General features: G+C 36.5%; 3 protein-coding genes across 5 annotated transcripts; 2 read left to right on the forward strand and 1 right to left on the reverse strand.

Moving 5' to 3' along the window:
- Nucleotides 1–491: 491 nt before the first annotated feature.
- On the reverse strand, nt 492–8,222 carry LOC121878736. 2 transcript variants are annotated; one of them, XM_042385091.1, is made up of 8 exons: nt 8,125–8,222; nt 6,675–6,822; nt 6,315–6,447; nt 5,570–5,704; nt 4,945–4,983; nt 4,573–4,789; nt 2,417–2,613; nt 492–1,191 (listed from the first exon to the last, which is right to left on the reverse strand). In XM_042385091.1, the coding sequence occupies exons 6-8, from the start codon at nt 4,757–4,759 to the stop codon at nt 676–678; spliced, it is 900 nt and encodes a 299-aa protein (XP_042241025.1). In that variant the 5' UTR covers nt 4,760–4,789; nt 4,945–4,983; nt 5,570–5,704; nt 6,315–6,447; nt 6,675–6,822; nt 8,125–8,222; the 3' UTR covers nt 492–675. The 2 variants fall into 2 exon arrangements, with proteins under 2 accessions (XP_042241025.1, XP_042241026.1); XM_042385092.1 differs by having other exon boundaries at nt 8,120–8,195.
- A 1,023-nt stretch (nt 8,223–9,245) lies between these two features.
- On the forward strand, nt 9,246–66,310 carry LOC121878737 (brefeldin A-inhibited guanine nucleotide-exchange protein 3-like). 2 transcript variants are annotated; one of them, XM_042385093.1, is made up of 38 exons: nt 9,246–9,312; nt 10,847–11,003; nt 11,391–11,527; nt 12,860–12,991; nt 14,015–14,180; nt 15,201–15,372; nt 16,447–16,583; nt 16,686–16,896; nt 19,295–19,427; nt 20,394–20,491; nt 21,225–21,409; nt 22,539–22,757; nt 25,259–25,467; nt 25,772–25,873; nt 27,488–27,635; nt 32,521–32,675; nt 34,530–34,692; nt 41,139–41,246; nt 42,185–42,406; nt 42,625–42,853; nt 43,465–43,602; nt 43,822–43,983; nt 44,707–44,851; nt 45,184–45,342; nt 47,874–48,053; nt 48,297–48,435; nt 48,973–49,125; nt 49,266–49,422; nt 51,420–51,528; nt 51,673–51,877; nt 53,881–54,060; nt 55,224–55,341; nt 56,113–56,194; nt 56,847–56,993; nt 57,616–57,884; nt 58,716–59,677; nt 60,757–60,962; nt 64,221–66,310. In XM_042385093.1, the coding sequence occupies exons 2-38, from the start codon at nt 10,919–10,921 to the stop codon at nt 64,437–64,439; spliced, it is 6,741 nt and encodes a 2,246-aa protein (XP_042241027.1). In that variant the 5' UTR covers nt 9,246–9,312; nt 10,847–10,918; the 3' UTR covers nt 64,440–66,310. The 2 variants fall into 2 exon arrangements, with proteins under 2 accessions (XP_042241027.1, XP_042241028.1); XM_042385094.1 differs by having other exon boundaries at nt 9,275–9,312; nt 43,465–43,518.
- Nucleotides 66,311–81,161: 14,851 nt separating this feature from the next.
- On the forward strand, nt 81,162–118,329 carry LOC121878725 (nudix hydrolase 20, chloroplastic-like). Its single transcript, XM_042385072.1, has 6 exons — nt 81,162–81,449; nt 107,612–107,757; nt 108,253–108,415; nt 111,082–111,337; nt 112,490–112,619; nt 114,966–118,329. The coding sequence occupies exons 1-6, from the start codon at nt 81,293–81,295 to the stop codon at nt 115,146–115,148; spliced, it is 1,035 nt and encodes a 344-aa protein (XP_042241006.1). The 5' UTR covers nt 81,162–81,292; the 3' UTR covers nt 115,149–118,329.
- Nucleotides 118,330–121,095: the final 2,766 nt, after the last annotated feature.

Raw genomic sequence — 121,095 nt, forward strand, 5'->3', positions numbered from 1 at the left:
CCAATTAAAAAAAAAAAATTTGCCAACTAGGATTTTCAGAGCCTATATGGTGCTACACCATCTATGTACACTGGCCAAACATATGAAACCATTCCAAGATGACAAGTGCCATTCTGTTCATTCTCGCATCCATTGTGCCCAGGTGTTCGAAGAGTTTTTGTCGAATTTACCTTGGCATGGATGTGCCCCGAGGAATAGTGTGCTTTTTTCCATGGGTGACATTTGAGGGGTAGTGTTTGGAGGTCTCCAATAGTCTGATTTCATTTTCAAGGCAGTGGAGTATATTTTTTAATTAACTGGACTTGTGCTGAACCTTTCTTCCACAACCAAAGTACTATTTAGAGATTTTTGTGATCAACAATGAAAATTTACTATACAATAACCTTATCACTAGTTAACTAAAAGTAATTGAAATGCTCATCGGAAAAGACGATAATTGAATAACTAGTGCAATAAAAGAGGCGGATTGATATCTTGAAAAACTTATCAAATTGTTGTTAAAAATTTTATTGTTTACTGTATAAGCATAGTTGCATTTTTAAAGGTGTGCAAGTGGGAATGAAAAAATTTGGGTTACTTTTTATATATTTACAGAAGATTTGCATAAAAAAAAAAGCTTCCAACACTACACAAAATTGTCAGGAGTTTACTACGAGACAGATCTACAGAAGTTACTTATTCCTTTTCTATTGTCATGTCTAATACTTGCCAAATATTTGTCATGACAGGCCAACGATTTCCTTCTGGCAAGCTACGAATTGCTGATGCCACAAATTTTCCAAAATGGTCGTACTGGTCTTCTTTCTTTTCAGTTATTTTATGAAGACAGGCAAGAGAGATGTTTAAAGCTTCCTCTGAATCTTGAGGTGAAATTCTCTTCCTTTTTTTCTTTGCAGAATAAGACTTGGTACATGATGGTACCAATGAACTTTCTATGCCAGGTTTGAAATGTACACTATTAAGATAATGTGAGGTGTCTTGTTCTGGGACTGTTGCTGCTGTAGGCGAGCATCTCTCCAATTCTGCTGGTGTTTGGAATAGTTCACAATTTTCAGTTGAAAGTTGTGTTATTGGGGTAAGAATTTTTGAGAGGTAGCTTGAATCCTCCTCCTCTTCACCTATGTATAGGCCTATTCCTCTGGTTTCCTTTGACCCTGCATTGTCGAAGTCTTCTACAGATGCTTCGGAGAGCTGTAAAAATCGGAAAATGAGTGGACTGTATAGAGGTGTATTACTATCAATTTTTGAGACGGATCCTTTTTTATGATGAAGCCTAAACCAGGCAACTAAAAAAAATACCTATAATAATGATTATTGCCGTATCTCAAAAGCATAGATTCTTCTAAAGAATTCACTAGTGCTTGAAACCCTACAAATTCAAAATATGGTACATAATAAATAGAAATACTGCACTACAATAAAACCTCCCCTAGAGGTCTAAAAGGTCAATTCCTAAGAAACTCCTAAATAATCTGCCTGCTGGTAATAATCCAGTGGGAACTTTTATGGAAAATTCCATAGGGATAAGAAAAAATTTTAAAATTACTCTCGGCAAGTAAAATTACAGCTCGGTAAACCCTAGATAACTCCCCATCTAATAGCTAGAAATTTCACTCTACTGAATGGATATGGTCTTGCAATGATATAAATCGGGAAAATGCCGAGATATATAAAATTATTTGGCAAACTCCATATATGGCCACCTACCATACCTGTGTCCCCTACCATGAATTGGTCTCCTCTGAGGCTTTATTCTTTCCTGCAGTGCTGGTAAGTGTTACTTTTTCTTACATTTAGTAATTAAATGTACACATGGGTCAACAATTAATTATTGTATTTTTGTGTAGAGTTTGCCTAGATAATTCTGCAAGGCCAGAACCCCATGTGTGCCGAGTTATCGAGGATGTACTATATTATCAGATATATTCAAAACTAATACTGTACTTGTATGGTGTATTTTTTTTATCATTTAGGTTTTTTAATTATATAGGATCTCAAAAGGTGCTTGTGCAAAATTTTAATGTAATCCATTTAACTATAATAACTTTATAACTGACATGCATGGATACCAACTATTATATACCCCTAAGAGTCAAAGTATTTGGCGAGTGAAAAGGCTTGAAAAGTATGGAAAGAATATGAGAAAAATTCAATGAATGGTCAGCTAGCCATCCTAATGATGGCTAGATAAACTTGAACCATACTACAACACAAATACCAATGAAAATAGCCAGCACAAGGAGGTAAGTTCAACCCTTGAGCTAGTCAACAAAGAGGGTGTATGTCCTATCTCTGTCATTCGCCAGTGATAAAAATTTCATGCCATAGTAAATGTTAGCTTGGTGGAAATAGTAGTAAAATAAGTCCATAGCATTTGATCATATAAACTTAAAATACTTTATACAGTAGTACTCACACTTTTGAATTTGGGTAAATTTGACACCAATGTATATTGATTTGAAGTGGTGTCATTGAGGAATAGCAGACTGGTAAAATGTTCCCATTCAGGAACCAATTCCTCTCCCACAAAAGCACCATTTTCTTTCACCTGCACACGCTTCAAAAGACGGCGGAAGTATTCCCTGAGATGATTAAATTTTACACGAACTGCATCTGTAAATCACAACAAAATGAAGTGCTGCTTTTAAAGTATTGCTTTATTACTTGTATTGCCTGGTGCAGTATACATCTTGATCTAGCACAGTAAAATTACCTGACATCCTCCTTAATGGATAAAGGATAATCTCTCCCTAGGAGAGTGCCACCTTTGAAGACAATGCCGTTATGATTTATGGCCACTTCAGTCTATACTCAAGTCTCGAGTATGTACAGTATATGAGAGAAAGACTCTTGACATATGACAAGGTGTTCAGTGTATGAAGTCTGATTGTGAAGAATAAAAATTTGAACAAAATATCAGTTGCATCCTGACATCACATTCCTTATCAGTCACTGTTGGCAGTTAGACATGGGTAGTTGGAGTTAAAATTTTGCTCTCCCAAACTGAACCAGCACCAGACAACAGTCAGGATAAGTAAGTTCAGACACTTCCCATGACTAGGTTTCACCACAGAGCTCTAACTTTCGTCTGCTGCTGAAGAACTTGTGCTAATGGTGGTGTAGCCTACATTTAAAAGTTTGCATTTGACAATGGTGGCTGGACAACTAATGTAACCACTTATTATCCCTTAAAATATCCCCATGTTGCAACACCCACCCTCTCCCATAAAGAAAGTATATTTACTATTTAAAGCTAGAAGCTACCAATCCATGTCTCTTCATTATCATGTACATACTGTACACTCACACCCACATTCAGCTGTCAACCCCATTGCTACAATTATAAATTTAAGCTGGAAAGTACTGTATTCATATTCCTAACCGAACCCAACTCAAGTAGTCAAAACTTTCTCGCCAGGCAATTTCAACTAAGGTAATTCTGTACTCTAGTTACCCTTTTCAATGTTATCTACTAATAATCACCAGGGCAAGGGAAAGTTGTACTGAGACTGATAGGAGCAAAAACTGACCCACTATCTGTGAAGTCACTGGTGTGCACCACTTCTACCCAACCTGGTTCCACTAAGACCAGACTCTACTTAATCATCAAAAACTAAATGGACCAAGTCCCTGAATTCATCCCATAATCAACAGTACTGTATGATCAAATTCAGTAAACATAGCTAAATGATATATTCCATGTCATTGAAATGAAAAAAATACTAATAGTGCAGTATGTTCTAAAATAACATAAAGCATATATCGGCAAACAACTTGCAGTGACCGAGTCATGCCCTTAAAATCCCTCTGCAGGGTACAATACCTGGAGTAATAGATTTAAGAACAAGCTCTAGTGACAGGAGGTCACTGTGATGTGGAAGAGGACTCAGTCTTCAACTGGATAGGATGAGCTGATCCTTGTGATGTCAGTTTGTAGCGGCCTAAAAAATAAGCAGATCAAAGAATCCCCCTTTTTTTTTTTTACAGCGGAAGCCTTTAGCGTAATACTTTTTAGGTTACCGCCATGCGACCTCCCTTGTTTTTTTATATCCATGATGAAGGTGACTGGTACAGTATTTATTTTTCAAACTTTTAGATTCTAATTACAAGTTGGGTCCCCGGTCCCAAGGATTCAATGCCTTAGACTTGCTGGCTACATAAATTTCTGCAACCCCAGCCTAAGTTATAAAACAATAATATAAAACTAAAGTATGTATACAAGAAATAAGGGTTTGGATAGAGAAGTTACTGCAATAAAGATTTAGACAGCCTGTATTGTGAGAAAGGAAAGTGGGAATAATACATTAGGGAGAGAAGGGGCAGAGAATATATAGTAGGTAAAGATAAGACAGCCTGGAGGTCAATTCTACAATGCCCACCCTCTACAGTGGAGCTGTCTTGAGTAGTGAGGGACCAAAGATAAGACTCAAAAGCCTCAAATCCACACACTGCTTAAAGTGATGTATGCCAAATTCTTAAGAGTTCCTCAATCAAATCGATTTCCTGTACATAATTTTATGACCAAATTATATAAATATATTGTCAACAGTAGGAAAAAACCAATGGTCTTACCTCCTGTCATGGCATGAGGAGGAATATCTGGGAATTCTTGAAGTAACTGTTGGGCAATTTCATCATATTCTTGTTTCTTAAGAGATTTTCTGCTGTAATATTCATTAGTGGAGTCCCAAAGAATCCTCCGTTCTCGAATTAACTTTATGAGTGTGCTTTCTGTTCGGTAATTCCAACGCATCTTCATTCTGCCTTGGGCAAGATTTCCCAATTTGTTCTTGATTATGAAGAAGAAAGAGGGAGAGGCAGACAACTTACAGATACAGATAACTTCATTGGGCGCAAATGAGAATGTTTATCATAAGCTCTAATCGTATCTGAAATACTGTACTGTACAGGTACTTTTCAGTTTGGTTTCAAAATATTACTTACTGTAATTCTATTGGGCAGCAAGTCTACCAGCTACAGCACCTGGGCAGAGAATAATAATGGTTTAAGTTTTAACAAAAGAGGTACCAGAAACTTATCCTAGCCTACATATTCAGTTATGTCAATATATTTTTCTCTATAGTTGGGCTGCCCTTTTGTACAGTATGTGGACAATGATAAACGGTAAAAAAAAAAAAAATACGGTAATAATAAAAAAAAAAAATGTGTTGCAGCACAGGGTGGCCAAGATGAAGAGCAACGGTGACTTCCACTTATGATGTCACTTGTTATCTCATTACTGTACTTGCATTACCAGATATTCCCTTAAAAACAAGGGTTCCAAGTTATCTGCATAATTTTTTCACTGCTTCATATAATCCAGCATCAAACCTCTCGAGTATAACTTCTTATTCTCATATACATTTCCTGAATTTCAATACAAATGATCGTGTAATTTGGTAATTAAGAACTCGTGTTATGATAGTCTGGTAATATTATCATTAAGATCTCCCCATGTGAAGTAGAACTGGTAATGTCATAAACAACCTCTCATACTCAAAAAATCAGGAACTGATAATTTTATAATTAAGGTTCTCAATCAACATGAAAACTGGTTGTAAATCCTCACGTGACAAAGCCACAGCAGCAGTGTTGTCAGGCTTAGTTCCTACATCTGATTTATCATTTGTGAAGTTATTCTTCAAAATTCGATCATCTGATAATTGACTGATGCCTGCATTAGATGCTTTCAACTCCAGGGGTTCTGAAAAACAATTACAAATTATATTTCCAAGTACTGTAACTTTAAAATGTATAAGTGAGAAAACACTGGTACCCAATTAAGGAAAAGATCATTAAACTTGCCACAACTAATCTTAATCATTAAATAACAGATGAGCTCATCTACAGGAACAAATTGTCTCCAATAAGTAGCAAAGTAAGGCTGGAACAGAAAACATTCAGCAATTTGGCCATTACATAAAATTCATGTGCATAATATATACAAAGTTTTATACTGTACTGTGGACTTACTATAATACAGGGTATATTAAATAATGTGATTTCTAAGGTACACAAATATTCCCTCCCCTACATATACTGTATGTACCGATACATTTTGTGACTCCATTAACTCCTCTAAAGAGCGAATCTGTGTCTTAAGTACTGTACTGTACTTACCTGCGCTCCTTCCATGCCATCATGTCTTCACCTAATCAGATTTTTTTTTATCATATCTCCTTCAAAGTCAAATTTCTTCTCACCATCCACCCATCCACTCTTGTACAATAATATATTTACAGTATAAACCTTGTGGAACTATAGCAAACCAGAAAATATGTTTTAAAGACTTTGCTCATATATTGTAAACTTGCCTTTTTTTTTTATAGATAATACAATGTCTTGTTCCTGATCATGTTGTAAGTCTGGGAGCTGGACAACTTCAGGGAGAGTCTTTACAGGTTTCCAACTTTGAAGAATACACACTCTAGTCTTAAGAGGGACTTCCTGCAATATAGGAACAGTACTGTGCAATCTTTATCATCAATCTGAAATTCCATGATCAGCCTAAACAGAGAAGAAGAAAGGGGAGAAAGCAAAGGAAGGTATTGAACACGATTATTGTATCTACTTATTTTTCAAGAATATTTTCTAAATACTGTATAGTTAGAATTTTAAATCATGATTACCCATTTACTAAAATATCCTCAAGAATAAACTCCAACACTATATACCTCAGGATACCCATCTTTCATATTGGCTGGCAGGTGCTGCAGGACTGTAAAAACATTCTTCTTGTGATGGTCTAATTAACATAGGTGTCAGCTAGGTAATGCTTGCAAGTTTGGCATTGTATTATGATAAAATTCATCCTTGGAGTATCTGCAATATGAAAAATTTATCTTGCTACCGGTAATTAGAAACTCCTTCGAACACATTCATAAAACTTATAAGTGGTGATGACCAATTAAAAAATCCTACTTTATATACATACCCAGTATTCTCTTTCTCTCTCTCTATAGTATATTGGTATGTTTTGATTATTGTTAATGCATCTATTGTATATTAGTCGTATGTACTGTATAAACATGTTCTATGTGCACCGAGATGGATGATTGCAAGCTATTTTGACATATAGTGGCACAGATAAATATTCCGTTTAATGTTTATTAACACACACTTATGGTTTTGTTGTCATTCTAGCTATATGATGAAATGACAGTGAACATAAAACCATATTCTTGTGTCTACAAACAACACACAGCCTTGCAGCTACTCATACTGTAGAGAGCCCACATCACCACCATCCACCTCAGTACAGGCCTCTCCTAGCATCCTGTTCAAAGTTACCAAATAAGAAGTTCTATTTTCTTACCAAAAAGTTTGTCTTCCCTTCAAATTTACTTGAAGGGAACAGACAAGAGGGAAAGGTCACTTTGGGATATCATCATAGATTCTCCACTAGATCGCTGTTGAATCATCGAGTTGACTACTCTTACCTCTACCAGAGCACCTTCGGACTACTAGACAGTACCTTCATTACCAGTACTAAAGTTATACGCAAACAACACCCAACAGTCGCTGACAGCCTTTCTCAGCAGGTTCATAACTCTTATGTAATTTCTTAAAATCTTTCCCTTTGTCATTCTTGGCATACCCATGGCTCTCCTCCCCTGCATGCATTTAGAATCAAGTATGTCTTGACCCTTGTGGTCTCCTCCATTCTCTTTCAATAACCGAATCATCTAAGCCTACCTCAACAATTTACACAAAACCTCAACAAGACTGTCAATACCCAGCCACCATCGTAGTGCTCTGATAATGGTTTCAGATTTCGAATTTTCACATGATGTTTTCAAGAGAACTTGTGAATATAGCTAACAGTGAAACATACGTAGCCTAATAGGTTAATCTTATAACACGAGATTAATATTGAATGTACTAACTTTTCACTTTTAGTAATCAGTCCGAGAAAATTATTATTTACATTTACTTTTTTTTGGCTTACTGACTCTTGATATACGAGACCATTTAAAGGACATGTATAAAAACAACAGCTGGGTGGTAATTATCAACGATTTTACCGTCATTGTGATTAAAATTAAATGAAACATTGACAACAATGTTTAATAAGAATAATATACTTAAAATAACATAATAATGCAACGCTACACATTACTGTACATCAAGACGCGGGCGACCTGCAGCAGCTGATTGAGAAAAGATCACAAAAACATTAACTGGCAGTCTATTTAGTGCTGCCGTCTTCAGGTATTCTGATGTTTTAAAAATACTTAAACATGCATTTAAAACATTATTGATGTATACATATATGATTTTTGTATTTCCTCCGTTTTGTAAGGTATTCATTTTCTATCTAAATAAATCGCTTAATATTGTACGAATCAAATAAGATTATGGTGACCCTGGAAGATCGCCAAGAAACGTTTGCTACGGAAAATCGTGTCTTAAATTCTAGGTAAAATTAACCCAAACCTGTAAAAGACAACTGACATTTATACAGTAATATTTTATATTTTCAACATCTATATCGCATTGTTGGTAAATATGAGGCAAACTCTTAGGGAACTTTTTAAATTTAACACAACAAATTAAGTATAAAATTGTATAATTTCATAATTACCCTGTATCTCTGGTGCTCTGGACTCTTCTTTCACTAACACTTGACAATAAAGGTGATAACCGCTCGAATTGGCAGGAAGACGATTAGAAGTGAAATGATAATAATAATAAAAAATTAACAGTTGAAATAAAGAAAAATAAAACTATTTGCTAAGAACAGACCAAGAATCACGTATATTGTCACTTAATTTTAAATCTCATTCGAAGGAGACCAATAAGACAAGGAGAGTCAATAGAAATTTAAAGAGCTGCCAATAGGAGCTTTGCAAAGCGAACTAGTTTTGTGCATTGGATTCTGAGGACACCTATGAAAGCACTAAAAAGTGTACAGTACTTGTGACATGTTTTGTTGAATTGAGGTTCTCAGTATTTATAATAATTCATATAAATTAACAATGTGTTATTTAATTAAAAATATAAGTATAACGAGCGAAATTTCACGAGTAAATCCATACGTCAGCAAGATATCCCACGCATTTTCGCATTTTCTGCAAATATTTTACTAATATTAAATTTCAAATACAAAATTCAAGTATAATATACAAAAACTTAGTGATATTATGGTATTTCAAGAAATGTATCCCTTGAAATAGATTTAAAATGACGAAGAAAATAAGGTAGAGAATGTAATCCCCTACACTGTTCTCGTGTTGTCACTAGTACACTAACAGCTGTCAGCGGCGGCACCAGGACCCCTGTGTACCAACAACTACCTTAATATTTACCAAGGTTGTCATTATATAAGCCGATAGTCATGTTTATTCCGGGAACCACTCTAAATGACAGATATTTAGAGATTATAGTTGCAATACGTAACACTATGGTTATCTTAATCTAAAATTTTCAAAATATGTTCAGATTTTGAAGTATATGGGAGATAGAAGTCTAGTTTATTTTCGGTGATTCCATATATTTTTTTATTGAATTATTCAGTGAGAAGTGAGATGGAAGGAGTAATTCAATACTATATAAAAAAGAATCTGTCATATTAGAGAGCCACTTAGCACTGTTCAAGGAGTCCCAAACTAGAGTTACAAGAAAAGTCTTTATTAGCCCCCCAAAAAGGAAAGATTAATTCAGCCATTTATAACTTGTACAATGACTGTTTCCATGGCAAGTTCTTAATTTATTTTGTATGCTGTGAAAATGTGTCCGGTTTTCGGTTAGGTATTTTTTTTAACACTAGGAGTTGATAAAATTGGACGAAACTTTGTGGAAACGGTAATTACAATCTATTAAATAGATAATTGTAAATGATCATCTATTCAGTGTTATTAGGTATGTTTCAAAATGGTTTTCTGGTAAGTTAGGTACCTAGGTTTCTTTACATTAGGTTGGTTTGGTCAAGTTCTAATAGGTTATGTGCATTCTCTTTTCCATTTATCTGTTTAATAGATTGTTAATAACATTTCCACAAAGTTATGTCCAATTCTAGTAACTCCTTCTGGTGTTAGTATAAAAAACCTAGCACCTAACCGACAACTCGACAAATATCCTCAGCATATTTTGTGTTGCCATATATAAATAGGGTTGCCAGTCATCCAATATACTTATGTATATCTTTTAGGGCAGGTTTGAATTATATGTTAAACATCTGCTCCAAAACATCGGAAAATAAAGTGGCAGAGCAGAGTTTTTTTGTTTTTTTTTTGCGCACAGAAAAGGTGTGGCAGCTGTATGCGAAACGTCAGTTTATTGGTACAGCAGCCTAATGCTAACCTAACCTGACAGTACCTGTAACTGTCAAGCAGGAGCATCCGAGCATAAAATTGTGCTGGCATCCTTTCAAGAGGCTGTTCTTTTGTAGATGGAACATTATGACTTCACATATATTGTAATATTCAACAGTGCTTTATACATTATGCTGGTCAGACTCTGGTCTATAATTACCCATGCGTGACCGATCTTCCTTCTTGAATATAAGACTTATTTATGCCAATTTCTAATCATTAGGGATCTTTTATTCATTCACACATCTGGAGTTCAAGATTTAAGGGATTTTGAGTGTTTGTAATACAACTCTTCTAACTCCTTGGGATATTTTCCTGTAGCAATCGAAATATTCCAAATTAATGTCTGAATTTTATCCCTCAGTCTAATTATTGATATGGAATGGAATTTATCAAAAGATATTATAAGGGAAATACATCTACAAGTTACAGGACTAATGTTCAGGAAGTTAGCAATGAGCAATCAGTAAACTGTGATTCATTGTCATCCACCATGTTGCTTAGCTGTATTCATGATGAATTATGACTTGCAGGGAAAAATGATGGCAGTTACTGAGTACTTTAACTAGTGTGCGTGTGTGAGAAAGCCTCTCCCGTCAACCACTATGGAGGAGGTTTTAGATCAGCTTCTTCGTGAAACTTCACCCAACAAGCATGTTCAGATTCGTCAGGTCTGCACAGAAGCTCGTGGTAAGCCTTAAACATTTTATATTTTTTTTTTAATTAAGAACTTTATCATATTTATTGTGATACTTTATTATTTTTTTAGTCCTTTTGGATATTATCTTCTCTGGTATATCCCTGTATATTTATACATTTATTTATTAGGTTGCTGCTTCAATATGTATAAATTCTTTAGCAATCACCCTGTTTCTCTGTACATTACTTAACTACTGTATTATCTTACATGTTTGCTGTGCAGGTATAGTACAGCCTAACCATGCAACAGGTTAAGCTATTGCAATGGAAACCAAAAGTAATATGAAAGGACACTTTAAGAGGGCACTCTATGTGTGCAAGAGGCGAATACAATTTATTACAGTACGTGTACTATGTATTAATTGTCTTGTTTTACAGACTTGCTGGAAAACCAGGCTGGGCTGCTGCGTTCCCCACCACATGAATTACGGGCTTTATGTCTGAGGGCACTGCAACTAGCCCTGGAAACTCGCCAGTCCAAGCATGTGACTTTAGCTGTTTCTGGATTTTATAAGGTAATACAGTTTTGTACTGTACTTCCGTAGATCTCTTGGTGAAATCATTTCTAAAATCAGTTGATTATTGACAAGAACACAGCATTGAATGGTCTTTAGGGATGAAAATTTTGCTGATGGGTTTTGTGCATAAAGTGGCTGAGATAAACTACTGTAGATAGATATTTAGGGCCTTGTTGAGGAAGATGAGTACCATAGCAGAACAGATGTCACTGCAATGAGAGTAAATGAATGAAAAAAAAGAAGTGTGTTTGCTCTTGATTCTGGACACCCTGTGTCATTGTGGGAATATTCTGAAGAAAATGCTTTTATCCTTTTACTTTTTTTATTCTTTTGAGAATGCATGATTTGATAACCTTTTAATTCTTCCTTGTTATCATGGCTGTCACTAGCTACCAAAATGATTCAGAGCCCGAGCTCTCCACAACAACTCTGCCATTTTGGATTCATTTGGGGTCTTTCCTACACTACATATATTTATTAAAGTTGGTTGATGCAAAGGCAAAGGTAGTTGGAAATCTAACATAGCTTTTCCATTGTAACAAAATAATAAAACCATTCACATATACATATGTAAATCTCGCCAATAAAAGACTGATGCTGAATGTCTCACTTCATTGATCTTGATTTGGTTTGGGGCATGTGCCCCACGTGACAATACTTAACGATGCCCCTGCTTGTTCCTGTGTCTCAGTACAAGCAAGTAGTTATAGCTTCACTAATGAAATAGTTTTGTATAAGAATTTCTTCAACAACTTTGCTCTTAATTCACTTTTTAGTACCTGGTAATGTAGATGCAGACAATGGTTAGAACAGGGTAAAATAGTTGCTTGTGTGACCATCCCTCAGGACCTAGAGGAAAAAAAGGCTGAAAAAATATGAGCCTGGGATGGGGAAGAAGAAGGAGCAAGATATAAAATGAAGTCAGATGAATGCATTAACTGATAACCTCACTTTATTCATAGATACTGTACGTACAGTATTCATACAACAGTCAATAACCCTCTTTTGATGAATATTCACAAAGGATTTGATGACCTTAGTGTTTTTTGTGCGACTAACTATTTAAAAATGCATTTAACCCTTAAGCCCCGGGTTAGGGTGTTGCTGGCAGTAACCCCCCCCCTCCCCCCCTTGCCGCTGCCGCGGGTATAAATCAAGAATCAACTTTTCCAAAAATAATGAAAAAAATTAAATAAATGGGCGGGAAAATAGGCAGACGTTCTGGAACGTCACCCTGGGCGCACTGGTCGGACTTTTGGAACGTCACCTGGGGCCTGAGGGTTAAACAAAACATAACTAAATAACATTATGGTCAAAATATGCTTTCAGTTGCTTCGTGACACACAGTTCCATAGTGGATATGAGGAAGATGATGAAACAATGTGGCTGCCTTGTCAGCTGCTGGGGGCCATACAAAGCCTTCCATTACATTCAGAAGACACACAAGTGGAACTTCTAAAAGTAAGCATTTTTTACGGTATTCTTCGTACTGTATTATGTTTAGAGTACAGTATTGTACAGTATAATAAAAAAATCTTGATAAGCATGGGATATTTGAAGGATCAGTTATGGTATGGAAGTATTAAGTTTATGTATGATATTTTAAATTTGGGTGTTTATGACAAACTAAACATGTACAGGTAATTACGGTAGTATTAATGAAAAAAATTATTGGGATAATATAGGTATGTATATTGTACTTTCCTTTGTTTACCTAGATATTTGAGAGTTAGTTGGGCTGTTATGACAAGGTGGTTGGGAAATGACTGCATATCTTTTTGCAACAGAGGTAGCATGGTGCTTATGTTTGGTTGCTGGTGATGTGAAACTAGTGCTAAGAAACTTGATAATATGCTGAATATTAAAATTTTCCTCATTTTATACTTTCCTACCTGTCTGGAATCATAGCATCTTTGATTACCTGTAGCAATTGAATTTTAGTTTCATATCTCTATTAAAAATTACTTTATGTTAAGGTTCTTGTACAGTCTCGTTCAAGATTATGGTAACTCAAGGCTGTTTGTTTACTATAGTTTGCAGATTTTTCAATCTGCAAACTATAAACCACATTGTGCACACATAACATGAGAGTGCTTTTAATGATTTTTTATCCACTTCATTAGCTAATAATTATTCAATGGTGAAGCTTCTCACATGTAAGTAGTCCTGGGTCTAATTCCTAGCCAGACTTAATTGTTGGGTTTCCCAACTACATTAGTACACTAACCTTTTCACATTCATCAATAAAGTAAATATATTACAGTATTGGCTATTCTTTCTAATGGTGGAGAACCTCATAGTAAATTAGCGTCTTACCAAAGGGTCTTGGGAACCCATTAGCTGCTGAATGCTAAAGACCTGTCTGGTCACTTTGAATCACAGCTAGAAAACACAAACCCGATTGAAAAAGATGAAATTAACACTTTGTTTAATATTCATTGTTTAAAGTTTTCTAATTGTCTGAATTGACCATGAATTTTGCAGGTTGTGCTGAACATGAGTTGTGTTCAAGGTATCACCATCTCAGGGCAGGTGGTAACGCAGGTGGTAGGGGTGTGTGGCCTGGCATATGGCCGTGGGGGGGCAGCCTTGCGAACTGCTGCCCAATCTGCTGCCTCCCAGACTATTGCTCATCTTGTGAGGCAACTCAGTGAGTCTTCATTTGAATATCTATGTCATTTTATAAATAAAAACTTACATTACAGTACTCTGTATACGCATTAATAGTTTTTTATTTACTTTTATGTTTTCATATGATACTGTACTGTACTGTACTAAGCACAAAAACATTAATATTTGATGCACATAATCTTTCTATTAAACATACAAACCTAACCTTTTACATGTAATTAATTTCACTTTCCACCTTTTCTCTTACCTCAGTACTTTTCAGGAATATACAAACCGAGGAATACTGCACACACACAGTGAACTCTTGACCATGCACCAACATATTATCCTGTATTTCTAGTATTGTATAGGATCTGCCTAATGCAGAGGAATTACATAAAATATCTGCCATGGAAAGAGCTGCAATCAGATGTTTTATGGCAGAGCATTGTACAGTATCTTTATCACTTGTGGATTACAATTGATGTCAAGCAATCATGAGAGCATTTTGGACTATGCTTAATGTTGGTGGAAGAAATAGTCATTCAGTAGTAAGATACAATCCTTAAAATACATTGTTCTTTGGTTCATTATTTCATAATTGTATCTTACTGTACTGTATATAGTTTTGAAGAAGAAATTTTTAGGCAAAAAGTAGGAGGTTGATTTAAACACAAGTAACATCTTTGAAGGCTTCAAATCCATATGTTGTGAAAAGGGGGAACAAGCTGTAGATATCACAAGAGTCTTAGGCTTTGTGTATAACATAAATTCTGGTGTTTTCATTTGTTTAATAAGAAAAGCTTCATCAAAAGTAAGCCTTGATATTTCTAGAAGTTTCACCTCATGGTCTCTCATTTTTTCTTTTCTTTTTTAGTCTCAATATGGAAAACAGGCTTGGGCAGGTTGATTAATGTGAACATATTGGTACTGTTTTCTGTAGTGGGACACAAAGTATTGGTATTAGGTAATTAAGACTGATATGTGAACAGAAAATAGTCTCGGAATGTGATGTGACACTCCTGGTTCCTGATGGTCAAACATATTGCCATGTTTACAGAAGAAGAAAGTGAAGAGCAAGAGAAGATACTACTTAATAAATGCAGAGGTGGACAGGACAGCTCCCATGATGGAGGAACAGATGAAGAAGAGAATGAATACATAGCTCCTGCATATGATGAAATTGTACCAGTCATAAATTTGATTGCTGATAAACTGGTGGAAGCTAATAAGTAAGGAATAAATGTACAGTATAATACTGTATGTTTTTAAATCTTTTTTTCTTTCAAATAACTAGATTTGTCTCATTTATTTCATTGTCAGAATCTAAGTAACATTTTGAACATGTTTTATCAAATGCCTGTATCACATATCTGGGGCATAATTTACGGCATTATCTCTACCAGCAGGTTGTACATATACTTAGACATAGGTTTATAAAATCTTCAAAAATTACTGTTTTCTGTGCCACATGTGGTATTACGGTATTCATGTGTGCTTGTACTTGCTACAATATTTTATCTCTTATTTTTCCTGTGAACTATAGCTAACCAAAAAATTTCCCCCCTCACTTCAGGAATGTATCCTCCATTTGTAACATTAAATCTATGGGAAAATAAATGCCATTACCCTTTGTTTCATTTAAGGCCATCTTTTTTTTAGGAAGGGATCCATAACAAAAGTACAGTAGAGAACTTTCTTTAGCTACATAGTTCTTATGCAGCATGTTATGTATTTCTTTCTCTCCCAGACTTTCTTTGTGTTTTGACATACAGTACCTGTATTCTAGAAAGGCCTCAATTGATATTCTCAATTACAATGTGAATACTTAAGAATTGTCTGACTCTTTAACTTTTGACCATCTTAAGGTTATTTCTTGCTGTAGTCTTTGCCTGCAACTTCCCTTCTCAAGATCTTTAATTATCTTGTAAAATACCCAGTATCACCTATGCAGTCTGTCTGGTATGTGTACATATAAAAGTTGTTACTGTAGGTGATAATGTTTGTTAAGTTACCATAAACCATTGCCTCTGTATTTCATGATTTTGCTTGTGACTCAGAATATATACCGGGTACCTGGAACTTGGAGTCTGGACACTGCCATGGCTACTTCTCAATGATACCCAGTTATTGCATTATTTCCAATATAGTATAAAACAAACCAGTAATGTTTTTTTTTTTAATTACTTGTGCATGATTCCTAATTTATTTGGATAATATGCTTTCAGTCATGATACTATGCATTAATAGTTTTTGAAGAGAATTTAATAACCCTGCATTTTATTGATTTTCATTTGTCTTTTCAGACAACAAGATGATAAGAAAGGCCCAGAGGTTCCTGCACTTTTCCTCTTGGAGTGCACCAACACACTACTCTCCCAACTCTCTCACCCAGAAAATTTAGCACACTTGCATAAACCCTCAGAAACTGCATCCTCTTCAGGTAAGACAATGTCCATATATTTTCTCTTAGGAAAACATGAGGCATGACTAACTTTTCCATTATATTGTCATGTTATGTATAACAACCTTCTCTTGTCCTTAGCACTGCCATCTCCTGCATACTGTTCCACACTTCTTGTTGGCGCACTCTGGCAACGACTTTGTCCAGCACTTGTGGCTCTGCTTGGTTCTCCTGTGTCCCAGAGGTTGGCCAGAGCATCAGGTAGATCTGAGGGCCAAATGGGACGAGGCTCAGGTTGTTTGGCTCACCCTGGCCCTCTTTTCAATAATCAGCAGGCCAGGGCTATTTATAAGTAAGTCTTTTTTCTTTTTTCGGGTGTTGAGATTGTGTTAATATTGAAAATTTTACTTGAAATACAAATTTTCAAGTACAGGGGTCCTCATTATATGCCAGAGATGTGTTCCAGAGGAAAGGGACTCATAGTGAAATGTTTTATAATGAGGAATTTTCCCCACATAAGAATTAATGTAGCTAGGGGTACGTATGGATGTTCCAACATGTACAGTAATAGTTGAAAGCTCAGCTAATCTGCTTACAATGGGGTCATTATAACATTCTGTACCAGATAGTCTTGGATATAGAGATACATTCCTAACAACTTTTTTTTGTTACTGATTAATGTATAAACCAGGGAATAGGCCGATGCATAACACAGTACACTACAATATTATTTATTAAGTGCTGATAAATACATTACAGTATTATTTACGAAATGTTAATGATAGTTTTTGTGGTAAGCACCAACCATCTTGAGTAATGACAGCAGAGGTGCATGAGAGAAAGATAGCATTGGCAACACTGCGAGGGAGGGCGAGGACGGTTAGCTATTCATGGTTTGTAAACATGGCACTGAGAATTTAATACAATGCAATAACTCATCTGAGTTGTGTGTGGGATTTTTTCAGGAAAATTGAATATTTTATAATAATATTTTATTAACCCAACACTAAATTATGGTGAAATTGCATGCTGTACTGTCATTTTAATGGAGTCAAGGGGAGAGGCAGTTGTCCAGCCTCCCACCCACCTTACCTCTCACCTATCCCACACAGAATTCACTTTGCATTCTTTAATTTTTCTTATTATAGTTTCCAGTATTTTCTTTATTTCTAAATTGCATTAGAGCATTGAAATGGTATTTCCACTACTTTTATGGTTTCTTGTGTATCAATGGTACAGTTGGGGTCAAAAGTTTTGAACACTTAGCAATATCTGGCATGTACTTCTGAGTTTTACACATATGATTGGGATATACTAATAACACTACTTGTCATCACATATTATGCCTGAACCACAAAATGGGATAAAACTCTCCTTAAACACCTAAGATCTTTGGGTACTTAGGTGCCAAATGCTGTCAAGTGTTCAAGACTTTTGGCCCTGATTGTACATGCGCAGCTTTCTCACAGCTAACAAGTGCCCGTGTCTTATGATGATTTCTAGCCACAATATTCTCCCATGCACAATATACCCTTACACTATTTTTTTTGTATTTTATATCTTTATATTTCTGTACAGTATTTCCTTTATTCATAAGGCACACTACCATATTAAAATGACTCTTCTGCAAATTCTGTGGTTACTTAACAATGGCATTTGCACTCAGTCATGTGAAAGGTGACTTGACATATTTTGGGGTGGTAGAACCTTAACACATGTATGGCACTTTTATTACTGTACAGTAGTACTTATTATGGTTATTTTTACATTATATTATGTGCTTTTAACACTATTAAACCCCTGTACATCGTATTCGGGCACACCTAGACGTTGTATACAGGTAAAACAGTAGATGATGGAGAAGACGTATATGTAAAACAATTGATATGTCATGAAAATTCTTCCTACATATGTTAGCGACAAATATGTGAAATGCCGTACTGTATACCTGTACAACATATGTCAAAGATCCTCTTTATCTGTACAGTGATATCTCCATTACCCAGAACAATTGGTGCAGAGCACTTCCGGGAATGAGAGATTTCCAGGTAACGAGACGACTCAAGGCCGGAAAAAATTCCTCATCCCTGGAATTTTCCGGGTACCGGAGAAATGTTCTCAGAAGTTCCAGAAATTGCCTATTACATAAAATCTCAAAACCGGAAAATATCTCTTGTCCCCGGAATCTTCCAGTTAACGGAAAAATGTTCTCGGAAGTTCCAGAAATTACCCAATCATCATCTTTCGAACCCGGAAAAATATTCCCCATCCCCGGATCTCGGAATTTCCGGAAAATGCGCCTAATTTTCATCTCTCAAACCTGGAAAAAATCCCCCATCCGGAATTTTCCGGGTATCGACATTTTTTTTTTCAGAATTTTCCGAAAAATGTGCCCCTTGGAAAAAATTTCCCAAAGCCGGAATTTTCCAAAACATTTCGGCCTTGGGAATGATTTTTCAAGAAAATATAAATTCCAGCTATCGGAGAGTTCTGGGTTTGAGGGATCCCGGCTAATGGAGATATTACTGTCTACTGAAATCTTATGAGCTCTTTATAGAGTAGATGTAGCTTTGGGAAACAGTAAAGCAACAGTTAGTCACATTTGCCTGGATTTTGTGTAACTAAAAACAGTTTTATGTGTACCTGTATTGTACAGTACTTGTTTTTTACTCATAACTTGAAGACTTTGTTGAGGAATAAAAAGAAAACATGACTAACTTTTAAGGTGTCATGGACTAACATGTTGACAGTGTTGCGTGTGGGTTGGTAGTGACCATGGGCAGCGTTGGGGAGATGAGGCCTGTGTTAGAAAGTCTCTTCTACCGTATGTTGCTGTACCCTCCACCTCAGTGTCGGCAAGATGCTCTGAAGGCTATAACTGAGGTATATTGAGCACTTTTTTCTTGTTTGTGTTATAAAGAAATTTGAATTATTTCCCATGAATTTACTCTTAGATCACTCACATGGTCCCTCATTCATGTTGAGTATTTTAGTGGAAGTTTGGAAGATTAATGTTAGCAGTGTGAGGCTTGAGGAATTCTCTTGTAAATTTAGAGCATCTCTTAATACAAATTCTTTTCAGAGAAGTACTGTAATAAAATTTTACAAGTCCCCAGCTTCTGTGGGTAAGATTTATCCTATGATTGGTAGAAGGTTACATTTCTTAGTATGCTTTATTAGAGAGTTCTCATGAGGAAAACCAATTTCTCTTACTTTACTTGTTTCACTTGAGCAGCTTGATGGCTTGGACCCCCTTCATCTAGGGTGTATCCTATGAAACTGGTAGTGGATTATTGAACCCATTTACTGATATTGGAGGACATTATTTATTTATTTTTATTTTATTTATTTTTTTTAAGGCGAAGCAGAACAACCACTGTTTTTGCTAATTCTTGAAGGAGTTTGTCTGGAATCAACCCCACAAGGAACAGTTGGATTAATCAATTATATATTTGAATCACCTGAAGATTAGATACTCCCAGCTTATTGTACCTCAAGATTAACCACCCTAATGCTGTCTCGGGTGAGGGGGGGGGGGTAGATTAGAATAGGTTAAGAGTAGGTTATATTAGGTTAGCACTTGGATGATTAATCTTAAGGTGAAATGGGGTATTGTGGCTAATCTTCAGGTGATACATATTTTCTAAGTCATGATGATTATTGTGTGTTCAGCTGCTTTGAATCTTAATTTGTTTAGGGCTTAAGTGAAGGGATAACATCGTTTAATTTGTCTATTTTTTGTACAATAATATTGATGATATTCACACTCATACTGTTAAGTCTCAGGAATTTGTTTAGTGGATTGTTATGTGTCAGTTTTAGTTTCTGAAATTATTTGGATTATTTCAGTTGATGAGCAGTCCTGTGAAACTTGTGCAGCTTGCTGGTCCAATTCTGTATCCAGACCCAAGGAATCCTCATCAGAATGATCTGGCACTCTTCAGACTGTAAGTATTTATTCTCTAAGTAATGTTTTAGGCTTTCAACTCATAAGAAGTGAGTTTCCAGTTTGATCCTACTGTCATTTTTTCTCCCATTCTTGCAAGCCTTCACTTATCATAGAGCAGGGTGGTAAGTCAAGGAATACACTCTACCTTCATTTGCTGACATTCATTCTCTCTTAATTGTTGTAACAGCCTCAAAACTAAGGATTTGCGAGGTGACTTTTACCAGATATCCAGCTATACCTTGAGGCTGTATATTGGTGGATATCCAATGTATTTTTTAAATCCCTAGGACAGTAGAACCTCACGAACCCACAAACCTTAGGATCAAGTGACATGCAAATTGTTGTAGTTTGTGGGGTAGCTAGAGTCCCTCCCCAGATATGTTACCTGACCCTACCTTATATAATATTAAGTGTTTACAAAGGCTAAAAAAGCTCTAATAATAAAGACCTTCACATTTTTTGGCTTAAGGCAACTTTCAGACTAAGCAATTTAATTATCAAGTGCTAATTAATAGTTTTACCTTTAAAAGAAACTCGTTTGATCGGTTCAAGCTGTCATTGAATATCATAATGGATGGTGGAATAAACTGGACCCTCTCTGAAAAGAAAAATTACCAGATATATAATATCAGAAATTTATTGTATAAACAAATACTATGGGTGAAAATGACGTCTGGCATTTTTTTCATTTGATATTCTTTACATACTGTATAATAATTCTTCTTATACAGAGTCATGGACAGTTTAGCTGAATGTGGCAACTGCAATGATGCAGAGATTCAACGCGTTTTAGTGGAATGTGTGTCCACCCTTCTTACATCTTTAGAAAAATTATCTCTTGGTTCTGCACTATCCCAACAACATGTGGAAGTCATCAATGCCTTATATACCAGGCTTCAAGATGGAGATTATTCAGGTACACTTTCAGAAGTTATATACAGTATTTGTTTAATGTAACATGAAACTCTTCTACCTCACAAGGAAGTGGTCCATCTCGTAGGCTAGATACCTTTTAGTTTTATATAGAGTCCCATTGATTGAGGTTTTTCTACTCCATTTGATTGAAACTGTTGTGGGAACCCACTCGATGTGCCCTGGGGTCAAACATGAGTCACTAGAGAAGCACGCTGACGTTCTAGCCACTACACCTACACTACCGAAGCAGTTCATAATTGTTTATAGAAATATCATTTATGGCAACAGCGTAGTTTGTTGATCATTATGCATTCTTATATCATCTTACTTAGAGAACAGTAAGTACTCAATGAAATGTGTGTGAACACTACATAATTTTTTTAGTTTTGATTAAGTTTTGGATGTCACTGGTTATCTGGAAAGGTCAAGGATACATGTACTATACATGAAGAAGAGAGGGATTAGAGCCACTACTTAATCAGCTATAAAAAGTGATTTTTACCATTTGCAACCTAATACTTGGCTCTGACTATTTAAGGATTTAAAACTTTCTTAAAAAAAAGGAGAGTGGAAGAGAACTCCTATGTTATGCACCCACAGAGGGAACAACTCCTATGAATGGTAAAGCCAAAGGATTTTCTTTGAGAATATTTTGCTTTCTCCATAAATTCTGTTATAGAAGTACAGGACTGTGTGTAATATTACCCCTCAAAGCCATTTGACAGGAAATGCTTTTAATCATTGGGTAACATTTTTGCATCAGTGACTGTAATTGCACCATTAAAACTTAAAGAATTAGAAAAATGTTTTCAAGATGTATTTTTTGTGGCTACCCCAGGTGACTCCCGGGGACACTTGATTTGAATTTTTACTGGGACCGAAATTTGTATGAACAGGGAAAGCTTTCGTAACAGGACAAAGAGGTGGTAATTTGGGATATTTGTACATTATAAGCGAATTTTCATATCTCGAGCATTCATATAGTGTGGGATACCTGTAGCTAGATATCAAGTCTGTCACTGATGATATTAGAATAACATGTTTATAATTTTGGTCATGTCAGAAATACTGTAAGTGTTAGTGATCTCAACAAAGATATCATATTCAACTGACAACTTATGCATCCACAGGGCCCTTGACTTATGAAAACAAGAGCAAGTTGCCAAAATATGAAATTCCTGAAAGTATAAAGCATGTATCTGACTCAGCTGCTTCAGACACCCTCTCCCAGAAGATAGATGACCTAGAGGAAGATGAAGAAGAAGAAGCAAAGAATGAGAGAGAAGAGCAAGGAAAGGATGAAATCAGGAATTCTTATGGAAATAAATATCAAGGGGATGGTGAAGTTGGTAAGGGATAACTTTAAACCTCATAAATGGTCCAGAAGAAGTTGAGTTAATTAATAATATCTTGAAATTTTGTCAAGAGGATGGTGACAGATTAGTAATTTCTTCCTTGAAGCTTTATTAAGGGAAAGGTAAAGTAACTTGAAGATGATACTCAGCTTTGTTAAGGTGAAGTACAGAAGGTCCCTGCTTAATATCTCCCAGTTTAACAGTTTTATCATTAGGTCACTAAGGAATTAGAGAAAGTCTCAATTTAGTGTCGCTGTGTTTCATTATACTGTACTGTAGTGTCTTTGGCTGCCACCTACTAACACATAATTACTTAACTTTGCAGAGAAAAGCCTTGATTTCAAGATTTTTTTAATGGCAGATAATGCTCCAGCTTATTCTATCAGCCTCAGTGACCTGTATAATAATGTTAAAGTTCTATTCCTCCCTCTAATAAAGCTTCACATCCATTTATATTAAAATGTTTGTTTTTATACTAGATTAGATTTTCATGTTTTTTATCTGGTGAAATCATTTCCTAGGAACCTAACCTTCCCTATGTACATTTTTTTTATCACGGGAAAGATTTAGTTGTTTTGTGTGATCTCATTTAAAGTCATATTTTTCAGGAATGCATAGTATATGACAGTAGGGACCTCATGGTTAGTGATACTGTATGTATTTTGAATCCTTTACCTTCGGGTTTTGTGTCCAAATTTTTTCATTGTGTGTGTCATGGTTTTGGTGTCAATCGGTGGTATAAGAGTGGATTATATTATATAAAGATAATAATATGTCGTATTTCTTATTTCTTACCGTAGAGTTCGATACCTTCACACTGATTACTTACAGGAAATTATGGCGTATCTACGTAGAAGTTCACTCCACCACTCGACATTCCATGATTTATACTTGATAAATGATGATTTAATGAATTCCATTAATTTCCAACATCTATCTCAGTTATTGGTTATACTTTGTCATAACCAATCAGTCATTACCTTTAGTAATAATAAGATAGGATCACAAATACGGGCAGATAATTGCACTTACATTTATTTGTCAAGCTTCCATGCAATGATTTACAATTTGCATGGATATATGATTCACTCACGTTCACGCTGTAATAAAATTAATCTTCTAAAAGAGAATTTTCAACTTGGGGACACATGTGATTACTCTGCTATGGGTATGACTTCACAGAGCCTTAATTCTTCAAGTGATACATTTATTGTCAGACTGGATTGCCTTTGTTGCAACCAGGCTTCCGCACAAGAACTTCTTTCCACGGGCCATAACAACAAAAAGTACTCTTGGGTTACCACACATAGTCTCGTGTCACTGACAGTCACTGTAGACGGTTGTCGCAGCAAGGAGAACTGGTAAGCGTGACTTGAATTAACCACTTAGGTGCAATAGACCAGCCTGGATTGCTTTTGTCGCAACCAGGCTTCCACACGTGATATTTCCACGGGGATAACAAACCTAGGTTAACACACTTAGTCTCGTGTCGATCACGGTCACAGTAGACGGGTGTCGTGCAGGAGAACTCTGTAAGCATGAATTAATTAACCATTTACTGTAGGTTTGATAGGCCAGCCTGGATTGCTCTTGTTGCAACCAGGCATCCACACGTGATATTTCCACGGGGATAACAACCTAGGTTAACACGCTTAGTCTCGTATCGATGACGGTTCACAGGACGGAGTGGCGGTAGAGGACTCTGTGTGGTGTGGTGTCCTGCCCCCTTTCAGGAGGGAGAGGATGGAGACGACGTCTTAACTATGCCATGGTCCAGGGGATACCACTTAAAATGAGGTTTTTGGGTGTGAAGTGATGAACAGTACAACACTGTTTCACTGCCCACCCCCCCTGAAGGCTGGCTAACATACACTAATGAAAAGTGCATGTCCCAGTTATGCCTCGCCGGGTGTCTTATCTCCAGTAAAACAAACTTTGGAGTTGGTTGCGTGGGTAAGCCTAATGCAACCCATGACTGTGAAATTGTGTGTATATTATGAAAATTGTTTTGATATTTTAGCTTTTACTCATTGTTGTATTTTAATTGAAAATTTTATTTAATATTCTTAATCCACACAAGCTTGGAAATTAGTCATAAAGTGGTAATGATGATGATGAAGATGAATGTAGGTTTGTGGGCATATAGTGTTGTTGTTCTCCGTCCATCTAGCCATGTTAGATTTGGTTTCTGCTCAGCATCTTTATTTAGACTTACTGTACTGGTAAAGGTGGATTTACATTTTGGTGTAAAAGTGGATTTTGAAGAGATTATTGGTTAGGTAGCTATCCCAAGGAATTGTCAAAATTTAACCTTATTCTTTTCAGGGAACAAGCGATTTCCAACTGTCTTTTTTGTCTCGGTGATAGTTTTGCTAACTGAGATATATATTACATATGGCTATAACTCAGATTAGGCAATTACTGTTGTGGAAAACAAATAGAAAAGAACTATTACTGAGAGCGATACTTTTTTTAAATATTTTTTTATCCAATAGATCTACAGTCAAATGAGGACCCTGAAGATACACACTCAGATGGGCAGCCTCAAGATGCAAAGTCAGATGATCAACTCCAACAATTTATCAAGACAAAACATGGAAGGAAGAAAGAAAATGACCTTTGTGGGGAGGCAGGAGCAGAGTCAGATGCATCAGGAGATACAGAAGGACCAGAAGATGAGGATGATGACCCAGGAGAGGAGCAGGTGAATCATCTCACTTTCTTGCTCAGGAACTGTGCTCCTAATGAAGCTTCATCAGCATGAAATAATTTATTTTATCAAGAATAATTCTTTCTTTCAACGTCTAAGCCAAAAGTTTGATAATAGTCCAACAGTCAAAATTTTCCTCATTTTGTGAGTGAAATTTATAGATGGAAGTTTAAGTAGATAGATAGACAGACATATTTATAACTAGATTGATGAATAGCAAACAGGATAGTTAGATATATACATATGTATAAAAAGATAGGTATACAGTTTAAATAAAGTTTGCCTCTTTTGTCAACAGTTTGAGCCAACTGAGGAAGCAGAACAGCAGCGCGAGGAACAAGCAGCTTTCAGGCTCCACCGGTTAAATGAAACTTTGCAGTCCACTACTAATTTGCGTCATGTAAGTCTAGAATAAAAAGGTATTACTGTATTTAATTACAAAGTCCTCTTAAAGCATCTCAAAAATTTCAATTACAGTGAACCCTCAAAGATCCAGACTAAATGTATAAAATCGAAAAATAATGATATAAAAAACACCAAAAATACAGCATATAAGAAGCACCCCCTGTTGTAGCAAGGAGTACAGTATTTAGGAAAAAAAAATTTTGTGTATCTTCCTCCTGTCGCCATTGTGTTTTAAATAATATACAGTATACAGTACCAGGAAATGTGAGGAATAAATAAAAATCATACTATTAAATAAGTTTAAAAAAAATATTGTATTGCCAAATCAATAAATTAAAGCCAAATGAAAGATTAACAGTCGCCATTTGCATTCACCACAGTAACGCCTACCAGCTGGGACACCCATTGTCTCGCAACGCTCCCCACCCCCTACACTTTGCGCTCTCTTCCCGTTACTTGTTTACCCTTAGGACAATAATTTCTTTCACTTTTTTTCACAATATGTATGTAGGGTGGTGTGTGCCTGTAACCTAGTAGAAATAAATGAAGAAAGTTATGTACAGTATACCCAAAAATACAAGTTGAAAAACAACTGTAACACCTCACAGCTTGGTCCAGTAGCCTGGTTGTTACAGTGACAAGTCTAACCTGGCTACAAGGCCATGATTAATCACTATTAAGCACTATTATATCAGTAAATCCAGTGAAATATGGCAGGGAGCGAGGAGAGTTACAACACTAACTAGTGGTCACTCACTCTCCCTTTGCCAGGTGTATGATCGAAATATGTATGGGAGAAATACATATTTTGTATTCTAATTTGAAAACTGTGACGGGCACAATGACAAACAAATTATATAAACCATGCATTTACCTATGATAACGTAATAAGAAACATTGTAACACTGCTAGAGTGAATGAAGTAATATTCCCACAAACAACAATTGACAACTCTGTTTATGTTTCCTGCCTCGGGCGCCTGTGTCCCCCGTGCTGACATCTTCATTACACAGGCATAAGATGATCTTTGCTCTGTTTTGGGAATGCTAATTAGGGAGGCTTCTTAACTCCCGGAACCTCAAAATTTTGTCCGAATCTTCAGAAATCCGGATTTACCAGGTCTGAATCTTCAAAGGTTCACTGTACTTTTCTAATGCTAATTACTTGCCACCTATGTTTTTTCAAGGTCACTTTTTTATGTTTGTGTTATTCTGGATGTACTTAAGTAGTTAAACATATTAAATTTCAATTCTGAGATAAAAAGTGTTTTCAGCCTAAAATCCTCTTAAGGGCTTACCATTTAGGCCATAATGTTGATCTCACCGATTTTGTTCAAAGCCGCAATATATGTACTCCTGAACACGCTGATTAAGAATCTTTTATTGTCCACAATTGAAGTCTGTATAATTACTTGTCCAAATGGCATCTAAAATATTTTAATTACTTTTCTCATGTGAATTACTCACCGCTTAAATATAGTGCTAATTAGTGAAAGGTATAACAGATTTTGTTGACCTAAGCAAGAACTAGCCTTACTAATAAGCTTAAGAAGGTATTCAAAAGTGTTCAGGCATTTTGAGATTTTGTTAGGATGGTTTATGTGTTTTAGGTCATGGATGAAGAAGCTGAAAGGGAATGTGAAAATGCACAACACTTCACATGTACACTGTGTGCACTTTTACCATCTCTGCTGGCCATTCGTAGCACAATTGAAGTTGATCAAGCCATTCTTGAATTCTCCTCAAAATATTGTGAAGGTATAGTGAATGGACAGTTTTCACTTTTGAAAATTTTGCTTAATTTCTTTTGTAGTTTTCATTGCTTAATACTGTAAAGGTATGGTTTCTTTAAGTGGTTTCAGTCGTTTTATTTTTGTGTAGTTTCTCAGATTTTATTGCCTAATGTTGTAACTTGTGCTTTCTTTAGCATTTGCAGTGAACTTAGCTAACTTAAAAGGAAACCTATGTAATCAGGTAAATGCAGTACAGCGGTACTGTGCATCACAATTCTTAAGGTATCTATATCCCTTAAACTAACCCAGGTACATGTGAGTGGAGGAAAGGTAGTAGGTTGATATTTATTAGATTGTTTGTATATTTAATGGAAAAACATTGTTTTGTTTTTTTAAGTTGTGTCTTCACCTTGAAATCAACTTCACAGTTTCATGCAATTATTGTGTTTTGTTAATCCATGCACTATGTTATCCAAGAACTAGAATTGCAACTAATTTTGCAAATTCATTTCTAACTTTACTTGACATGCCATAAACTTCTTCATGCCTATTTTCTTTGATTTTAAACTTTACCTAGGTTTATTTTGTATTATTGTTACAGTGGAGTCACGATAATTGGCGAAATACAAATTCACATTCCTAAGTTTGCAGGTACCTCTGTGCTATCTTTTTTTTTTAAATTTCACATTCAAATATTCATAATTCACATCTGAGTGCTGGCTGCCACATGTTTATTTTCATAAGAAACCATAAAAGTTGTGGAAATATCATTTCAGTTCTCTAATGTAACTTAGAAATAAAGAAAATATAATAAAAAACTACGAAACAAGACAAATGAAGAGTGGGAAGTGAATTCTGTGTTGGAGAGGTAGGAGGGTGGGTGGGTGACTAGCTAGACTGAACATTTGACAACCCCTTTATGATGACAGCACAAGAAAATAAGGAGTCTGCAATAGGCCGGTTGGGCTGTGCATGGCAGCTCCTGTCGAGAGTTACAGCCACTCTCTATCATCCATGAATCTATCTAGCCTCCTTTTAAAACTTCCAGCATCCTAAAACTTACTACAAAGTTGCTAAAATTGTTCCACTCGTCTACCACCCTATTTGTGAACCAGTTTCTTCTATCTCCCTCCTTAACCTAAACTTATCCAACTTAAATCAGTTGCTACGAGTCTTATCCTGCTCGGATATTATAAGAACTTTATCTATATCCCCTTTATTGATTCCTTTCACCCACTTAAATACTTCTATCATATCTCCCCGCACTCTTCATCTTTCTAGGGAATGCAAGTTTAGTTTCTTTAATCTATCTTGATATGGAAGGTTTTCCAAGGCCTGGAATCATTTTCGTCATTCTTCGCTGCACCGACTCCAGTGAATTGATATCCATTCTTTAATAAGGGCACCAGAACTGAACAGCATGATCGAGGTGCGGCCTGGCTAGCGCAAAATATAGTTGCAATAAGACCTCTGCACTCTTATTACTTCCATTTCCAGATATAAAATCTAATACTACTCTGTTTGCCTTATTTCGAACATTAGTGCACTGTTTTCTAAGCCGAAGGTCCGAGTATGAGTATGCAATTTCACCATAATTCTCATAATACTTTTATGTTTATTTGGTGTCGGGTTAATAAAATACTATTGTATAATAATAAATTTTCCTGAAAAAATAAATCCCACCTCAACCCAAGATTAGCTATTGTGTCATATTAAATCCCTGATGCTCGGTTTACGTAGATGACCAGACGGCCAGCCCCGGCACCTACCTCTCTTAATGTTGGTGTTACCCAAAAGATAATTATGAGAAGGGAAAGAGCTGTTTATTTATTATAGTCCTAATTTTTGTACAATATATCTGTTACTGTATTTTTTATGTATTATGTACGATATTTAGTGTTTATTAAAACAGTTTATGCATATTTCTTGGCCTCTGGAACCTAAATACAGTACAGTAATTGTTTCCATTTAGATTAATTAAATTGTAGTTTGCAATTTGATAATTCATGATGTCTTCTGCTACCTAACCTACCAGTCATCACAACTCCACTGTACAGTGACCCCTCGGTTAACGAACTCAATCCGTTCCAGAAGGTCGTTCGTTAACCGAAAAGTTCGTTAACCGAAACCATTGTTTCAATGGGTTTTTGGGTAATTGGTTCCAGCTCACCAAAAATTTCCTAAATTCAACAAAAATGGTAGAAAAGTTCACTTACTTTGAGGTGTGTATGTAGAAGGCTCCTGGATGATGATGATGATGTGCATTTGAAGTGGGAGGTGGAGGAGGAGAAGGGAGAAGAAAAGGAAGTGGAGGTGGTGGAGAAGCATTTTACTGCTTCTTGGAAGGTGAGTCACCTTCCATGAAAATGTCAGGAACCTCTGGACTGACAGATTCTCCACCATGAACATCCTCTCTCCTTCTTGAAGTGGAAGGCTGAGGGATAGCATCTTGTTCCCTCTGCCTTTTACTGAAGAAAGTGTCAATTGTGGTCTGTGGGGCACCTGTCCTCCTCACCATTAACTTATGTTTAAAGAAGGAGACCACTGAGTCCTCAACATGACACAAAGTTAGTTCAGTTTTTTCCACTTCTGGGTGCTTTGAAGCCAGTTCCCTGAACTTCTCCCAGTAGTAAATCACATCTTTCAACTGTTTAGCTGACATATGGTCATCACTTTCAATTTCCTCCTCACCACTGTCAGCCTCTACCTGTAACATCTCATCCAGTTGCTTCAAGTCATCAGGAGTAAGTTCCTCCTCATGAGACATCACAAGCTCTTCCACATCCTCCTCCTCCGCTTCAAGGCCCAATGACTGACCAATGGACACAATCTCCTTGTCCAACTCTGTTTCTTCCTCAAATCCCTCAAAGTCATGGACTACTGATGGCCACAGTGCTTTCCATGAAGAATTGAGGGATCTAGTGGAGACTTCTTGCCATGATGACACAATCAATTTTACAGCCTCCAGGATGTTGAATTGTGTCTTCCAGAACTGTTTTAGTGTTAGTTCAGGATCATTGGAAGTTGCCTGATGACACCTCCTAAACATTTTCTTCATGTACAACTTCTTGAAGTTGCTGATCACATTCTGGTCCATTGGCTGTATGATTGATGTAGTGTTTGGAGGCAAAAACAACACTTTCACAAAGTCAAATTGATACTCCAAATTGCTGGCAAGGTCAGGGTCATGACCAGGAGCATTATCCATGAGGAGAAGAGCCTTTAAAGGGAGTTTATTGGTGGTTAGGTAGCTCTTGACAGAAGGGCAAAACACATCAACAGCCCATTCATTAAAGAGCTGTCTTGTCACCCATGCCTTACGGTTGGACTTCCAATAAACTCCAAGTTTTGTTCTTACCACTTTCTGTTGCTTGAACACCCTGGGGTTTTCAGAGTGGTAGACAAGCATAGGCTTCAGTCGGAAATCCCCTGAAGCATTGGCACCAAGCAATAGAGTGAGACGGTCTTTCATGGGTTTATGCCCAGGTAAAGAGGCTTCATCTTTGGTGATGAATGTTCTTTTGGGCATCTTTTTCCAGAACAGCCCAGTTTCGTCCACATTGAACACTTGCTGTGGAAGATAATATTCTTCTTCCATCAGTTTTTTAAATTCAACTAAAAACTTTGCTGCCCCTTCTTTATCAGCACTAGCAGCTTCACCATGCCTAACAACACTTAAAATGTCACTTCTTTTCTTAAATTTTTCGAACCAGCCTTTGCTGGCCCAAAAATCTTCAAATTCTGTGCCTGAAGAACCAGGTTGATCTGCCTTTAGATGTTCATAAATCTCCCTGGCTCTTTCACAAATGAAATCACCAGAAACTGAATCACCTTTCATCTGTTTTTCCCTAATCCTGATGATAAGTAACCTCTCAGTTTCTACGATTAGGGATCTACTTTTAAACACACTTGTAGATTTGTCTCTCACTTTCACTTCTTTAAATTTGTCTTTCTGTGCAAGAATTGTCGACACAGTTGATGCCGACATGCCATATTCTTTGCTAAGCACATTTGATTTAATGCCTTGTTCATGTTTTTTTATGATTTCCTGCTTGGTTTGGATTGAAATAGATTTTCTTGATCTCTTAGGCCCCATGCTGGATTCAAACAATGTCAACACGTGTTTTTCAAAGTTAAGCTAGCTGTAAATAAAGAATATTTTCTTTAAAATAACACTGCACTGCGCTATATATTGTCAATATGTAAAATAAATTTCAAAATGACCAATAATTTGCTTGGAAACAGAGAAAAAAAGCGTTTAGTTGAAGAGAGTCTCAAGCAAGATGTTACCTCCAGTGAAAACAGAGAGAGACTAACGCCTGTTTGCTGTGTTAAGAGGCTAGATGCCGCGCATTAAACTAGTCACTTTACCTTCAATTATGTTCAATAATTGTTAAAGTGACTAAAAAAATTGAATATTAAACTTTTAAAATTATTGAATAGTATAAACTTCTTGATATTTACTAAAATAGTAAGGAATTTAAGCCCTAGAACCGATTAATGTATTGGCGGACTGATACTAAAGCTGGTTGCCCGGTCAGTACAAGCGAAAACATGTTGAGGTCGGTTCGTAAGAAATTCGTTAACCGAATTTTTGTTCGTTAACCGAATTGAAGATCCTAATGGAAGGCAGTTCGTTAACCGAAATTTCGTGAACCGAGGCGTTCGTTAAACGAGGGGTCACTGTATTAGATTTTTCCTGTTCAAGGAAAATAGTTAAGTTAATTTAAAAGATTGCAAATGAATTTGTTACCAGTAATGGAGTAAATAACTTCATATCTTGAGTAATCCTAAACACATTTTCCACGTGTAGGATGTATACAGTATAAGGAAACCCCATAAGAGAAGCTATCCTGCCTGTTGTATGCTTACATATGTATCTTTTCTCTCATTTAGTATTAATATTACAGGAGTGTTTACTTCCACTAACCAAGATGAAAGCCACCAGGTGATAATTAATGCAGATGGAATATACTTGGCCACATATTCTGTCCTGTCACTCAACCTGCAACTCATCCGAGGGGGACATTACTGTGACCCAAATTTACCACTACCCATGACACAGGTTAGTGGAGCACACTCAGGATGTCCTGATTATAATATTATTTTTTACCATTTACCTCTTAGCTCTACACTTCGTCAATTCCAGAAAACTCATTTGAAAATGATCAAATGTACATCTCTCTCTGTCCTTTTTTTCTCTTTTTCTTTTCAGAAATACTTTACCATGAACCATTTTTTCTGCATGGATAACATTGCTGCAACTTGATAGATGGTGTTATAATCATCAGTTTCATTTAACCCACACAAAAGTTGTGATGAATATTAATAATGCTTAGCTTTTATGTGTGAATTATTTGCCTCTTATTTGGATAAAGAAATAGATATGTGTTTGTGTGGAATGAGTGAAGATTTCTTCAGTAGGAATATTTAAAAGCTGCTTCTCCTTGTATTTTCATATTTTACTGTACCAGATATACCATATATACTCATGCATAAACTGATCTCATATATATAGTTCGACCTCTGATATTTGGGTAAAAACTCCTGAATTTTTCATATACGTATCTTTTGTATAATTTGACCCTACCTTCTAAGAAATACTGTACTAGGTATAATCCTAGACGTAATTTGTAGCAAGATACTAGATTCACACCATGTCTTGGCCATGATCACCACCACAACAGCTGATGCTATGAACAGTGTTACTGTAACAACTCAGAAACTGAATTCCACCAATTCACAGCTCCTATGAGGAATAACATAAAATAATATTTTCCAGTAAATGTGAGGGATAAATTAAAATTAATACCAATAAGTAAAAAAAAAATATATTGAGATGCCATTTGGCTGCTGGACAACATTTGTCAGTTGTTTCACTACACACAGGAGACAGCTGAGATCCCTCACTCCCAATCTCCCCTGCTTTTTTTTTTTTATTTATTTATTTATTTATTTTTTTTTTATACTGGAATAGTCTACCCGGGCACAGGTCGAACAACCCACAATGGGCCTGGGGGGCGAAAGAATAAGAGTAAAAAGAAATTTAAGATAGAAGATGCGCGGAAAACCAGCTTTTTGAAGTGAGACAGATTATATGACTATGGAAACACAGAAGAATGCAGAACATTCCACAGCTTGGCTGTGTGAGGAAAGAAGGATGCACTATAACATTAGTGAAAAAGAACCAAAGATAGTCCGCTACCATCTTTGTTGTTTACACCCGCCAAGATTTGTGTCCGTTGTATCACGGTAGGTCTCTTCATATTTTCATTACCTGCATATGTTTAGTGAACATTTTATGCCCATTATGTTTATGAAGCGGCTGGTACAGTACTAACAGGGAATTCTCTTTGCATATTTTATATTATACAGGTACAGAATACCCCAATTTACATATGAGTTCTGTTCCAGATAACCTTTTGTAAATCAATCCTTCATAAATCATGGGATAATTGTACAACATTTTCAAGTGATTGATTGTTAAATTGCCTTCTACAAAAGTGACTGGTGTATATAACCAGTTATTTAAAGAAATATTTCATATTCACAGAGTTTGTGGCTGGCAGTGAAAGAATTTCTACATATTAAAAGGAAGACATTTCCCAATCTCCTATAATTCCAACCAATAAATTTGTGCCATTTGTACCCCTTTATTTTAAAACTAAATGAGAAGGCTGATCATTTATCTCAATTTACAAGAGGTTTTGCGTGACTAACAAATTTTAGTGACCGCACTTACTTCAGATAGATTTCCCTGTAGGTAAATTGGCTTTCTTTCATATTTACATTGCTGTTTTCAATAGAGGAAATATTAAAGACTAATTGAATAATATGAAAGCCCTTAGATTATTAAGTGAACTAACATTGCTGTGCTACTTTGCTTAGTACTAGTGATACTAACCAGTGAACACCGCAGGAGCAGTTCGTAGATCTGGTGCACGGGAGTGGTGTCTTGGTCTATCTCTCATCTGCATGGCTCGGTGAAGTTTATCGCCAGGTTAGAAAAGACAGTTTTCTTCAGAGGGCTGGCTATACACCTCACTCACCTCATAACTGTGCTCTCATCAATTTGTTAACAGGTAATAAAGCTTGACAGATTTTAGATTTTTGCATTAGAATATGTAACATTATTAGTCTTTCGGTTGTTGTAGTCATCCCACTTGCATAAATACTTCCTCAGATTCTTCTGGTGAGATGCACCACTTTTATGTATACCTGTACATTCTTCCATGCTCTTCCTTCAAGACCACATTATTTTCTCTAGTAAAATAATTTTGAAAGTCCCTTAACACCATATACTGGACAATTTAATATAATTTTCTTTAAGGAGGATTGGTATAGTTAAGAGGGATTCTCTGACCATCTTTTCTTGGTTTCTGTGACCTGAGTTGTAAGTACAGGTAGATGAGGCAATCTGCTGGGAAGTAAAGTATCATTTCTTTTCTTCTAAGGGGACCTGCTGTCTCAGTAAACATGCTTGTAGGTCATGATAGAAAACATGTTTAAAAACAAAAAAGAGTTCTGAAGAGTAATACAAGTATTTCTTCTCATTCCCACACCCAGTGTCAAGTTGAGACAAGACTTGGTCAGCCAAAACCTTTAGATGAAAATGTAAACAGAAGTATAGAGTGACTGGACCTTAAGAGTAAATGACATATCATTCCTTAGAACAGTGACTTATTAACATGCTAGTATTGCTTACCCTTTGCTTATTGCATTAAAAACGTTTTTTGCCATCTTGTGTTTAATACTAAGGTATTACTGTATTTATTTTCCATCAGATCTGGAATATGGCATGCGATGGCTCCTTAAGCATGACTTTGGTAATATAACATAGGCCTTAAGTTTGTAATGGTGATGGGTTTCTGCTTAGTACAATTCTTCTCTTGATGCATCCTCTCAAAATTATTTATATGATGTGTTGCATATTCAAATATCTATGTACAATAATCTCTTGTTAAACTATAGTGGCTTGAAGAATTTTTTTTATTAATGGGCGAGTCAACATGAGTGCCTACCCAAATATGGTGATAGCCAACACATTCCTAAAAAAATTATTGATAGAAAATATTGTGAATAATTGCAGTGGCTCGAGATTTACATTATACAGTATGTACAGTATGCAAGTTGGGGATATGAGGAAGTGTGTACGAGTATATCTGCTCTTTGTCTTAGGTTTCTTCTGTAACTTTTTACATTTATATCTCACCATTCTGTCTTATTATATCCGCTCCCTTTGTTTGAGAGAGAGAAGTACAGCTGTCGTTCGAATTACATAGATTTAATTTACACATTTTTTAATAACACTGGCATTGTATTTATACCATTTTTTTAAATTTATGTGGACATATTTTGTTTATTTATATGGTTTGAATTGCACGGTAAACAATCTGTGCGGGCCAGCAGTGTAGTTGAGCAATTGTTGCCAGCGAGGTATGACACTCGTGGCGTGAGGCAGGATGAGCGCACAGTGTCACATAGTAGCATCCAGTAACCATTGCCAGAGTGAGTGATAATTTTTCTCATGTTCCATGTGGTGTTTTGTAACTTTGTTCCTTATTATGACAGGCAAGCGCTTATCTACATCCAAGGGTGCCACATCACAAGAAGAACGAAAGGATATCAATATTGGTGTTAAATTAAGATATAATAAGCTGTATTGAGTGAGGAGAACACATAGCTGATGTCGGTTGGGTGCTTAGCCTTAATGATGGTTTCCAACTACCATAAGCCAAGTTTGGTTTCTGGGATGCATGGCTAGTGGGGGGACATGACTCAAGCTTTCAATCCTAAGTGTTGGCTGATATCTCCAAGACCCCTTTTTTGAGGGCCATGGTTAAAATGGGAAGGTTTACTGTATAGTTCTAGCTACCATTGTTGAAGCACCATGGTATTCAAACCATAGACTTTGGTTGATAATAAGTGAATCTCCGAAGCCAGCATTAGGTTATACATGTTGGGTGCTAAGTATAGAAAGGTGGGGTATATTAGTGGCACAGTTCATTCTGCTTGATGTTAGTAAAACTTGGTTGTGTAACAGTGGAGCAAATGTGTTTAGGGTGGATTTGTTAAGATGTTGATGTGAAGTAAGGAAGTGGACAATATGAGGCATGAACAAATTACAAATAAATATACTTTACTAAAGTGAGGGTCAACCCATTGACCTTTAACTTCAGAGTGGATACCATCACCCATAGTTATAGGCATTGAAATAAATCTCTTTTTGACTTAATGAGAGATTACTGTACAAAATTAACTGAACTGAGAAAATTGGAGTAATTTAAGTTAATGCTATTTTTCATTCTAGAATAAACTACTATACTGTACTGTATATTCCCAAATCTGATGGGTGCTTGAAACCAGTATAAATTTTTTATTTGGTAAACAACTGAAATAAATTGTTTTTAATTTTTATGATGTGTAATTTGTCCCTGAGCCTTGGGTTTTCTTGTTTAGCTTGAATGATGTAATTTTTTCCTCCATTATATATGTACGAAATGGATGGCTTTTTGATGGAATCTTCTCCAGGCATAGTGTGTATATATTGACCCGGCTGTTATAAAGTACAGTATCATAGTACATATTGACTGCTTCTTATATGGTCCATCCTTGTGATACTTTGTTTTAGGATTATTCTTGCTTCTGTGTTTTTGGCTTATTTGTGATACTTCTTTTTTTTTTATTGCTTGTACATCTCTCTTTGAGGTTTATTATTGTGCTTCTGTGTTTTATGGTTATGGCATGACACTCATTTTTTACACACACAAGAAGGGTTATTGTAAGTCTACCCCCCTTTCTGCAAGTACCTCCAGTACATAAATTGCTCAAATGTTAAAATTTAAAGGAAAGAATGAGATAGCAGTTAAAAAGGTTACTAAAACCAATGGTTTATCTTTTTTATTTTATAGGAATTTGTTTTGGGTTTATCCATTTTCACTTAAACCTGCTGTTTATGTTAGAAAATATTAAGGTGCAATTATACCTGTACTCTACTGTAGAATTATGGTATATTCTATTCTTTAATATCTTAATTTTAAATGTAAAGTTCAAATGGAAACATTATAAAGGATTCTCTCACCTAGACATTGAAATGTTAAGAACATAAAATGGTTTCTCTAATACAGTACAGTAAACCCTTGTTATTCGTGGGGGTTAGGTTGCAAGGAATGGCATGAATAGGCCACTACAGCACTCATCCCCTCTTTTAATTTATCTAATAATTCCACTTTCTTTGTCAGGGTCATCACTGACTTCTGACTTTTACATTTCACTGCACTAGCCTCACTAGTACTGACGCGAGGCAGTCCTTTAGGGTCCATATCACACAAAAACACTAAAGTTTTGAGAGTACAACACGAGATGCTGCGTGGGGTGACTTGTTGTGCTGCGGGAAAAGGATAGCAAGCTAGCCACCATATCCACTATCTGCTTACCACAAATCGTCGAAATCGTGAATCGCAAGCCCTCGAATTTCAAGGGTATACTGTACTGATAAACTATTTTTGTACAGAATGAGATAATTTGGGGGAAGAAAAAGTGTTCATAATCAGAAATGTTGATATAGATGCAAATATGGAAACAGGAAATTAAATAATATATTCATACGGTAACTTCAAAATTTTGCAATATGTGTGTGATTATGGTGGTGTGGGAGGTGGAAAAGTGAGGAGAAAATAAAGTGAAGCCCTGAGTGGAATATAGTTAAAGAAATTAGCAGTAGATGGCAGGTGCATACCATACATGTTCTCCAGGAAAAACTTTAAACAAGATCTGAACTAGTGCAATATATTCATATATCCCATCCTGGTCCCATTGTTGCTTGATGAATACAGGCACTCCCCAGTTTATGGAAAGGTTCCGTTCCTGGCCCCTATCTTTATGCCAAATTTTCCGTAAACTGAAAATGGTCCTTTCTATAAGGTAAACATGTACTGTACCCTGTACTGAATCACAGATGGCATCTCTCAAGGGGATACACTCAGCTGCCTTACACATAATCCTCCTCAAATAGTGTTGTTACACTGTACTAGTTACCTTCTGTAATAACAGAAACTCTTGCACAACCCAAAAATTTTTTAAATGGGACTTATGGGAGGCGTTCTGTATCCTCGAATTTCTGTGAACTGGGTGTTATGTACCCCGGGGAGTGTCTGTATTTTCAGCATTCCCTTTAAATTGGTTCATTGCAATGCACTGAGAGGAAAATGAACATCATTTACCACGCAAGTGTGGAAAATGGCTACAAAATGTTGATGATGATCTACCAGTTTTTGGGTGAAAGAAAATCATATGATTAATAGTTATAATAAATCCATTATCTTATGTTTGCTGGCCATTTAACTCATACTGATTATCAGCAACATATTTTACTGTTAATTATTTTATTTGTTATTAAAAATGCAGACTTACACATACATCTACTCATGCACAAACACTCACAAAAGATTCATGTGATGGCTCATATTTTTTCTTAGCTATTTTTAATTCACTTTTACAGTATTTATTGCTTTTCATTCCATGCTAGTGGCTTAACCTCCATTTTGTCTTTCTTGCTGAAATGCATATACAAATGATGTACAGTCAACCCTCGCTTTACGCGTTTCCACATTTACGCGGTACCCTGCCGAAACCGGAATGCTCACTTTCCGCGGTGTGTGTACCCATTTATGCGGAGAGCGGCGCGAGCAGGGTGCGCACAAGGTCGCCCAGTCATCAAAACATTACCGAGTTCTTCACCCGCCACCCACCACAGCCGGCCCAAGTCAGTGATAGTGGTAATGATAGTGAGGATATGGACTTATATGGACTTTGAGGGGTTTGACAAAGAGGCCCTGCTAGCCTCTGTGGTGGATAGTGATACAAGTGATACAGGTGAGGACCAATAATCTGCCCTCTGCCTCAGAACCAACCCCCCATCCCCGTGTGCCCAGCCATCTTTTCTACTAATGTAAGTGTTATAAAACCTAATTTTATTGATATTTCTCTTACTTATTAATTGTGTGTGCATACCATCATAAAATTAAGAAGTTATTTTTACTACAACGTAGGTATTGTGTCTGAAAAAGTGGAATTTGGGGGTCGGCCCGGTCTCTATTTCAATTAATCCCATATGTTATGTTGTTCACTTTACGCGTTTCTCACTTTACACGGGCCGCCGTGGGTTGAATTAACCACGTAAAGTGAGGGTTCACTGTACAGTACAGTATTTAATTTTCAATCTTTTTCCAGTTTGCTGTTCACCCAGTATTCGTGCAGATGATGCAGTATTTAGTTATTTCTTCATGTGTTAAACTTCATCATCATTATTTGAGCCACTTTTTCTGCTACTTCAGATGTTATCACTTAAACAGTTAATTTGGTAGTATGTACAGTATATTTCAACAACCTTGGGACCTGGGCAGAGCTGAATCGTAGTGTTTCTCCCACCACTTACTACCTGTGCTGTCAGTTGGTCTGTTCCAATGTTAGTACAATTGGAAACTGGGATACTGTACCTGAAGAATGGGCCAAGGATTGAACCTAAGACACTGTGGTGAGAAATACATGCATTACTGCTAGGAGTTAACATATAAGTTATTAGTAACAATTACTTGGAGATGCATAATTAAGTATAGTGCTCAGTAATAGTTTTATCTTCCTTTCACTCATTAACTATGGCATTAGTGCTTTATGTAATAGTTTAAAAGTTGATTGTTACTTTATCAATACATGTAATCTTCATTTATCTCAATTTCCATATCACAGTTTTGATTGATCTCAATTTAATTTATTACCAAATATTCAATTACATTTTTTTTCTTTTCTTTTTTTTTTTCAATACTATCATAAGATTTTGTACCTGTCATTCCTACCAGTAATCAATCATGCCTTTACTTTTATAATCTTTGCCATTGATCGCCTCACAGATCTTCCTTTCCATCTAGTTTCTTGTACACAACAGATATCCACCTTTATATGGCTCAGTGTCTTTTCCCCATAATACCAACTTTCAGACCTCCAACTCTGAACCCAGCTACATCAGTTTCCTTTGGTAGGCTCTTAAAGTGTCAGTAAATCTATTTGTTATTTACAAAATTTTTGGAACAACTAATTTGCACACCTTAGTTTCTATTGAAATTACTGTACTGTTGTGCATCTTCATGCCAGCAGAATCACTGGTGCGTCACTGGTACAATTTCTATTCATTATTTCCTAGAAGTGTCCAGACCACAGGAGCTTTTGGTTCATGGCAATCCAAATTACGAAGGTTCAACCTGTGCACGCTTACGTATAGTTACTCCTAGTTTTCCCTTACATTAATCTGAAACCGTAACCTCTTTAATGATCCCATTGACATATTGTATTTATTAAATGATTACCAGTTGACAGACAAGTACTGATTAAAATGTGTCTACCTAATAGTGACTGAAGCTTCCTGTTAGGATTCTTCATGCATTTCTTATAGGAACAGTTGTATTTGTGTAGAGTGGATAGATGAATGTTCTCTCAGTTATTTAATATTATTTTGAATCATATATTTTTACAGACTTAGATGGGTTGGGAAGCACAGAGCAGAAAAGTCAGATGTTGTCTGATCATCGTCGACTAGAGAAAGCTGCATCAAACATAACACATACCCCTGAGTTGTTGGCAGGTATATTACACAGACAGCAATGCTTTCTTTTTGTTTTATATATGTTATGATAAGGGGATGGGTAGTAACTTAAGTTGGAAAATATTTTGCAAATGTTACCTGCTATGTTTGAGAAAAGTAATTGATGAAATGAAGATACTATACAATCCCTTAGGTTTAAGGTACAGGTATTTCATGTTGAGGGGGCATCAGAATGATAGCTGATGCAGTACAGTACATTAATTTTTTGATCTGTGGTGCTTGTAAAATGGTATTTCAGTTCATGTGTACATGTGTCCATTTGTCTGACTGCACATCCATCTGGTTATAGTTCATGCCCTTTTCATTTGTTTTAAACTTCTGAGGATAATTTTACCTAATTTGGTACAAACATACCATTACTAAATGCACTGCATACAGCAGCCATATCCTTGCATCAGAGGTCAAGTGTCACAGATGTCATGATTCAGTACTGTAGTCCTATTACCAAACTTCTGCCCTCTTAACGTATCATACAAGAATATATTTATTATTTTCCTTTTCTACTTAATTTTTATGGTGGGAGTATTATTTTTCATTACTTATTCTCTGTTCTCTGTGTCTTTTGCCAGTTTTTCTTGTACTGTATTATCAAATTGTCAGTTCATTAAGGTCGCTATAACTCTCAAATATTATTTGGATCTGAGAATTTGTCCTGCTTAAATTAATTAAGTGGATTATGGTAAAGTCTTGAAGAAGAATCTGATTTGTTCTTATTCCAGAGACAATATTACAAGTGTATAAACTGTAAGGAAAAATTTTTTTTTAATAAAAAATAAACCCAGTATTATAGAAGACCAACATTTTGTTGTAAAAAGTGCACAAGAGCTTCTTGTGATTCAGCATTAGCTTGTTGGTATTAATGATATTTATCCAAGCCATTATAATAATTCATTACAGAAATTACCTTTATCTCTTAGGAATGAAGCTGTGTCGTCGTATCGTTACATGTGGATGGGAAAGTGTGGTTGGGGTGCTTGGGGCAGTACTGAATAGGGGTGGGGGAGGTGGTGGGCTCAGTGGTCCTCTCCGCATCCTATTAGGTGTTGAGGGAGCTCGGGAGGAATCTCGCAGGTCACAAGATCTCTTGGCTCAATGTCTCAATGCTCTCCAGTCATCAGCAAGGCTGGCTAATGTTCTAGGTGAGTTTTTCTTTCATTATATTATGTAGATAAAACAACAGCTGGTGCAAGTTTTTTATTATCTTCTCATTGCATCAATTTATTTGTGGGCAAAATAAAAAACTTTGTCATCTCTGTCGTAAATTCTTTTTTTTTCAAATCTCACTTAAATTGACATTTCAAATCTTTCATATGTGTCCACCTTAATTACATCCAATATTATTAATTTATTGCTCTAGGGTTACAGAACCGCTGTGGAGTGGTATTTTCCCTGCTTGCAACTGCCTGTCTTCCCAACAATGAACGCAATCTAATTAGCACACCAAAGCGCCATCACCTAAGATCTCCAGCCATATCCAAGAAGGTGCAACGCCTCCACACAGCCCACTTGCTCTCTGTTCATGTAATGATGTCGTCAGGTCTGGAACTTGGTTCTCATGCTCCAGATTGCTGGACACACTTATTCAAGTAAGTATCAAAGACAGAGGTTTCCATAGAGAGCCTTACCTTCACCAGTGTTTGAATTTGTCTCAATTTAACATGTAATGGAAATGTAGCTACATTAGATACTGTATAGTTATCCCTCGTTTAACAATCATTCTCCTAGCAATATTTTGGTTTAGCGTTATAAAGTTTTTTACGCCCTTTCTTGCTTAACGATTAGTCTATTTTGGGTTTAGCAATATTCAACCCACTAGGAAAATTTGAGAAGGAAGTCGGAAAAACTGTGGATTTTATGCTCCAAGTGCACATCATTACAGTCCTCTAATGTGGCTTAAAAATAAATAATATCTAATATAAAACAAGAAAAAGGAAGAACATGGGTGTGTATGTGTGGGAAGTGAACGTATGTACTCAGACGGTGAGCTGTAACTGGCCGGCCGCACTGTCCCACCCCCTTATGTGACGTCATGGCATACAGGCAGCAGCCACACACATCTTTTGAGTCAGTTTGGTGGCTGCCGGAATACTGAACTGTGTCGCGTGTATCCTTTACCAGTAAATGTGAGGCATGTATAGATAAAAGATATTTAAACTACATGACAAATTTTAATTCTAATTTTTTCTTGTTGTCTCAGATGCTGTATCTACCTGGCTGAGCTGGAGCACACATTCTTCAGCCACAATAGCAGGTATCAATCATTTCCCACTCGACTTGCTCCTCCTTCTCTAACCACTGACAAGTCAAAAATAGAATCATCTGATGACCTTTTCAAGTACGTATGATCATTTTATAAAAGGCACTTTTAAGGTGTTAAGTTCAATTTGATGTGAAGTTATTTTGAGCAAGTTAACAATTTTTTTTGTAATGTGGCATACACAGTAGTAATATATTTGCATTTTTCTAGTTGGTAGTATAATATGAATTAAATGTTTATATATAAGCCTGTTGCTTCAGTGTTGTAGTTAAAGTAATCATAATTCGTGTTTTACAGTGAAGATCCATATCATTTTGTGGTAGCAATGTCACCCTTAGCTCCAACCACAAGTGTAGAAGAGCTGATTCATGAGAGTCAGAATGACACAAACAACAGTGGATTCCTCTCTCCTCAAGATACAGGCAAAGCCATATGTGCTCTCACTCAACTTGTAGACAGGTAAGATGAAGAAAACTTTTTACCATTTCACCATGTAGGGTGGGGTGTGTGTAAGTGTGTGGTTTTAATCTGAAGCCTATCAACTTACCTGATCTTGCAATTTTGGATAGATTGATTTGAAAGGTGGTTAAACCGGTTTTTATCAGATTTGGTGTGGATTTTGCTTGTGACCAGTCAGGGTAATTTTGTTTTATTTTTATGGCCTTTTCAATATTTGTTTAGAAGTAATTAGTTTGCATACCAACAAGATGTGAAGACTTATTTATGGCTTGTAGATAAATGTTAGGAGGTTGGATGTATTTTTCTCATTTTTCTATTATTTTCACATTAATCTGAGTTATACCATAGGGAGCTATTCAAAAGATTGCAGTTGATATTTTTTATATGGTAGAAGAAAAGAAGTTAATTATTAATACAGAAGGTATACATATTTTCCATTATTAATGATCCTTCACATCCAGTACAGTACATGAGTACAGAGATGTGGTTGTATGATATAACTCCTTGTATTTGTTTAAGTTGTCATTTTAAAACATGACTACTTATCAAACATGTCATGATAAGACAAAACTTGTCCTTACCAAAGATGTCAACCTCTATTTGGTGTATGGAGGATCTCTTCTCTGGTCACCTTATTGCTCAGCACTAGTTCTGTTTTACCTAGAAAGACAGACATTAATTACTGATTTAAATTCTGTATATTGATATACATATGTTCTACAGATTGTTTGATGATGCTTCTACAAAGCTGAACATGTCATCTTTGGTGAGCTTCTTGGCAGAACTTTGTGCAGCCTCTCAGGCACAGTTGTTCTCACGTATGACCCCGCAAACACCACAGAGAGGACTCCTCAAGTGGCCCAGGAAGGTGTGTTGTGTATCAGGACATAAATTTTAGTTATGTTCTCTATTATTTAACCTTCTCAGATCTACACAAATTTTATGCTATCACCATAGAATATAGGGGTGGAAGAATATAGCATTAACACTGATTGGGGTTACATGCAATGTTAACAATATGCTTTGCAGTCTTGGAGGATTATTTCATTACTAAAACAGAAAATATTATCTCCTGTATTAAGGCTAGTGTTGTTGTCAGTAGTCTCTGCGCAATAATTAATTTTTGTGGGGAAACTTCATTAACTAATTGGAAATGGGTAATTCAGATTTACAATTTGATTTACCATTTTATTTTTTTAGACAAATGCATCAAATGGAAAAGATGTAGTGCGAGGAAGAGGTGGGGACATTCTGCTGCTGCATCGTTTAGCCGAGGTGATGCTCCGGGCTGTAAACTCTGGGCGGCCGCTTTTGCACATCATGAGGGCCTGGGCTGTTGCTGGTCCTCACTTTATGGAGGTAACATAGTTAAGTTTAAACAGTCTCATTCAGGAATCTTCGAACAATGCTGGAAACAGCTGGCAACTCAAGGCCGTTTTTGTTTACAATAATACGTAGTAAAAATTATGAATGATTGTGAAAGGTTGTCGGTGATTGGTTACTTAGTTCCTCGTTGCTTAATTAATGGTTTGCTTTGTTGTTTCATATAAATTATACTACGTACTATAGTAAACAAACGGCCTTGAGTTGCCAGCTGTCTCCAGCAGTGTTCGAAGAATCTTGAACGAGACTATACCTCAAAAAGAAAAATTTTCAGCTCCTTTCATACTATGAAGCAGTTAAACAAAAGTTACCTATTGGTTGCCTGCAGATCTACAATGAAAAATAGATAAGAGGAGCCAAATACTTAATTTTTATCTTTACATTTTTATATTTAATGTGAGAATTAGCTCTATTTAGAAATAATTAAACTTGTACAGTACAGTACTTAATAATTAACTCCCTTGCATTGGCCTGATGTAAGTTATAGACAGAGTACATGGAAGTGTGAAACTTTGATATTGTTTTCTGAAATTAAGAATTGCAGGGTAAAAATAGGGTTTACCCAGTACTTTGGGGAAAAAAAATGAATGTGGATTGGTAATTTATTTTGAAAAATAAACAATAATATAAAAAACAATTGCTGAATCAGTTTCTGATTAATAACTATGACTTCATACTTCAGTGGAAACTAAGGTGTCTGTTTCCGTGCAAAAATCATCAATGACTTTATAATCTAACTTTAGATCACAATGGACATACAATAACACCAGTCTACTCAAATGCAGCTAGTTCATAATGTTCCTAAGGCATGGTTTCAGGTATTTTAGAGCACAATGATTCAGTTACATTTCTATCCCTCTCCTTGGGTTTCATCTCTTTCAGTAACTTTGCCAGTGCAGAAATTCAGCTGCCATCTTCAGCTCACCAAAGTTCATTTCAGCACAATTAGGGGGGACAAGGTTTCCCAACTGTAGCTTCCTGCAGTGTCAAAGTGCAAATCTTTCATTGACTAATTTGACTTATGCCAATATACATGTAGTGTCTAGAAATGGGAAAATTAAAACTCTGTTCTAATATTCTCACGCTGATATTACTGGAGGGTTAACCTTATGTTTCTGGTGACTGAAGGCATCTCCATACACGTCTCAGGCTCGTGCAAATACGCCACCAAACATTTCACCCTCCCGATAGGCTTGAGGCACACCTTTGCAACTCTGCACACTTTCTAGAGCTGCTATAAGGTCTTGTTGTGTTCCCTGAAGTTTTTCAAACAATGGTTTAATAACATTTAATATTGTTGTCAGTACATTACTGTATAGTACTTTCAAGCTGACCAGGAAACCTGGGCCATTAATAGCTTTATCATAAGCAGTTACTTTCAGATTACAGCAGTATCTCTGTTTGTGAATAAAACCTCTAGTGATGCTATTAGTGCCAGGTATACTTCTTTGAAGATTAGGCTGCTTGCTGATTCTCCACCCAATGTGTTCTGTACAATCTTTTAGTCGGACATGAGAGTTTGATGGACATAACTCGGAAATTTTGTCTTGTACAATATACTGTCAACCTTTAGTGAGATTGTTTTAAAAACCATGCAATTTCAGTCATACAACTAACCGATGATTATATTCCTTGCACACTGCAGGATTTTACCAAGCAAAGATTGAAACGATGTTAAAGACAGCGAGTGTATGAGGCTGTAGGATATTTTTTTTTTTACATGTTTCGGAACACCATTTTTGTCACCAGACACAACTGCAGCTTTGTCGTATCCTTGACTTACCATGTATGAAATGTCCGCTCCAGCTTTGCTAACAATAGTCATCTTACCTTTACTTAGAGATGCCACAGTTAAATATATTATATCATTAACAAGCACAGATTAGGTGACTATGCCAGACTCAAAGTTTTCATCTTGTAATTATCCTCATCAAAATTACTATTGCAGAGTTCTATTTGTATGTAAAACTTCAACAGAAAAGTCTTTCCCCAACAATTCACTAATACAGCAATACTGGTAAATGACTTGGTCACTTAAGTTTCTGTGATTGTATCTGTGGATTTCTTTGCAGTACAAGGCAAAGAAGGGGGACCATGACCACATGGGCCCCCTCGCTCCTCCCCTGGTTAAGGTACAATAGTAAATGGGAGACTTGAGGAAGATATGGACAGGCTACATAGGTGGATTGGTGAGGATGAGAGTTTTCACATTAGAAAACTCTCATGTTTATGGAGAATGTGTAGAGGAATTGTTTTGTACATGATAGTGTAAGAAAGAGGAAGACTGACACCTATTATTCATGGTTAACTGATAGGAAGCAGTATAACTAATGAGAGGATTGAGGGCTCATTTTTTAAACTTGGCAACAAATTGAGGATTTTAGGAAGTACAGTATGTGTAGAATGTTCGTTTGTTATTTCAACTACTTCCTGTTGCTGTCTATCCCTTTCTTACACCTCTCCTTATATCCTACCCCAGATATAATGAAAAAATATATATATTCCAGGCTGCTTGTCATAAAGATGGATCAGTGAGCAAGAAAGCTGTGAGTTCTATCCATGATATTGTTAATGCCTTGCTGAGCAACCAGACAGAATTACCACATTTTCACTTCAATGAAGCACTCTTCAAGCCCTTCGAAAATTTACTGTGTTTAGAGCTTTGTGATTCAGATGTCCAGGATCAGGTAAGTGTCACTGCATCATGATAGTTCACTTTATAATTATGAGGCTATTGGATTTTAGTAGCATTTCTGTAATATTTTGTGCTTATACATCAACGAAAAAATATTTCTAAATTATTTGTCGTACCTTTACTAAGAATTAATTTAATGTGTACTTTAAGCTTAAAACTTATATTTGTTCATGCAATTTGTTAGTAAGATTTGGAAATAAAAAAAAATAACAACTAATCTCATCACATTTTTCAGATTGTAAGTAGTATATGTGAATTCGTGGAAAGCTGCACTCCTGAAATACGATCAGGTTGGCGTCCACTCTTTGGTGCATTAAGGTGTGTGCGTCCTCCATCCATCCTACCAACACCATCAGGTCCCAACAGTGTAACTGGTGAGTTACATTTTAGTGAAAATTTTGTTAGTTTAGACCTTTCCAGTGACTCTGCTATAGGTAAGGGTAAAACTTAGTACATTCAGTGAATCCTCTATTTAACGGACTGTATAGAGAGAGAAGACCATTATATCGATGGTCCGTTAGATATATATATCCTCCATCTAATAAACTATATAGAGATGAAAGTCTGGGGCTCAAGGGTTAAGGACAGTCTTTTTTAGTCCTGCAAACACTTACATTTTCTTTTATACTCGAACACCATCTCAGAACCAACCTGGCTTTGACGGTTCTTATACATGTTTTATCACAATACAGTATGGTAGTTCGGTAATAAAGCTGGGTTTTTTCTGGATCACACCTCCATTTCTATGTCATAGGTAAAATAGGAATAGAAAACATAGGCGAGCACTGAGGTTTCATGAAGGCCATCCAATATTCTAGTCAAAGACTAACTAGTTAAAAATACACCTTTATGAAATTCTGAATAAATTATTGTCTTTTATTGAAAGTTAATTACTCACTTTATCATTTCAGGCTGTGGCACTATTGCATCGAGAGAGAGTGTTGGTCATTTGCATGTTGTGAGGGATGTGTTTGAAGCTTTCCTGGCAACTGACAATGTTTTAGTATTTGCGAATGCAGCTTTGGATTGTATCTTGTGTCTTCTCAAGCATGTCAAGGGATCAGGTAATGATGAGGGCAACCAGTCTGTGTGTTCTTTTTTATAGATATTGTTTTTGATAAAAAGTGTTACAGGATACTGAACTTCCTGTTTCAGAGATTTCTAGTTTGTTATTACACCTTCCCCGGTATTTGTTTCTTGAAAGGTGAGGAGGAAAGTTGTGATGAAACAGTGGTTGGCTGGGACGAACTAGTAGGTGGTGACCTGTGCCTTGATGCCCTCCGTTACCTGCACCGCTGTGCTGCCATCCTGGCGTCCATGTACGAGATGCCAGCTTGTCCAGTCTTCCATGCTGCTCATAGGTATGAAACACCTTATTCCTTCCCTCATAACACCCACTGCACTACCTGCTGCTCTGTAAAATAATTATTAAGTGTAAATATTTAGAGACAGTTGCTTATGGATTGGAAAAAGTCTTGCAAAGTCATAAACTGCTATACAAGTTCCATCTGTGTGCAGGGAAACTTGTGTAATATTTTCTTCATTCACAAGTACCTCTGTGCTTACACTTCAAACTTCCTGCACTTGATATTTCTTTGGATATTTTGTATAATTTTAGAGAATTACTTTAGCATCCTCTGCATACTATTTGTATTGTATTTTATGGAACTATGATGAAATATGATAAATACAGTAATGCTTTACTAACCTCAGGGGCTATGTTCTAGAATTCTCCTGCAGTTGGGAAAACTGTGGTTGATAAAGACTGGGTTCAATAGGAATAAGGGGTTTGGATAAGTGACCCCTGAGAGACATAGCTGAGGTTCTTTAATATGTAGCTCAAGGTTGAAAATGAGGACAGGTTGTGTGCTATACAGCATTTGCCAGTGTATATAGTACAAGACATGTTTTTTCTTGAAAATGCTCTCTTCAATGTACAGTACTGTACTAATACTCTAAATAGTACCTATCACAAGCTGTGTACTGTATTTACTAAAAATATTCATGTCTATCTGCACAATCCTTACAAAAATTTTTAATTTATTGGTGAAGAAGCAGCATAATCAAACAGCATCACCCAGGTGAGCATCTGCAGTACACTGCGTGCGTGCGTGATATCAGCGTGTAGGATATTTAAACAGACATGGAAAAATTTAAATGGTTCATTACTCCCGGTACAACAGCAGTTTCCTGCATGCAGTATTGTAGTATGTAGACAATAACTGTTTGATGATAGTAATATTTAAGCAATTTTTATTAATGTGTATTTTCTCTTGAATTACTCACCAAGTGCTGTAATTACAATCCTGTAAGCATTAGCCAGTGTAAATAAATGCACTGCCAATCTCGCTAAGTACCCAGATATGGAACATTGATATTTTGCTGTATAAGTGTAAGTGTGAATATTTACTGGTACGGGACTGTAATTTCCATACTGATACGTATTCACAGAAGGTTTTTTTTTATGCTTCACTATTTTTGTTTCTGTTATAAATCATTGCATGGAGTGAGGTCAACAGAACTTGACTCAGGGATGTATTAGTGGTTTAAGCAATGGAGTAGTGAAGGGTACCTATTTCTGACCCTCTTTTGTGTGAAAAAGCCAGTCAATTTCACCAGAATTCGAAACTAAATGCCTAATGGAACACGTAATGGCAACATACATATAACTTCATAATAAAACTCAGTGTGATTGTTTATATTTCATTTATGCATCCTTGCATATATTTATGTACTGTACAGATATCTTCATATTTATTTATACTAATACCAGTTAAAAAAGAAAATCATATAAAACCACAACTTGGGTTTCATACTGCTCAGAAGTACGTAACTTTTGGAAATCCACATACTGCTTGGTCCCAAGGTGTGTGGATTTCTGAGTGGACTGTACTCCCTGTCTCCTTCAAACTTGTATTTCTACTTTGGACGAGTTGACCACAAGTAGGATATATGGGTACAGTACTTTACACTGTACTGTAATGTACTTATTCATATACAGTACAACTGTACAGTATTTGTGTTCTTTAAGTTGTAAAGGTTTTCAGGTCATCATAGTACAGTACCGGTACAGGGTATTTAAGATTTGTTGTACTATACAGTATTTAGCAAATTTTTTAGCATTGGTAACATCCACACATATTAAGGTAATTTTTCTGGATTTTAGCTGTGTGTAAATGAACCATGTATATAACCAAAGTACTGTAGAAAATCAGGAGTCTTTTTTTTTTTACCAAGCTAGATCACTTGGTTGAGTGGTGAATATTCTGGTAAAGATCATTTTTAAAGATAAAGAAGATAAATATGAGGTGGATGGCAGTATAGATTCATACAGTAACGTTCCTGGTATGCTCTGCAGGATTACAGTGAACACTCCACCTCAGTTAGTAGACCCACATCTACCCAATGTTGATGAGAATCTTCTGAGGTCACTTGTTGATGAAATTGCTGGAATGGAAACTGAAAAGGTGAGCAAAATTTATCTCATGATTATAAATATTTTATTATTTTCACCCAGGATTTTCATTCACTATTGTACTATAAATGCAAAAAGAAGTTTATGACAATAGGATTGAGTTAAATTATGAAATAATTCTGGAATACATTTACAGGTCTCTTACATGCCACTGTGGCCTTCACTTGACTATGCCAGTGGATTTTCTTTGGCTTCAATGGATCGCAGTAGTGGTATTTTACAAGTATGGTACCTCTTACTGGAGGGACTTGTTGGAGCTACAATGACTTGTCCTCGACGTTATCAACCACAGGTCTTGGATACATTATTCTCACTACTTCGTAGTTTGCCTGATTGCCCAGGTAAGTTCACAAAAACAACTTTAAAATGCTACAGTGTATCTGAACATTACCCTAATATGGGACTGGCTAGAAACCTCAGTAATAGGAGCACAGGATGCAGTACAATAATATCCCCATTAATATGAATAATTTTTGCAGAGTGGTTCCGAGTTTGAGAGATTTCCGGGTATTGAGACAAATTTTCTTATCCCCGGAATTTTTCCAGGCACTAGTGAATGTTTCTACATTTCTAAACTAAGCATCTCGCAAAAAGCATCGATGCTACGAAGGCTTAACTACAGTCGGACAAGCACATAGCTGTATTTATTTATGCAAATACACAATAGATTGTAAATAAACAATGTATGCTACTCTATACTGTACTCACCAGCAGATGCTGTCACCTTGAGGTTGTAATGCAGGCAGGCCAAATGGCAATACAAAGACACAGAATGTCCTGCTTTGTCCTGTACCATCTACTGTACTGTGACAGTTGGTGCTAACTGTAACTCTTCTCTCTATCCATGAAGGAGGGATTGTACAGTACATTTACTGTACATAAACCTTCTACACACTAGCCTACAGTAGGCATACACTGTCCACTCTGCTGTGTATAGTATTGTACATATGGTACTTTTACACTTACTGAATGTACAGTACAGTATACTTGTACATAACTATAATCACTGTTTGCATCTTAACAGTGCATTAACAGTATTCATGGCTGATGGTATCCTGGTACAGTAATGTACTGTACTGCACAACACAGATTGTATATGAAAATAGCAGTGAGCAAGCAAGCAAACAAGCTTGTACAATGACAGTAAACAATGAACTGAGAGTGTGACGAGATAGACTGCAAGATACATCAGCCAATCATAGGCATCCCATACTGCAAGATACATCAGCCAATCATAGGCATCCCATACTGCAAGATACATCAGCCAATCATAGGCATCCCATGCAGTCACATGACAGTAGTAGCTAATTGTAGCTCATGAACACTCTGAGCATGCCTATCCACGCACTCGGCAGGTGTCGGTCCATGAAGCAATCTCTTAGAAATTTGTTTGAATGCTCAGGACGGAGATATTTTTCCCGGAATTTCTCGGAATGCTCAAAAAATTTCCAGGTAATGGAAACTTATGGGAATCAAAGATTCCTGCTAACAGGGAGATTACATTACTGTACTAGTATTGATACTAGTATTTTATTGAAGCTAGAATTTACAATAACCAATGGGCCATAAGCTCCTTTAATACAGTACAGACTATTACCAATTAAGAAGGGTAGATTGGTAACAAGATTTGACACGTAGATATCAACATGACTGTTGAATCCATGGGGACAATATAGGCATTAGAGTAACATTCTAAACTAATTTAACTTGCTCCTTTCTCCTTTTTTTTTAAATCTTATGATTAAGGTAAAGCGCAGTGCTTGCTTATAAATAGAAATCGGCGTCTCCTTCAAATTTTGGGAGTTTGGGTTCTTTAATTCCGCCTGTCATGCTGCATAACAAGATAAGTCGAGACCTGTTTTATTATTATTACTATTTGTCAGCGCATAATATTATAATAATAATTGTATAAGTTACTATCAGATATTAGATACTAGTTAAGGAGAACATTGGGAAGACAGTTTTAATCATTAATACAAGTTGTAAGTTGAGTAACCATAAATATAACTACGTATCCTAACTCCAAAACAATTTGCTTGTTGCTACTATTAATGGATGTGTTGCTTTGTTGCTGGCCTCTTGCAATGAAGCAATGATTTTTTTCTCATTAATCAATCCTTATAGGGAATAAATGTCCAGTAAAGGCTGTAGAGATATTGGTAACTCCTTTTCCTTTTATTGCAAAACTTAATTATTTCCTCCACATCATTCAAATTTACATTATTCTCATGAATTCTGGATTAGTTTAAAATTGACTTAACTACAATAAGTTCTTCAAGATAGGTATACAATATTATTACAATGAATTCTGAAATATCATATAAGAGTCCTCTTATCTCTACAGGTCCCACCTTTGGGATGTACTGTGTGAACCATCTTTTGCTACCTTTGATGCAAAGTTGGCTCAGAAGATCAAACACCGTCTCATCCACTACTACCTGGGACTTCACTGCATCATTCAAACAGTACACTGGCCTCACCTCAGACCTGGTGGTAGAATACATTACTAAACTGGCTACTAAAGGTAATTTTTACCATTCATCTACTCTGTGTGTGTGTGTGCGTGCGCGCATGCGTGCGTGCGTGCATGCGTGTTTAATAAAAATAATAATACAGTAATAATAAAATAATTAACGGTTTATTAAGATAACATGGCAGCCCGAAGGCTGAAAATATACTATGAACAGAGATGATAAGTTACATATGGTGAAATCGGGGAGTGGGTCACTTGATTGACAAAAGCTTTCAATACAAAAACATAAGAAACATAGAGTCAACATAGATTAACTATAGATCTGGTACTGTGGGAGCTGGTCCGTAGACATTCTTGTGACCTGATGTCAGCGCCAACAAAGTCCTTCCCACTGTCTTGATGGCCGTTGTACCTGACTGCTAAGCCGCTACCTCACTGCAGCTGCAGATGTACTACGTGGTCCGGGGAGATCCTCCAGCTCACACAGGGTGTTGGAGATGGTTCTTGTTCCTCATATGATGTAGTTAGGAATTCATAGTTCCTCACCTGGGTGGAGTAGGGAGTCCTCATTTCTCTCCTGGTGTAGTTTAGAGTGTTTCTTGGCTTCTCATCCAGTGTTGGGGGTGGTGAGTGTACCGCGGGCTGGGTGCGTCAGGTCAAGGTGTCGGATCAACATTGGCCGCTAAGTACTGATTGTCGCTCTAACAGTTGTTTCTTCCTTTCAAATTGAAATTGATACTTTTGTATATCAGTTGTGGGTTGATCTTCAATCTTTGCACTGTACTGTTGGTGGGAGGATGTTGATAAATCCAGATGGGGAAAGGGAAGGCCCGACAAACCAGGCTGGCAGCGGACAGCGCCGACTACACACGTCCTTACCCTATGAAGGCTGAAGGAAGAGTGTGTGTGTGTGTGTGTGTGTGTGTGTGTGTGTGTGTGTGTGTACATAGGTGTACTGTCCACATAGGCATTGGGGGTAAACAGTTTCCTGTGTGCCGAGACAGTGCAGATAAACAACAATGCTAAACAGGAAGGCAACTTGAGCTAGGATAGCCAATAAAGCTGTCGGGGCTTATTTCTAGGAGGGTCCTTTAGTATGGATTACAATCCACAGTTTTGATGGGCAAGCTATAAATGAAGGATTGATTCTTAAAACTTATACATATTGTAGATTATGTATTTCTTCTTTGCTTTAGTTCAGTTTGTTTTTCTAGGTGTTTTGAGTGAAAGCCATAGTGCCCTCCTGATGCTGCAGCAGTGCCTCTTGGTGTTGGTTGAGTGTATCACGCATCCCAGTGAGTCCACGTCCAGGCTTGGGTGTGCTTGTATTAGGTAAGTTCAGGAAATGTTTATTCTCTGTGATTACATCTCTGCATGTCTTAGAGTTAGTTAAGGTTAGTTTAAGTTGGATTATGTTAAGTTTGGCTAGGGTGCTGCATAAAATATTTTAGAGTAAGCCTAATTTATTATATTTACCATGTTAATGTTTATTTCCTGATTAGATTGGTTTTAAGTCTGTTAGAAACTTTTTCATTAACATCAGTACAAACATTTTTTTTCAATATAAAGTACAAGTACAGTAATTTTCCTTTGATTCCTACCCTATACAGTACAGTATATGAAAATAATGGTATCTAGAAATTTTGTAACCTTACCATTTATCAGTATGTAAAGTTTTTATTTTCTCTTAATGTTAAAGCCTTTCTTTCACGAAGTTTCCTTCACAGCATTTTATCCTAAAAAATTTTTTAACATCAATGAATCAGTAAGGATTATTATACCCAAAACATTCTTCAAAGTAACATCAGTGAACCAAATGGAAATATTAGGTCATTGTTTTGGATGGGGAAATCCTTAGCAGAACTCATCAGTTACACCTTGCTATATCAAAGGTCAAATTGTTTTTTTCTTACAATGAAAGTAGTAAATAGTCGGTAGCTTTGACGAAAAAATTTTATGTCTAATACAGTATCTTGTAATGTCCATCATGATTGGTTACTTAAATTTTTTGTGGAGGCTTTATGGCAAGTACTGTTCTTCTAACAGGCTAGAGTATGTACCAGTTTTATTTGTTGATTAATGTATTGATGTTTTTCGTTTTAGACATGTGATCAGCAGCTGTGGGGAGCACCTACCACCTGAATATTGGGATGTGGTGGTGTGTGGCCTTCACCGTGGTTGTCAGGTAAACTGTACACAAATTAACATATAAAAGAATTACTATTGCCTTGGTATTTTTATCACAAGTGCTCTAACCAAGTGGCTATTGAGCACTTTCATTATTGCTAGTGATATGACAATCATTATACTGTAATACTTTTCCTTTTATATATAGTTTATGGTGCATTATTATGAGGACTGTAATTGGATTTAATTTGTAATTTGTTTATTACCTAACTTGTTGATTTCATTTATGCAGACATTCATTATTTATATACTGTACAGTATTTCCAAATTTAGATTTTGTTCCATTTATACATGAAAATGTGTTTGTATTTTTTGTGCACAATGGCAAATAAAAAATCTTATTCAAACCATACTGATTTGAACTTCACATGGCTGCTGTCCTCTATTGATTGTTTCTTAAATCACATTCTTTTGCCCTTTTTTATATACAGTATGTTATATAGTCTATTTTGGGTGAAGACATTGAGCCTGTTTATCCAGATGTTCGTGCATTATGTGACATTATAGAACAATGTTGGCTGTGTAGAGGTAATACAGGAACCAGGAGAAAAGTGCAGTATATGAGTTTAGTTGATAAGGAAATGGTGTAGAAGATCAGTGTAAAGGTGAATTAAGGGTCATTTGGTAAGAATTCCTTTTTTCTGTTGCAGGTGTCACTTTACCCTTTGTATCAGTTGATGAACTTGTTCCAGCCAGACTCGCCAAACTTCTATGGTGATGTAGGTCAAGTTAAAGTAGCAGCAAGGAGAGACTGCACTGGCAAGGACAGTGATCGCCTCAGACAACTTTCTCATCAGGTGAATAATATGTATTTTTTTTTATCCTAGCCCTGGCCAGACCAAGCAAGGGGGAAATAGCAATCAGTGTACACCCATACTTCCATCTTTCTGTACAGTAATCAAAAGTTTGTGAACTCAACTCCTCTTCCCATTTTCAACTGAATTTTATTCCACTTGCTAAAGATAGTGTACTGTATATAGATGACTGAGTTTAGTAATTTTTAGATGTTATGTCCCTTTGTTATATTTCTATAATAATCTGCATTTCATTGTTCTAACTAGATTATTAAAGTTATATAAAGATACTAGCAGGAAACACAACATTGTCCAAGCTATTCCTGTGACTACAGTATCATCGACCTTGCATCCATTACTGGTACACTATTGTTTTTAGGTAGGGGTCAACCCATGTTACCCCCCCCCCTCCTCCCAGTACACTACATTAAATACACTATCACCAATAGTCCAGGGTCAGTTCCTCCAATTTGATGTGTATTTTATAAGGAGATTTCATATTCAGTGTGTGTGTGTGTATGTATGTATATATATATATATATACAGTGTGTATATATATATATATATATATATATATATTGTAGTTTTCAGTGCTATCAATAAGTAATTCTATTACTTTTTTCAGGTTTTCTTGTTAGACACGCAGCGAAGTAATGTCTCTGCAACCATAGATAACCCAGATGCTGAAGACCGTTCCTTTATCTTCCTGTTGTACCCAGAAGAGCAGGGCCCAACTGCCCTCAAAATGGGGAACACCAACCCTGATATGACAGAAGAGGGAGAACCTGTCCGTGTTCCCTTTCGCACATTGGTTGTGGGTCTCCTCGCTCACCAGATTCTCCTTCAGACCTTAGGGACACTTCTAGTCAGGGGATCCCCACATATTATACCAAGGTGTGTGGATTTATATTATTAAAAATACACATAAAAGCTTCCAGAAGGAAACAGCATCAGAGGGTTGAGGACATGGTAAATCTATTGTTTGCAGTGATATACCACCCTCAGATATGTATGCTCACACAAATGGCGAATTAAGACCCAGAGTAATGGTTATTCCTGTAATTTATAATCTAACTACATTGCATTAGTCAGGAGATGAATGGATAAGATAACATGAGTTCTGTTTATGATTATTTTTCTGCTTAATTACTGTGTTCTGGCAAGATGAATTCTTTTTCTGTGTATTAATGATTATGTAAAAATATTGGTTGCTTAATATTCTTACACCAATGAACTAAAATGTAGTTTACTCCAGGAACATAAAAATATTTAGTTTTTTAGGGTTGAATAGAATTTGCTTTATCCCAACTTCAGTGTAAATATATCCACATTGTCTACCAGACCTTTGACAGTATGGTACTATATTAAAAATTTTGCTGAAACCATTTCCATGGCTATAAAATCATTTCCTTCTTACTTTACTGTCATTTGTAACAAACCCTTGTTTTGTACATTGTGCTGTATAATATATAATCATTATAATATTTTATAAGCTTTAGAACGAGTGTTGTTTTATTTATTAAGTGAATGTTTACAAACAGTTTAAAAAGTCTCAGGGTGTGATGAAGGCATTTTACTTTATATAATCATTGTCACCATCAGTTTGGAAAATTATATAAAGATAAGGATATTGCAAATGTGATGATCTCTATAGCCATCGAGTTAAAGGTAATATGGGTGAACATGTCAGGATATACAGTAGAATTTTATTTTTTTCTCCAACAGTTTAGCTAATGTGTTGCTTCAAGGATTGGACTTCTCCAATGGGGACAGTGAAGAAGGAAGAGTTGCAGAAAGTGAGGGTCAGGTTCCAGGATTTCTTCGTTTCATGACACATGAGCATGTGCAGATACTACTTAACTCTCTGCAGGTGTCATACACAGCATCTGTTGAATTTGATCGTCGTCCTGGATTAAAGTTCCTAATCCAGAAAGTGGCTCAAGCAGAGAGGGCAGCAAATCTTTACAAGCAAGCAGGAGCCAGCTGGACTCTGAGAATGGTCACACTGTTTGACCTAACATTAGCACAAGTCAAACATGGCTTGGGATTACCTGAAGTAAAGGAAGTTCTAGAGAAAGATGCCAGAGTTAAGAATACTGTGAAAAGAGAGTCCAGAGAATTTAGCGATTCAGTTGATGTGATTGAAAATAAAGGAGTTACTTCACGTGAGTCAGAAGATAAAAAATGCCCACGACCCGAGCGGTTATTAAACAAAGACACGATGCAGTACATTCAGTGGCTGCGAGAATCCTTCACTGAACTTTGTGATGTGTACTTGGATCTTGTTATAGACCGTGATGGTCATTACTCTGCTGTTGACAGAATTGATGACCAGCCAATATTCTTCCTCACTGTTCAACCCGATGAATTTCCCACTGCTCATCGTAAAAGTCTAGCTCAGTGGACAAAGAGTCTTGAAGAATTTAATGAGCAGTTTACAAAGGGGAAAAAAATTGATTCAGATGCAGAAATGGAAGACAAAGATCCTCTTTCTGGCACTATGACCATTGGTGGTAATGTACATAGTGCAGTAATACCTCTAGACATCCCTATGAGAGAAGAGGAGAATCCTGAAGTTAGACCCTTTTCCTTCTCAGATTTGGCAAGAGACTATAGCTCTGATTCTGAAGACTCAGAATTGCCAGAATTTGCTGAGGGTGGAGACTCTGGTGTGGCTAGTTTAGCAGGTAAGAAAGTTCTAGGTATTTATGCATTTATCATAAATTAACAGTATTTTTTATGCATGCCAGTTACAATATATATCCATGCATTCATTACATATGCTATCATAGTTGGAAGGTAGAGGCAGAAACACATTTTTTATAAGAAATCAACACTATATGTGTGTGTGTGTGTCATTTAGTTATAACTTCTTTCATTGGTTCGATTGTCACAGATTATGAGGAAATTTAAGCAAAACCTGAATGGAATAACTTGAGTCTTTAAGGATAATTCTTGCTGTGAAGGAATTTATGGGACACTTTGAGTTGGTATGCAGTCACCTTTCTGCAATACAGGTACTGTGTATATAAAACAAATAAGAGAAAGTACTCTAGAGGATTGAAATTATATGCATATTGAATGACAAGGTCAAGCAAAATATGTGAACAATTAAAATGATAAAAGGTTCAAGCTTTGAAGTAAAGGTACGTTAGTAAATTTTATGGAGTGATGCCATAGAACGGTTTAGGTCACATGTGGTAACCAAAGATAGCAACAATACTATATTGTAGAAGCTGCAAATTAGATGAATCAAAATAGAGGAAGATCTATTCTCTTACCTACAATGTCAGAATCATCATCTACATTTATACCTGGGTAAAGTTCTATGTTGGAGTCAGTTTAGAGAGGGGTGAACTTGGGAATTGTTGATTACTACCCCTGTGATTTCACCAGCTTTTGACATACTGTATTAGCTTTAAATCCACATTTCAAGCTGTTGCTCTATCCTCAATTGGAATTTAATATTATATTCTGTGTTTGATAATTCATTTTATGGATACAGAAACAACTACTATTGTATTATAAGATGTATTGACACATAATTACCTTACTGTACAGGTACCAGTAAATCGACTTTCCAAAGTATGGGGAATCATTCATTTTGCATGATAACTTATATTTCATTGTTTCAAATTATATAAGAACTATGCAGATGCAGTAGTATATTCCTTAAATATTATTATAATACTATACATGTATTCAGTTCTTTGAAAGAACTTAAGGTACTTACATGGCTTGTGTTTAATTTGTCAATTATTCCTAGGAACCCAGCAAAGCATATACCGAGTGGCCACAGAAAGGGATATAGCCACATTGATGACTGATTACCGACGGAGGAAGAACCAACACTCCCTTCCATCACTTCACAGAGAGAAGAGAACAAATCCCTTCTTGGAAAAGCGACCCAGCAGACCTATTGAGCCTGTGCCTCCAGAGATAGAAGAACAGAGAACTAGCAGTCTCATGAAGGTGTGTTTTGAGTTATTCTCTGTTGCTTTTTGTATTTACTTGATTTTTTCCTAAACATAAGGAGTGAAACTTGCACTTTAAAATATATAAGGAAAATTTAGATATTGTTCTCCTGTACTGTAAGTAAAGTAATATGGATAATTTGGAGATCTAGCAGGTTTTATAACATTATCATCATCATCATCATTTTACAGCCATTTTCAATGGGTTACCTGTGTATACCTGATAGCAGCTCTCAATGCTGTACAATCCCTAGTGAGATGCTTATCCTTACGATCATTTCTCACTACCTCTTACCATGTTATTTATTTTCCTAACTACCTCTAGCAATCCTTCCTTCAGGTTCACACTCGTGCATCTATTGTCTCAATTGCTTTCCTCCAGTTACTCCACATACCAGAACTATCTGTCTCAGTGTACCCTTATACTGTATAATACCCTGCTAATACTCTCAGTACTGAGTCACTCTTTACTTTACAGACTTATCTATATCTCAGTGTCACATTATTTATCCATCTCATCATTCTCATATTAGTTTGATCAAGTCTATGTACAGTGCAATACAGTATGTCATCAACTTTAGCTACCCATGTCTCATTGCAAGACAACTACAAACTTCTTACACTGGCCACAAAAACTTTCATTTCAAGATACATAGTTAATGATTTAAAAGAAACAATAATTTCTGAGAATAAAAAAAAAATAAAAAATTATATATACAGTATTACCCCGCCTAACGCGGTTTCACTTAACGCGTTTTATCATATACGCGGTGCCTCGCCAGAGCTGAACTTTCACTTAACACGGATTTTTCCCACATATACGCGGTGAGTGTCCGGCTCGAGACGCTATTTTTAGATTTGCCCCACCCTGCCTGACTGCCTGTTTTAGCTCATAAAATTCATACAAATTACCCGGCCAGAATATAATTTACATTGCTGGAATTCTTATAATTTGGTGATCATTTTGAATATAAACATCATATATTTTGCATTAGACATACAAATTTTAGATAAAATGTTTTCTCTAAGTAAATATGTTATCTTTTGTGCAAAATATATGACATTTATATTCAAAATATTCCTGGTCTTACAAGGAATCCAGCAATGTCAATTGTATTATCCTAACTTTAGTTTGAGGTATTATTAATTAAAATTTAGTGGTTTTCCCCCAAAAATTTCTCAGAGAGGGAAGAGCCAGCAGTGTAGTGTGAGAAGAGGGGGAGGGAGTTGAGTCCATTATTTGAATGGACATTAACTTGGCGACTGTATTTCTCTATTTCTCTTAAGTATTAATTGTGTGCATGTACCATCATAAAATTAAGATGTTATTTTTACTACAACATAGTTATGTGTCTTCAAAAAGTGGAGTTTGGGGGTCGGGCTGGTTTCTATTGGAATTAATCCCATATGTTCTGTTGTTCACTTAACGCGGATTTCACTTAACGCGGGACCCTCTGGGTTCTATTGACCGCGTTAAGTGGGGTACAACTCAATCCGTTCCAGAAGGTCGTTCATTGACCGAAACCATTGTTTCAATGGGTTTTTGGGTAATTGGTTCCAGCTCACCGAAAATTTCCTAAATTCAACAAAAATGGTAGAAAAGTTCACTTACTTTGAGGTGTGTATGTAGAAGGCTCCTGGATGATGATGATGATGATGGGATTTAGAATGGGGGTGGAGGAGAAGGAAGAAGAGCAGGCATTGGGGTGGAAGAGAAGTCACCCCATGGCGCCATTTCACCCATAAAATTTTAGCTCTCTGGTGTAATTCAAGATTATTTTCTTTAAATCAACACTGCACTGCATTATATATTGTCAATATGTAAAATATATTTCAAAATGACCAATAATTTGCTTGGAAACACAGAAAAAAAGCATTTAGTTGAAGAGAGTCTCAAGCAAGATGTTACCTCCAGTGAAAACAGAGAGACTAACTCCTGTTTGCTGTGTTAAGAGGCTGGATGCCGCGCATTAAACTAGTCACTTTACCTTCAATTATGTTCAATAATTGTTAAAATGACTAAAAAATTGAATATTAAACTTCTAAAATTATTGAATAGTATAAACTTCTTGATGTTTACTAAAATAGTAAGGAATTTAAGCCCTAGAACCGATTAATGTATTGGCGGACTGATACTAAAGCTGGTTGCCCGGTCAGTGCAAGCGAAAACATGTTGAGGTCGGTTCGTAAGAACTTCGTTAACCGAATTTTTTGTTAACCAATTGAAGATCCTTATGGAAGGCAGTTGTTAATCGAAATTACGTTAACCGAGTTCGTTAATTCACTGTATATATATATATATATATATATATATATATATATATATATATATATATATATATATATATATATATATATATATATATATATATATATATATATATATATATATATATATATATATATATATATATATATATATATATATATATATATATATATATATATATATATATATATATATATATATATATATATATATATATATATATATATATATATATATATATATATATATATATATATATATATACAGATAGATAGATAGATAGATAGATAGATATATATATATATATATATATATACTGCCAGCTATAAAAATGTTTTCATACTATTTCAGTTTCATACCTTAAATAATTGTATCCAATTGCATACCGGATTGAGGAGAGAAATTATGGCTTGGAGGTAGAAACCTCAATAAACAAAATTGTCATTTATTTCCTTTTTTCACATTAGTATTTTAACTTTATAAAATTTTGTGTTTATAGTGAAGTACTGCACCATTGGCATAAGAAAATTATCATAGAAAGTAACCCTTAGGATAATCCCAACTAATAATACAGTATTAGGTTCATGGTAATTTTGGCATGATAGCAGCATGACTTGCATTTCTTTCCAGGACATTCCCCCTAAATATTTTTTTATATAGAATTTCCCCCCCAAAAAAGCAAGTGCACTTTTCCTCTATGATCCTAAACTGTAACTGGGTGAGAAAGTGTGTCATGTGGGTCTCACCGCCCACACTGTAACAAGTTAAGAATGCATGTATGTGAATTTCTGAACATGTTACTGGAGTTTTGTCACATTTCTTCTGACACATTTAGTTGATTTCGTGGTGCATGTAGATACATTGGGTGGGGTCGGACTATATTCGCAATTTTAGACAGCAAAATTTTTTTTATCAAAATTAGGTAGCTGTAAGCTTAATGTTTACCACATATCTTTGAAAGAAAAAAAAAATATTCTTCCTCAACAGGACAGTGAGGCACACCTGAAAGTGTGGACAGAAATGGTTGTGACGGTGTTTGATCTAATAAGCCAACTGAAGGATTCTGAACTACGTCCATTGCTTCCACTCTTATTTCCAACCATGCGCTCCCTGACGGCACATGCACATGATCCACATCTCCGTCAGGTTGTGGCTGAACTTCTCACCAGGGTTGCTTCTCTGTATGGTTTTAGCCCTGCTGAGTAAATTTAATTCTTCTAGTATTCAGTTAGATACCACTAATGGCTGCTTACATAAACCCTGCCTGCAGCTTAAGCTAGGCAACATGTTTAGGCTGCTATATTTTGATTATATTAAAGTCAAGGAAAACTTACATTTTGAGGTGTTTTTGACTGAGTGAGAAATGCCAAGGGAGTTTGTAAATATGAATGATATAAAAGTGGGGAAGTATCAGTTAGTTTTCTCAAAACTAATGGGTGGAGCTATTAAATGGAAATGTAAAGGGAATATTAAAGATTTGGAATAATTTTGTATTGAAGTAAATGAATGTACAGTCCCCCAAAAAGTATCGTTAGATTTTCTGTTGCTATGATTTAAAATGCTGGACGAAATGCTATGATATGATACCCAGTGTATCATCATAATATGCCTGCTTGCCATATCAGCAACAGCTAGAGATAGGGGTAGAATTGGGGGAGGGGATCATCCTTGTATGGCATACTAAATACTTCAATACAGTATAACAAGAAATCCATTCAGCTATAGTAGTTGTATTTTATTGTGCTGGGTAAGACATTTTTGGTTATTAGGTTTCAGTGTGGCACCAGTTGTTTCATAGCGCCTAACCCATCGTGATACTGTGTGTTTGCTCACCCCAGTTTGCCGTGCTATCTCAGAGTTATGATACCCTCGTTGTGAAGGGCAATGATAGCACCTCTCACATCTCGTGATGTCTCCCCAATAATTCCTCGCTCCATTCGATGTAAGATCCCGTTGATGACTGGCATGGCATTGGTATCCATTTACAACATCCATTCTGAGTCATGTAATATATGATCTGAAGCCTCGGAGGATTCATATTGTTCAGAAACATATACTCATTTATGTTCAAAGGTCACGGATATAGAACTACCAAACGTTGAGAAACAGGTCAAGTAACATTGCTCGGAAAGCCTCGAATCACATCTGCCCCATGGCTAATGATACTTTTTGGGGGACTCTAAAGTAATATAGTAGCATTAAATTTAACAAGATTAAAAGAATTGTAATGAATGTCTTATTAATTTAAAGTGTGGATGTGTCAACAATTTGTGATAATGAAAAATCATTACAGAATTGTATGTGAGGTCAGATTTATGTTCTTGTTACAGTTTTAGGATAGAGTAATATGTTTCTAAGTTATGTTGATCCATATATGCACTACAATTTGTACAAAAGATAAGCCTTTTAAAGCAGAATACATATTACAGTAAACTATATAGAACTGACTTGATCAATCTCACATTTACAGATATATTTTTTTTGATTGGATCAATCTTTGATAACCATAACTGTTGACCTGACAACTTTTAGTTCTTAAGGTTTTTCAACTTTATGCAAACTTTTAGACAGGCCTGTCTCATAAATGCCAAAAATGAGTTAATAGATTTTGTTGGAACAAAATATTATGTACAGAACAAAAGTACAGTATATTTGGTAACCATGTTACTGAAGGTTAAAGGTCAAGAGCTAGGTCTTATTGCCATATGTAAACCTTTCAGACGCTTGGACATTTTCTACAGGGAGTATATGGAGGAGAATCAGTCAGTTGTACATTTATTTATCTTAAGAGATGGACCTTTTACAGTGTGTATTTCCATCTATTCTTGAGCTCTGAGTTTGCCAGGATCCATTCCTCTCATGTGGGAGGAGAGGAAGGATGATAGTAGAAATAATGAATGGTGTAAAAATTAATAGTTAAGGTATAAGTCTTAAGGAAGTTTTAGTTTCCCTAAGGTGAGTTACATAAACCCTCACTAGTAAGTAACTACAAGTAGCTCCATTAACTAAATATTAAATTATTGGTGTTGAAGTTCTGGCATTTCCAGGACTTACTGTTTTTAAAAAAAAATATGAAATATATATATATATATATATATATATATATATATATATATATATATATATATATATATATATATATATATATATATATATATATATATATATATATATATATATATATATATATATATATATATATATATATATATATATATATATATATATATATATATATATATATACCCGTATATATATAATTTTTTTTTTTTTTTTTTTTTAAATGTCCCTATTTTCCAGTTGGGAATAAAATAAAAATAGATGCATCTCATAATATTGTGATACATCTGTCAGATTACTGTATTCCTAATGTTGTATGATCCTGAATATTGAATGAATTGAAAGTAAACTTACCCCAGTATCTATCATTAGTAACTGTTGTAGCTTATTTTTAAGTTATCATCTTAAAAAGTAATTTGTGGTACAATACAGTATCTCATTCAATGGATATGTGTGAAAACTCTTTCCACTCATTTTTAATGTATTATCACATGATTATATGGGAATGAAACTATTTTACATCTATGTTATCATGTACTTAAACGGGAGAAGGTGATGCGCTTGAACTTGGAAACTACAGGGTCCTGAGGCTGATGAATCACATTATGAAAGTTGTGGAAAGAGTGATTAAGAAATTGATAAGGGAGAGAGTGGACATACATAGGCTTGAATGAACTGAACTAAGAATGAAAAGATGAATATATAATGTGACTTTGAAAGATAGGAAACCCTGTTTTGAACTGACAAGGTGAGCGAGTATTGAGAGTATTGGCTAGGTGTAGTGTAGAGGTAGGCTGAAATGGTTTGATCATGTGGAGAGAATGGAGGAAACAAACAGCATATGTTTGAATGTGGATGGAATGAGAGCTAGGAGTAGGCCTGGGATGACACAGGTTGACATGATGATTATGTAGCTATATACTATTTTGAAAACCATTATAAGAAGTACAGTGTATAAAGTCCCAGTGGATGATTATAGCAAGCTTATATTGTGTCCTTAAAGTAACCTTAATTAGCTTATTCTGCTATGGAGAATCTCACAATGGAATCTTAGATTTTTTGATAGCTATGTATACATTATTGTGGAGTGGGTGGAGAGTGGTTCACGGAGATGGTATGGGCAGCTGTAGAAAGAAGAATAAACAAGATGGACATTGTAAGCAGTTACAATGGTTAAAGTAAGAATTGTTACATCATGGGAGGCCAGAGTGAAACAATACATCAATGGGGAGGGGGATAAAGGGAATACAGGGAGCAAAGGAGATTGTTTGTAATTATAGGGCACATGAAGGCTATTTTGTCATGGCCACCCAACTTAGGGGAGTTCCCGAGAGGAAAAAGGCATTGCAGAATACATTTTATGGTTAATGTCGGTTTTTCTCTGAGAATCAGAAAACTCGTACTATAAGTAAATTTGACCGTACACAATATTCTAATTGATATATCAGTATTTGTTCTTATGTTCTATTATTTACAGTAATATAATAGACCATTATAAGCACCTTATACAGTATTCGTCAGCATATATTACTGTACTCTATTGCAAATTCAGTACTGAAGCTCTAATATACTGTACTAGATGGGGTAAGCAAATGAAATTTATGAAACCGTTGTTTATATATATACTGTACTATACAGTATATTTATTTTGTGTAATGTACTTACACTATAGTTTGCACAAGTACTCATATACACATACTGTTACACAACTACCTCACCTCAGAGCATCATCAACCAAGTTCCTGCAACTATAAAAAAAAATTTAAATTAATGATTTGTGACTTTATACACTAGTTGTCCTTATATCACATGACATTTAATATGATCTGCACTGAACTCCATCACTGGCATTTTAACATACTGTACAGTGGGTACTTGTAGGATACCTTTGTCACCATTAAGTTAACTAATCTATCAGTAGGGAAATTCCAGTAAAGATTTACCCCAGTAGTTTGAAATATAAGTCTGTAGACAAATGTAAGAAATGCTTTCTATGAAAGGAGTTATAGGCATTGAAACAATATTTTTCCACAATAAATGAAATACATTAAGAAAAATACTAGATTAAGAATTTTTTTGTAATTGCTGTCAAGGGGAAACTCCACCATTCAGCATATATGCAATTATATATTGTTGTAAGAAAAGTGACATACAAGCTGGTTTAATGGTTGACATATACAGTATAGACCAAGATTTTAACAGATGCTCTCCAGTTCCAGGGATGGTTTGCTAGTCATAACAATTTTTCCTGTATTAGTTTCAAGTGTTTAAGAATACCTTATACAGTACTGAACTGTACAGTACTTTAATGTAAATATAGATATTTAATTTATGCAATTTTTATGTAATAAGTACCATATTATATGTATCATATATTCTGTATATTATAAGTTGAAGGGGTATGGTATAGTACTGGGTAGGTAGTGTGCCCGCTATTGGAATAATTTAATTTTGGTAAACATAGGATTACCATATTTTGCTACTTTTAGCTTGATAAGATTTATCATTGTTGACAGATAAACTCTTAGAGATCCACACTTAACTCTTAGGTGCAGTAATGAAATTTGAAGTTGGAAAAAAATATTAAACCAAAATGAATTACTGTACTGGATATCTGTTATGAAGTATCAATTCACTCATGAAATTATCAACAAAATCTTCCTATAGCTATTATTTTTTCTTATGTTTCAAATATTTTTTAATTTGTTTAAGGAGAGAAAAGAATGTTATTGTTTTCACCACATGTAGTTACAAGTATTCTTGAATTTGTTTTAGGGAAGTAGAGATATATTCTATACTGTACATCTTTTTTTTACTAGTATCACCAATAATCATATTGACTACACATGTGCAATAATGTTTCTACTTAGTTTGTGGACAATCTTAGGTATATCAGTATGAATGCAATGTCAGGAAGCTTTACAAAGGTATTCCCATCTGGTGATTAGTGCCATGCATATCCAAGTTTAGTATAGTACAGTACAGTACAGTATTATTCTCTTTTACAAAGTATGGAGATGAATCATCACTCTCATAGTTAAGAGGGATTATAACTGCAATCATTCCCTATTTTCTCTTACAGGTACAAAAAACAAACAAACAAAATAGAAGCAAAATTTCAGAGGCAATAGCCACAGTAGATCCAGTGATGGGCATGCCTTGGCATATGTTTTTACTTGGGTACCATTTAGGGAGAGTTCGGTGAGAAACACAAAATAAAAGTGAATAGGTTTTAAATGCCCAAGTGACTAACAGGCCAAGCAGTAATGAAGATGATAAAGTAAATTAGATAAACCTAGTGTCAAATATTACAACATTATGAAGATGTAGCAATACTTGGCACAACTAGCATGCCTGTACAGTAAATTGCACTAACATATTAATAACAGATGCAAGGGGAATCTTACAAAGCCAAGAAGACTACATTTTTTATTTCTTGAACGTATGATAATGTCAATCCCCCGCGTTTCAGGCAGATTTTGCCCAAGGTTATTTGGCTCTACTGCTCGTATTTGTTATGTCATTCCTAATGAGTTTCAGTAGATTAAGATAAGTGTCCCCAGCCTTACAAGAGACCACAAAAAATGCATTTGTCCACAATTCATTGAAAGAGAAACAAAATGAACAACGACTTTCACATGGCTTAAGTGCTTTATAAAAGTTTTTTATTTATTTATTTTTTTTTTTTACCTAATTGATAAAGAGGTATAAAACATTCAAATATAGTATAGGAGAACCTGGTTTGTCAGTGAAGACAGTTCAGTTAGCTCAGGACAGTTGTCTTTTAATGGAAGCTACTGCACCTGTTCTCCAAACCAAAATCTGTAAAGTAATGTACTTGTATTTATGTTTTTCATATAGCATCTGAATATGTAATGAAGGTAATGAGGCAAAATAAGCTAATGGTGGATCACCAATGCACTGTTAATTTGTTGTATATCAAGGAGTTACATTGTTTGGGAGCGAGTGCCATAAGGTTGTTAAGGCCTTAGATTTACAGTGTACGTATTTGTCATTTTTGCTTTCTATATTATTTTCTTCAGTTATATTCTTTTTTTTCATCCCACATTTATCCTCAATATGTCCAGCAACGAGTATGAAGAGCAACAAAAGATGAAAATTGGGAGGGTCAATGTTACCCTTCATTTCAGCCACCTTATGCTATACTGTACAATACTGGGAAAGGGGATACAAAGGTAGAAAAAATATTGCTATAGCTAAGTTGAGATGTGTAACACATCCAAATGTCTGATGCACTTACAGTGCATTTTGTGGCATAGTACCTGTATAGGTAGTACATTAATTCAATTTAAATTTTAATACTGCTTGGCTTCAATATCATATTCCTCTGCTTGTTTCATAAATTACTGTAAGTATTTAAAATTGAGACTTTTGTTAAATATAAAGCTAATAAGCAATTTTGATAAACAGTTGCATATAATCCCGGCATTTGAATATAGCAGTACATAGTGTTTAATATGTCATCAAGAAGACTGACCATTGAATTGTTCATTGGGTGCTTAAAGATATTGCAAGGACTAAGGGAAAGCTCACAAAGGTTTTACTGGCATGGAGTATTTAGGGGAAAACCTTACCCAGAATAGTCTTCTCTTGGAAAACAATTACCTATACTGTATCAGTAACAGCAGCAACCGTCTCTAAACCTCTAAATCTCTAAACCTCTTATGTTGCCAGCACCATTAGAGCTTACTCTCTCGGAGTTTCAGCAGACATCTTTTAGGTTTGGTTAGAGTAGTCATTTGGTGTAGGACAAGTTAGTTGAGCTTAGGCTCACTGGTTTGAATGTGGGAAATTTTTACTTGAAAATGAATAGACACTAACACACAATTTTTTTTTAATTATCAATATTTTTAATGATAGTTTTTAAGTTTACAAAATTTTAATGATGTTATATAATATGAAAACTAAACAATTCTTTTCCATTTTGAGGTTTTTCCATTTCTGTTCTTATTACATAATGACTCCTTGATAAGTACACTACTGTTTATGCATTTTACTGAGTGCTGTCACAGATCTTTTATAAAAGCTGAATTAAACATATTTTTTAAACTTGTTGGAAATAGTAGTCACATTTGAGAGACAAGAGATACAGTATTCACATTAGTGTAAAGAACAAGTAGTAAAAGGAGAATGAGCCATTTATCTGAGGTTGAATATAAATTGTAGTAACATCATTCATTGTTATGACACGTCACAGGTACGATAAAAGACATGAAAAAGTTATATTGTGGATTGTGTCCAGAGTGCAAGACTAGACCATACAGTTGGTTACTAGAAGTGCAGTACCATGTTTTGTGTACGAGAGGCATTGTGACTTCATTGGAAGTACTAATGCAAATTTATACAAAAAGTACTGTAATCATATTCAAGAAGAACTGTAACCTTTACACTAAGTTCTATAACTGTTTACAGGAAGTATAGTAACAGTTTATAAAACCTACTATATTAAAGGAGATACTATAACCAATTTTAGAAGGTACTGTAGCTATTATTGGGTAATCATAACTAATTTACTGGATATTAATGTAGCCATTTTATGGAGGTACTGTAACAGTTTACAAAAGACACTGAATCCTTGCAGGAGGTTCTGTAACTTTAAAGGAAGTACTGCAGCTATTACCAAGAGGTACTGTATTGTAACTGTTACAGGAAATGCAGATGGAAATATTTCATGTGCTGTATGTGAATGGCTTGTTTATACTCTACATGATGCAGTATCCTGTTTAATATTTTTTTCATAAAAACATCTTGCTTGTACAGTACTTGTAAACAGTATATGATTTCATTATTTTATCAGAGTAGAAAATAACATTTTAATGGTAAATTTAATGCTTAATAGTACTGTACAACTATTGTAATAAGTGAATATGTACAGTATACTGTACTACAAATAATCAGTAATGGCTGGAGTAAGACTTTGTTGAGCTAAAGAAGAAACCATCCTCTTGTTGTATTGTTTTATTAAGGTAAAATCGTTTGTGTAACCTAAACCACCAATGTTGAATTAATATGTAAGGGAACTCACACTACAGGAATTATTCGTATAGTTGTAAGTCTTCATGAATTTGTCAAATATTTATTTCTCTGGAAAATTGGAAATACTGTAGTACTATACTTCTAATGAGTGGGAGTTAAGAACTAAATAGAAATGGATGTGAAATCATCAGGTCAGTGTCTGGTATGAAAGTTAGTTGATTTTTAATTGAAAGCTTGTCAGGAATATCAGCAGCACATCATACCACGAGTCATGAAACTTTAGAGTCAAGGTCAGGTGTAATAGCAATGGGTTAAAGGTTAAATTGGTCTACTTCCTTAAAGAGTACAACCCAGTCTCAACATGAAGATACATAACCCTCAGGACTGGGAACCATTATGACTGAGATCCACTGGGATTGTCCCCAATCCTAGTTGTTAGGTTGGAAGTTGATGCCTAATAAAATTAGGGACCTCTTGGCCAGTCATCTTAGTTAAGAAAGCACATCTCTGAGCCATAAGCAAGATGCCTTGTATACTATAAAATTGAATTTGCAAGTTTAAAGGTGAACAATTTAATTATGGTAGTTATTTAAAATAACTTCTTGAAAATGCTTCCAAGTTCTGAATTAATTCAGTTTTCAATTATTAACCAAGTCCTGTACTAAAGAATGTATATATATAGTATACTGTATATTATACAAGGTGTCTCAAAAGAATGTATACATACTGCCTTACAGATGTTCATGCTATCATGTAAATGGTTGCATTACAATAGCAACATTGTCCTTACTTGTTGATGTGTGAGGTTCCCACCCTGTTATATACTGTGTATTTTATAGCTGAGTTTGTACTATGTTCTCTCTACATTAGTTTTTTATATATACATTTATATAGGTCTCAAAGACTAGTCTAATAATCTCAAGACATTTATCACAGAAAAAAAATCACAAGTGTATTATCAGGTAAATGGTAATGTACAATACTTTATCAGTCCTTAAAAAATCTTCCTGTAAGACCTGAGCCTTTCAGATCTTTTGTGTAATGATATAGTACAGCATTCTACCAACTTATAAAGAATTGTGAGTACTCTGGGGTCCATGACTGCTTACAAAATAAACTTAAAACTTTTTATTCTCTGTGATTTATGGATTAAGCTATACAGGTATTGCTACAGTATCTCAATTTTACCAACTAAATCTTTGTTGTCTTTATAATACTTCCTCTACCATTGTTTTGATCTGCAGGTACTTCATAGTATATTTTGGGTCATATTTCTGTTATGATGTTAGATTTGTGATCTTGACTTTCTTTTCTAGATCTGCTTATGGAAGAAAAAGTTTTATTATTTTCATAAGCTTCTTTACATCAGTAAATGTTGTGATTAACATGAAATAATTAATTTATTATTTCCTCACAGAAATCAAAAAACATAATTCTACAGTACAATACTATACAGTATTTATTTTTATTGTTGGGCTATAGTGGATTGATAATGCCTGTTATAATGGTCCCCAGGCAAACAACCAACAGCCTAGACAAGACAAAGTGGCCGAGATTTTGACTCTTTTTGCAATATTTTTTTTTTCTGTACAATAAAAGAAGTGGCATTTTACACACAGCTTATGGAACATATAAAAGACAAGAAGTTTTCAATGCAGGACATTTTTATCTATTGGATACATAATAAAAAGTGGTATTTAGGTAGAATTTTATTTGATATGCTATACAGTACAGTACAGTATAGTAAAAAAAAATATGACTGCAATTTCTTGAACATGGATTCGATTACCTGGTCTAAATAAGAATACAGTACTTAATTACAGAATAATGATGATGAGGGAAAAAATTTATTATTACTAGGTCTGAGTTTGAAATTTGAGCACAACTGGCCCTCATTCCCAATGTGGTGTTTTTCACCACTGTCTGGTGCTTACACTGTCTCTGGTTGGTAATGAAAAAAAAAAAAAGCAAGGAAAGTTATAAGAGTGACTGAGAAGATAATGATTTTAGATAAGCTATATAGTACAGTACAGTATTATGAATTTAGTGGCTGTTGACCAGCAATACAAAGCTCACAAATTTAATACACACACACACACACACACACACACACATACATCCCTTAATTTACAAATGGTTTTCTGAAATGGAACCATTGTGTGAATTGAGGAAGCTTTGTGCTAGTGTCAAAGGCATCTACAGTACACCTGTAAAGGCTAAGGTATCACAAATAACCAGAAGAAATCCTAAACTTCAAATGGTGGAGGATTTTAGGTGAAATTAGATGGGTTTAGCCATTAATCTCTCACCCTCCAAAGTGGATGTCGGTCACACTAGAATAACCCGTTATAGTACATCCTTCTTTCCTCACACAGCTAAACTGTGGAATTCTCTGCCTTCTTCTATGTTTCCATACTCATACAATCTGTCTCACTTCAAAATGCTTGTTTCCGGCATCTTCATGGTGTAGATTAATACCATATACTGTAATCCTTTTCTTTTCTATTTTTAATTTCTTTTTGCTCTTATTATTTCGCCCCTAGGCCCCATTGTGGGTCGATGACCTGTGCCCGGGTGGGCTATTCCCCGTAAAAAAAAAAAGTAATCGTGGCTAACTCACACGAGTGGAAAATGGCCATAAAACAGTGATGATAATATTTCATAAGAAGGATTCCCGTCTGGCCGACCTGGTGTCTACTGTATAGACCATGGGCCTATCATTCTGTTAGTCACTTGGGTGTTCAGTCAAGTCTCTGTTATGCACTGTTGGCAAATAATGGGCATGAACACGCTCTAAAATGTACCAGAACATTGCCAGCATTGGTCGAGTCTGCCCTTAAATGAGGTCACACGTGGTGCTGTAACTTTTACTTTACTCTTTGCCACTGATCGGCTCATCAGCCGTTTGGGCGGTCAGTCACATCTCTGATATGCACTGTTGGCAGATACTGGGCATCCACTGGCTCCTGGATATATCAGAACCCGCTCCAGTGTTGGTCAAGTCTGGCCTTGAATGAGCTGACACTCAGTGCCATCACAACACTCAGGCAGATTGTTCCAAAAGTTCACAATTCTCACCCTGAAAAAGTTTGCCCTCGCAGTTTTCTGGACTTGTGACTTCTTCAACCTTGAGCTGTGACCCCTTGTTGGGCGGACATCTCCCAGCTGCAGCTATGTACATTCGACCGAGTAGTGCCCCCTGAGATGTTTATACACTTCGATTGGGTCGCCCCTCGCCCATCTGTAGTATAAGCTAGGTAGTTGCAGGTGCTCCAATCTCTCTGGGTAACTGAGGTTCCATAGAGCAGGCACCAGTCTGGTGACCCTCCTTTGGACATTTTCAATTAATATACAGTCTCTTGCATACCTCGGGGACAAGACGGGGTGATAATACTCCAGACAGGGAAGCTCCTCACTCTTGAAGATCATGACGAGCGACGAACAATCCAGATATCAAAACGACCTTCTTATAAGACCTTCTAGTTTCGTTGCCTGATTCACCTTCATCGCTCAATGGCCCGAGAACTCAAGTTCATTGTCAACATACACACCCTGGTCCTTTTCACATTCAGTCTCAATTAATGCAGTTTTTCTTCGTCCTGCTGGAACGTGTGATACGCCTCCATTTGCTCTTCGTGACATTGAATCTTAGCAGCCATTTCCTCAACCACTCTTGAAGCTCATAGAAATCTTTCTGCAGCTTTTCACTTACTTACTTTTTAGTTTATCCTTTTCACCAATGGTCGACTCGTTAGCCGCTTGGACGATCGGTCATGTCTCTGTTATGCACTGATGGCAAGTATTGGGCATGTACTGGCTCCTGGATGTATCTGAACCTGCTCCAATGCTTGTCAAGTCTGGTCTTGAAAGAGTTCACACTCGGTCCTGTCACAGCACTCTCTTGCAGATTGTTCCAAGAGTTAACAACTCTCACTCCGAAAAAGTTACCCCTCATAGTTTTCTGGACTTGCGGCTTCTTCAACCTTGAGCTGTGACTCCTTGTGGGACGAGCGTCTGCCAGCTCCAGTTAAGGACACTCGACTGAGTAGTGCCCCTTGAGATGTTTATACACCTCAATTAGGTCCCTCCTTGACCGTCTGTAGTATAAAAATAAATCAAAGTCCTGGATCAACATAATATTTATTTTACAAGTTTCTCAAAACGAAATTCTTTTTTTTTCACTACCATTACAATTTCTGTCTTTAGAAAACTTTTGTGACACTTGTCAGTGATGATCTTGTGGGGTACGGGATGTTTGGGTTCACACTCAGGATGGGATGGAGAAAGGAAACTCACAATGTGCTCTCTGTATACATGTTGTATTGGATGTACAATGCAGCTTGGTGCTGGGAAGTGGCAGCGTGGTTACAGGCGTAATGTAGAGAGAGCTGGTTGGTGAGGGTGCTCAGAGGAGGACCAGCTTTTGGGTCGCCATGCTCGCCGGCGGGAGCGAGGACCGCCAGGCAGGAGGAGGAGGAGGTGGTGTTACTTGATGCGGCTGTAGAAAGAAAGAAAGAAAGAGAGAGGTAGGTCACCACGAGGTCAGGTCTTATATAGCGGAGGTAGGCGTGGCTTAATAGTAGACCTCCATCATGTAAGGCAGTGCTGGTTGACCTAGACCACGAGGCATACACTGGGGAATTCGCGGGGTCGGCTACTCAGCGACAAACAGCGTTTGTAGGGGAGGAATCCACTACAATACTCCCCCTTCCCTCCAGGCGTTGTAGGAGACTTGTTGTCTGCAGGGATGCATGGCACATGTGAGGCAGAACGGGCAGTGCATGCCACATGTGAGCAATAACGGCGAGGGCGTGGATGAGCCGGCCGCTAGAGGAGACAACTGTCTAGATACACAATATCTGTGGGAGTAGAGAGGGAGAAAAAGGGTGTGTGGAGGCGATGAATGTTGTGCTTCCCTCACGGCAGGTACAGAGTCGTCAGATGCACTTGCTGGGGTGTGTGGGCCTGGGTCAGGAGCAGGGGCTGCATCAGCAGAAGCGGATGAGGGCTCGTGACAGCAGCTGGGTCCACGACAGCAGCAGGGTGCAGGACAGTAGCAGGGAGTACCTGAGGGAGAAAAGAGGGGTGTGTGGGTCCGCACTTAGGCGCATGGGCCGCGTCGGGAGCAGGGGTTGCATCAGGAGGAGCGGCAGGGGGTACTGCTGGGCCGAGAGCGGCGTCTGAGGCAGGACGGGTGTGTTGGGGTCGGTAGGACGTGGTGCTTGGGGCAGGAATAGGAGTGGCTGTCTGCTTAGAGTAGCAGAGCTGCTCTAGGGTGTCTAACCTGCGGTGTAGAGACAGTAGCTGTAGAGCCTATGAGAGCTGCCTCTGTGTGGATAAGCCAGTCTTCCATGTTGCTCGAAGACTGGGAGAGTGATCGGCTTCTCCTCCATCCTGTGTTAGTGCGAATCTCCGGGGTCACCATTTGTGGGGTATAATTTGTGTTTGTGTTCACACTCAGGATGGGATGGAGGAAGAAAACTCACAATGCGCTTTCTGTATACATGTTGTATTGGATGTACAATGCAGCTTGGTGCTGGGAAGTGGCAGCGTGGTTACAGGCGTAATGTAGAGAGAGCTGGTTGGTGAGGGTGCTCAGAGGAGGATCAGCTTTTGGGTCGCCATGCTCGCCGGCGGGAGCGAGGACCGCCAGGCAGGAGGAGGAGGAGGTGGTGTTACTTGATGCGGCTGTAGGTAGAAAGAGAGAGGTAGGTCACCACGAGGTCAGGTCTTATATAGCGGAGGTAGGCGTGGCTTAATAGTAGACCTCCATCATGTAAGGCAGTGCTGGTTGACCTAGACCACGAGGCATACACTGGGGAATTCGCGGGGTCGGCCACTCGGCGACAAACAGCGTTTGTAGGGGAGGAATCCACTACAATCTATTTGCTTTATGAAATTTAATATATTAACAAGAGACTTAGTTCGATTAATCTGTTAAGAGAATTCCCCGGGACGGGTGTCTTACTCAACAGAAACCAGTTTTTGAGCACATCCTTGTACGACTTTTTACCTGACCAGCGCAACTCCCCTTCAAAATTATTTTCCTAGTATTGTGACGATAACAAGAAGTAGAACACACTGAGGTCAATAAAGAAAACTTTTGTGGTTCTACATATGCCTCCATGAATTTATTTATCGACCTATATTTTTAACAACTTCGGGAGTTAGGGTTATTCTGGACAGGTAACAACATTGGATGGAGTTGCACTGAAAAAAAAAGGGAACCACCTCACTTCACCAAGGATTCTAATACTATAGTATTACACTACTATAAAATTATAGTATTATGATACTATAGTATTATAATGCAATTATAATACTTTATTATTATAATATTATAATACTTAGAATCCTTTACTTCACCTTTCGGCCGCTATTCAGATTTTTAAAATATGCTTTAGACCTTGCTCATACTTACACCTTAAAGAATGTATAAAATGCTATTTTTTCACTATTAAATCAGATATTTACGATAATTTTATAAGATATGAACCTTAATATAATTATGAAGACCAATGGAAGGATCCTACACAGGCCACCTTCCCTCGTTAGGTAAATAATGTGAATATGGGTTATAGTTTGATTAAAGTAACATCATCAGTATAGTTTCTCATTATTTCTTGAAGTTCTTGACACCAATTTCTCTCCACTCGCAACCAAGGCCCCAGTGAAGAGAATTTGGTGCCAAGAAGAAGCGTACGGCATACATTTTAGTTTTGCTATTAAATAAAGAGCAAAATTTTAATGAGGAACAGCGTAACATTTTTACAAGCTAAACGAAACTATCAAAATGCAATAAATATAACTATTATAAAATATGGAGTTTGTGGTGTTCCTTACTCGGCGCAAGAAATTGAGACTTTTTTTTTCGTAAGACATTTATTTGTAAATGTTTAAAATAAATATAATATAGATTTTAAATATTTTACTGATTAAATTGTCTTTATTAGTGTATCTATAGAATATAATTTTCGGTGGGACCTTCAGTTTTCGCAACTTTTACTTAAAAGCTCCCGCGAAAATTAATTTCCTGCCATGATCTGCCATCATTCTACTATCATCTGCATGTGTTGGGTGTGGTGAGTGGTCCTAAAACCATTTTTTTCCACTTATTGTCAATATCATCAAAAATCGGGGACACCAACATGCTTGTTAAAACCGGTAGATGGCGAAAGGGGATAAGAAAGTGGTATTTATTACAAAATAACAAAATCAACTGGGCCGAGTTTTTATGATTATAATTGAACCGGTGACAATGGTTGGAGGCGAGCCAGTTTCCGATTAATATGTGAATATTATGAATTTTGTCTGAATATTCTGTATAATCAAGAGCAATATATTTTTTGCATACCGCAAAAGGAAAATTATTGTAAGGAAATTATTTTACCATGAAAATCTGAAAGTTCTTCCGGATCAAAATAGAAAAGGCGATTCTTTACCTTTCTCTAAAAGGAAAGCCCCGAAATAAAGTATCTTGAACCCTAGTTTACTTAACTTGACGTATTGGTGTTAATTAAAACGGTGATACAAAAAGGGGAGTATCGTGAAATATAAAGGAGTGAATATGACGGCAGATAGACCGAGTGACCCAAGGGCTGATCTTCCTCAGTTTATGTGGGGTGTGGTGAGGACTGAGGAACCATGATCGAGTCTGAGGAACAAAGAAAAGTTTTCTTGGACAGAAGTTCATTGTTATCACTACCGCAGCTAAATATAACCAAAAACACGAAATGCAGTTCAGAAAATCTTTCAAATTTACGAGGTGAAATGCAACACCTGTATACAATACAATTATGCTCAAAGTACTTGTCCTGCCTCGACTAAAAACAATATTATTTACCCTTTTACCTAATCGAAAGTTAAACATGGATGGAAATGGAATTCGGTATTTACCCATGTTCATGCCGACTCCATAGTTTTATAATTAGACAGACACGGGTAAATAGATACTTAGTGGAAATCGCCATGCAATTTCACATTGGTTCAGCATGTTCTGCATACATCGGAAACTATATTGTACCTCACCTCCACGGTCTAATACACGGTATACCTGTATGCTCTATACACATGTTGTATAGTCTATATACAATGTCACCCAACTGTAAACTTGTATGATAATTGCATTGAATAATAGGGTCACACTAAATAACGCCCCTCGCAAGCGTGTTCTCGACTAGGACTGGAACCACTGTCATTACATAATAGTTAGGGATACGTTTCTTACCGATTGAACTGTACGATTTCTAATTCTTAATTATTTATCATTTCACCACTTATTAGTTTACTAACCGTTCGGGCATTTTTTTTCATTTATTGGGCACCCCCTACATCCTTGTGTAAGGTGAAGCGCAGAAGCGTTTACAGAGCCCAACAGGGAAGCATGCGAAGTTCATGCGTAGAAGCCTGAACAGTCGAGGGCGTAGAAGCCTGAAGAGTTAATGGTTTATGCAAGAAATTGGAAGTTCCAACAACTTGTCCCTGAATACGAATTCGCAACTTTCGACTTACAGCAGGTACCTACTTTGCTGCTAGGTGAACAGGGACGAAGGGGACTAGGAAGAGTGTCCAAACAACTTCCACCGGCATTTAGTTATATTTTATGACCTTTATTGACATAGTGTTGTGTTGTTGCAGTGTCTTCAAAATTATATTGTTTTGGTGATATAATTCTTTATCGTGACATTTAATTAATTTCCGTCATAATAACCATAGAATTAACGTCAAAAGACGACGTGGAATTCTGACTGTATCCGGTGATATTTGGGTTAATAAAATCATGAAGGGACATCCTGTTAGTCGTGGCGACAGCGCGCGCGCATATATGAAATATCAGCTGATGCGCATGTATATATGCGCCAACCCCCGACTCCCCTAGTCCGACTAGCAGCAGACAACTTTAGTAGTAAATAAACGCTTGGAGACGGTGAGTGTGTTGTAGGTGGCTCCTACCATCTTGACAGAGATATTTCAAGATTCACCGAGACTTTGGTTATCCACATATGAAACCTGACTTATCAACAGTGTTTATTGAAGTAAACAATATGATTGTTAAGGCAAACGGAACCTCGGAATTACTCCAGGAAGAGGAAGACGCCATGTCCATATTTTCACCTGTTATGCAGCTGCTACGGTCTTGCAACTCGTTCTTAATGCAAGGTATGTGCGGATGATATGCCCCCAAGGTTTATTTTCAAATTACCCCATGTAATGTACAAAATTAGGATACCAAAAGATAAGTTTATAAGATTACAGGTGTGGTTCATTTACTCACGATACGTTGCCCTTGACGAATTGTTACATCATTTGTCCACCAAGGGTATTCATTACCCACCAATGCTGCTCTTCCACTAGGGCTACCCATTATTGTATAAGAAGTACAGTATACTGTACCATGAAAATCTGATGGTGATCTGTATTTCAAGTGACGTTGCTTTATCCAAAGTAGCATGGAAAGCCCCCTTTTGTTAATACAAATAGTTTTCTTGTTTCCTTGTGGTTATCAGCATTTACTTTGATCACGCGCACCTACAGTGATTTACTTGTGTGTATATATATATATATATATATATATATATATATATATATATATATATATATATATATATATATATATATATATATATATATATATATGCTATTTAGTTATAGGTCAACCAGTCCCTGTGTTGGTCATTTTATATGCACTAATTCGTCTGTTGTAATGGTATGTACACTGAAAGACTAAGTGTTTAAGCTCGGTAATATATGCATTTTAACTTCAAGGTACACTAATTTAAGCATCACAAATAACTGGTAACATATACAGTAACTATTTCTTAAAGTCTAACTGGTGTAGGCTTTGTGTTTTTCAATTAATGCGTGATGTTTGTCGTGCCTGAACCATTTTCGTGGACACTTGTCTTGTTGGAGCCTTCTTCAGGTAAGCATTTCCAGGCAGTGTACTGCCTTTGTAAATGACACCATGTTAACTTCGCTGATATAAAATACCCTCCTTTTGCATAGAGTTTTATAGCCAAATATTTATATTGTATATTATAATGTTTTACTGTTTTGTGGAGAGGAAACCACTCACAAATCTTTTTAAACTTGACGTTTGTAGTAAAGTACTGTAATCTGATGCCTGGGGAAACTTTTTTCGGAGTATTTCGGAGTTACATATATTTTAGTTTAATTTGTCATTAGGAATAGAAAATGAATCAATTGGTTGAATGACCGTGAACGAATAATTGAAATAAATGCTACTGGGCGAGTGGGTGGCAGAGAGTGAGAGTGGTTGTTATGTCGTCCCACGCGCTCTGTAAAGCTGCACATCTGTTGCGTCATGCTATCGAGTTGGCCAACAGCTGATACATGTTGCAGACGAGTCAGAATTGGAGTGTGTAGATGGAGGAGGACGCTCGATCTGCATGAAAGTTCAAAGTTTGTGGCGACTTCAGAATTTGCTGTTCGGTATTTATATTTTATGTTGGTACGTACTCTTCATTTTGACATTTATTGGAGACCGGCTGAAAATATTAGGGGAACTAATGGTAAATCTTATTTAATGTTGGTAGAAATTGAGGTTAATTTCATCGTCTTAGTGTAATGTGAACACTACTAGGTTACGACCTTCAGTGGTAGCATGATTATACAGTTAGCCACTTCAAGGGTAAATTGCTAGTGTGCTTGGAGAAGCATCCAGAGTACGGATTCACAAGGGTGCGTACTATGAATATTCCTCAAATAAAGACTGCTTGAGCTAAAGCACATACTGTACATATCAGAATAGCGATAAGACTTCACCTTAACTAGATGCATTCACTTTGAACTGTTAGAAGATAAAATTGAAGGGTGTGTCCATGGGCGTCCGCAGGTCACGGGAATATACAACACACGAAGGGTCAAAATCACAATGAAGGCTCTTATTTATAAAAATAAATAAAAATTTATCTGATTATGAGGATTTGTCTGCCCTCTTAATTGCAATGCCATAATTTTGAAGGCGTGACCATCACCATCCCTTATTTTGTCTGCCCTGCCTCCTCCCCCAGGAAAAATTTGTGGACGTTTTTATTATTTGAATATAAAGGAATTTTCTAATGTAGAGGTCGGGTTGGAGTGTTCTAGCCTGCCCTGGTATTCTGATTATTTATTCACAAATATAAGTACAAGAATATATATATATATATATATATATATATATATATATATATATATATATATATATATATATATATATATATATATATAATATCTTGATAAAATCACACGGGAAAAGGGAAACAACGGAGCACCTTAGCTTTTGTCTTTATTCAAGACATCTTCAGAGGCAACTGGATTACATGGACAGAGAGAGGCTTAAACATACAGGGTAATCTTATTAAACATGAGGTCAGGTCATAATGATGTCATCCACTAATCCCCACACCAACACACAAGTAGAGGAGCTTAAGAGAAGGGAGGCGACGTGACTACTCAGGTCAGGTCAAAAATATGGGACCCACTAAATAACTATTCTACATTATGATCCAAGGTTTTCAAAGCATTTTTAACCTTGGGCCACTGACAAATAAATTTATGCAACATATTATCAGTTTTGAACTGACCATCACCAAGGTTTATTGATTTTAATTCCTTAATCAAACTAGCTTCAACCAGAAATCTTTCTGTGACACAAGATGATTTGAATACTTCTAAGCTTTTTCCCCAAGCAATGGGATGATTATTATTCCTAACATGAACGAACAGGGCACTGCTTTCAGATGCTGTTCTGATATTGTACTTATGTTGTCTGATTCTGAGCTGCAATGTTTTTCCTGTCTGACCTACATAATTACCATTACATTTGCTACATGGAATACAATAAACACTTCCATTTACATTCATACTTGGGCTATTTTTTATTAACATATTGGTAATGGTTGAGTCATACTTGAAAACAACATTAATATTTAGTAGTTTGAGGGACCGAACTAACGGGACAAATTCATTACGATAGGGCAGTCAAAATATTCTTAAGTGTAGGAATTTGCCCGGTTTGAGAGAACTGAAAGGATTTTTTAGCCCTTTTAAAACAACGATCAACAAACACAGAAGGGTACCCAAGTTTTTGTGTAATGGAACAAATGTGTTTCAATTCATCATCAATAAATTCAGCGTCACAAATACGCAGACATCTCAAGAACATAGCAGAAAAAACTGACATTTTGGTAGACTCCAGGTGATTCGATAAAAAGTGTATGAAACTGTCTACCTGTGTGGGCTTTCTGTATACAGTGCCTTAAATTTGTAGTTTTAGCCATTTCTCATGATAAGCATATCAAGGAATGGAAGGGATCCATTTATTTCTCTCGATTTTGAATGTGATACTTGGGACAATATCATTAAGCTTGTCTAAAAATTCCAATGGGTCACTGTTTCTAGGCCACACATAATACACACACACACACACACATATATATATATATATATATATATATATATATATATATATATATATATACATGTAACCACAAGAAATCTTGATAAAATCACACAAAAAATAAACTTAGGAGCGTCTTTATTCAAGACATCTTCAGAGGTCTTGAATAAAGACGAAGCTAAGGTACTCCGTTGTTTCCATTTTCCCGTGTGATTTTATATATATATATATATATATATATATATATATATATATATATATATATATATATATATATATATATAATATATAATATATATATATATATCCAGCAGAGGCAGAGTAATTCCCATGTGGTTATTTTTTTTATTTAAAAATGTTACAATTTACATATACTGTATACGTACATAAATATTACATATTAACATATTTGTAAGTGAAATATTTGGATGACTTTTCTTTTAAAATACACTTGATCATCCATTTATTATAATATATCCTGCCTTTAATAAAGGCTATAGTCTTCTTAACATTATAATTTTCTTTCCTACTTAACCACATACAGTAAATATAATCTGACATTAGCATGATCATCCTACATTGATAACTGGCCTGGCACGTGTGTCCTTGGCCAGGTGATGCTCTTATTGTGCGAGTATAAGGTTTATCAAGATCATCCTACACGATACATGATCAAGCCGTGTTGTGGCAGTGAACTGGTTCCGTTTTGTCGTATGCATAGATAGAGGTATAATAAAACTGAACGACGGCTCAGACTGGCAGCCTAAATAAAACCACTTTAAAATATTTATATTTGTGATATCACGATAATGAGTTATTGAACAAAATGTGCATTAATCTAATTATATAATGTAGCATAGTTTAATACGTCAGCTATCAAGTGTTACTTAGTGGATGATAAGTGAGATAAAAAATACTAACACATTTAAGAGAAGGGTCATCATGAAATAAGGTTATACAGTACCTTGTAATAGAGATCGAGTGAGCCATGAGGAACATATATTTTAAAATTTTATTTAATTTGTTTTATGATATATTTGATCATATTAAGTTAGACGAACAATGACAAAAATTAGTATATAAGTAAGACTTGAATAAGAATGGAGAAAACTGCAACGGGCCTATTGGCCCCATACTGGGCCAATTTACACCCAACCCCTATCGCTCATAAACCCATCCAACCTATGTTTGAAGCTATCCAGCGTATTCGAGTTAATGATGATGTTTGGTAACTTGTTCCATTCATCCACTACTCTATTTCCAAACCAATTTTTACCTATCGCTCCTAAACGAAAAATTGTGTAATTTAAAACAATTGCTACGAGTTCGCTCCTGGTTGGATAGTTTAAGTACCTTTGTTTAGCCCTGACTTCCATTTATAAGCCTCTATCGTATCGCCCCTCACTACGTCTCTCGAGGGAGTGCAAATTAAGATGCTTTAACTTGTCTGTACTCAAGGTTCCTAATGCCCTGGATTAGTCTTGTCATTCTCCCCTGAAATCTTTCTGGGAATTCTATATCCATTCTGTGGTACAGTGACCAGAACTGAACTGTGTAATCCGAGTGAGGTCTCACAAGCTCAATATATAGTTTTAGGATACCACCCTTCAAGAGTCAGACCCCAGTGATTATGACAGTGGCGGTAATGTTTCTATGGGAAACACTAGCCGGAGTGGAAGCACCAATGCCACGGGTCCTATCAACCTGCCCTCCGCCAACCAGCCAAGTAAGCTGAATCTGCACCTTCCCAAGGACTCGCTGAAAACCGTCGAGGAACGGTTTAATTGGATGATGAAGTACCGCAGACAACACGGTCCTAACATTCAATTCCGACAAGGCAAGAACCGGAACTTTATCAAGTGTCAGACTCCTGAGGTCTATGAAACACTTAGTACTGTTGGGTTTGACAGGGTTGTCCTGGTGCCCCTCCCAGTAGACGCTGATGAATGTTGCTACATCCTATTGAAACAATTTCCCCTATACGCGTGACTTTAATTCTAGTATACTCAGTATACATCGACATTACAGGGGGAACACCCCACAAGCTGCTGTCATTGTCAAGTGGAAGGGAGGGGAATGCCCATCCACTGTGGAGGCCCACTCAATCCTCCCTCCACTTTATGCAGAACCCTATCACCCCGGGCCTGCATTTTGTGTTATCTGTTCTCATTGGGGTCACACCTTCACTGCCTGCTGCCGACATGATCCTCCCAGATGTCGCTTCTGTTCACGTAACCATAACTCCTCCGCCTGTGCCCAGAAAATCAAAGAGCATCTTAATGGGGGTGGTGTGGGCTATGTAGTTGATCCCAGGTGTTGTAACTGTGGCGGCCGGCACAATGCCCCAATCCCCCGCCTGGACCTGCCACACTTTGCCATAAACAGATAAATTGTACCGGGAATTCCCCCACACTCATCATTCTGTCACTTTATGTAACTAGCTGACAAAACCCATGACCCCTCAGGCTTTTACGCCCTTAATGCACGAGTCAAAGGCAAGCTTGAACTACGCATGCTTCCCAGATGGGCGCTGTAAATGCTTCTGCGTTTCACCTTGCATTGGATGTAAGGGGGTGCCCAATAAACTAGCCCCCTCGGGGCAGTCTAAAAAAAAAATCTAAATCCACCCTTGCTAGTCTTGTAACTAACACCCCTTTGTATGAACCCAAGTACTTTGTTAGCCTTGTTTCGAGCAAATAAACATTGTTGAGTTGGTTTAAGATTCCTACTTATCATTACTCCTAAATCCTTCTCACAGTCGAATTTCTCTATAACAACGTTGCTCATTTGATATCTGGTTTCTCTTTTTAATTGGAATGGTGATAATTTAAAGTTCAAAGAGGAGGACTCCGTTTCTGTCGTGAAAAATAACTATCATCGACCCTCTGTTCATCCCCCATACCCCTAACCTTTTGGTCTCTCTATGCGACCCCCACTGTGTGTGCGCCACTGCCGTGGAACTGGTTGGATCTAGAAACAACCACCGACGATGGGAACCCAGTATTTGGTGTGGCCTCGTTACCAGTTTTATTTTGAAAATATTAAATTGTTCGTACTCCAATAGCTTGCTCTTTAAAGAGTGCACCGTGGTGGGCGTTGATAATGACCGTGTGTGTATTTTTTTTTTTTTTATGCATTTTACACGAGTATCCCCATCCCACACCTCTGCGCGAGTTTCTGGATTATATGTGCGCTGTTATATTCTTAAAGGGAAGCAGTTCTTACCATCTTTTGTTAGACTGTGTACGTCTCTGTCGGTAGCGAGACGGGGCTGTGAGTGATCCAAAGACATGGAGTGAACGCACCAGGAGTCAGACAGGCTAGGCTGTATTGATCACTCCGGCATCGTCACTTCAGGCTCTTGGCCAGCTGTGGAGCAAATAAGTGGTCCAAATTTTAACGCAATTATTTTTTCGCGTGTTATTTTGTTGTGAAAGGAGGACGTAGCTGTTATTCGTAGTTCCCGAGCAAGCAGAAAACATACACAATTGCTTCATAATTTTTGTTTACACTGCGCATGGACAAGAACACTCACTGTTTATTGTCCTTTGAGAGTTTTGTATAATATATGTAATTGATGCAATATGCTCAAAAACTTGTTTGAATACAACAAAAAGCCGTTTTTATGAAAAAATATCATCTTAACGATCTACATGTACCGTGTCCTTTTTTTCACCATTACGATCTCAGAAGTCGAAAATTGGTTTGGTTTGTTTTTAACATTAGATTTTGTGTTTCTGAATTCAGGTTTATTCCTCTGAAGGCAATGTTCATTTTATTTCTTAACTGATTTTAACCAGAATAGGAAGACAGTAGGCTTAACTACAATATAAAAATGTATGCTTTTTCTAAGTGATTACCAACCCCATTCACTACATTTTCTCCCTTGGGGAACCTTAACAATCCCCTTATACCTCCTACATTTTCCCTCAATTACTCCTAATAATAATGGTGAAAAGTGATACTATTTTTATCAGGAGTAGAAGGAAACATCCTTCTTTCGTTTTTAGCTGTTGGCAACTCCCATTAATTTGTTCACATTATGACAATGAATTTCACTCATCATTATCCAACATAAATTTGGCTCACAACAAACTTGAGTTGGATTGGGAAGAACCGAGTTCATTTGTCCCACTGCCCTGGGAAGGTTGGATTAAATAATAAACCCTTATCTAATATCAGATCTTGAAAATTTTCAAATTTTTCTTAGCCATCTTTCATCTAGAGTCCTAGACCAGCGGAAAAAAGCCATAGTATTTTAGTTGGTGCTACTATATGTTCGACTTGTATTAATTAACACGAAATTCATTACACAGAAATATAGAAATAAGTAGGTCAGCTGAAAGAAATAGGTCTTGAAATATGTTTGTTGACAGTGACAGCATCTCTCTCACGCATCTGTCAAGATACCGAGCCGAAACACTTGCTCATATGGTTATATGCAGTATACCAGTTAACCCAATAAATGCAGTGTAACCCAGATTGCATTGTTTTTATCCCTAGAAAAGTTGACAAGCAGGCTAACAATAATCTAGAAGTTAAAGAGGAAATTATATACCCGTTACCTCACAGTTCTTAATACTATACTGTACATTGCGTTCTGTTGTAATATGAATTCTAATGAAATTAAAACATGAACATTATTCAATAATAAATTATTACGTAATTGTCAACCCCCCAAACAATGCAGCAATGCAAATTTGAATGGGTTCCAGAGAAAATGAGATGAGCTTTCGAGCTGAATTTATTAGTCTGGAAGCCCGTAGTAGTATTGCTTTGTCCGTCGGTCCCCCATGTAACTAACGATTTAATAGAGGAATTCGAATACGATTGTTGACTGCGGAATTAAGGACGATGTGTTTGTAGATAATATCATGAACAAGGTTTAAATATCAGTCCTTCCTCTCCGGGAGCACTATACCCTGTAGGTGGGATCTCTTCTTTGATCACTTGTGTGTGATGGAGACGCGAAAATATTCATAAGCTTGACACGTTCTCTTTCACAAGTCGTCTTCCCTTACCTGTTCACCTTGTATTATACAGCCAGATGAAGTTGTGAGTACATCTTGTTTTGTTCACGTGGTCGTTTTCCTTATCAACCTATCCTTTCCGCGCTTTCGTTGTTTCCGCCTCACGGGTGCTCCTTTCTTCAATGTTCATTATCCTTATCCCACTTGGTTCTGATTTGTTTTTCTTCGCATGCTCATTCTCTTCTGTTCGTTCTTTCATCACTAGTATGTCTTCCTCATAATTAGCCACAGTAGTATGGTATATATCGTATCAACATAAACGCAGGGGTAGTAGCACCTACAGTGATAGAGGATAGCAACGTCAACATTTCCGTCGCATAAACTCAGTAACCTCAAGCGCCAGGACTCGGGAGTTACAATCTGTGCAATGTTTTCGTGACGTAAGTTGTATGAATGAAGGCCACATACCGAACAAGCCAGCGAGTGGAGGACAAAGTCGTGGCTACTTGCACGTTCGAACGGACTCCTGCCCACTCCCGAACAAGGTAGGGCAGGTGTACGTGTAGTAATGTACTTGAAGGTCACTGAGAACGTCAGTGGCTCAGTGGGTCCTAACAGTTTGTAGGTTTATTGCTTTGCTAGCTGCGATGACATTAACATTTGTGTTGATGTATGTAAAGTGCATATTTGTTCATATATTGTATGTTCATTCCGCAGATCTTAAATTATCCATTTTTTTCATAATTACCTCGCCATTGTCATATGAATTATATATATTTTTTCCGGAACTTACCTTCATGGTCAACTTGAGTTTGTGTTAACAATGAAATGAGGGAAGACATTGTTCTTTTATTTTTAGCAACTTTACCGTAATTTTTTTATTTATTTTTTATAAAATGATGAAGAATAATTTTGTTTGTGTTAATATTGGTATAATATATCTATATATATATATATATATATATATATATATATATATATATATATATATATATATATATATATATATATATATATATATATATATATATATATATATATATATATATATATATATATATATATATATATATATATATATATATTTTTTTTTTTTTTTTTTTTTTTTTTTTTATGCATCTGAAGATGTCTTGAATAAACGAAAGTAAGGTGCTCCGTTGTTTCCCTTTTCCTGTGTGATTTTATCAATATATATATATATATATATATATATATATATATATATATATATATATATATATGCAAATCTCACTAGGTGCGCGTGATCTAGGTATATGCTGATAACCACAAGGAAAGAAGAAAACACGAAGTTCCCAAGCGCTTTCGTGTAATTCACATCTTCAGGGGTGAGTACAGACTAGAGAGAGTAATACAAATCAAGGTGTATATATACAGAGGAGGGTGAGACCAGGTCCACAATGGTCAGGTATTAGGTAATGACCCTACTAATCTTTAAATAGCACACAACGGTTGGTGGTCAGGTCAGATGGTCAAGTGACCCGGCCTTCTCACCTGATCACAAATCTTCTTAATTACAAAATTGTCCAGCTTGTACATGCCGTTACTCAAATTCATGTTGAATGCTTCGGTATGTTTAATAAGACTAGATTCTATGATGTTCCTACTGTCAATTGACTTACATGGTAATATTGAGGAGGCATTATCCCAGTCAATGCAATGCTTGTTATCCCTCAAATGAACAAACAGAGCATTGGATTCCTGGCCTGTCCTAACACTGTATTTGTGTTGTTTAATTCTAGTTGCAAGATCTTTACCTGTCTGGCCTAAGTAAAACATATTACATTCCTTGCAAGGAACTTTATAAATGCAACCAATTGTGTTGTTGGGGGAGTTCTTGATTAACATTTGTTTAACAGTGCATGAGTTTTTAAATGCCACATTGACGTTCCAGGTTTTTAGCTGTGCAGGAATGTGTGAGAAATTTTTGTGAAATGGTAATATTAAGATATTCTTATGGTCATGGGTGGGCTTGGGGTCAGTTCTATAAAAAGTTTTCTTAGTAATGTTTAAGCATTTGTCTATGAAAGATCTAGGGTATTTAAGGTTTGAGCCAATATTATATATATATTTGTATTCCTCATCGATGAATTCCGGACTGCAAATTCTCAAGGCACGTAAAAACATTGTTGAAAATACTGACTGTTTGACTTTATTATGGTGGGCAGAATAATAATGAATGTATGAACACACATTAGTTGGTTTTCTATAAATACTGAACTTAAAAGTGTTACCTATTCTGTGTATCAGACAGTCTAGGAATGGCAATTTACAGTCTTGCTCTAATTCCACAGTGAATTTGATCGAGGGGGCTAAGTTGTTAAGTTGTGGCAGGAAAGCTTTTAGGTCCTCATTACATGGCCAGAGACATAATACATCATCAACATATCTAAACCAGACTGCTGAGGGTGGTAAAATATTACTTAATAGTTTCTTTTCAAAGAATTCCATATATAGGTTGCTTAATACAGGTGAGAGTGGATTACCCATTGCCATACCAAATTTTTGAGCATAATATTCCCCATTGAATTCGAATTTGCAATCCTTAATACATAGTTTGATGAGTTCGATGAAGTCGTCTTTCGAGACGGGCAGTGAAATGTTATCCAGGGAATCTATGAGGAACTCTAGTAAATCATCAACTGGGACCTTTGTAAAGCGCTTAGGAACCGTGTTTTCTTCTTTCAAGTTATATCAATATATATATATATATATATATATATATATATATATATATATATATATATATATATATATATATATATATATATATATACATATATATATAATATAATTTTTTTTTTTTTCTTCATGCCTCTGAAGATGTCTTGAATAAAGACGAAAGCTAAGGTGCCCGTTGTTTTCCTTTTCCGTGTGATTTTATCTATATATATATATATATATATATATATATATATATATATATATATATATATATATATATATATATATATAATTTTTTTTCTGGTTTTGGATTCTTAAACAGTATGTTATAGTACACCCTTCTTTCCTCACACAGCCAAACTGTGGCATTCCACAGTTTGGCTGCCTTCTGTGTTTCCATACTCATACAATGTCTCACTTTAAAAAGGTGGTTTTCCGGCATCATCGTGGTGTAGATTAGTATAACCCTTTTATTTTCTAATTTTAATTTCATTTTACGCTTTTATTTTTTCGCCCCCTAGGCCCCGTTGTTGTGAGTCGATGACCTGTGCCCGGGTGGGCTAATCCCTGTTAAAAAAAATGTAACCGACAAGATTAGAAAGTATTTTTGAATGCAATACTTGTCATATTCCTGTATGCACTTGAGAATCACTATCAGATCAGAAGGCTTGTGCTTAATTAAATACGTATATTTTCCAGAAAAGAGCATGTCCTTAGTGGTAGGCGGGAGAACTGTCATCTCAATCCTTGAGTTGTGGCGACTCAAGGATTTTTCGCCTTGTTTTATAACAATTACTTATTATAATGTTGTCATATTTTCTTAAAGTTTGAGTAAAAGATGGTTCTTAGCTGTATAAGTGATCATTGCTCTTGCGGTGGACAATTGTATTGAAGAGAAAACTTGTATCAAGGTAGAGTGCGATTGAAGGGAAGTCACTTTCTCAGCTTCCAAGCAGGAGGAAGCTCTTTACCATCGACAATAGATAGGCCTAACGTTTACCTCTGATGATTAGTTTGATTATTTGAGTTATCAGAGGTGTTCTTATTTGATGGTATATATATATATATATATATATATATATATATATATATATATATATATATATATATATATATATAGATAAAATCACACGGGAAAAAAACAACGGAGCACCTTAGCTTTCGTCTTTATTCAAGACATCTTCAGAGGCATGAAGAAAAAAAAAAAAAAAAATTATATTATATATATATATATCGGATTTAACCTTGAAGTATAATGCATGTTGGCTAATCATACTTATTTAGATATACCACTGTTTACAGTAGAAAAGGGAGTCTTTACTTCCAAGAATCCAGGGACGACTGGCAGCGGGGTAGGGACCGAGTCACGTTCGACCCACAAGTGGATTATTCTTGTTCCTACCAGTTTCACGGAGCCCCTCTTGCTATTTTTTGGGGGTAAACGAGTGTATGATCTGGAGGGTGATGGTTGTGGCTCTGATTCAGCTACGTACAGCTTTTTGGGTAGTTAGATTTGTTCATTATTTGTCATTAATATATTTATTATTACCCTTTGTTGTCATAGTGTATTTCTGTGTTTTCCAATTGAGATTTTAGAAAAGATAGTTCATATTAAAATTATATTCCTGGTGGTAAAACTTTAGTATCCGTGGCATTTATGAATTATATTTATACTTTTTTTTCGGATCGCCTGAAGAATCGTCACCCCAGAATGTCCACCTGAAGAATTGTCACCCCAGGATATCCCACCTGAAGAATTGCCACCCCAGCCTGCTCCACCTGAAGAATCGTCACCCCTGCCCACAGTGAATATAATTTGTATAATTAGGATAACATAAATATATTCCTTTGGAGGTTAGGAAGGTATTGCGTGCCATGGTCGACTGATGATTTTGTTAGGTTCGGTCCTGACCCCACCTGAAGATTCATCAACCCAGGATATCTCACCTGAAGAATTGTCACCCTGCCAAACTCTGGGGTGACAATTCTTCAGGTGATCCCGTTTTTCTAATGTATTTGTCTGAAATTACCGATGTGTTGTGTTCTTGGCAACTATACGGGATGCGGTGGTTTTCATTCATACAAGCAGATCTGATTTTTGGCTTTGTCTTCAATAAGAATAAATTTTGATCCCTCAGAATATCCATAATATCCAACTTCTTCTCACGCCTGATGTGTTTTATATTTCCCATAAGCATTATGCATTGTATTCATTGAATTTGCAGCTAAACTCGTGATGCATCGAATGACTAGTGTGACGGCAGGAAGTTAATTGGGTCATTTCCAGTATTCACAACTGCTTCATCTGCTGGACACATGAAACAAATTTCCTTTTATAGCATTTATAGCATTCAGGTAGATTGTTGACGCTGTTTTGATGCGTCACGATGACATTCCTCAGGGATACACGAAAAGATCCAAGCATGTGGTTGCTTTATTATTTAAGTGTTTTAGCTGTCTGAGTCATTAAGCTCCGTTTAGTAAGTCCAGATTTTACAGTAAACAACTTTTAAAACTAAGAAACATTCTTTGTTTTTGTTTCGACCGTCGTAATCTTGGAGGTATTATGTAAAAGGTCAACGCCTAAGTAAAAACAGGTGGCACCAATACAGTACTTATGTCCGTTGTTTGCAAGATATCAATTACAAATCAATCTGCTGTTGCTGTGCAAGACTCTATAGTGGTAGCTAACAGCAAAACGGATGGACAACCCAGAAAAACACTGCCCCCGCGGTACAGCTGTTAGTTTCGTAACGTAATATTCCAGTGTATTTCCTCAACGTTATGTCTCTTTAGTCACCTCAGAGCTCGCCAACGAAGGCGATATCCTTAATAACTCATTTCATTGCATCATGGCTGGATGATTGCATACTCGATTCCGAATAACAGCTAAGTAGTAGTATGCTTCAAATTTTCAAATAACCTAGTGATTCTATCTTCGCGAATCATCCAAGTTTTCAGACAAGAATAGTGACTGACGAAAACTCGTGTAATCGAAGAACATTGAAAAAATGCCGTAATTTGTTTTGTTTTTTGGTAAACACGTCGTAATAGAAACTTCGAGAATTTCTGTGTTCTTGATAGTGATTTCTTTTCGGCAGGCGTTTCAAGTATTTGGTGAAGTAGGTTGGCATTAAAGTGGCTCACAAGCTATAATTATACGTAACAAATACATTTCATGCCTTGACAGGACAAGGATAAGTCGTGCGCCAAGCCTACGAACGGGCGAAGTGGAACAAGGCCTGGCCTGATACGGTTTGGCAAGTTTTTTTTAATGCAAGGTTGGCTGGTGGCGATGGAGACTATGTGGCGGTGGTAGGGATCATTAGCCATGAAACCACCGGCCAGGAAGGCCAAGCATGGCTAAGAGAGTGTGCGTAAATTTACGGTACTTAACTGCGCTAACAGATTTTAACTGAATTTGTCGTTTCCCCATTCAAGCATTCACTGATAAGGAGAAAACTTGATAAATGTGATATAATTCTAGAATGTAACAAATCCATTTATGATATTCAAGTAATCGCAGCTAAATTCCACTAAACGTCACTGTTCAGCAGTTTATACGTTACTCAGTTACACTAAGAAAAAAAAAGTGCAATAAGCTGCTGTATATTTACCTAAGACTAGCACATTTGTTTACAAGTGAACCTTCGTTTCTCACCTGTTTAGATGCAACCGATTAACCGAAATCTCTTATATAGATTGAAATGGACATCGGTAGTATTTTTTTTATTTATTGGTGGCTAGTGAAGTTGATAGGATTACGTTGGTAGTTGTGGGTTGAGGGGAGGATAAACATTAAGGCATTAGTAGAAACGAGCATATAATCACTAGAGAATCAGACTTACCCCGCAAGGGGGCTAGTTTATCGGCCACTGCCTTGCATCCTGTGCAAGGTGAAGCGCAAAAGCTTTTTACAGTGCCCACCAGGGGAGCATGAGGAGTTCATACTTGCCTTCGTGACTCATGCACGTGCCACGGCCTGTCTCAAGGAGGAGGGGTTCAATGTGGTTGTTGCGGGCTTCGGAAAGTTCACGAGACGCCGTAATCAATAGTGTTGCTTGGCACCCTCACCTCCCTGACTTCGAGTGTCGCCTTGAATTTTTGTTTTCGTTCTTCCTCATATCTTAGGTATATCTTCATTATTAGTAAGTCCTCCTGTGGCCATTCTGGGTTAGTTTTCAGTATAATCTACAAATGCTGTTAATATTAAAGATCTGTGGACGACTGTGGCCTACCGTTCACCTTGTAAATACAAATGGTGCCCACCTTGTTATGCGAGTGTTCTCTGTGAACGGCAGCTAGTTACCCAGCCCAGGATCTAATCATATACAACCAGTAATTAGAATGTAGTGTGGGAAAGATGCTGCGCAATTCCTATTTACTGAAAAAATGCTAATGTGTCCTGGGGAGTCTTGGCAGGCGGTGAACAGCCGCCCACGAATATTTTCTACCATTGCCAAGTTGTCAGATCATATTCAGATGTTTCTCTCGCACTTATATTTATAAATTGTTGTGTAATTAATGGTTTTAATACGTAATTTGATGGTAATATACTTTTTATGTTCCCACTGTAATTAAACATGTGCAACTTTTAGCATAATTAGAGGGAACGTATCTTAGACGCTGCTATCGTAGTTATTAATTTATTAGGACGTGCTGAAGAACTACTGAACGTAGGGGGGAATTTGTATTGATATTTAGGTTCAGACGCTAGATGGAGTGTCAAACTCGGAAGCTTTATTCCAAAATATAACATTTAAAAAGCCGCGTATGTTGATCATGTTGGCATAAACCACAGGTAATCTTGTAATGAAAAAAAATTATATCGTTAGCGTCATTAGCTAGGTATGAAGAGGAATATGTCTGATAACTACTTAGTTTTGTGATACTTATATTGATAATGATTCTGTAACCTTGATTAAGATGAGAATATATAAAAAAGTAACTTAACCTGCCCATATGCACTTAGTAATGCTGGTGCCTATACCTGGATATGAAGATAAATGTTCTAAAAAAACTAATGAATCCTGTTTATGCAGTGCACACGGTAAAGATGTTGCTAAAAACATATGAATATAGAATAAAATACGTAGAGCAGTCGTAAACCATTATCTAAACCTAGAGATGACTTATATAAAAACCCACTGCATTGCCTTGTCACAATTAATAACGGTATCAATTTAGTACATTTACGTATACTAATGGGAATGGCAGTGCCTTAACCTCAATATGAAAATAAATGCATCTAAATTTGTGATTGCTATTTAGTTTCATCTATAACCTAGTAACTTAACTCAGCCAGTAGGTTATTGGAAATTATGGGGTGAAGATAACGTGCATCAAGGACACTTACAATAAGGCAAAAGATATTGTTTACAAGTCTCAGCAACACATACACACGCATGCACTCCACTACCCCCCACCGTGCACCCCACTTAGGGATTTCTTAACCATGCCTGATGCCTGTGGGAGAATGTGTCTTGTATGTTTGTGAAGGGATGCATATGTTGGTGTATATATTGATTGAGTAAGCATTGTGACATTGCCTTCGATATAACTGTTAGTTGATAGTAACTGTTGGATGAAGTATGTTGGGAAGAGTAGGTGGTGGTAATGAACTACTGAAACGTGTGTGAGCGCGTAGAGTACTGTATGTTATTTCTTTTATATTTCCTCAAGCATGGTATAACCCCCCCCCCCAGCCTGTTAAGTACATTATCGCGCCAACGTTTGATAATCCGAGCCCCCTGTTATCTCCACGTTAAGATTAAACTACATCACCATTATCATAGTCAAATTAGTCTTTAACCATTATCACATACCTGTATTGTCCAGAGGTTCAGCGTACCGGGCTGGGTGGCTTCATGGCTGTAGTAATTCCTATTTATTGTTTGGATATATCAAATATTTGCCAAATACAATACAATACATTGGGTGGTTAAGATCATGGCTCTTTTTGTTTGTTTGTTTGGATGATAGCGTTCACAATAATATTTGTCCTATTTTTATGAAAATAGAACGATGAGAAGCAGTAAATGTGCTTCATATATACTTACATTTTTGTAAGCACCGAAGGGAATATTATATTCGAGTCCTTTTCCCTAAAATTTTATCTTGTAAAATATTACTAAACCGTTTTTTTTTCTAATTTGTAAACCTTACACCAAGGAAATTATGGCATACTGCGTTCCCATTAGAATTGGGCTGTACTTTGTAAACGTTCCACACGGGCTATTATAATTATGACCTTGACGTGGTGGTGTGGTTAACAAGCTGCGTTCACCAATGTCCGTCCCACTAAAGGTCACAGCTTAAGGTTGAAGACGCCACAAGTTAAAACAATTGTCAGGGCAAACATTTTCGGAGTGAAGGTTGTGAACGCTGAGAACAATCTGCCAGTGTTGTGACGACACCGGGTACCAGGAGTGAGCTCACTCAAGACTTGACCAACATTGGCGCAGGTACAGTTACATCCTGGTACCAGTACTTGTCAACAGTGCGTAACAAAGACAGAACCGACTGCCCAAGCGACTAACGAGCCGATCATTGGCGACGGAGATAAAGTTAAATAGTAAAGTACATAGTTGTAGCCGGTGTACCTCGCAGCTCTAGGGGAGGCCACAAAGTATATCTTCTTGGCTTTGTCTCAAAAACTTGCACAGATTCCCTCAACACCTCGTACTAATTTTAAGGTTGTTAAAGGAGAGGACGAGCAGATCACTGACCCGGCATAGGGCGGAAAGCTTACCCGGAGAATAGAGCAGAATTTAGATAAATGTTCAGTTGAAGTCAAAGAGCACTTGAAAAGGTTAAGGATCAAGGAGGACCTTCTTACTGGATATCATTAAATAAACGGGACGTAGTCAATGGAGTCTGTGATGAAGACATATCTCTGGAACTTTGAATGAGCTTGTGTAATTTACAGCTCGGCCATCTACACTACCTGTGACCTATACTGACCTTGGAGATAATATAGGCAACCTTTCCTTTTTAATGTGTACTTTTTATCTTTTTAATTTATCAAAGTAACCTTGCCTAACTTAATTTATATCATCGTTAGGTAATGTTAGGTAGGCTAGGTTGGTTAATTTTGTGTCGTATAAATCGTATGATGTCATCTGTCAACCTTTTCCCTTTTGATCAGCATAGGTAGTATAGATCGCTGAACACCGCCCAGACTTCTATTGAAACTTATACGCAAACTGTCAGTCAGTCTGTCCGGTCAGTTCAAAATTAAATTCCCGAAATATAATAAAGTTGTCCTTATTTGCTACACTAATGGTTTTATAACTTTTCTTATTTATGATAGTTTGTTTTGTATGTTCAAGGATTTTACTCTTATTTTATCAGGACGATTTCGCATTCGGTCAGCAGTGGCAACAACTACTTTGCAATCATATGACTTGTATGCTTGGACTCATATCTTAGTCGTCTGTTGAAACTAACTACGAATAAGGTTTCAGATCCCTGGCAATTGAAGCCGCTATATAAGTTTATTAACTAAGCCTGGAAGAGTCGTCAGTATTGTAGTTTTTTTTTTTTACTTACATTTTATTGCATCTACAGTACATGTATTATGACTTATAGTCCAAGGTAGACTTGGTTTTCTTCGTTAGCTCGACACCTACCCATGTCGTGGAGTTTGTTCACTGGTCTCTCCTCTGCACGTGACCTTCGTCTCGTGCTGACGGTGTTTGGCATGTTCTGCGAGAATTTGGTACCAAGACTATTACTTTCTAATTATTTATGCAATGTGATAGGTACACCTTGACTTTATCACCTGATTTGGATGACTCGTCTTATAAACAAACCTCTTATTTTTGGACGCATATTCACGCAAACACCGCCGAGCACTGTAAGTAATGACAAAGTTGTTTCCAGGCGGAGACAGTGTGATGTAAGTAGTCCCCGCACTCACCGGACACCAATCCCTTCCTAGCAACCAGTTTTATCTGTTGACGTAACTTCATTGACGTCATGGCTGCAGGCAGTGAGGTCCAGTATCTTTCTCATTTATTCTTTTTCATCAAACTATATAATTGTTGCCCCACCATATTCGAGGATGGCCGGCCTTAGGGCCATCTATCAGCGTAAATTGGTTAAAGGTGTAGAAAGTGTCGCAAACACAACAACTTGGGGTGTCCCAAGTTAACGAGTTGCATGGTCCAGTGTCAAGGGATCCAAAGAGGAAATAGAGATGCTCAACATAGCTTTCTAGTTTGTGAAGGAGGGACATGAGCTGTGTCACCTCGCCGGAGAGTGGGGGGCACAGGTGGTAGCGTCAGAGAAGAGACGGGTAAGAGGCCTAGGAGCGTCAGCATGGCGTTGAGGTGGCGCCGGAGATGACGGTGGGGGGTGGTGTCTTACAGCAAGATGAGGCGCTTACTGCCTTGTGGTATTTTGGGAAAGGTCAACATTACCCGACCTTCGACTGTTACCGTGTGGACTGGATTAGTTTTTGTAGCGTGGTCGATAGGAGTTGTTGGTTCTAATGGGTGCTTCTGGTAGATGGGTATGAAGGTAAGCACTGCCACGACCCTCAGCTGTTACTGTTTAACACTGATTTCTATGGCGTTAAGCACTGTCCATCACAGTTCAACAGTAGCCAGACCCACACGGACATCCTGCAAAGAAGTGTCGGGCTCGGGAGGTCTGCGCCAAATGGGGGAACCACCGGGAGCACACCACGTAAATGAAACAAGAAACGTGCGGCTTGTGGCGGCCCTCATTCCTCCTCTGACCGGGAGTGTCCCAAGTGGAGGGAAGAGTGTATGGTAGCTAAGCTGCGAACCCAGAAACAACTTAGCTAGAAGGAGTCTCCCCTTGCAGTTATGAAACAAGAAAAGAAGAAAGAAAAAAACAAAAATAACAAGAACCAGAACAACAGGCTCAAGAAAAACAAGGTCAAGAAATGTGGAAAGTACCAAAAACGAGAGAAAGCAGTCTAATTTACTTCTCCGGCCATAATAACCACAGCAGTTGACGGCCAGGAAATCCAATCAATCAATCAGTTCAACAATGTTCGTCCTTTCCAAAACGAAATTGTCACTTTTGGCCGGGGTTTCCTGATATTGGTGGAGACGAGGGGTTGAGGGGAGGGAGATGGGTTAGGGCCAGGGCTGTCGGATTTTCCGACTCTTGTTTATCGAACACGCTGATTGGTTCAAATCCGGTACTTCGTCGTCTGATAATTATCGGTAAATTGATGACGTAGTCGGTAATCCGTGACGTCACTGCTCCGCCAGTCGGTAAATTACCAACTTTAGGAAATATGCTTTTTCATGGCTAAAATACCATATAGAATACACATAAATAAATTTTAGATGGATTTAATTACCTTACCTGCATTTTACTAGCGATATTTTATCAGAATTATATTCTGCTGAGTCACACACGAAGCGATATCGAGAGTCGAGACAAGGAAGCCAACGGTCTGTTCCAATGTGATCTCATATAACACTGAATGGTGTATAATGCAGTGTTTATTATTCAGAAATTTATAAAACTAATGACAGGAACAATGAAATTCACTGAGTATGAGGACTACTCTCATATAATCACTGTATCTGGGATCTTCGTTACCCCTCACCAGACATTATATTATAGAAAATAGTAATATTACGTCATGGACTCGCAACCAATCACAACGCGAGCAGTTGATCCAATCAGCGTGTTCGGTAAACAAGATTCGGAAATTGCTGTCGGCCCTGCCGCCCTAACTTAGGGCCGACAGTTTGGTCTCTGCAGCCGCCGAAGCAGCACCAGATACATCCTGGTCCTCCGATGGTACTTTCTACTTACTTGTATATTTGATATGTGTGTATGCAAGACAGTTAAAGATTTCTGTTAATTTTGTGCTTGTAGGTGTTTAGTATGTTGTCTCTTGGGCAGAGCATTCATATCCAGTGATTACATTTCCAGTCACATTTGTTGGTATGAAATTAATTTTACGTTTTATTTATTTTATAAACATAGTTTCCAATTGGTCATAGTAACTGGTGAAAGCATGAGCTGGTGGATCCTGTGTATCTCACCAGGGTCCTCACAGGTCCAGTTGGCTCGTGGTGTGTGACAAGGAAAAAAAGTTACTGTCATTTACAAAATTCGTCTTATACTTTTTCATTTGTGAACTACATAAAATTTTCATAACAAAATTATTTTATATTCTCCGATGTTTATAATGGTTGCTACTGGTGTTTATTATGTGTTCCCATATCTTGGTTTGAATTTCCCACGTATTTAACCTATCACGGTAAGAGGTGAAACCAAGTTGCCTTGTGACAGTCCGAGGTTTCTAATACTGTATTAGAATCCTTTGGACAGTCTCAATGCAGGATTTTGTAGGGCGACAAAGAATACAATTAAGCCACATGGAACGACATCCAAACTAAAATTATTACTGTAGGTTAGGTGAGATTTGGTTGTCAGGTCTAATGTTTTTGTTTAATGTCATATATGATTATTTTGAGTAGTACATAGGCTATGTACAGGTACAGGCATACTCCGCTCTGGTAACAATGAATTAAACACCGGACCCAGATCGGTAGCAACAACAATGTAGGTCGATGTAGGTTGTGATCAGTGTATACAGGGAAAGCAAACTGGTGTGTGGGACAGGAAAGAGGAGGGCTCGTTTGAATCGGGAATAAATGTTTATCCATGTGGACAAGTGCGAGGTTTGAAGATATACGGTATTCATTGACATCCTAACCTTTTTTTAAATTTATGGTACTGTACTGGAACTGACACTGAACTTGGGTTTCATCCCCCCAACTTCAAGGCGCATACTGTTTCATCCATTCAGTGTGCTTTTCGTTTTATCGACCTCAAGGTTAGTGATGTACTGTAAAGACAGGCGTATTATTGTTAAGTGAATCCACGTTTCTTTACCTCAGAGTGACTTTGCAACTTGGACGACATGGTACAGGTGATAATTTTTAATCTCTACTTGTGTTAGTGTGACAGCGAGGTAAGACAGTACACGTAGCTGCTCAGTTTATACTAAAGCGTCTACAGTATACTGTAGACGGGCAAGGGAGATTTAATATTAGCTTATAAGCAACTCAAAGGACATCCAGTCAAGTGCTCTTAACTGAATATAGCGATTGCCCATCCCATTAAAGGTCACGGCCTCAAATTAGAGAAGTGTCGACTCAATTAACCCTTTTTTAAGTGAGAGTTGTGAATTTGACCAACAGTGGTGCAGGTTCAGGTGCATTCTTGACCCAGTACTTGCCAGCAGTGCATAACAGATGACCGACACCCCGACCTGCAAGAGTGGCATCAGTAGCGAAGAGGATCCCATAAACTTCCTATGTTTAACAGTATAAGTGTGCAGCTGGCAGCCACACGGGGGCCATCTGTCACCCTCTCCATTTTTTCCGTCATCGGTAATCTTGGTGTTGTGGCCTTTGATTTAAGTGTTTCAACTGCAAGATGAGTAAACATCGTTCAGTTCATTTGTTTACATCACACTACCAAAGAGTATCTCTATGTAAAAAATGATTAAATAGGTAAGGGTGTCAGCAGCATTGACCAACGTTTGAGATGCTGAACACCTGTTTGTTTAGTGTTTTCTAAAGAAATATGTTGCTCACCAGAAAAATGTCACATTAATGAAGCCACCACAAATTATGTGCAGGTTTGATGACCCATTAGGGACAATGTTAATATACGACATATAACCTGAGCATTGCTGTGTATATTATTGAAACATGTTTGTGATTATAACATGGGGGTCATTTATGTTTGTGTTTATAATATGGGGTCATTGATAGGCTTATTTGTGTTTTTAACATGGAACATTGATATTTATAATATGACGGAGATGGTATGACAGTCCCTTGTCTAGCGTGGCATTGACCTTATAAATGTCTGAAGCTGCAGGTCTGGGCATTGCTCCAAAGCCTGCAATGTTTGTAGAGTCAGCTGAAGGTCAGTCGTATTTTTAGACCACCACAGGGTGGGAGGGGGTGAGCAATAAACTAGCCCCTGTGTTGCATGGGGGCAAATCTGAAATCTGCCGCCAACGATAATATCTCGGGGAAACGTGTCAAATTGAAGCTGTTGTTGAATGTAGAGACTACTTTGTTGCTAAATGTAGCGATCTTATAAAACGTAACTATCATATGTTGGGAATCATTGATCAACTTGTGCTTCTCCAGGTGATTTCGAATAGTTTGAAATTATTGCGTCCAGTAATTTGTTTGCAATTGATGCTAAGCTGATTGGACAGAAGTTTGAGGCTAGTGATCTTTCTCGCTTCTTGAAAATCGGTATTACATTCTCTATCCTGCAGGATTTTCGTGCTACACCCGTTTTTAAGGACATGTTAAACAGCTTTGATTAGGGCATACTAAGCTCTTCCTTACATTCCTTTAATACTCTGGCAAATATCTCATCGGGAGCTGGCAACTTATTAGGCCTTGACTGTATTCAGTTCAGATTTCATTTCCTTATTTATTTTACACATCAGATTATCCCTGACATAGATTGCTACTCCGCCTCCTTTCCTAATCTGCCTATCGGTATGGAATAATTTGTAACCTGCAATTTGGTATTCGGCAGGTAACTCGTGAGTAAGTTCAATCTATGTTAGGGTGAATGCTATTATATTGATTTTTCGGTACATAACAACCCCCTGATTTCATCCATTTTGTTTCTCATACTCCTACTGTTTGCGTAGTAGACATTTAAGTTAGTCGTGCACCAAGTCCTCTCTTTGACGTGTTTAGGTTTTAACTCCCTGGCCAATTTAGTTTTGTAATTATTCCTGGCACTATTTCCCTGTAACCTTTCACTCTGTTTACCCGCTCCCACTGCAGTCTCCTCCACCTCCGTGTCCATTTGAACACATTGTGATGTACCACAAATAACGAGAAAATAAAACATGTACAGTACAGTCATACACCGTGAATTTGGTACTTCTTGCAACCAGTGCCGTTCTGGGAGGAGAGTTGTTGGATTATATTCTTATTCTCCATACGTCTACTCATTTGTGTGGGTGGTGTTAACAAGCTAACTGAGAAAACAAGTTAGTAGTTATAAAAATTTGTTAAGTTGGTACTTTATATCACAAGGTCTCAGACGATTTCAGTAATCATTAATTTGTCATGGCAGGGAGGAGGGTGTTGGAACAACTTTAGTTATACTGTAGTAACCTTATTCAAGACGTTTATTGTTGCCGTCCCGCTGGATGAGATGTAATAAGGGAAAGTTAAATCTCCTATTTGTTAATTATTGGAGGAATAGCGTATTTACCAAGAAGTTGAAGACAAAAAACAAAACATTTCAAGTTCAGCGTTAACGCGATGTCATGTGACGAATTTTCTAACGTAATGCATGGGTTGTTTAATATAATGTAATGTATTGTAAACTGTTGTCAGAAATGATCTGAGGAGACAGGCTGCATAAAATATCAGATTGCGAGAAGGAATTGTCGGTAAGTATCATAACTAGGAATCGTCTATGTATGAGAGAGGCTAACAAGTATACAAGTACAGTATACCAGGGTTCATGTTTATATATCTCGCGTGTGAACACAATTGGATTATGCCGTTCATTTATGGTCAATATACTAAAGAATGAATATAGATACTTTTGAAAGCACTATGGGGGGAATGATAACGTTAATCGCGGGCATTGGTAACTTGAGTGTGGAGACAAATTATGGAAAATGAATTAGCATTCCCTTGAAAGACGTAGCGGGTGGGTGGGGCGATAGGATTAAAGTGTATAAGGGAAGATTCAAGATGGGGTTAAATAATGGTGATATAACTATGGTACAGTACTTAAACTATCAAATCAGGAGCGAATTCGTAGCAATGGTTTTAAATTAAAATTAGATATAGGCGGGAGTTGGATAAACATTGGATGGGAATAGATTTGTAGATGGGTGGAGCAAGCCACTGAACTCCAACATTAACTCGAAATCGCTGAAAAGTTTCAAATATAGATTGGCCAGATATATGACTGATATGGGCGGAGTGTAAACAGGGCTGCTTAGTTTGTGCCAATAGGCCCGCTGCAGTTTCCTTCATTCCTATGTTCTTACGAATGGTGACTTAAATTTTATTGAATAAGAAATGGCTCCATCGCATCTACTAAAACCAAAATTACCTCACCAGGAGAAGGTAGACTTGGCAAATTAAGTAGCGTTAAAACGGGACGTAAAATTTCACTTATTGCCACCCAAAGAATTTTGATAATTTTATGGGTGCAATTAATAGTTTAGACAGTTCTAAAATTTTTCTAATATGAAGTTTCTCTCTTAAATGGCCAAACCTAACCTAAACCGGGGAGCTTCGTCCCCTGAACCCCCGGCATGTATAAGTCGTTTGCAAAGGAAACGTCATAGAAGAAAGAGGTCTTAGAATTATCTTAATTATTGATTGTAACCATAAAATTCTCAAAATTCTCTGGGTGGCAACAAGTGAAATAAATAACAAATGGGAGAGGTTATTTAAGAGATAAGCAGGTACGTACATTCACCTTGAGAGAGACAATGGCGTGCTGCTATAAGGGTCACAGGTGCTAAGCTCAAGGATATGTTTATATATACACGCTGGCACCCGCGGTGCTACTGCTACCTCTCCACCTGCTGTCACAACTTGTTTACTCACACACCCTCTACTCCTTCTCTGTATGTTTACTTGTATATTATTCTAGTCACTCAGTTACTTTTGAAAATTAGAATGACATATTTGCAGTATACTGTACCTGTCTTTTTACATCCATCACATGAATTCTACATCGATGCCATACAGTACAATACAATACAGTACCTTCATTTATGTTGTTTCTTTAAATGCTGCATATGGGCGCTTGACCAAACTGTTATTTTAAACTAGACACTGTGTACCACTTGAAACTCAAATATCATACACTGTTACACTGTGTAACAGCTTGAAACTCAAAAGATCAGACTCAATGTAACACTTTTAACCCAAAAGATTACACACACTGTAACACTTAACCAAAAGCTTAAACACTGTCTAACACTTAACCAAAAATTTCACACTGTAATACTCTTAACCAGAAAGATTACACACTTTGTAACACTTAACCAAAAGATTGCACTCTGTCTAACACTTAACCAAAAGATTACACTGTGAAACACTTTACTCAAAAAATTACATACTGTAAACATTTGTAACTCAGACTACAGTTTCATTAGCTGCCTTCAATTTACAAAAATAGTTATATCCAAGCTCGTCTTCATAATTGATTGTGTAACTGTATGATAAGAAATATGTATTTTTCAGGTCTAGTCAGTGTGCAGGGAGAATGTCGTCCACTTTTAGCTTGTGGGCGTCAAATTGGTGCCATACGCCCAGACGTTGCGAAGTGTCTTCTCAATTATCCCCAGGTGTTCATCCCATCACCAGACGCCTTCACACTGAACCCACAGGTAAACTCAGTCTATGATGGAGTTTGAACTTATTGTATTACAATGGATTTTTTAAATTTAGACAGTGATGTGTATATATATATATATATATATATATATATATATATATATATATATATATATATATATATATATATATATATATATATATGTATGTATATGTATGTATGTATGTATGTATATATATATATACATATATATATATATATATATATATATATATATATATATATATATATATATATATATATATATATATATATATATATATATATATATATATATATATATATATATATATATATATATATATATATATATATATATATATATATATATATATATATATATATATATATATATATATACTACAGAACTGTACTTGAAATACTACCAGGTCTGGTGTGGTGTTGTAATTAAGTACTGTATAGTGTAGATAACCATGAGACAATGGAGGTAATGTATATTTATTAATGCAATATATTTATTTCTCAGCTGGACTCCTACAATAAAAGATCAAATGCTATTGACCTTGTGCTACAAGACCTAAGAACAAAAAATGTGCTGGTGGCACTACGAGGCTGGCGGGATGAGTGCTTCAATGTGTGGGCAGATTTTGGGGTTGAGCCTCTCTTTAAGATGGAAAGGTCCGGTGTTAGTAAGTATATATAAATATTTTCTTTATTTTTTAATATGGATACTGTAGTATTTTTTGAAGCAATATTTTCAAACTATTCAAAATCACCTGGAGAAGCACAAGTTGATCAGTGACTCCCAACATGGCTTCGCAAGTGGGTGTTCGTGTCTAACTAATCTATTAACATTCTTTTCAGCTGTTTTTGAATCAGTGGACGACGGGCATGACTATGATGTGGTATATCTTGACATTAGCAAAGCCTTCGACAGAGTCCCCCACGAAAGACTAATAAGAAAAGTGCAGGCTCATGGCACTGGAGGAGATATTCTAAAATGGATTAGGGCGTGGTAACAGGACAGGAAACAGCGTGTGAGCATTAATGGCAATAAATCCGATTGGAGTAAAGTCACTAGTGGAGTACCCCAAGGTTCAGTACTTGGATTCTTATTAATTATTATATATATAAACGACATAGATATCGGCGTAGACAGCAACATAAGTAAATTTGCTGATGACACTAAAATAGGGCGTGTAATTAAATCTGACGAGAACTCCGCAAAACTACAGGAAGACCTAAACAAATTTTTTTAATTTTCTGGAAAATGGCAGATGAAATTCAACATGGACAAATGTAAAGTACTCAGTATAGGAGATGTAAACAGAGAAACCAAATACCAGATGAACAACGTTGTTAGAGAGAAATCTGACTGAGAAAGATTTAGGAGTAATGATAAGTAAAAATTTCAAACCAAGTAAACAATGTGTATTTACTTGAAACAAGGCTAACAAAGTACTTGGGTTCATACAAAGGAGTGTTAGTTACAAGACTAGCAAGGTCATCCTAAAACTATATCTTGCTCTTGTGAGACCTCACTTGGATTACGCGGTTCAATTCTGGTCACCGTACTACAGAATGGATTTAGAATCCCGAGAAAGAATTCAGAGGAGAAAGACAAGACTAATCCCGGGCATTAGGAACTTTGAGTACAGAGACAGGATAAAGCATCTTAATTTGCACTCCCTTGAGAGACGTAGAGTGAGGGACGATATGATCGAGGTTTATAAATGGAAGTCGGGGCTAAACAAAGGTGACATTACAAAGGTACTCAAACTATCCAACCAGGAGTGAACTCGTAACAATGGTTTTAAATTAGACAAATTTAAATTTAGGTGAGGAATAGGTAAACACTGGTTTGGAAATAGAGTAGTGGATGAGTGGAACAAGTTACCAAACGTCATCATTAACTCGAATACGCTGGATAGCTTCAAACATAGGTTGGATGGATATATGAGCGACAGGGGTTGGGTGTAAATGGGACCGCCCAGTATGGTCCAATAGGCCTGCTGCAGTTTCCTCCATTCTTTTGTTCGTTTGTAATTCCATAAATTGTATTGTTGGCAAATTTTAATGAGAATTTTCCAAAATGATTGAGCTCAGAATGAATTGGCTGATAGTGTGTGGTGGCACTGGTAAAAGGTACGGCACTGTATGTGTAGTCACACAATTTAATGATATAATGATGGAGACAGTGCTTTAAACCACCCACGGTGTTTGAGAGTATGGATAGAGCATACCAAAGTTTGCTAGAAAGGGTTTGATTCTTGCTTCAGTTTAAATAATTAAGTTGAATATTTTAACTGTGGTTGAGACGCATTGTACAACTCCCCCTTTTCCTCTGGAATTTTGCCTATTATCACAAGAAGCTCTGCAACTCCTGGAATGACCACTGTACAACAAATATATATTCTCTCCCACCGATGGGACGCTGGACAACACTGTTATGGGCATGAGAGCTTGGTTGCTTATATCACTGTGACCTGAACCTCTTAGTCTTTTTTTTTTATTATTATTATTATTATTTTTATTATTAATATTATTGCTGATAAGTGATAAGTCTTATGAAAATTACTGGGTGACAATGCAGTATGAAAGGAATGCCCAAGTATTGTTTACAAACACTGTACTATACAGTATTATATTATGTTCAAAATTATAAGTACAGTAGGTACTGTATGTTTAAGATCTACGTATACAATACAGGTACAGTAAAGTAACTCCCATGTGGTGTAACTGTAGAGAACATTTGGTACTTCGACCTACCTATAATTAAGGATCCATGATGCAGGCCCTCATTACATTATTAATTTACTCCATCTGTCTCATGAACCCTTGTAGTCAAAATATTAATTTCACTATTGGATGGAATCTTAGCAATGAAAAACCCTGTCTTGAGTTTGTTACCTAGCTTGGGGCAGATGTGGGAAGGATGGCATTCAGTGTGATCCTCCCAAGCTTTGCAGGTTTCCACTTGTACTAACTCTGTATAATAAAGCTCATAACAAAGTACTGTAATAAAGAACAGACCAACTGCCTGAATAGCAAGAAAGCTGATAAGTTGTGAAATAATAAATTCAAATTAATTAGTTGATCGACTGCCCAAGCAGCTAACGGGCAAATCAGTGGCAAAGAGGATAAAATTTATTATAGATCAGGAACAATTTACAGGTATCAGATAGATATTTTGCTCTTTCTTTATTGAAAATATCTGCGTTTACCCAAATGTAATTACATCCTGTATCATAGTTGTGAAGCAGAACTATAACACTGAACACTTTCAAAGAATTGTACCAGAGATTGAGTATATTTTCATAATTCTTTCATGGTGCTAAAATAATTTATTTTTCAGCTCTTCTCGGTGTGCGAGTGTTTGGCGTACACATCATGGGTTACACAAGGTCATCTGAAGATGGCAGAGTGAAGACTATTTGGGTTCAAAAACGATCAATTGACAAACCAACATATCCTGGTATGATGGACACAATGGTTGGTGGGGGCATCACAGCAGGACTACCACCCTTTCAAGTCATGTTGAAGGAAGCGCACGAAGAAGCTGCCATTTCTGAGAGTCTTGCTAAAACGGCATGTCCTGCTGGAACAGTCTCGTAAGTGTCATACAATTCACATCCAGTAAAACATTGTCTATAGTCAAACTGCTAATATTTTCTTATAAGTTATCTTTCTTTTATTTATTCCAAAGGGTCCTCAAATTTCAAGGATTATTTCATATACGTACCCTGTATTAATACAGTACTGTATGTGTACTGGGCCCATTGTTGCTTGTTTGTTTTATAAATGATAAGCCAGAAGCTATATATTCCTCCATAAAAATATTTGTGGATGACGCCAATTTATTTAGGAAAATAAAGAACCAAACAGACTGTAAAGAGCTTGTATCGTTTTTGGTACAGTACTTAATATGTTGACCACCCGTGGTTAGGAAAATTCTCTGGTCTGGTCCCGGGGTGCCAGATTGGAGGAGTTCAACATGTAGCATTTCCAACTATTAACCCAATACAGTACTGTAGGTACAAAATATTTAATTTTAATTTTTTTTTACTGATCATTCTTTAACACCAAACCCTTTTCACTTACATAAATGTATATTTTTATTAAGAATACTCTACAGATAAACAGCATAAACATTATAAAAACTGTATGTAGAAATTAAAAATAAATAAAAATCATTCACCTATGAACTAATCATTCTTTGCTGTTCTTTAACATAATTGATGTTCTCTATTAATATTCCTCACAAAGGAAGCAACTTATTGGTCGTTTTTTTACTCTGCAGGTACAGTACACGCAATGATATTATAGAATGTATTTATCTTCTGATCATATGCCTGCTGTAACATCAGAGTGCTCTCATTTTACTCAGATTGTTCAGTGATTCCTAGTTTCCATACAGTATTTGCAATACAATACTGTAACTGTATGTTTACATCCTTGGTGGGACCTGGAATTATTGCTACCTCTGGTACTTGCCATTATAGCATGGTATAGGTTACCAGTAGGTGTACAATATGTCACCGATAAATTGCCAAGAATAATGCAAAACATGCAAACAAATGTGCACAGCCTGGCAAGAGAGAGTAAAATGATACACCCTCACGACCACAGAACACATGGTACAGAACATTTATTTATGGTAAGATCGGTGAACAGGTTAAACAAGAAGAGTAGTTTCACTCGCAAACACTTTGAGATAATGTATTATTAAATTTTTTTTACCCTAATATCAACCTTTTTTCCAGGTTCTTTACAGAGACTGAGCGTGGCTTGCATGCCAATACCGAGTTTGTGTATGACTTGGAACTACCATCAGACTTTGTGCCATGCAACAATGATGGTGAGGTAGAAGGTTTTGAAGCTGTACCTGTGGAGGTAAGAACGTGAAGCCTAGTAATTTTTATTTATTTTTATAAATCTTTGATTCTTATCTAGAATTATTCTTGTCGGTTTGGTAACAACAAAAGGACCCTTGAGTGCCTGTTCATTCAGTTTCCTTTATACACATTAAGACTTATTAACAGTGTTTTCTTTAAGAGTGGCCTTAGGTGCAGTGCTGTATGTAAGCAACTGCTCGTTCACTCCCACTGCTTTTCTTTCTGGTAATAATGGGAGCATGTATTTGCTCACCTAAGATTTAGATTGCATCTACAGTACAAGTAAAGCTTCATAGATGTAAATATAAAGTGAATAGTTCTGGCATCTTTTAGCAGAGATGTTGTACACATGAACGATTTTGCTTTTACAGTATTTATAATATTTTGTCATGTGTGATTGCATAATTCACCGCACTTCTAAATTTGTCTGTTACACATAGTTGATTGGGTGACGTCCAGAGAATTGCTACTTTTTCTTGCCAATTAAAATGGCACTTCTTGAAAATCCTGCATATACTGTAATGCCCATGTCCCAATTGCCATACCATAAGGTAATTGCAGCTAACCCACACAAGCGTGCATGATGGCCATAAAACGGTGATGTCTGCAACTAATCATAGCGAGAGGTAACAACACAAATTTCTTATAGTTTTTTTATCTTTCATGATACTGCCTTGTCATGTCACTGTCTGTACTGTACACTACCAATAATTGAGGCGACCTGTGGTGTAATGGTCAGCATGCTTGCCTCGCAAGCAAGCGGACACGGGTTCAATCCCTGGGCAGGGTGAAACTATGGGTAAGTTTTTTTTATGCCATATTCCTGTCTACCCAGCAGTAATTGGGAACCTTGATGTTAATCGATTTGCGGATCGTGTTCTGGGGTAATGGTTAGCCAGTGCAGTTGGCGAGTTGTGCGGTCTTCTCGGACTATTCCTTGACACTGGGTCAGGCCACTCATTAACTTTTGGGTGTGTTTGTTGTGTTGGCGACAGCTTCTACACCTTAAACAAATTGACGCTCAGGTGGCCCTTGGGCCGGCCATTCTCGTTACACGAGGGGCAACCGTTATTACTAAATGATGCATCTTAATCCAAGTCGCATGTTTTTTCATGCTATTATTCCATGCTTTTGTTAGTGTTACTGTAAATAAATACACTGTAGTGTAGTTTAAGATGATTCTCGTGTTATTTACTGGATATTTGTTTTATCCTCTTCGTTAGCCGCTTGGGCGGTCGGTCACATCTCTGTTACACACTGTTGGCAAATACTGGGCATGCACTGGCTCCTGAATATATCGGAACCTGCTCCAGTGTTGGTCAAGCTTGGCCTTGAATAAGCTCACATTCAGTGCTGTCACAATGCTCTCTGGCAGATGGTGACCTGTTGTGTAATGATCAGCATGCTCACCTCGCAAGTGAGTGGATCCAGGTTCAATTCTGGCCAGGGTGGAACTCTGGGCAAGTTTCTTCAGGCCATTTACCTCTTTCTGCTGAGCAGTAATAGGGAATCTAGATGTTAATAAATTTGCAGATCATGTTCCAGGGTACTGTTTAGCCAGTGCAATTAGCAAGTTGTCCGGTCTTCTCGGATTATTTCTTGACGCTGTGTCATACAGTTTGTAAATTTAAGGTGTATTTGTTGTGTTGGCAGCTTCTTTTACAACTTTAACAAATTCATGTTTAGGTGGCCCTAGGGCGAACCATCCTCAAACACGAGGGGCAACCATTCTATGTTCATTGATGGCTGTTTGTAAACATTATTTAACATTGCTCTTTTGGACAGGTTTGTTTGCTTGAAAGGTTTTTCAGGCTAGCAATTGGTTGCTGTGCTTAATTTTTCTCATACAGTACTGGACAAGGAATTGTCTATTCATTTCTCTAGTAAATGAGGATATATTAGAGTAATAATGTACTGCACTGTATCTGAAAAGGTGATTACCTGTACAGTGCTGTATCATACAATAAATTTTGGAGAGGTCTCATATCTTCATGATGTATCTCTGTAGGCTGAATATATATACAGGAGGTCCCCAACTTACGAATGCCCGCAGATACAAACAGGGTTAAATATGAAATTTACAGTATGTATTTTACTTACCTGATAACTTATTTCTTTACTTTCATTTATTGTGTTTTGTCATTCTATTTCTTCTTTTGTCTTAAATTAAGTGATTTTAGATTTATATAAGGACTTCGGTTATAATATAGTGGGATTTTAAACATTGTTTTGTAAGTACGGTATGCATATTGCATGTGTTCAATTGACCATAAATGAATTTTCAGAATGACAAAGTTGTACCCTGAGAAACTGATTCAAGCAATTTTTTTCTTACTTTCGATAGGACTACTTGGAATGTGTGACATCTTTAAAGTACAAACTGACTTCAGTCCCTGTTGCTGTTGACTTCCTTGTACGACATGGATTCATCACTCCAGAAAGTGAACCTCAATATGCAGCCCTCATTGAATTGTTGCATGTTCCTCTTGACCAGATGTACCACAGATGGCCACAGACTACTTCTTGATTCTCTCATCATTATCCCTAAAATGATTTTTAGTACTATTGCTGCTAGAGTCAGTATTATGCCATGGTTGACAAGTTTAATTTAGTGACCTGTTGTGGCTCTGCAAATTTGTTTTCATATGTAAAATAATTGTGCCCTACGTCTTCCTAGCCAATTATTGATAGTTTGTATAGTATTTGCCCTGTGTTTGTAAGTAAATTTATATTGAGATTACTGTACGTTGAATATACTTATACTGTAGCCTGGGTACTTCCTGTAAGAAAAATTTTTTGGGGTTTGAAGTAATCTTTCAGAGCCACCTTCCACACAAATGGGCTTGATAAAATGACATTCCAAGAATGGATAATTTTTGCTTTCCATTTGATATTTTATGATAGTTCTGTGACATGCATACCATAGACAGTTATTCCCCTACCTGGAAATCTGTGATATACATGCTATAGAGAAGCCATAAGGAGAATTTCCACTTCCAGGGTAATATTAGCTAGACCAATATAGATGTGGGGGAGAGAAAATAATCTTGTCTAATTAAGACATTGTGTAATACAGTACAGCACTACAGTACATGAGAATGGGGAATACTTTAGAAGAGTTTGAAATGTACTTAATTTGATTTTATCTAGTTAACATTTGTGTGATGAAGGGGAAATAATTAATTTAAAAAGGCTTCTTTGATTTTTTCCTTTTTTCACTTCTTCCATTTTATAACTAATAATTCCACTGTGCATTCTTTTCATTGTGATTTTAAGGAAGGAGTTTGAAAGAAAAATAAATGGTATGCAGGTCCTCTCCTAGAAGGGGTGCTTGGAACATCTGTGTAATGAATCAGATCATACAAGATCAGGAAATTTCAATTCAATATTAAAATTTTTATCATTATCTTATGACAAGGATGTATGTTGTAGTTTTGAGTTATTGTACTATATTGTATGATCATTATGAGTATGTGATTAAAAGATTCTTGGGGAAGTTTTATTTGTGTGGAATTTTAGTTTAATAATATAAATCTTAGGATTCTGCATTAGATATAAATTTAAGTGTATTTCTCTTCGCATGTGATTTTCTTTTAACAAGTAAAATCAGCTAATATTTAAGTACACAAAGATGAGTTTTAGTCATTATATTTTAAATATTGATGAGTTTTAGTCATTGTATTTTAAATATTGATGAGTTTTAGTCGTATTTTAATTATTGATGAGTTTTAGTCATTGTATTTTAATTATTTATATAAGAATATTTTTTTCTATGGGATCTCATGAATGTGTGAAGGTTTGTATTTGTGTAAGAAAAGTTTATTTATCTGCAAACTGTTTATTATTATTATTATGTAGTAATATAGAAGGGATGGTTTATTTAACTATTTGAAACCTTTCACCAAACCGTACACAACCATCGTCATTGTCATTCATTAGTTCTTTGGGATGGTCTTTCGGTTTTCTAGTGTTTCCTTCGCCCTATCTTTCCATCTCTTTCTTGGCCTTCCCATCTCCGTACACTGTCTTTCAATCTTTCACTTTCCATTCTTTCATATTTATTATTATTCTTCTTTATCAAGCCCTGATCAAATCTCTCCTCAACAACTTCTTTTACTTCCACATCTCTGTCTTTTACTTCCACATCTGTCTTTTTCTCATTGCTCTGAAGTGTCATTGCTGTTGCCATACATCCATTTAATAATTCCTCTGTCTTTGTTTCCTTTGACACTGTGTTTAACTCTTCATGCATTTCTCAATCCATCTATCATTCTCATTCCATCAGCTACACTGGTTCAATTCATCACTCATTATTCCATTTGCTAACTCATCCATGCGTTCATATCTGAAACACTCCACTTCCTCCATCTCCATTCAAGCTAATATTTAATTCTTCTTGTCTCCTGTCTGTACTTAATTTCATCCGTATAATCATGTTCCCATTCACTATCCGTTGACTGTCTTAAAAGTTATCACATTTAATAATGAGACCGAGACAGTTTTTTTCTGTACAGTACTGTAATAATGATTATTTGCAGTATGTCATTTCAGAAAGGTTTATAGAGAAGACCTATACTGGAGATTGTAACTCTTAAACTCATTTAGGTGTGAATTATGCAAGATAATCTTTATAAAATAATGAGTTGCCAATTGAATCTTGGTGTAGTTGGTAGACTTAAAAATTCACAGAAAATTTTTGCTGAATGTGACATTTCCTTTTCCTATAATTACCAATCTGATTGACACCTAAATATGATTACTGGTACTTTACCTACATTTAGACAAGTCATTGTGGATTATAATGGGTGTAGTGTGGATAATGTTGATAGCTAAAACTATCAATTCATTAAACTACAGAAGTTCTAAACTACCGTATATAAAGATTGAGGCATAATGCACAAATTATATTAAGTAGCAAAGACCCAGCTTTTCATGTAATTTGGGATCATTTAAATGAAAGGTTGCACCTATGCAGTTTGAAGGGAAAATATCTAGAATGTTCTCCATTAAATTTGGAAATCGACTTGACGCTGGCATGTTTATTTTTTAAGTAGAGTTTAGCATTATGTGCCAGTCTCCATAGGCCAGCCACATCATTTGCTTGTTTGTTACTGTTAGTTTAAATTTCTGTTTATTGTTGAACATAACAAATTTACAAAAGGCTAAGTAAGGTTAATTAAAAGAACAGGATACGTAAGTATAAGGAGAAGTTAATCACCTTTTCACCATAGAGCTAGCTTAGCTGAGATATTGCCTATCTGATGAGGCACAGTCTAATGTTACAACACTCCTCATGTGTCATGCTTCCAGACTTGTAGATGTTTAGGGCAGTGATTCACAACAGTTTAATATGTCTTATAAAAATCACTTAAATGTTAATAAAATTACAAAACACCGTCAAAAATAAGATAATTGAAGACTAAATACTTAATACAGCAATCTAAAGACTATTGAGACCCTAATTGTTTGAAATAATGTGAAACATCTGACAAAGACCAATGCATGAACACTTGAGGTTATCACTGTAGATTCATTCTGTGTCATTCAATCTAGGTTTCAAGGTAATTTGCTCTCTAAATTGGATCTACAGTATTATTATGTGTAATTTTTGTAAGGAAATTCTGCATGGTAGATAGGATCCACTAAACTTGTATAATGTCTACTCTTGTATACTTTCAGATGTTTATTTAATAAAATTCTAAATACGGTACCAGAGAATCCTTAGTCCAGTCTTAAAACTTTCTGGTTACTGTACTGTATGTATTTGTCCATTAGTTCAATTTACTATTGTATTTTGTAGACCTTGATAATGAATAACTTTAGGAAGTGTGGGAACTTGAATAGGCAAATTAAGTTGCATATGTGAAAATTTTATCAATATTAGTGAATCCTGTGTATACAATGTGTGTGTGATCATTAATAAATTAGGTAAAAGAAATTAATATGTATGTACAGTGTATATATTTAAGCTGCTGCAAATTGTGATGTCCATTATGAGAAAAAATATAATACCTTGGAACCTTGATGATCCGAAAACCAATTATTCAAGAATTCACCAAAACCTGGCACAGCTTCAAAATACTGTACAATATTTCCATAAATTCTATTACAGTATCTGGCTAAACACCATAAATCTGGAAGCTCCAATCATTATTTCTGGTGTCGCCGCTATTTTATATGGCATATGCTTATACAGGTACAATAATGACTCGTGTCCAGGTATTGTATAAAAAATAAATAAAAAAATCCTCGCTCTCCGCAGTGTCTTCTCATAAGACACCATTGCCCACTAATGGGTGTAGTGATACTAGTCTAGCCTTCTGAACCCATACTTTACTAATTACAGTGGTCCCTCGGTTAACGAGCACAATTTGTTCCAGAAGGTTGCTCGTTAACCGAAACCATTGTTTCAATGGGTTTTTGGGTAATTGGTTCTAGCTCACCGGAGATTGCCTAAAATAAAAAAAAAGATAGTAAAGTACACTTACTTTGAGGTTTGTATGTAGAAGGCTCCTGGATGATGATGATGATGGGAATTAGAATGGGGGTGGAGGAGAAGTCCCCCCATGGTGCCATTTCACCCATAAAATTTTAGTTCTCTTGGTGTAATTCAAGATTATTTTCTTTAAATCAATACTGCACTGCATTATATATTGTCAATATGTAAAATAAATTTCAAATTGACCAATAATTTGCTAGGAAACCGAAAAAAAGCATTTAGTTAGAGTCAAGCAAGATGTTACCTCCACTAAAAAGACAGACTGGCGCCTGGATGGTGTGTTGACAGGCTGTTTGGAGAGCAAAAAACTAGCTTCCTATACTTCAATTATGTTCAATAATTGTTAAAATGACTAAAAAAATTCATCTTAAACTTTTTAAATTATTGAATAGTACAAACTTCTTGATATTTACTAAAATAGTAAGGAATTTAAGCCCTAGAACCGATTACTGTATTGACGGACTAATACTACAGCTGGTGGACAGCCAAATGCAAGCGAAAACATGTGGAGGGGCGCTCGTTAAAAACTTGTTAATCAAAGTTAAGAGTCTTATGGAAGGTAATTCGTTAACCGAAATCTCTTTAACCGAGGGATCACTACTGTGGGGAAAAAAAAAAATTCCAGCAAATGGTTGTTGGTTCCAACCATTTTGGGTTATCAAGGTTCCTATAATGCGAGTAAAATCCAACTGATGGTTTTGTCAAATACAGTACTTGTGTATACTGTACATATCAGTATACTGTAGTACAGTAGCACCTTTTTGTTTTTATTGCTAGAACTTTACATTTATGATCAAATATCCCTGTACTGCATTTCATTTGAGATGTCATTCACTTTCATAACATAACTAAACTACAGTACAGTACTGTACATTATACAGTATATTCTGCTTTTATGTGGATTTGCTTTACGCGTTTGGTCATTTACGCGGCACCTTGCCAGAATGAAAATTTTAAGTTACACTATTCATTCCATCATTTACGCGGGAAGCGGCGCCTGGAGGGTGCGCATTAGGTCGCTCTTACGTTATCGATGATGTCATATGACGTATAGGACTGATTGGGCCACGCTTCCTTACCTCCCTCCGCCGTTAGCTGTGATTGGTCTAATGTAACATGACGTGCCCTGCCACCAGAGGGAAGAAGTCGCTGACCTAGCCGGGCCAGTCTCATTGTTCTCAGTTCTCCGCGTATACTATTCTCTCGTGCCCGCTATTCTCCTCACAATGGCTTCCGCTGGACCCCCACCACCCTCAAGAAACCTTGAACTACCTGGACCAAGCCATTGTTATGTGAAGGAAGTCATTGAGTTGGGGGAGAAAATCAAGCTCATCCTTGACAAAGACACGGTCAAGCATCAGTATGAAGTGTCTAATAACCTTCTGTCAAAAATTATGGAGCCGTATGTCCAGATGTATTACGACAACATCAATGCTAGTCTCGCCCGCAACCCACCACAACCACAGCCAGCCCAAGTCAGTGATAGTGACAGTGAGGATATGGACTTTGAGGGGTTTGTCAGGGAGGCCCTGCAAACCTCTGTGAATACTGATAGTGATTCACCGGAGGGCCACTAATCTGCCCTATGCCTCGGAACCAGCTGCCATCCACGTGTGCCGACCCATCTCTTCTACTAACATAAGTGTTAAACACCTTTACATTTGTATTTTTTTTTTATTTAGATATTATGTGTGTCAATACCATCATAAAATTATGATGTTATTTTTACTACAAAGTACGTATTGTGTCAGAAAAAGTGGAGTTTGGGAGTCGGCCTAGTCTGTATTTCAATTAATCCCATATGTTCTGTTATTTCGTTTACGCGTTTCTCGTTTTACGCGGACCTCCATGGGTTCAATTGACCGTGTAAATGCAGACTATACTGTATCTAAATAAAATTGGTTAGGTTAGTGATGATGCTATTAATTTTTAGTTTGTATTATGATTACTTGATCATCCCTACATACAGACCCGT

The sequence above is a fragment of the Homarus americanus genome, unplaced genomic scaffold, assembly GCF_018991925.1.
Source record: "Homarus americanus isolate GMGI-L3 unplaced genomic scaffold, GMGI_Hamer_2.0 scaffold2558, whole genome shotgun sequence".
Lineage (NCBI taxonomy): Eukaryota > Metazoa > Arthropoda > Malacostraca > Decapoda > Nephropidae > Homarus > Homarus americanus.

What these genes read in the sequence shown, in the direction of transcription:
- LOC121878736 (XM_042385091.1), bottom strand. Translation starts at nt 4,759, where the DNA reads ATGAAGATGCGTTGGAATTACCGAACAGAAAGCACACTCATAAAGTTA. An exon ending in TCCTCATGCCATGACAGGAG is followed by an intron (nt 2,614 to 4,572) that starts GTAAGACCATTG and finishes TGTGATTTACAG; the next exon opens with ATGCAGTTCGTGTAAAATTT. An exon ending in ATTTACCCAAATTCAAAAGT is followed by an intron (nt 1,192 to 2,416) that starts GTGAGTACTACT and finishes CGATTTTTACAG; the next exon opens with CTCTCCGAAGCATCTGTAGA.
- LOC121878737 (XM_042385093.1), top strand. Translation starts at nt 10,919, where the DNA reads ATGGAGGAGGTTTTAGATCAGCTTCTTCGTGAAACTTCACCCAACAAG. An exon ending in CTCTGAAGGCTATAACTGAG is followed by an intron (nt 19,428 to 20,393) that starts GTATATTGAGCA and finishes GGATTATTTCAG; the next exon opens with TTGATGAGCAGTCCTGTGAA. An exon ending in TCCCCACATATTATACCAAG is followed by an intron (nt 57,885 to 58,715) that starts GTGTGTGGATTT and finishes TTTCTCCAACAG; the next exon opens with TTTAGCTAATGTGTTGCTTC.
- LOC121878725 (XM_042385072.1), top strand. Translation starts at nt 81,293, where the DNA reads ATGAAACCTGACTTATCAACAGTGTTTATTGAAGTAAACAATATGATT. An exon ending in CCTTCACACTGAACCCACAG is followed by an intron (nt 107,758 to 108,252) that starts GTAAACTCAGTC and finishes TTTATTTCTCAG; the next exon opens with CTGGACTCCTACAATAAAAG. An exon ending in TGTCCTGCTGGAACAGTCTC is followed by an intron (nt 111,338 to 112,489) that starts GTAAGTGTCATA and finishes CCTTTTTTCCAG; the next exon opens with GTTCTTTACAGAGACTGAGC.